At 39.9% G+C, this 143,202-nt stretch overlaps 5 protein-coding genes across 21 annotated transcripts in view; all 5 read left to right on the top strand.

Moving 5' to 3' along the window:
* The window catches only part of LOC103478343 (mitogen-activated protein kinase kinase kinase kinase 4-like), a 95,941-nt gene extending 32,423 nt beyond the window's left edge, over positions 1–63,518 (top strand). For 2 of the 9 annotated variants that reach the window (XM_081600378.1, XM_008432109.3), the window contains exons 3-32: positions 15,817–15,873; positions 23,355–23,480; positions 27,244–27,354; positions 27,558–27,648; positions 28,710–28,840; positions 29,003–29,057; positions 29,968–30,046; positions 30,153–30,328; positions 30,420–30,492; positions 31,102–31,312; positions 32,094–32,255; positions 32,579–32,665; positions 33,539–33,871; positions 36,343–36,498; positions 40,810–41,106; positions 42,925–43,031; positions 44,178–44,326; positions 44,500–44,597; positions 45,187–45,365; positions 45,444–45,561; positions 46,510–46,977; positions 48,882–48,996; positions 52,031–52,198; positions 53,103–53,246; positions 55,835–55,969; positions 57,319–57,419; positions 57,502–57,651; positions 57,792–57,951; positions 58,875–59,014; positions 60,271–63,518. In XM_081600378.1, coding sequence (XP_081456504.1) covers positions 15,859–15,873; positions 23,355–23,480; positions 27,244–27,354; positions 27,558–27,648; positions 28,710–28,840; positions 29,003–29,057; positions 29,968–30,046; positions 30,153–30,328; positions 30,420–30,492; positions 31,102–31,312; positions 32,094–32,255; positions 32,579–32,665; positions 33,539–33,871; positions 36,343–36,498; positions 40,810–41,106; positions 42,925–43,031; positions 44,178–44,326; positions 44,500–44,597; positions 45,187–45,365; positions 45,444–45,561; positions 46,510–46,977; positions 48,882–48,996; positions 52,031–52,198; positions 53,103–53,246; positions 55,835–55,969; positions 57,319–57,419; positions 57,502–57,651; positions 57,792–57,951; positions 58,875–59,014; positions 60,271–60,354 — 4,419 coding nt within the window. In that variant the 5' untranslated portion in view covers positions 15,817–15,858 and the 3' untranslated portion in view covers positions 60,355–63,518. Of the gene's footprint in view, positions 1–15,071; positions 15,207–15,816; positions 15,874–23,354; positions 23,481–27,243; positions 27,355–27,557; positions 27,649–28,709; positions 28,841–29,002; positions 29,058–29,967; positions 30,047–30,152; positions 30,329–30,419; positions 30,493–31,101; positions 31,313–32,093; positions 32,256–32,578; positions 32,666–33,538; positions 33,872–36,342; positions 36,499–40,809; positions 41,107–42,924; positions 43,032–44,177; positions 44,327–44,499; positions 44,598–45,186; positions 45,366–45,443; positions 45,562–46,509; positions 46,978–48,881; positions 48,997–52,030; positions 52,199–53,102; positions 53,247–55,834; positions 55,970–57,318; positions 57,420–57,501; positions 57,652–57,791; positions 57,952–58,874; positions 59,015–60,270 lie in introns of those variants that run through there. The other 7 variants (XM_081600392.1, XM_008432117.3, XM_081600383.1 and 4 more) reach the window with 7 other exon arrangements.
* Positions 63,519–66,978: 3,460 nt separating this feature from the next.
* Positions 66,979–78,856, top strand: LOC103478386 (interleukin-1 receptor type 2). 2 transcript variants are annotated; one of them, XM_008432208.3, is made up of 10 exons: positions 66,979–68,706; positions 71,423–71,516; positions 72,068–72,326; positions 74,199–74,373; positions 74,464–74,617; positions 75,954–76,046; positions 76,143–76,202; positions 76,289–76,424; positions 77,596–77,741; positions 78,071–78,856. In XM_008432208.3, the coding sequence occupies exons 2-10, from the start codon at positions 71,432–71,434 to the stop codon at positions 78,220–78,222; spliced, it is 1,260 nt and encodes a 419-aa protein (XP_008430430.1). In that variant the 5' UTR covers positions 66,979–68,706; positions 71,423–71,431; the 3' UTR covers positions 78,223–78,856. The 2 variants fall into 2 exon arrangements, with proteins under 2 accessions (XP_008430430.1, XP_008430438.1); XM_008432216.3 differs by lacking the exon at positions 66,979–68,706 and adding an exon at positions 69,635–70,216.
* A 1,131-nt stretch (positions 78,857–79,987) lies between these two features.
* On the top strand, positions 79,988–100,962 carry LOC103478314 (interleukin-1 receptor type 1-like). Of its 8 annotated transcripts, none has more exons than XM_081600414.1 (13): positions 79,988–80,454; positions 81,534–81,780; positions 92,646–92,741; positions 93,585–93,837; positions 94,648–94,840; positions 95,324–95,492; positions 95,931–95,993; positions 96,330–96,465; positions 96,553–96,704; positions 97,741–97,884; positions 98,613–98,780; positions 99,864–100,144; positions 100,262–100,962. In XM_081600414.1, exons 2-13 carry the CDS (start codon positions 81,768–81,770, stop codon positions 100,547–100,549), a joined length of 1,956 nt encoding a protein of 651 aa, XP_081456540.1. In that variant the 5' UTR covers positions 79,988–80,454; positions 81,534–81,767; the 3' UTR covers positions 100,550–100,962. The 8 variants fall into 8 exon arrangements, with proteins under 8 accessions (XP_081456540.1, XP_008430295.2, XP_081456551.1 ...); XM_008432073.3 differs by having other exon boundaries at positions 81,529–81,780; XM_081600425.1 differs by lacking the exons at positions 79,988–80,454; positions 81,534–81,780 and adding an exon at positions 84,191–84,828.
* A 3,917-nt stretch (positions 100,963–104,879) lies between these two features.
* LOC103478334 (interleukin-1 receptor type 1-like) lies at positions 104,880–120,955 on the top strand. Its single transcript, XM_081600362.1, has 12 exons — positions 104,880–104,979; positions 111,373–111,468; positions 113,159–113,411; positions 114,565–114,745; positions 115,880–116,042; positions 116,324–116,386; positions 117,001–117,136; positions 117,224–117,375; positions 118,398–118,541; positions 119,105–119,272; positions 119,696–119,976; positions 120,105–120,955. The coding sequence occupies exons 2-12, from the start codon at positions 111,375–111,377 to the stop codon at positions 120,390–120,392; spliced, it is 1,923 nt and encodes a 640-aa protein (XP_081456488.1). The 5' UTR covers positions 104,880–104,979; positions 111,373–111,374; the 3' UTR covers positions 120,393–120,955.
* Positions 120,956–122,626: 1,671 nt separating this feature from the next.
* il1rl2 (interleukin 1 receptor-like 2) lies at positions 122,627–141,268 on the top strand. Its single transcript, XM_008432054.3, has 11 exons — positions 122,627–123,236; positions 129,926–130,127; positions 130,260–130,428; positions 132,243–132,417; positions 133,231–133,299; positions 133,460–133,586; positions 134,679–134,818; positions 134,952–135,104; positions 136,235–136,399; positions 136,628–136,816; positions 138,936–141,268. The coding sequence occupies exons 1-11, from the start codon at positions 123,170–123,172 to the stop codon at positions 139,127–139,129; spliced, it is 1,650 nt and encodes a 549-aa protein (XP_008430276.1). The 5' UTR covers positions 122,627–123,169; the 3' UTR covers positions 139,130–141,268.
* The last annotated feature ends 1,934 nt before the right edge of the window (positions 141,269–143,202 follow it).

The following is a 143,202-nucleotide window of genomic DNA, read 5'->3' as shown; positions in this document are numbered from 1 at the left end:
CGTGGTGCTAAATGACCTGCAGACGACCTGATTATCAGGTCGGTAGGTAGATAGGTCAGTCAAACTTTATTAGCAAACCAGCGTTCTGACAACTATCCCAGCATGCACCGCACGCTTCTTCTTTTACGGGCGAAAATAAAGTCGGCGGCTGCTTACCGTAGTTGCTAGACCTGTTGTGGCTCAATATTGGTCCATATATAAGGCGCACCAGATTATAAGGCGCACTGTCGGCTTTTGAGGAAATTGAAGGTTTTTAGGTGCGCCTTATAGTGCAGAAAATACGGTAATATAGATAGAAATAATTACATAGGAAGTCAAAGTTTAAAAGAAGTTATTAGTAGCTCCAACTGCATAGGGGACACAATCAGCATGTATAAGACGGCACATTAGATCAAAATAGAGCTTTTTGATCTACCTAACACTGCGTTAGACACCAAACCCACTGTGAAATACGGAGGTGGCAGAATCATGCTGTGGTATGATGAAGCTGTAACGACAAAGTGCTGACTCAGGGAATTGAGTTCAAAGTGCAGCTCATTTGTCTGATTTTTATTTGCTAAAAAAATATAGAAACCATGTGTGTTTTTCCTTCCACTATACTTTAAAGGGGAAGTGTTATGTACAATTGATTCTTCAGTGCATGCTGGAGAAATCCTGGAATCTCCATGGTAACCATTCAGCTGTTCAAAACGCCTGGTTGGACCTAGCCCCGCCTTCGAGACACAGTTCCTCCTCAGAACTTCTGCCTCACAGAGGAGCTGTCACCTGTGACTCCCCCATTAGCTCCTTCAGACTAGCCAGCAGCAATTAGCAAACACCTGGTGGAGCTGAGCATCAGTTGAGGTCTTTATAGGAGCCACTTCTGATCGCAGTGTTGGTAAAACGTTGTTAAAGGGCTAATAGAGGAGACATGTAGTGATGACTTCCTGAAGGCGGAGTTTCAGAAAGAGCAGGAGTTTCTTAAAGAGACAGAGGCCCGATTTCATACTTTAAATAACATAGTCTCTTGATTGTGCTGTAAATGATTGTGTGGATGGAAAACATATTGGTGTATTACATAAAGTCCCAGTAAAACACATTGGAGGCCGAGTGTAAAGTGAAAAAAAATTGTTATTAGCTTAACTGGTAATCAGCTTGTTCATCAGCATTAAAAAGGAAAATAAAACTACAATTAAAATATCCATCTTGTATTGTATTTCATGGATAGAACGCCAACATTGAATTGACATTTAGGTTACTGGTAGATATATATTTTTTTATCATCTATTTGACATCTTGACACATGAAAAATGCATCAACCAATTTTTACTGGGTGTTACAGACTTCAGTTAAGGACTAGAACAACTTCTTTATTTTTTTAAACTAAAAAAAAGAAATTAAGAAGCTCAAATATTACTGCTGAAATACTTGTGTCCTGTATGAAACGAATCAAAAAGCATGCTTGTGTATGTGCCTACAAGCCCCCAAAATAGGGAGTTTTCAGTTTTGATGCATTTAATGAAAACATAAAAGAAACTGATTTTTCTTCATTTGACATGTCGGTCACTGCTTGGATCCAATTTAACAAAGAAGGGCTGCAATTCCTGCAAGAATCTTTACTGATCTTATCACAGGCTGATAAGCTGGTAATCTCGCCTTGTGTTGTAGATTGTGTCCTCAGTTTGGTCTGGCAGGAGACTTACTGGAGATTCACCAGTCAACTGGCCAGAGACAAGAATCAGCTAAATTTGCTTTCATCTAGTTTTTATTTTGTTCTTTGAATGCATCCAAAACACAGAACTCCCACTTTTTACGTCTTTAAGCACACAAGCCAACACCATATTCTCTAATGGATTAAAAAAAATTATCTGATAAAGGTTAATAAACAACAACAACAACAGAAGGGATTGGTCAAAATCTGTTTAAATCACTTTCTTCCCTCTTCGCTTTCACACGTTGCTCTGTTTCCATGGTGATGCACCACACTGTGCTTGCCGGAGGCGGCAATGCATCACGGGAATGAGTAAACACTTACACACACACACAAAAAACACACAAGTGTATGTGTATATATACAGTTTAACAGATGTGTTAAGAATGACGTGAAACATTTTTTCTAATTAACACAAACAAGTTTCAGAGAAAGACTCATGATTTCTATCTTTCATTCACCCTGTCAGCCATTTTAGCCTCATGTTCTTCAAGAATCAGTCACTAAAGTACCCAACATATCATTTTATATTCAGATTAATATTTTTTAGTCCTCACAAGAAACCAGGCAGCTCATTTAACCAAAAAAAAAACAAAAAACAATTACACATTTTGGTGGGCGATAAATTGTCCCAGAAGTTACTGTGAAAATTAATCGTTTTGACACCATTTTCATTGAAGATAAAGGTGATAACATGATGGTGCAAGAACACATTCTCAAATATCAATAACTTTAAATGCTAATGAACATTTCATACTTGAACTGGAGGGCATTGAACACATTCAAAATAAATAAAACAAATTCTGAAGTCTTCATAAACAAAACTGCTCTTCAAAAAAAAAGAGAGGCTGGTAGAAAGAGAGAGAGAGAAATGAGAAACAATAAATTGAGCATGTGGAAATGATTGAGCTTTGTTTTAATTTATCATGCGATTAAATGCTTTGGTGTTTATTGCGCCAGGCATGGTCAAAGCCACTCGTTGGGTGCGTATCCATGGTGATGCAGGACTGGATTGGAAGTAGGCCACCGGCGCAGACAAACAGGGACACAGCTGATCACCGCTGCGCTGTACGTGTGTCATCATCAAACAAGCCTGGGCTGAGATGGCCGATCGCGCGCACACGCCGCACTGCCACTCGTGCTCTTTTCCTCCCCCATCGGACGGAGCCGAGCGGCTGAGTGAGCAGGCACATGCTGCGTGATTTAGGCACAGTCAGTGAGTGCCGCTCAGCACAAATGCTTACTTTTTTTCCCTTTGTGTGAGTGTGTGTGTTTCCACATGGAGAACGAATTAACAAGAATGAGGTTTCTTCAGATGTTGTCGTTCTTGTTGCTTTGCTGTGATGATTTTGTTGTTTTAGACATGTTTGGATAGAGAATATAACGTCTCCTTTTTATGACATTTTGAGTTAAAAAGCTCAGTTTGAACAATGTCTTTATCTCCGCCTCTTCAGTCATTAAGAGGGGCTAAAAAAACGCTGTTCTTTGACTATCAGGCAAATGAAGTTAACATCTTAGTCTGGCTCGGTCCCGCTATGATTAAGCTCCTCACTGGTTTCCTGGTTGAAATTAAGCAGCTTCTGGCCCCCGTGGATTAGTTGGCCTCTCTTTAACACGGTCGACTTATTTTCTTCGTGCTTCAGTGCTACTTTTTTTTTTTTTTTTTACTCAGATCGTTTTGCATTTTTGCTCTCAAAAATTAATCTGGGAGTAGATGGTGAACACAAGGGGATTAAAAACACCTAAATGCAGAAATTAATATTTAAAGACTAATGAGCCTGGTTGCATGGATACAGGTTCCCTGATTATTGTTTTCCTTACTACAAAAGATTGACTTACGAGTAAGGGCTCTGGAGTAACGCTCACCAACAATGAATAGTTTGTAGTTTCGTCTAGCTTTGTTTTTTTTTTTAATGTTCATGTGGTAGTCTTTTATTCTCTTTTTCTTCAATTATTTCAATGTAAACAATGCCTTTTTTACACTTGACAAAGACAGCACCTCAGTATTAAAAATCATGCAGAGCATCAATAGTCTCTGGAGGTCAGAGGTCATCTGGAAGACACCACAACTGTGGCTGTAGCCAAATGAATAGTCTGCGATTCTCAAGCCAATAAGTAGAATAAAATTATCAGGTGTCTTGCATAAAAAAAAGAGTATATTCCTTGTACTTCCGATGAATGCACAGACCTCCAAATTGCACACATTGGCTGGTTGCTCGGTTTGAACGCAAAATGTAGTTGCAACGCTTTCAAAGTAAAGTCCTGGAATAGTAAACGTTGAGTCCTCATAGGGTTTATGACTAATTTATAAAACAGTTGATGTACAATCTATTAAAAAAATAAAATTTTTAAAGGTTGCTGCCATCAGGGGAACAGATTTTAGATGTTTGGTACGCGTACCTTATCTGAGGTATTGTGCCAGGTTGAAATGCATCATTCCACGCTGCAGATAAGCAGAACACATCCTGACGGTCGTTCTTTCTGCACAGCAAGGTCGAAACTGACGGAGGACTCCAATGTACAGACGCAAATTACGTCAATTTTGCGATCTCCAAGTCCAGATGTGAAAACAGTAATATTGTCTTTGGACAAATGGGATTTGCAGGAATGAAAAACCTGCATGCCAAGTACTAGGAGAACGCTTGCGGCCTGATTGCCTCCTCACAGGAATTACGTAAGAGAATCAAAAGTAGCACATTCTGAAGGTTTTTCCAGTTCGAAGTCAAGCAGCCATATACCATCATGACAGCAGTTTGTTGTTGTTTGCATGCTGCAGAGCTGCGTTCAGGTGTGTTGTCCGCCTTGTTTTCGTGCTGGTTGTGTAACCTCAAGACGTTCATCGTGCAGCATGTTTGGATCTGTGGGACGAGCGTCAATGGTTGCGTTGCTGCAGTGGACGCATCAAAGCCAAACTGCTAACGTGTTGCTCAGCCAAACCCCACAGCAAGGCCGACTCAAGGCAGAATTCAATTACCTTCCAGCAGGAAGACGGATTATCTTCCGTCCTCAGCAGCATTGTTTTGTCAGTTTATTAAACCTGATCCTGAATCTGCCACCAGGCCTCTATAAACAGATTTGTGCGATTTCCCCTATTCATATCTGTGCAACCCCTAGTCAGCCGAGATCAACACTAATGAGCGCTCCGGTCCATTGTGCTCCTTTTGAACTAACGGGGACCTGGGGTGGAGTCAGTGCCGTGTCTCAGTAATAACAGAGGTAATACCGTTGGACAGCGAGATAATTCCTCCAGTGCACTCAGTCACTTTAACTGGACTCGTACTACCGCATTTTGACTGGGATGATGAAGTTTTTAGTGAGGGTAACACGTTTAGATATTCTACTGAGGAATCTCCAGGGTTATATTTTTACAGATACGTGCACACGTGGTGTTTTTCACTGTATAACACAATAAACTTTTTTATTTGGTTGAATTTGTACTTTGAAATATAGTCATTCTTTTGTAATCGCTCCATGTTTCTGTGTTGTTGTTGTTTTTTTTTCTCTTTTTGCCTTCATGCAAGCAGCCTGAAAAAATAATGTCACATGGATTCTGCTTTAAACCACTCGTCTCTTCCGTCTTCCATGTTTTCTTTCCAAATCCGCCTCTCTCCTGTCCTTCACGCCTCTCTCCCTGCCTTTGTCTGTGCTGTATTGATGTGTTTTCTCTGCTGATCCTCCGGGCTCAGATGGGTGATGGAGGAATGTCATGATGAATGGATCAGTGGGAGGATGCTTTTTTTTTTTCACTTCACTTTACAATAGCGGTACAGCAGCACCTCCTCTTGATGTTCCTTATTTTTAATACTTCAAACAAAACAGCGATTTTGTCTCTAAATGACAAGAAATATTTAAAAAGTAGTGGTAAAATGATTTTGTCTATAGAGATGCACCAATCAGAAATATCCAGTCCTGATTTCGTGTCGCTCTGATCTGGCAATTCCAATTTTAACTTTAAGAGCTACAATTTTCTACTTTCTGAATTCACTGAAAATTGATCTGTCCTAAATAACTTATGTTTATTGTAAAATAAATCAATTCTTGAAGTTGCTGAACTCAATCTGCTTGACTGAAAATCCACAAATAATGAAAAAGGATGTGTGAGAAACAGCTCAAACAAATTACAGAATATCTCCATTCTTCCATTAAAAACAGATGATAGTCTACCCAACTTTTTTAAAACAACTTTCTTTTTTATTTCTCCACCTTACCACACACTTTATCACAAGGTATAATTTTTTATTTACAAGGTAAACAACAGCGATATTCTGCTTGATGTTTGAAAAAAAAGACTATTCTCTGCGACAAATTGGTAAGTCATTATCTGCAACTATACTGTCTTAATAAGCAGCGATGTCACACTGTGTGTATGAGAGAGCAGTCTGTCACACAGCTCTGCAGTAAAAGAGGATTACACTAATACTTGAGAGCAAAGAGAAATTGAAGATAGTTTATATTTTAAACTGCATCTTTCTTGATGTTTAGCACAAATAGTGAGTGGTTGGCAGCTAGCATTATTAAGTATATCTTGAATATCGATTAAGGATACCTGCAAACACATGACGCATGACATTTTCGAATCCAGGTTTTCCTTCAGATAAAATTAGACAAAATGGATAAAACTGACCACTTTTGTTCCTATTACCTGCAGATTTCTCCTGACTAATGCCAAAAAGAGCCTCTTTCATTCTGTACCAACTTTTACACCACCAGGTTTTATCTTAGCGTGATGTGGTTGTTCTTGGTATGGTGTGTTCACTGGTCAGAAAGGAGATGGGATTTTTTAGCTTTGTCAAGCTTAGAATCACCTGGTTCTGTCCAACAGCAGATTTACGATCATTAATCAGATATGAAAACAAAGCTCAACGTGAAATATGTGATCTCAACATAGTGAGGTTAAAGGTTTAGTGGTTTCTGCTTTTGATGTTGTATCGTTTGGCTCAAGGCAGCAGTCCAGAAAGGTAATAGAAAGGGTCAAGGACACAGAGGGGTTAGGGTCACTTCAGTGGCCCCTTCATCTCCCCTCACTATCCTCTGCAAGGTCTCTTTGTCTGCTGTATAGCAACTGAAGTTTTTACAGGTTAGAAAAGGGCAGATTAAAAAATAAGTATATTTAGTAGAAATTGTAAGCTAAACTAACTTTACTATCCAACCTAAACTTTTATCTGCTAACTTTGCTGAAGTTTCTTTAAATGGTAAATGGACTGAACTTATATAGCGCTTTATCCAATCATTTTGACAACTCAAAGCACTTTACACTAGAGTCACATTTACCCATTCGCTCTCACAAACGCTCACACATTTATACACCGACACGCAGCTCGGTAGGCAATTTGGGGTTAAGTGCCTTGCCCAGGGGCACATCGACACATGACAGGAGGAAGCTGGAATTGAACCTGCAACCTTCCGATTGCAAGACGACTACTCTACCCACCCCGTGTGACTAACAAGAGGCCTGCTGCTGTCTTAAAAAGACGTTTATGAATCTCTCGAGTGAAGGTGCAATTAACCGTTATCGTTTTAACGTAGCTTACTTGTGGTGTTTTTGGTGATTAAGTTAAAATGTCCCAATAATCAGAAACAGTCAAAAAGCTCCTGTTGATCTAAGTCACTGTGTTGGCATTTCGGTGTAAATTACAGTGTGAACTCACTTTAAGTGGATCGCCGGACTCAGCATTTGTTTTTTTTTTGTTTGTTTTTTTCCCCCCAGCTTTCCATGTTCAGCTCTGGAATAGCCCTCAGGCTGCGGTTTGCTGGCTTGGTTACAAGCCGTATCCATTTCTATGACACGTCGGTCTTACATGTGTGTCTAAAAATGGGGTGATCGCTCATTACGTTATGGAAATTTGTCCCCGTGCCCAGAATTTAACCCCCTTTACTACAACGAGATCCAATTATGTCTAGTGCTACATGCCTCTCTATTGCTTCCTTTCTCTCTGGACTTATCCGCTGTGTCACTTTGTGTGTTTGAGTTTCAGTTTGTACTGTATTTAACCCAAAGTTTCCCCTGAAAAATACACTTTCAAGTAAACTCAGCTGAATACAGGCACTTGAAGGTTTTCTTGGAACAAAGAGACAGTCTAGTTTTTTTTTTTTTATCTGCACCGCAGCCTTCAGTAGAGATTTCCAACTGACCAGCCTCTTTCTTTCTGTCTGCTCTGGGCTGTTCCCCAGAGAGACACTGTTTTCTTGGCCTACTTAAACAGGACTGCCTGTTTGAACACTGAGATCCAGCAAAGCAGCTCCAGAACCTGAACTAAATGTGAAAAAGTAAACTCTTTAGACGTTGAACTCGTCTTCGACGTCCTTAACGAGAAGTTAAATCCTGTCCAAACGTATCATCTCCATCGGTAACTGAAAAAATATCTTGAATTTTATGTCCTCATTCCTGTGGGAATGAGTAAATACGTCGAGCGAATTAGAACACAAGAAAGTAACTGAATTAGGTTTTCATCGGTAATTATAAATGTGAGAAACAAATCACGCTATCCAGCATAAAACCATGAGAAGATTCACTACTGTGGTCCTCCAAAATTTGTAGAATTTAGATCCTCTGAAATTGATCATACTTGCCTATTTTAATAACTAAAAAGTCAAACACACATTAATATGCACAGAGAAAATCACCTTGGGATTGTAAGATTTTCCTTACAATCCTGGGGGTTGTGACCAATCAACGCCAAGGACTGGCCGATCCTGGATGCACCAATAGTGTGTCAAGTCATGTTGTGTCCATGTACTTCAGTTGTCCAACCTGCATTTTTATGTATATACAGGGGTGAAAGTAGTTTTAAATTCTTGGGGGTACTATGACAAAAGTATATTTTATGTATATATATATATATATATATATATATATATATATATATATATATATATATATACACGGTATTTTCCGCACTATAAGGCGCACCTAAAAACCTTCAATTTGTACAACTCTCAGTGCGCCTTATAATCCGATGCGCCTTATATATGGACCAATATTGAGCCACAACACGTCTAGCAACTACGGTAAGCAGCCGCCGACTTCATTTTTGCCTGTAGAAGAAGAAGTGCACGATGCAAGCTGGGATAGTTGTCAGAACGCTGGTTTGTTAATAAAGTCTGACTGAATTATCTACCTACTGACCTGATAATCAGGTCGTCTGCAGGTCATTTAGCACCACGTTCTCCACGAACATGCTGAATAAATATATAGAATAAATATATATATATATATATATATTCTATTTCTGATGATTAGACAGATCTTCTGCCACTCAGAGGAAATCACTGCGCATGTCTCAGAGCTGTGTGTGAGTGAAAGGTGGGGAGGCGGAGGGGGAGTAACAGAAACACGTTATTGCTTGGACTTTAATCGGTGCGTTTTGGATCCACTGAAAACAAAGATGTTAACAAATAAACTGGATAGTATGCGGTACGTTTAGTGATATTTTCACAGTTGCGGTCTTGACTGGTCTCGAAATAAAATGCAGAGTCCTCAGAGCCCGAGACGAGACCGAGACCAAATGCGGTCGAGTCCGAGACCATCAAAACATCAAAAAATGGTCTCGAGACCAAGACCGATTATGAGTACTACAACACTGAGTCAAGGTAAAAAGAAAGGTCTGATTCTTTTGTTTATTCACTGAATTCTTTTAGTTTGTCTTTATGACAACTACACATAAAATTATTTCACTGTATTTATGCCGTTCTCTCTCACTTTCCCTAAAAGCTATCCAATAAAAAATACAGTGAATCTCGATTGAAATCTTGTGTTGGAAGTTTGTTTTTTAAAACACCTCCAGTTGAGGAAACTTGGTGAAAACTGCAGCTAGAGGGGAAAACCAGGAGCCTTGACTTTACCTTGATTCAAGCAGTTTTATTCTACTCTGCTAAAACACTTTTTTAAAATTATTATCATCACAGCATTGTAGATGAAAGACTGAAAATCCTTTGGCAGCTGCTGTGTGGAACCATTCACGAAAGAAAAAGGACTATTCTGACTTCTCGCTTATTGGAAATATCTAAAAATGATGACGAGCATTTAGTTCAATACACGCACCGGTAGTTTGATCAATAAGAACTTGTTGGCTTTCGCATTTGCTGAGCTGCACAAATTAAAAGTGTGTTTGTGTGAGTGTGTGATTTTCCTGCATGTTTTTGTAAAAGTGTTTGTGTGTCTGCTGCAAAGCTTGCACCTGGCCTTCTCGTCTCATCTCCTGGAGCCCCGAGATGAAATAAAGAGGTTGTTGTCCTCAAAAACTGCAAACAGGACGAGTTGAGCCTCAGCAAAGTTGGATGTATGCTCTGGTTTCATCTAAACAGACGACAACAAGTTATTCTGAATTGTGTACGTTTTGATGTGGAATGATTCAAGGTCTTGATTCACACTCGCACACAAACTCATTGCCATCCCAGCTTCTTCTTCTTCTCTGTTTTTCCTCTATTAAACCGTGTGACACTTTACCACCACCCCCTCCTTTCTTCCTCTTCACACGTGATCCCTCTCTTCCAAGTCCTTGTGGTTGTTTAAGAAGTCTAAAAAGGCATAGAAATAGATTTTAAGTTTGTTTTTCCAAGTACAGGCATCAAAAAGGTTTCTGTAAGCATTTTGGCTTTGATTTTTTTTGAAGATGAAGAGATGTATATTAGATCAATACACCATATGATAACAGATGACAATTCATGTTGTACTTTATGAGAAATTAAGGTTAAAACTAAGGTTAAAGGTTAAATTAAAAATTATTGAGTTTGCTTTCAAGAAAATTTAGACATTTTATAGACATTTTGTCCATAAAATGGCTCGTCGTTTAGAAAAATAACTCCGTGATGCGTCATAGTTTTGGTCATTTGTTAGTTTAATAGAAAGTCTGCTTTAAATAATGTTACTTCATCAAGCTGTTTTTGCTTGCTTTCTCCTACTAATATACTAATAATATCCAGAACAAAAAAAAAACAAACCAAAATGCTATGCTGATAGAATACTTATGGGAATACTAGAAGTATAAACACATTTTCTTATGTCATATTGTACATTACCAGTGAATTTCTACTACGAGGCATCGCTTTACAGCAGCTGCTTTGCACTTGGTGTGAATAGTTAATGGTTGAATGTTGTAGACCCATAGTTTACTGCCATTCTGGTGTAGAAAAACAGACTTGAGGCGAAATACTGACACAAGTTCTTTAGCTTGAGCCATCATTGAAGAGCCACAGGTTTGTTCTTAAACTTCGCCTGCAGATTAATGTTGAACATCAGCAATATTTAAATAAACTATCTGCAACACGGTAGATGTGAGTCGATGTAGAACGGATGCAAAAAGAGAAATCATCTACAGACAGGCTGCTGGTCATGAACTCACCGTCGTGAATCAACCTGATCCAACGAGCTCCTTCTTTCTACGTTCTGAGTTATTACACCTGAGTAAAGCCAACCTGTTACTGTCTCCATGACTTCATCTTTGTAAAAAAGATGCCTACGTACTCTTTTCTCTTTTTATTTAAAAAAAAAATAAAAATACAAGACACACCATTTATTTGAAAATCTCAGTAACTGGAACCAAACAGGGATTTCTTCTCACTTCCCCGAGCCTTGTGGGTTTTTCCATGTAAGATGAAGCTGTGATCCAGATGTCTGGGAACTGTGGAAGAACGGCGATAAAGGTAGTAGTCATGGGAGAGCAGATGACCAGAGGATTATATCATACTGGCAAGGAGCGTGGAGTCAGCTGGGAGGTGTTAATGGGAAGCTTCAATGAGTGCTTTATCTTTAACGTGCTGTCTTACGAAAACTCAAAGTCAAATGAAAGAGTTGGCAAAAATGTTTTTAGTTTCTTTTACTCCTCCTTTCACAGTCTGCATCTTTCCACGTCGCTTGGCTTTTGTTTCCAGTGATGTGCATTTTATTTTGGACCTTCTTGGTTCTGACATTCTATCCACTGTCTATTATTATTATTTTTCCCAAAAGGTGTGGATGCAGTTTCCATTGACCGTAAAATTGCGCAAGTTGGAATTACAAAAATAAATTTGCTTAAAGGAAACACAGCAATTTGGCAAAAAAAAAAAAGCCGTGATTTTCACTGTTTTTGTGCTAATTTGATGTGGTTTCTCGGCTGAATTGAAATTGGTGTATTTAAAAAAAAAAAAAAACTACGATGACTGCAAGTCATGTGATCAATAATCGGATGCTACTACCGGCGGAAAAGACGAAAAAGACGACAGGAAGTGGTAGGAGGACGATGGTGCAGCATGATTTTTGAAGACTTATCGCGTTAACAAGTATATTCACGTTTGATTTTAATTTCGTTTCCAATTTAATGAAAACACAGCAACTGTGAAATTGTGTTGTTTTTTTTTACATTGCTGGAATATTGTTTTGCACACCTTTGTAATGGAATCTCAGCAAATCTGAAGAATCATTGTAGTCATGACATTACACCTGCTCAGCTATTGGGCCGTGAAGATGATATTTCACAGTAACATCTCCTGGACGACGACATAATTTGCTGCGAATGCTTTTACTGCTCCTCTTTAAATCTCTTGTCTTGCCATACGGTTAGAAAGCCAAGCAGAGAGATGTTGGAGTAGGGGATGTAATCTTTGCCTTGTATGGTCATTGGGAGAGATAATCTGAACTTCCTTCTTGACGCTGTACAGACAGGAAATGAGCATAGCAAGAATAGGAAGCAAGGAACTGGACCCTTTGCCTCAGATGGCTATAAACATTTTAACAAGAAAGCGTCATGTGAAGGTGCTTACATTTATTTGGCAATCATTTCTGGTTCTCCACGTCGCCATTCGCTAAGTGCAACAAAACAAATGGTCGTAGTCTGCTTCATGAGGTCTGCTACTCATTTTTGTTAATCAGGAAGCCACAACCGGCTCCAGTTGCGTCTGGTCCAACTCTCCCTCTTTTTTTCTTTTTTTTTTAATTTAGCAATTTTTGTTTCCTAATTGGTTCCGGGTGAAACAAGTTTCCTTTCCCTCAGCTCTCCCAATCAAAACACTTACCTCATTTCTTTATTTTACTTTTCATTTGTAACTGACAAGTAATCGTCCTTTGAGGAAACATCTATATCTGTTCGTGACTAAAGCCGGCCTAGAAATAAATCTGCGTGTGAGCGCCTTCGCAGATGTAACACGACAGAGAGCCAATTTCTCTTTTAGCGTTACACTGACACCAAGTTTCTGTAGAAATCTGATTAGGTCTACGTCTGTCATCAGCAGATTGAGAGCCGTTTTAATGACAGACAGATGGGATTTCTCTCTCTGGGCTGGCCAGGTGTGTGCGTGGGTCTGCGTCTCGGTGTCGAACAAAAGAACCAGAGAGGGTGATGTCATCTTCTAGCCGTTGTGGGTCTGTTTTTGTGCGTCGGGACTACAGAAGGGGATGGTGGCGGGTGGGGAGGGGGACTCCTTACTGAGGTCACCTTTCTCAAACACAAAGGAACGGCTCAGCCACAGAAACATGTCAGCAGTTGAAACAACATCTTTTGGGTGATTAGTTCAGTGACACATCACATTTTCCCACACAGACACACACACATGCACACAGTGTGTGTGAACAGCGGGGAGTTATAAATGTGTTTTTTTTTTTTTTTTTTTCTTAACTTGAGAGACTCGGTGAAACACAACCCCAGGAAGGAAAAAGTCACGTTTCTTCATTAGTGTCTGTCATGATGTAATCTGCATGATACCAGCTGCTTCACGAGTCTGTCTGGAGTGTGTGTTGATGTGTGGTGTGTGTGTCCACCTGAGCTCGCTTGTCAGCGAGTGAAAGTGTGCTCAGATTGTGATGTTCCTCATGCGGCGCTTCCAATGAGGTCTGAACAGTTTGTGGAGACTTGGAACAAAGTCTGATCTATTCAGCTGGTCTGTCAAAATGGGGACAAATGATTGGTTGAGATTTGAATTGAAGTGTGTCTGTGTGTCGTCATTTAGGAAGAGATGATACAACCAAGAGATGAACGCAAGAGTTAATCGAGGATTGGAATTTATGAGCCAAAATCAAATTTGATCTTTCTTCATAGAACACATTTACGTTTTTGTTCCTGATACCAAAGAACTCCTGGTTTTTTCAAATGTTAGGAACAACAATCACCTGCGAATCTGAAAATACTCGAGACTCTTAAAATGCAAAAAAGTGCCTATTTTCAAAGTTGAACTCCAGATATATTAATATGAATTAAAACACACAGTGGAAGCCATCTTAACACTGCCGCAGAAGCTAATGTGTACAATCTGCCTTATTTCCGCTCTTGCTAATAGGATAAAAAGTGGCAGTCCTGGATTGCCTTTTTGCAAACACCATTAGGTAGCATGTCAAGTAGTGTTGCTGTATTTTAGCTTCATTTACAGAAGGGGATGGCGGCGGGTGGGGACTAGACTACTTTTTCTTTTGAATTTTTATAGATATGTTCTAGAAAAAAAGCTACAAATAGGTAAATCCATGAATCCTGAACTGCGAAAGGCGGGGCTCCACTGTACGGACTTGCGCAGTTCATTCCAATACTTAATACTCTGTACAATTAAAGTTTGTACATAGATGATCACAAAAAACTCTTTTCAAATATTAAGCAGAACATTTTTCCAGTTTGTTGTATTTTTAGCAATCGAAACATCAGCATAGATATAGAGAGTGGATGTCAGTGGATACCTTCAATACCTCTTTGTCACACCTCAAGTGCATAAAGAAAGATTCGTTGACTCCGCCGTGTGAGTAGCACATGTTGCTGATCGGATTGTTTAATAGATAATAATAGTGACATTTTTTTAGGTTTGTTATAAAACTCTGATGTTGGTATCTGAGGGACACAACTCAGATACCATGAATTCATTAAACACATTCAGTAGTTAGTCATTTTTTTATTGTCTCGCAATTAAAACGATCTTCTATAACGTCAAAGGTTATGTTACAGACAAGCTGCCTTCTTGGAAAAGGGATTTTTGTTACGAGGCTCCCTGTTAGTTTCGACTACATTTTCTTCATAGTTGGGGGTTTATTAGATCACTGTCCTGTTGTATGCTTTTCTCCAATGCCACTTGCTTTGGCTTTAGTCAGAAAAATATTTAGTTTTGTCCACTTTTCTGTGAAATTCCGAAAGATCAGCATTATGAATGAAAGTTTCATATTTATATTTCAGGAAGTTTCAGTGAGCATTTCACAGAGGACTCTTTTTTTGTGTTTGTTAAGTTGCCAACGTGTCTGGCGCTGCGGCCCTTTCGGGTTAACACCAGCTCACATTTGTTCTCCTGTCACTCTCAACCAGCTCTGACCTTTTTTCACTAACCCCGCCCTCACGCATATCTTACACACACTCTCACACGTCTCCAGTGGCCGAGCCCAAATGGGTTAATCTCTCATCGTCGGGATTGCGGACTTCACCCGTTCGTTTCGGCCCCCGCAGGGCTGAAGGTTTTGGGTGTCAAAGCTCCCGTTTTCCCACAAAAGAAAGTGGGATCATGTGGCAGTGCGGACGTGTGTGAAATGACGAGGTCCAACAGCATTTCTCCCCCGTTTTTTCCAGCTGTGGTGACGGTTGGTTGTCGTTAACCGTTGTTGCGTCCGTCATTTCTGTCTTTTAAATGCTTTTCTTACTCTCCGTTTACTGGATGCTCTTTCTGTCCAGCTGAAAAGATAACTCTCATAGTGTGTTTCTGTCTGTACTGTACTGGGTATAACAAGAGTACGTTTGTGCTCTGTTGGTGTAGGGTTGTTGTTGTTTTTTTTTTCTTTCCATGAATGCACACTGAAAACACTGAGTTAAGTCTGTTCAAGAATGCCGAATGTTTGGATGTTCGTCTGTGATTCTCTGTGCTATTGTGGCGGAAAATGACAGGCTTCCAATGCGGTTTTTGGTTTTACGACCGAATGAATCACCCCGAATGCTTTCGCAGCCTATAAAACTGTCATTTCGGAGGCTTTTTTGATTCCTAGCATCACTTTGCAAAGCTGGTCCACAGAGAAAATTGGTAATTTTCGTGCTTTTGTAAATAAAATGGAGGAAGTCAGATTGTCTTCATTGTCTCTATGTGCGACGGATTGCCTTACAGCAGTACTGTTCGCACGAAAAATAGGCACATATATTGAGTAATTACCCAGAATCACTGGTTTGCAGTTTTCTCATCTCTTTCCATTTGTTTTCCAGGGTCGACATGTTAAGACGGGACAACTGGCGGCCATCAAGGTCATGGACGTCACAGAGGTCAGTAAGGTCGCCTCATCTCTTATCATCGGTTGGGATTGTAAATTTCAACAAGTTGGCATGCAAACCATACTGGTGTATATTGGTGATGGGAGTGAAATAATTTCTGCAGATTTGAATGGTTAATTTTACAGTTTTCCAACTGAAAGCTGTAAAATGAAACTTGAACAATTTATTTTAATAAACGAAATAAACAGATGTCCTTAATAAAGTTAAAACTTGGCTTTTACTTTGAGTTTTTGACCAGCTGGAGCCCTTAAAAACTAGAATAATCTGCTAAAGCTGAGTACAGTAGGATGTTTTTTCCTTTTAGATTGCAAAAATATTACAGTTTTGTGTTCCTCTGCAGAATTTTAATCATTAAAGCATGAATATTTGCTTCCTCTGGAGCTTTTTTTTTAATATATATATTTTCTTTACACCCTTCATGGTTTTCCTCGAGCTGCAGCCTGACACACCACCAGAGAGAGATGTGACACAGCAGCCTTCAGTTCATCATGAAAAAATAGGTTTTGTTTAAAGTTGAAGACGTACCAAAATGTAAGATGAAAATAAAGAATGAAGTTTCCCCAGTCAGTCTGTCCAGATGGAGCGGTCTGCTTCAGTCCAGGGTCTCCTTCCCATTCATTCCTGTCGGCCAAAATCCGCTTCTTTGACCAATCTGAAAGTTACTCGGCAGATTTGTTGAAGCCGTGCTGAGAAATCCACTTACTGGGAAAATGTTTCCAAATCCCGCCATGACATTTGAAGCGAGAATCTCGCTGTGGCCTTCAGCGAACAAATCTGCATTTCCAACCATTGAGATCAAAGAGCGGCAAGCAGGGGGATAGATCAGCGATGGGAACGTGTTTATGCATTCACGTGAGCAGCATCGGCGAGGAGAAATGCAAGTGTTGGGAAACCAGGACATGGCAGGACCTTTTTAACTCTATTCCAGTCGAATGTTTGGATTAGTCTCTTTTCCTCGCGCTCCAGCTGTTATCTAAAATAAATGTACAGTTCCACTATGGACGCCTGCCAAGAACGACAGCTGGACGGAGGAAGTTGGTGGCACTGGGACGGATTTGAATTCGTGCTTCTGCCGAGACACTAAGCACTTCTGTTCCACATTTCTATGGACGTAAAGAAAGGAGCGTTCAAATGTCAAGGATGCACAAAATCCCATGACTTATTTCTTCTGCATGCGTAGGTTTCCACCTTCAACTCCCTGTGTATATTATACATAAGTGGTCTGACCCACATACGGCTTCCTGTTCTACATATCGTTTAGCAGGAGGAAGCAGGGCTGGACGAAAGATGACCAGCTAGGAGAGGAGAGAGGATGTAGACTAAAATGAGGTTCCCACGGTTTATGTTTTATAAAATATTTGCAGTTGTGGTAAACAGACTCTGTAAGTTGTGGGGTTGTAACATATTAATGTTCTGGTCTTCACAAGATTTATAAAAACACACCGATACAGCTACTCAGTATAGTTCATTAACCTGATCTAACCAAATCCGTCTATTTCATAAAGGTTTTATGCCACATCCCATCTGTTTGTGTCTATATCTGCTGAACTAAGGTCCAGAGTAGCTACCTTCTCCCATGTTTAGGGGAGACCAGTGCAGTGCTGGGGCGAGAAGAGTCACTGCTTGGGGTGGGACGACTTTAGCAGCGTCTGTTTCAGATTGATGGGCTGCAGCGGCTTCAGGTTCGAACTCATGTTTGCAGCACATGCGTCAGGTTAATTCAGCGGCCTGTTTTGGTCGTCTGTTTTAAGTGGCTGGAAAATTACTCAGACAACTACTAACTCTCTAGTGCCTCAAAACTGCCCAGCTCATCACATGCATGTTTTGAATATCATGCATTTTGTTTCGAAGTGATTGCTCCTCCAAAGCAGGAGTTTGTCTAAATGGATGTTTTCCCAATCAGTGAGCCCTGAGGGGTTGTAAGAAGACAAAATTGAAGGGAGGGAACAGAGTGAGAGAAATCATGGTAAGAAAGAGTCTGAGAGCTGAGATAAGGAGAAGAAATCGGCGAGTTTCCCCTCCGCTTTACTCCACTAAGAAGGTTCATCTGAAGTGCACTGGGATAGCAGGAGGGGCGACCGCTGCTGCCTGCCTGATTTTTTATTTTTTCCTTTGCTCTCCTGCCTACATCTCTGTACTATCTTCCACCCTGTCAAGGCCATTCATTCAAGGTTTTTGTGATTATTATTACAATTTATCTCGTAATAATAATCTTTTTGCCCTAAATCCCGCTTGTTATTTCTGTTACAAGCCGCCATCTTTGTTGGGCTCACGAGAGAGAGAATGTGGTAGAAATAACACGGGAGGACAGCAGACAGATGTGACTGCAGCATCTGTATGCTGTGTCTCAAGCTGCAGCTGGTGGCTTGATGTAATTCACAACCAGGGTTCAGATGGAAACACTGATCTTGATTAGTGAGAAAAGAGAAATTTCTCTCAGCTCCTCTGGGGGATTTGTCTGCTTTTCTTCATGTTTTTTTTTTTTTCTCCTTTATCTTTTTGTCTCTCTGGGAGTATATTGCTCGTACGATGAAATAGACACTCTGTCACCTCCCCCCCCCCCTTCCCACCACTTGCTGCAGAAGGGTGAAACAAAAACCAATGTTTGAAGGAGCTTGTTTCCAAAGATAGCTCTCTAGCTATCCAAGATAGACGGGTAGAAATCGGTCAATAAAGCTGATTGTATTGCTAATTCTGAATATTGCAGCTGATGTCACGACTCATCAGACCAGGGAACTGTTTTGCAAGCTGATATTGTCCATTTTTGATTAACCTGAAGTGTGAAATGTCGTTGCACTTGGTGCGGTCCTCTGCTGCTGTAGCGCACAGGTGTCAAAGTTCAAAGATGGTATTCCACATACCTTTGTTGTTAACAACTGATTATTTGAGCTTCTGTTGCTTTTCTATGATCACTAGACAGTCTACCCTCTGATGATCTCTGACCTCCAACATCAAGCAGGCATTGTCATCCATACTATTGACAATCGCTGTATAATTTTGTGCCTTCGGCTATTTTAGACCAAGAGATGTTTGAGGGTAAAAATGACAGTTAGCCAAATCTACATGTATCCACACACTTTCTGCTAAAGTAAATAAGACTGAATACCTGCTTGCGTCGTGTTCAGATCAAACCTCCTGCTGTCGGTTTCTTGCGTTGCCGAGTAACAAGGAGGGGTCTTCAAAGACACATGTCATTTTTTTTTCTTTTTTAGAAATAAAGAAGAGGGAAAGGAATTTAAAAAGATTGGCCGACTCCTTCAGGACGACTTGGTGTTTGTTGGACATGTCAACGCCTGTTGGTCCCTTGAGGCCAAAACCTTGATCTCTCCATCACATTTCCGCTTTGCGGCCGTCCGCTCTCCTGGTGTCGTGGTTCTGTTAGCTCGGCTCCCATTGTGTGCTGTAATACTATAGCAACAATATGGCCGCCAGCGAGTCTCCCCGCATCTGTCATACCCAGGAATGATAATGAGTGGCCTGAGGGCGCTTCGTTTTGAACGAATGGCTGCACTTGAGGGAACGTGAGGGGAAGAGGATGCCGAAGGAGAAAAGGGAAGCGCATACGTTGTAATGATTCAATAAATGCATGTGGCACTAAAGTCATTATGGGAGGCAATAATGGAAAGTGATGCTGCAAGGACAAGAAGGACAGAGACGAATGTCCAAAATAAAGGTGTAGGCTCCAAATAAGCAGATGAGGAAGAAACGCAGAGAGGGCGTATGAAAGAGAGCACTTAAATCCTGACACGCAGGTTACTGTCTGTCCTCAGACTGTCCATCAAGCTTCAGCTTTTCTATCTTCTTTGTCTGCCATTGAGCAACATAGTATAAATATTAAAGTAATTTACGATTCCAATCTGTGCATTGCATACGCTGATATTGCAATAACTGCGATCCAATGTATTGTTCTAGTCAAATTTTTTCAAATTTTTCTGTTTCAGTCAGATTCTGGTTTCTAAGTTACCCTGTTAGTAGAAATGTTGTCCCTGCCGAGAAATTTGAAGGAGCTCTGTCATGACCATAATGTACTTGGTGAATAACAAAAACTGTTTGACAAAAAACTTCTAAATTTTGACAGTATTCAGTTACAAAATGTAGAAAATGCTCTGATTCTGACCAGCATTATTACTCTGCAGGAATTATTACTGCCTTTTCTCCTATCAACTGTGTCAGCAGGGTCATTCATATTAGGGGATCTGTTTTAATGTTTTCTAAAGCATAACAGAAGTGAATGGAAGTAGCAAAAAGTCCCATTGTTTTTTACAGTGACGTGTGTCTGAAACTGTTATTCTGAGGTCAAAGTTTGTGACACCATCCAGATCAGTTTAACATGTCATCTAAACCTGTAAAAACCAAGTGACAAGCTAATGTTACAATAATATACAGTCTGTTAGGTATTTACCTCAGACAGTGAAAAAAAAATCAGTCACTGTTGAAGTTACGTTATCCTGCTTGAACAGGATGGTTACTTATTTAGTTTAATGAGACAATGTGTGGACTCCAATAGATATCCAACAAAAGGTCTCTAAAAGTAATAAAGCATGCCGATAAAACACATTTTCTTACCTGAGAAACTTTATGCTCACAAATAACACTTACAGACTGGCTGCTAACTCCACTGTCTGTTGTGACTGGTAATAATTTCTTTTTTTTTTCTTCGGCGTGTTTTGGGTAAAGTGTTAATCATGTTTCATCTTTAGTTCCTACCTGATATGTAATTGTCACCATCATGTTTTAAGAGGAGAACCAAGTGAAACCTCTGTTTTAGCACTGGTTGCTGTTTATTATTCCTGTCTTTTGGTATTCACAGTTTTGTTTTTATTCTCCATTGCTGTGGCCGCAGCAGCTGTAATTATTCTGAGGGCGTTGGGATGCTCCGTGAACCACGTCTGTTCGCTGTATTTATGTCTTTTGCTTCTACAATAGTTTTTTTTTTTTTTTTTACCACCGGGTCCTCCTCTGTTTTCATCTGCCCATATCTGATGAGTCATTTGACTGATGGTGGCCGGGTGGATAACTCCCAGTGGTCTGCTGCTGATCAGCGGATTAACAGATGAACTAGCTGGCCGCAGGTCTTTCCTGCTGGATCCCTGACTGATTGGTTGGCAACCCGCCTGCTGAAATATCTGGCTGCCTGTTGGATTTCTGAAGCAGGAACCAGCTGACCAGCTGCCTGGACAGTGACTCGAGGGATTGGCTGACCGACTGATGCTGCCATCTTTATGAGAGTCAAAGCTGACTCTCTCCAGACTGTTAAAGCAACAACAACAAAAAGCTTACATGTTGTAGTGTTTGCTTATCACAACCAGCAGCTTAATAAAAAATAATATTTATAGAATAAATCCACTGAAAGCTGTTTAGGTGGTTGAACTTTTAAATCCAGGGAAACAGTAAACTTAGATTCATTTTTAGCTGCAAAAACTGAGCTGGAAATATGCCATTTTTAGATCAGCTTAACATATTAGCAGCTTAAGATTTATAAAAATAGGGAGTGGTTTGATAAAACAAGAAGACTTAAGCAGTAATGCTCTGCAAATGACAGTCAGAATATATAAAAAAACAGCTTTCAGATGACTTGGCATAAGGTATACTGGATGCTCTTAATTTTAGAGATGTGAAAACTCTCGTATTTTTAAACGCTGGAGTTTGGCAGCATTGCCCTTTAGCCTGTGGGCCTTGTTCTGAAATGGCATCGCAGCTTTTTTCAATAAAAATCCTGTTAAGGAAAGAAAACGTCACACATCCTACAACAGATGGCAACCTGCAGGAGAAATTACCCAACTTTACTTGCATGCAGCAGCTAGCCTAAACCCCCCTCAGGTAGAAACTACTCCAATGTAACTCAGCAGCCAGATGACATTTTTGTTGTTGTTGTTTTGACTCCACAGTAGTTTGTTGTTAACAACCTTATGCAATAGTTTTCAGTCACATTGGATGATATAGAGTCTTTGTTTCTGCAAAAACGAAAAAAAAAACACCTCAAAGCATGTGTTGGTGTTACTTAATTTAACACAGAGCTCTGCTTGTGCTTCTTCTTCTTGGGTTCCTTCCTGCATCTTTGCATGGCACAAACAACACAGAGAGGCCAGGGATTGGGTAATTAATACACACTGGCAAGAATGGGATTCTCGTGGTATTGAAAGCTTGAGTAATGTAGAGTAAGAACCCTCTAAATTTAGTATTGAGTTTTCAGGTGCTTATTGCACAGAATCTTATAGCTTCTGAAATTAGCAAATTAGTTTTTCCTACTATCTGTTTGAAAAACAAACTATTTTAAAACCAAACACTTAAAACCGATGCTACCTTTTATACTTATAGCTGGGTTACGTCTACATGTTGCCATGTCTTGGTCAAATAATGCAGTAGGAATAATTTAAGTGATTGTTTCTTCAGTTTGATGGGGGTCAGATTGGTGGTCTGTCCAGAGCTGATTATGTTGTCACTTGTGTAGGGAAAAGTTCAGCAGAGAGGTGTAGAGAAGGAACATCAGTCAGGATAAATGCCAAAAAGTCCCAAGCCATGGTGTGAAAATCCAAATGTTTTCTTTTTTCAACTCCTCTGAGTTTTTGGTTTGTGGACACTGGATGTTGAAGCACGTACTGATGGATGCACTGATGTTTCTGGCGCTCCTGAAAGTCGACCTGCGGTTGCCACGGGAAAAATGTCAAGTCTTGTTTGTCAGTTCGGTTGATCAAGCTCGGCCGCAGGGAAGCACCGAGAGCTGTCGCCGGGCTTCAGTGACGAGGGAGCGATGGAGAAATAACCACTTGATCTCATTATGTCGTATGTAAAACCCGGAGGCTGCGACTGGGAGAGACGGTGGTTCTGTTTGGGTCTGTTATGAGTTTCAGCTGTTTGTTTGGAATGGCGGGACATAGTTTGGTTCCCCGCGTGGACCGGTTTTCCATAAACACACTGGAAAACAAGTTATGGAAAAAAAATTTACTTTCTTTTTTTTTTTTTTTCAAGCGTTCAGTAAAGAGGCGGAAGACCTTTTCCTGTATAAATGACGGTTTTTCGCTAATCGATGATCAACAAGCCTGGATTTGAGAGAAAAAAACCTTAATTTTTCTCAAATTTGGGCTTTATGTGATTCAGTAAAGGATAACAGAACCTTTTATTTATCTAGAACTTATTTTAAAGATACAAAACCAGCTGAGACGGAGAAAAAGGAGTGTTTGATGCCTTTCCGTTCCCCCAAAATTGGAAAAAGACAAATTTCAAGACGATATTAAAGTAGATTTGCAGACAAAAGACAAGACAAATGAAACAATTATGTTAAAAATGTCACCCAGTTCAGTTTTTATCTCTTCAGGTTTCAAAGGTTTTTAGGGGTTCTTTGGTTCCCATAGAAAGGTTTTTGTTACTTTAACCACAAGAATGGAAATAACTTATGAGATTGACCCGTGATACAGGGAGTTATAGTGATGCACTTTCGACGTGACATGACTGCATCTGTTATTCCTTCATAGGATGAAGAGGAGGAAATTAAGCTGGAAATCAACATGCTGAAGAAGTATTCACACCACAGAAATATAGCCACATACTACGGAGCTTTCATCAAGAAAAGTCCACCGGGCCACGATGACCAACTCTGGGTGAGCTGACCTCATTATTAATACTAAAACTTCTGTACCACAAGCACATGTATCACCACGTGTGCCATGTTCTGGGTCATGTTTATTTTCTTACATACTCCATAAATGTTGTAGCAGTGATGCTGTAATAGAATAATTAAATTTCATGCTGTGCTGTGCAGACGCTCTGTCTGCGCTGAGCAAAAAAAGAAGGATAACAAATAGAAGATTCTCGGTAAAAAGGAAATCATGCATGTTAAGCCCAAGTTTATCGTAAACATCTAATTTTTTATCAGGGCCCACAAGTAGGAACTGGTGAAGTCGACATGAGCTGGCAAATACAGGCGGCGGTTTCTGGTTAATCTGGTTTCGGATCAGGTGTTCAGTAAATTCAGGCTGCATAATCAGGTGAATAAATGACACCACCCTGCTGTCAGATCACTCTTCCCCTTTCTTAGTTTATGAGCAGTGACAACATTACTGGGTCATTTATTTGCAGGGTGTGAGTCAACAACACCTGAGCTACCTAAAAAAATGTTCACTGCATCTTTCAGGAAGTTGCATTTTAACACAAAGCAGCATGCTCTATTTGACGGAACCTGGTGAAATGAATAACTGCAGTAAAACAATAGGCTGTTAGGGAAAGAACTGCTTCTCTAGAGGAACTGAAATAGTTATTGTGGCACAGTTTCTGAGCTCTCTGGAGCAGCTGAATAAGAATAATGAGCATCAAAATGCTCAGTTGGGATGTTTTCATCTGCTTTTATTCACTTATGCTGCGTTTTATTAGTCATAATGTAGAGAGCTGTTGTCGTTTGAACCCTAGTGATAGATTAGCCTCACAATAATGAGAAATAGATGAGCAATGGTTCAATAGTTGAATAGTGTTGCTTGAACAGATCGGTGGAGCCTTTAATAATGAAATGATGAAATCCCCCGTCTGGAAAAAGGGTTGCATTCACGTCTAGTTTTAATGAGCTCATCAGTTAAACCAGACAGCAACTGAACAATGTTAGCTCAGTTTATATGACAGTAATAATCCCCCCAAAAAATTTTTATTTAAAAAAAAAAAGGGTTTTTATATAATTTAAATTAAACTGTTGTAATAGAGAGGGAGCCCAGCCATGAAGTAATTTATGAATCAAGACAGGTTCTTGATACTTTACAGTGTCGTCCCAACTTAGTCGTTCATGTTTTCGGCGGACTTGTTACTGATAATGCGATACTAATTAGGCTAATGATTATCTGACTGATTGGGAATCCTAATGCACCATTATAAAACCAAAGAAAAATGCCACTGTTTCATAATGTCATAAGTTACACGCTCCATCCAGGTGCACAGGCTCTATTCAGAGTGAGCATATTAAAAAAAACACATAATACGCACACTTAAAAGACGTGACACAACTTGACACTCGGCAAATTCTCCTTCACTTCTTGTGAATCACATGTGTTTTTTGATATGTTGGCAAACCGTGACAGCAGTTAAATATCCAGGTCTGATGCTGGGTTGATATTGCTGATCATTTCTGAATTTAAGATCAATTAGTGTCCCTCATGTGTGAATACTAACGAGGGAAACCGATTAACAGAGTCGCTTGTTTTACGACCAGTGGAGGAAATATTTCCGTTACCCCACAGCACAGCCATGTGTTTGTTTTCACAGCTGCTTCTTTAACCTCTTGTAACGGTTTCCACTCGTACATCATCACGCTGTCCACTGTGTGTGCATAGGAAGCACAAAGGCCCCAGTTTTATGATGATTATGTTCTTAAATGACCATCTCTGAAGATGCAGCTTCCTCTTCTGAGTGGAAGCACTTAGCGTGCTTGTAAGGCAACGTGTGCATCATCAGGTCGCGTGGATGCAGAAAGCACCGCAGGCTTTTAAGTCGCACATAACTTTGGGTCTATCTGCAAAAATGCAGAAGAAGTAAATGAAACAGTATAAAACAAATAGAAGTATTTCAATCATATTTAAAGATCCAAGTAAGACGAGTTCCTGATTTTTCATCCGTACATGTGTGAGCTGATTGCAAATGTAAATGCTCAACAAAAATATATCATTTTTGCTGGATTTGTTCTCTCACAGCTGGAAATGTGATTGTGTGAAAGTTGCAGGATATAAACAAAGCCAGGAGCAAAGTGAATCTCAAAGCATGTGAAAGTATCCCCAGTGTTGAGGGGTGTAAGGCAGCATCCCGGTCAGCAGGAAAACTAAGAAAAGAAAAAAGTATGAAGCAGCAACTCTCACCAGGACAAACAACTCCAGTAAACGACCCGGAAAATGAGCTGCTGCGTTTACACATTGTCTAACACGCTGACCTCCAGATTTTACAAAGGAGACAATTAAAAGAGAACTGTGCTAGGATTCATAACGGAGTGCTCCAGATAAGAAAGGTTACCATCTGGAGCGTCAGCGTTTCTTTAGTATTTCTGAGTTTATAGGTGACAACAGATCTGAGAGGTTAAAACCTCATGACTGGTTCAAACCTGAAGGTTTGGCTGTTCTTTATTAATTTGTGTATTTCATGCTTTATTCCTCTGCTACAAAAATCAACTCTATCTTGAAAGAATATTAAAATGACTCCTTGACTTGTTGCCAGAAAACTGAATCAGAAGAAGAGAATAACCTTAAAGTGTTGGATCTTTATAGAACATTGGTCTCAAACTCCAGTACTTGAGGAGATGTGTCTTATCTCATCCTACACACTTGAGTTAAATGACTAAACTGCCTCACTAGCATCCAGTCAGGCTCTACAAAGCTCTGCTAATGAGCTAGTATTGGAGCAGGTGTGCTGAAGCAGAGATAAATCTAAAAGTTGCAGGATACCGGCCCTTGAAAAAAGCAGTTTGAGACGACTGTGTTAGGCTGTTGACAAATTCTAGGAAAGTTGTAGATACTAACAAAACATAAACATGGCATTTCTGGAATCCCTATAAAATATACTGTTCTAAGACTCAACAGGGTGACAGAATGATACATTTGTTTCTCCTTCTTTTATGCTAGTTTTCTTATTAGTATGAGTGCTCCAGTGTGAATTTTGCTAACTTTGACTTTAAGATTCAGATTTTGGCCAACTGGGATTAGGAGCAGAGGCAACATTATCATCAAGTTCAGGTTTTTAGCTAACTTTAGCATAACCTATTAGCAGTTTGTATGGCTAGCATGGCTAGTACCTAACTGTACAAATGATTTTAAGGAGTTCACGTTTTTAGCTAACTTTAGCATCTTCTATTAGCAGTTTGTATGGTTAGCATGGCTAGCACCTAACTGTACAAATGATTAAGGAGTTCACGTTTTTAGCTAACTTTAGCATCTTCTATTAGCAGTTTGTATGGTTAGCATGGCTAGCACCTAACTGTACAAATGATTTTAAGGAGTTCTCATTTTTAGCTAGCGTCTATTAGCGGTTTGTACTGTTGACGTAATTTAAACAGTAATCTTGTTTGGTGCACCTCAGCTACAGGTAACACACTCCATAATCAGTTTGTGTGCTCTTTAAAACCTGCTGGTTTCTATTTGAATGCAACATTTTTATGTGGCAGCAGAAGGTGCACCAAAGGTGGAGAAAGGAGTGCACTTATTTATAGATTTGTGTTGTTTTTCAGCTGAACTAGGTTATGTTCTTTGTTTTGTGAAAGGCAAATAAGTTGGGTAGTTTTGTCTTATTTCTTGACATGCTTGTATAAGTTTTGGGGGGGGGAATCAACATTTGAAGTTAGGCCATTTGAGAAGTGTCAGATAATGAGGGATTATCTCTAACTTGTTATCTGCCCTTCAGCTTGTCATGGAGTTCTGTGGCGCCGGCTCAATCACCGATCTGGTGAAAAACACCAAAGGCAACTCACTGAAGGAGGACTGGATCGCCTACATCTCGAGAGAGATCCTCAGGGTGTGTTACCAACACGTTCACTGCATTGTTCTCAAATTCTGGCAAAGGCTTTCCACATCATCATTTGCATAAAAACAACAAAAAATATATCTCCTTTTGTGATTTTTATCTAGATTTGCATTTGAACAAATAGTGAGTACGCAGTGGAAAATGTTCTTTGAGATTCGCTCATGTTTTGTCATGTAAATTCTGTGTTTGTGCAGGGATTAGCTCACTTACATGCTCATCATGTGATCCACCGTGACATCAAGGGACAAAACGTGCTGCTGACTGAAAACGCTGAAGTCAAACTGGGTAAAGAGCTTTAACCTTCAAGCTCAGAAAGACTGTGTGCATCTTACCAGGCACTGAATGATAGTTTTTGGCTCATCGGTTTTATTAGACTTTGTTAAATTTCATTAAAATAAAAAAAAAAGAATCCTACTTTGCTATTTTAACATTGTTGGAAATCTTCCAGCAGTCCATCTTATCTTTATTTGTCCAATTGTTTTCAATAAGATTACAGTTTGTGATCAGAGGTACTCTCTGTGAACTCTCTGATTACTGTCCTGTGACACAAAGTGGAGGCCACGTGTTTCCACTGCAGCCGCAGATAAAACACTCTGGGATTTATCTTGAAATGGCACCATGGAGATTTTGTGAGTGAGCAACATCAACACTAGACTTTAGCAAAACTAAAACGAGGTGAAAAGCAAACCCCAAAATAATCATTGTGCGTAAAAACAAAAAAACGTCATTTCTGTGATCTCTTTCACATTTTGGCCTACTTTTAGAAGATTTCGTAAATATAAGTCATAAAGAATCCAAAATGTGTTGTCAGTACTTGTCTTATAGACATAAACAGAGATAAAACTCCAGCTGTGTGTTGAGTGTAACTGTAATAAAATCTAATTTTATGTGCAGTTTGCACATTAAAACTGAATTATTTTATTTTCACAGTTCAGCACCTAGACATTTTGAGCCAAATTGAGAGGATAAACTTGTTTATTCATATTTTTTATGAAATAAAGTAAAAAAAGAAAGTAATAATTAAAAAATGAAGTGATCATAAAGGATTTTTTCCCGCCTGTTTAATTCTCACCTGTTCTCAGAAAGTGAAATAAGTCTGAAATGGCAATAGAAAACATTATTCCCGTTAAAAATACGTCTTCCATTTTTTAAAGGACTACGAAGTCGATTTTCAGAAAAACAGCATTTTTCTGTCGAAGCCCACAAAAAAACCAAAGAAAAAGAAAACTGCCACCCATGATGGCCCTTTTATAAATGCATCTGAGGTCAGCACAGTGTGAAGGATAAAGCATTCGGCTGGAGTATGATGGATTACAACTGTATCTGTGTTTCTTTTCTCTCCACAGTGGATTTTGGTGTGAGCGCTCAGCTGGACCGGACGGTGGGCCGGAGGAACACCTTCATCGGGACGCCCTACTGGATGGCTCCTGAGGTCATCGCCTGCGACGAAAACCCCGACGCCACCTACGACTACAGGGTAAGGACGAGCAGAAGAGCCGGAAGATAACAATCCTGTGTGCAGTATTTCTATTTACAACACGTTACATTATCCAGAATTTAGGAAACAACATCTCCTTTTGTTATTATAAAGAAAAGGCGTGTGTAGAAATGCCTCACTGACCCTGACCCTGTCTTCCAGAGCGACCTTTGGTCCTGTGGAATCACAGCCATAGAGATGGCGGAGGGAGCGCCCCGTAAGTACATCTACGTTTAGTCAGGTTTTTCTTTTCCTTTTTTTAAAGGTGTGGCACTTTAATGCATTAATTAGCTACATAGATCTTAACGTATTTAAAAGTATTCTTGCAAATAATTGCATTTATTTATTTATTTATTTTACATATAAAGCCTCAAGATGGAACCTTTGTTGCGTGTTTCTGGTACGGCCGTAAATCTGCCGCACAAGCTGTTTCTTTCTGTAAACAAAGCTGCTTCTCCAGGTCCGCTTGGAGCTAATTTTAGTTTGTTCTGATGAGATGCAGGAAAAGACTCTCGTGCTAATAGAAGTTAGCCTGTTCAAAGCTAAAATAGCCTCTCAATGCGAACTAATACGTCTCCAATGCTAATATTGGCTCCCACATCTTTAAAGGAGGTTTTGTGAATAATCAGGTTCCTGAAATACTTGGTGTAGTGTCCCTTTGCTCCAAGCTGATGCTTAAGTAACCTAATCAACAAATTGGAAACAATCAATATATTTGTTGTTGAGCTCATATGTTTATTTATTCAATAATTTAGCATTAAAGAGGGTTATTGAATTTAAAATGTTTATCGTTTGATCAGTTTTGATTAATCAGTTACAGACCCTGCAATTAATTCGATTAAAAATTGTAATCATTTTATTTAGATTAAAAGAAAAACGTACAGCTAAAACACATTTGGTGAGTTTTTACTCGTCTGTTTCTGATGACCTGGCGAAAATACTTTGAAATGTTCGAGTTATCAACAGAAACAGCCACACATTTCTGCAGCTGACAGTTCAGTCATTCTAATAAGCGGTTAGCAAGCGGTGTCAAAGTAAACACTTTCTCCGTCTTCTTTTAAAATCATAACATTGTCAAACATGGTTTTGTTTACGACGTCTGTGTGTTTCGGTGTCGTCCGCTGCAGCTCTGTGTGACATGCATCCGATGAGGGCCCTCTTCCTCATCCCCAGGAACCCCCCTCCTCGACTGAAGTCCAAAAAATGGTGCGCTAACTTCTTCCTGCTTCCTCCTCGATTGACGCAACCGACCTCTCTCGGTAATACGTGGGGATAAAATACTCGCAACTCTGACGTTTAAACGCCGTTGCAGGTCGAAGAAGTTCTTCAGCTTCATCGAGGGCTGCCTGGTGAAGAACTACACCCAGCGGCCCCCCACTGAGCAGCTGCTGAAGCACCCCTTCATCCGGGACCAGCCCAACGAGAGGCAGGTCCGCATCCAGCTCAAGGACCACATCGACAGAACCAAGAAGAAGAGGGGCGAGAAAGGTCAGTCGAGTAGTTGTATCATCTGCAGCTGATTTGAGATTAAATTTTAGATCCTTACTATTTGTTTTGGTTTTTTTTTTCCAATTCACAGATGAGACAGAGTATGAATACAGTGGGAGTGAAGAAGAGGAGGAAGAAGCTTCTGAGCAAGAAGGAGAGCCAAGGTAAACTAAATGCTAAAAGATTTAGTAGGATATGAAAAGTTAAAAATAGTAAATTTATGCTCTTTTTGTGCTTAAATAATTATGACCCGAAGAACAGAAAATGTGCAAAACTGCGTATACACATCGTTTTATTACATCACATTTACATCAACAATGAAACGTAATGAAAAGCTGAGACGTTTGGTAATTCCCCTACATCTTGTGACCTGCTTAACATTTGACTAGTGTGTCCAGCTGGAAGTGTGAAGGACAGGTTAAATTTCAAACGTTTAATGTGTTCGGATGATTTAAAGCCTCCCCTGTTCATTAATAGTTAAATTTAAGTGACGCACGTAGATGTCCTGTCCCGAAGTAAAAAGTGTCATTTTTAGATATTTTAGTGGTTGATGTAGCACCAAGATGGCACAAGTTGCTAAATCCCAAAAGAAAATGTGAAGGACCTTTCACTGAAGCTTTAATATTTGGTGTAAGGAGCTAAACATCACACACACCATATCCCAACGTCGTAGGAGAACATGGGTTCATGTCCTGAGCATCATTCTCAGACAGCATTGCTGTTTGTTCCCCTGTTAAACGCTTGTTCTTCCTGTCGTGTCTGCTGCCGTGCAGCTCCATAGTCAACGTTCCGGGCGAGTCGACGTTGCGGCGCGACTTCATCCGGCTGCAGCAGGAGAACAAGGAGCGCTCCGAGGCCCTGCGCCGCCAGCAGCTCCTCCAGGAGCAGCAGCTCCGCGAGCAGGAGGAGTACAAGCGCCAGCTGCTGGCCGAGAGGCAGAAGCGAATCGAGCAGCAGAAGGAGCAGCGCAGGCGGCTGGAGGAGGTGACGAGTCAAAAACCCAAACATCTTATTGTGCTTTAGGCAAACTAAGACTGGCAGGGAGACGTTCAAATGCTCTCTTGCCCCCCTCTTAATACAGTCTTCTTCTTTAACAGTAAGTGTCCCAAAAATTGATGAATAAATCCAAGAAAGGCTTCATTTAGACATTTTACTGTACAGAAGTCAAACCAGCACAAAGTTTTTAATCAACAAGTGAAGTTTGCTCTTGGCTGACATGTCAGATTCTTGGTGATCTTTAAATTTGCGTAAATCCTTCTCAAACCAAACATAATTATGAGAAGTTTTCTTCAAGATAAACTAAAATGTCACAGTAAACCTTCACAGTGGCGTTCTTCAAAACTATTTCCCCAAAACATGCAAACTTGTTAGTAAAATATGTAGATTTCCAAGAATTTTCACAAGGAAAACCAAAAGGCAGAGCATATTGAAACATGACACATGTTTTTATTATTTAATTCAGAAAAATGTTGTTTCTATCAGCTTTAAACCTCCAGAGACTGAACGTTTGCAGATTTTTCTTTGCAATAGGCAAAGAAAAACTAGCCGGGCAACACAGTGGAAGAAAATAGTTTGATTAAAACATTTTGGAGCAATAAAGAGTGGGGAAAAAAGCAACCTAATCCGAAAAGAAGACTTACAGTATCATCTGAATTAACCTACACCGCCTGAGTGTCAAGGATTGTGTCCCAGAAGAAAGTTTTTAAGACTCGGTTGATCGTATAAATTATAATTCCCGCATGCTTTGTGTCGTGTTCCCCCACAGCAACAGCGGCGCGAGCGCGAGATGAGGAGGCAGCAGGAGCGCGAGCAGCGCCGACGGGAGCAGGAGGAGAAGAGGCGCATTGAGGAGATGGAGCGCCGTCGCAAGGAGGAGGAGGAGCGAAGGAGGGCGGAGGAGGAGAAGAGGAGGGCCGACCGAGAGCAGGTAACAGAACAGAGGCTAAGAGATATTCACAGAGATAAAATGAGAAGTATGACGCTTCAAACTGGCCTGTATTTACCAGTTGTGAGTAGCTCTTTAAAAATGCACCGGAAAATGAAAATGAATCCCGACAGACTCACTGTGCTCTGAACTGTTAGCATTAGCAGCATTATGTTCCTTTCAAACGAAGGAACAAACTTCAACGTCCTACTTACTACCCGCCTCAATGAGTAACCTAAGCTAACTTTACCTCTCATAGGAACCTTTGCATGTCTTCTTCTGTCTTGTAGTTTCTCAGGTGTGTAACTGTTGCGTTTGATTGACAGGAGTACATCCGGCGCCAGCTAGAGGAGGAGCAGAGGCACCTGGAGATCCTGCAGCAGCAGCTGCTCCACGAACAGGCCATGCTTCTTGTGAGTTTCAGCCGTATCGTGGCGCCACCTTCTCCTCCTGGCTCCACGGTTTATTTGCTCTGTTGTCTTATTAGTCACACTCTTCCGTGTGTTTTTGCATCCCGAGTGTAATCCTCCATTTCATTAGGCTGGTAAGTTGGACGGCAGGAGTCCCTCTGTGCACATGGTATCTGTTTCCATTTACCTCCCCGGCCAACTGAATGTTAGTTTAGTTTATCTTTTTGTTTTAGTTTTCTGGGTTTCAGAGATCCACGGGGAGCCGTTAAATGCTGAGGTCAAAACATAATGAGTTTTCTCAGGGCTTGAAAGGGGAAGTCGGGATGTTTACAGGGCCCTCAGTGATGGAGATGTCGTCACCAGGAAACCAGTCATCCAGCAGGAAGAGAGGGTTTCCCCCTCGCTCTCCCCCCTTCGTCTTCTTGCTTTGTCTTTTAAGGATTTAGACAGTAAATACTGATTTAATGCAAGGATGTGACGGTCACCACCTCTACATCAGTGGCCAACACTTCCTTGAGAGTCAGTTTATGAGCCCATTATTAAAATAAGCTTCCTCATAAGCTTATTTTAACAGGTCAAATATTTTTGAATTACTAAAAATGGCACACAGCGGTGGATGCTAATAGCATTTTAGCTTCCCTCGGTTTTCAAATCGAGAGACTGAGTTGGTGCTCAGAAGAATAACTTGCTAATAAACCCAAGTCGTAAATTGTTGGTGAATGTTTGGGGTCCCAGAGGAAGTAAAAGGTGTTTTATTGTCATCTATAAAGTCAGCAGAGTAGTTGGCGAAGCCCGTTCGCCCAGCCTCTTCCAGTGACTGTTCTTCTTTTGGTTTTTTTTGGTTTTTAAATTGAACTCCGGCCTCCCTGTACTCAGGAGTATAAATGGCGGGAGCTTGAGGAGCAGCGGCAGGCTCAGAAGCTCCAGAGGCAGCTGCAGCAGGAGCAGGCCTACCTGCTGTCACTGCAGCAGAACCAGAACCAGAACCCGGACAGTAGCAAAACAAGCCAGCAGCAGAGCGCCAAACCCCCGCAGAGCCTCGAAGCAGACAGGGTTAAGCGCCCGCAGACGCCCGACCCGGATGCAGCCAAACAACCGCAGGGCGTTAGCAATGAGAAGACGCGGCCCGGCCTGGAGAAAACGACAGAACCCAAGCTTCCTGCGGCTGAGCAACAAGGCCCCGCACCTGACTCTGAGCCGATCAGAGAGGTGACCGTCGTAACTGAACACCTTCCCTTCAACTGCAGCAAAAATATTGGCTTTGCTTGTGTGAACTTACCGCTTTGGGTCTGTTGTGTCTTCCTCTGTGGTGGCTGACTCCTGCTGCTGAATGGGTGGGTGCCTGGTAGATGTTGTCCTTTCCTACAACTCACAACCCTCACGATGAAACTAGGTTCTCACACACTTAATAACGGCGAAGCTGAACCAACAAAAGAACCATTATGTTCACGAGCGTCTGTCGGCTTTTCTTTTGGTTCAATCCAAACGTAAAAACCTTTAGCAAAATGACTAATGTACTCAGTTTATCTCAAGTATCAGTTCTTAAATAAGCAAAATAAATAATATTTCCCATTCTCTTCTTTTTACTGACCATGTCTGTCACTGACAGTACAAAGCAACCAAAAACCCAACCATTGTGGCTAAAATTTATTCTATAAACCTCGGTCAGATGCAAGAAGAAATTCATACAAGTTCTAACGTTGTATATATTTACAGACTGATGCTGAATGATGATCCTCAGTCATGGCGTCCTTAAAATGTCTTGAATTAATCCAAGTAATATTAGAGCCTTAAAATGTCTTAAATTTGCTTAAAAAATGTAAGTTGGCATTAATTCGTGTCTCACAGGTCTTACATTTTGTCGTGGCAGAACAATTTTACAATTTTATCTTATATATTCTACGTAGTTCATGTTTCTTTTCTGTCAAACAAATATTTGAGTCGTACGTTCACGTTTTCAATCCGTTCCGTCGCATTTTGTGCATCTATCATGGGAAAGTGTAGTTTTACCGCCAGCTAGCTGGATGCCGGTTCATCGTCGCCCCTGGCTCACTTCTGCTGCCAACACATGCGGCGACGTTGACTTTTGTGCACTGCTTCAATACAAAACATGCATTTTTTTAAAAATTAATTTTTGCACATTTCTGTCTTAAATTTCATTCAAAGTAGTTTTAGAAAGGTCTTAAGTTTGAGTTGGTGAAACCTGCAGGAACCCTGTCAACGGAAAACAAATAATTTTGAATTCTGATCATGACTTGAATGATTTAGTCAAACAGTTTACATAACTAAAGCAATCCCAGGATAATGCCTGAATGTCTAGTTTAATTCCTAGTAATTACTTTGTGTTAAAGTTGAAGTTATTGTGCTTTATAGGTGCAATAGACACAGAAGTGCTTGTTAATGTGATACTCTGTATATGGAGGCCTGTAATTTGAACGCCTTCCTTTCATCTTCCAATAATTTGTCTCTATTGGTGATGGACTTGGAGTTTAATCACTGACTATCACTGCCTCAGACTCACTGTAAGGTCATCGTGTAATAAGAGGACAGACGTTTAAAATGACTTATAAATAGGTAAATCTTTGGGAGGCTGTAACCAGTTTATTCTATTCACAAAATGTCTGTTTACACACAAGGTAAACATGTTACATTCAACTGGTCAACTCTTATAATAAAGAAAAGTACAATGAGTTTGAAAAACGAAATCTTTAACAACTATGTTTATTAGCATTCAACATTTTCCAGTCATAAAGTTAGACACAGGGGTGATGTCACACTGTGTGCAAGGAAGCAGTCAGTTTGAGCTGATCAGGAACTTCTGTACATAGCAGGTGTTGCAAGTCAGGAGAACTGAATGTCTTTTTTGTCATGATGACATCTTTAAAAACATTTTTGACTTTAAAAACGAATCCAAAAGTGTGCAAAAATTTGGTAAACGATAAACTATAAACTGAACTTTTAAAGAGCCGTGTTTGGAGTTGGAGTTGGTTTTGTTTTGATAAATTGAGTTGATTGTATATATATAGTTGTTTTTTTTTTACAAGAAGCAACCATCAACGTGGCGTATTCAAGTCTAAATGTTTATTTCTCCGATTCTTGCATTTGATTTAAAAATATTGCTATATGACAAACATGTCCGTTTTCATTTTTTAAATAAAAATCCACTCTGAAAAGTGTTCAGCTCGAATTTAAAGGGATCTCTTTTGCTATTGCCCGTTATTGTTCCAAACAATTAAATCACTACAGATGATATGCACTGTAAACAGGAACTTGCTTAAAAATCAAGAATCCGATGAGTATAGATTATGTTTCTGCATTTAAAGAATAAATCTCGCCTTAAACTTCTGGCCCCTGAAAAAGCAGCTCTCATATTTTCATAACTCATCTCTGTTACTTCTTCTGGGATTTTAGAGCCTGATGTTCGTGTCTTAACTTCTCCTCTCTTCCTTTGAGAAAACGGCATGTCACTTTTACTGGGCATGTTGTCACTGACTTGTGGGAATAATGCAGCGACAGTAACAACTAGTAGAAAGTCTTTTGTTTTCCGATGTGCTTGGACTACTGCTCGTACAAATAACCCTTTTTCCTCTGTGGGAAATAAACTAACCAACCGTGCCGTCTGATGACTTCTGTCCTCGTCTCAGTTGGTTTTCTGAAGCCTCTTGTGTGTCGCTCTGCAGGCCGACGAGCGCTACAGGAAGAACATTCAGGGTTCCCCGCAGTCGGCTCAGACCAAACCCCAGCAGCCCCCTGTGCCACCGCGCTCTGAGTCTTCGCACGCTAACGGGAACGCCGCGTCGGAGGCGCCCGCGATGCACCGGCCTGTGGAGCCGCAGGTAACGACAACGTCTCCCGCTCAGCTTAATCGGTCATAAAGGCGCAGAGAAAATTGTTTGCCTGTAATGTGAACATCTGCAAAGTCCAAAGTGTTTATTTATTTTTAAGTCTGTGCATATTAACATTTGGCATTGCATGTTTCCTGGATCTGATCTGCATATAATTCGGTACATTGGAACATGCTCTTTTATATTTCGTCAGTTGTCAGCAGCGTTGCCGGGGATTTTAAACCCCTCTGCGATAATTTCAGTCTGCCTGTAATTGTTCACTCTGAAGAAAAACCTTTTCTGACAAAATCTGTAATTTAGAAGCTCATTTCAAAATTCACTAAAATACTTTCTATTAGTTTTGTAAAACCTAGCAGTAGTGAATGGAGGTAGCTAAAAGTCTCACTTTTTTGCACTTAATCAGTCCAGTTTCTACTCATGACAATTTAGGTGCACATTTTACCTTTATGCTTTGAAAAGTTTTAAAATGCTAATGTTCACCTATTTGTGTCTCTCACTTCACAGATTTTTAGGTTTTCTGCCTGTAAAACATGACTATATTTGACCTTTGAAACCTTTTTCTTCACTATCTCTCTCCTTTTCAGGTGATTTCAATTGTTTGCCTGTCACTTTCTCAATAACATTTTGACTAACGGCGCTTTTCTTCTTCAGTATTTACTTTGCGGATCGGGGGTTTTAGCCAACCACGTCTTGGTTGCTTCATCTGGATCCAGGGATATACAGCATTTCTTTTGTCTCCATTTTGAGTCTTGTTGTCATCACCTCCGTTTTAGTTTCCCACTCAAAATGACTGCAGTGCACCGAGGAAAGTCTTTAAATCTCCAAACTAATGATTTATTCATTTGCGGACGGGGAGTTTTATGACACAGCAGTGCCGGGAAATGTTAGCGAAGATGACGGTAGAGCGGGTTTTGTAACAATGAAAGGAGAATATTTCCTGTCCTTCTTTTCTCACGATTGAATTTAAGCTTGTTAAACTGATTCATAAAAAATAAAAAAAAAAAAAGGTTTTTCTTTTTAATGAAAAAACTCACATCAGAGTTTCATTTTATCGGAAATGTCCTGGTTGTGCTGTGAACAAGTCCTGGGAGTGGAAGGCTTCAGGGTAAAGTCATCTGTGACATTTACATCTCGGTGCTGTATTTGGCATCTCCGCTCCATGTTCTGCTTCTCGTCATCGCGCTGCTGGTATTCAGCAGCATCTATAATTTACAGGCCTCCAGATTTTGCATCGGGCTGTAACGGTCTCTTCCCAGCGAGGGACTGAAGCAGCTTTGCATGAATAACTGCGGCTCATTCAAGTCGATCAACATGAACGTGCCTCACAGATTAAATAAAACTGAGGAAGTGGTGCTGTCGCCTTGTGAAATCAGGGTAATTATATAAATCACGGGTGTGTTATTAGACTTCATTTTCAATGTAAAGCAGAGCAATCGGCTTTCTCCTCTTAGATGGTTTTCACTGGTTATCATCGCCTCTCATCTCATTCATATAAATATTTAGGATAATTGATTGAATTTTTATTTTTTTTATTTAATCTGATTAGAAAACCTTTTTAAAGCCTTTTTTCCTCACTTCCCCCATTTATAACGTTACTAGAAAATGGAGGCGGTAGTTTTAACTCACAATTTATGTGAGAGATGGGATTCAAACTTCGCAACAAGAGGTTGGTTTTAGAGATTTTGCTGCCCGGTGGAGTGTTTGTGTGCATGCAAAGTGTTTGTCTTTAAATGCATGTTTGCATGCCAGCCTGTGTTAATTTTTTAATAGTACAACTTCATCTTTTTTCTTTTTTTTTTTACATTAGTCGTGTCGACCTTTGGCTGAAGGTTCAGCTTTATTGCAGCTGGAAGCCTAATTATCTGTTTATCAAAGTGAAGCAGCGTTTCTGTCGACGTGTGTCGAGAGTCACGACAGAAATTGATTAAAAACGCATTCCTGTAGCTCTGCACAGCAGCGTTGATGCAGGAGTAGCTGCTGACGGCAGCAAGCAGGAGTTTGAAGACTTGTTTTTATTCAGCCGTTTGCAGAACTGCACACATGACAATATTTCAACACTTTGCGGCATGTTCAAGAGTCTAATAATGTGGTTAAATTTTACATTTTATAAATCCACTTTTGATAAAAGAAAACAATGACGGCATTAGAGGAGTTTTTTGTTTCTTTCCGGCAATCCAATCTGAAAGTTTGAGATTAACTTCTCATATTCACAAGTAAAAGCTGGGATATTCTCTGATGTTGAAAAGTTGGAAATTAGCTTAAAAAACATTACAGATTTTCACGATTAAATGCACAAGTTTGCAGTGTTGGAACGAAGACACTTTTGAACATTTCAAAATTAGAAATCTGTAAGAACAAAAGTGAAGTTTATGGAGATTACAATCAGATATTTGCGGCAAAATGTCACACAAGTCCTCTAAGGGATAATGTTTAGCTTAGGAGACGTTCGTCTGGACATTTTCCAAAGTGTGAATGTAAGTAAGTACAATAAAGACTTCCTCAAACGGTACCCAGATACACGCCTGAGACGCTGAGGAAGAAGCTACAACATGTCTGCATCACCTGATAAATTTAACATGTTAGTAAATATAGGAAAACCTTGTAGTACTCAAGAGTTAGTAGGTTAGGACTGGAGGTTTTAAACTTCAGTATTTTTGCTGGCCACCTCTCAAAACTTGTCTTGCATGTAAATCTGTTGCCAGTTTATTTTTTCTTCCCCATGTTGAAGGGGCTCTGTAAAGGTTTGGAGCTTTGTTAGTCACCGCTGTGGTAAAACATATTTATATCTTTGGGTGTTAATGTTACATAACACACGTCTGCAACACATATTGCACTCAGTTTTATAAATATAGCAGATCCCTGGGTTTTTTTTTTTTGGAAACATCAATTATTCTTAATCTTCACCCTTACGTTTAGGAAGTGAGACTGCCAGTTGCATCAGCTTACTCTTTGGTTTTAAAAGGTTTCTGACACACTGACAAGATTAACAAGAAGAAGATTTGACCTCAGCTCAAAGTGGCCAATGTAGCATCCTTGTAGCCCTTCCTGGATTTAATCAGTGTGTGAGAAGGTTAATTACACTGCTTTCCTTTTGCTTCTGCATTATGTCATTTAATTATACTATCAGATTTAAATCCTCACCAGCTGCAAAAGGGAGTTTATGAATATAAAGTCTGTCAGATGAAGCGTTGCAGCTAATATCACAGCTCCAGTGTAATGTCTTTTATATGCTTATTTAAATATTAATTATACATCCTTCTTTATTATTGCTACCATTTTCATAGCATCAGAGTGAAACCATAGCAACTGTGTTGTAAGAAGCAGAACCTGTAACCTTGACAGGAAGCTGAAGGTAAACAAGCGTCCCTCTCGGCTGTGCTGAGGCTGTGCCTCTTGTCAGGTGAACAGCTGTAGATGAAGTAAATCATTTTAAAACTACATTTTATTTTTTGGAAATTTTAGCTAATAGATTAAACCCAGAGAAAAAGTACATAATTGTGAAATGGGAGGAAAATGATTCATTAATTTACAAATCACAATGAGTGTGCCATGCCTTTAGTTTAGCCCCTTTACTCTAGTAACCCTAAGTAAAATTCGAAGGCCTCAGAACAAATAGAACCACGAAGACCAAGAATCACAGCATAAAGGAATGCGAGAAAGCTGTCGAAAAGGTTAAACCCAGGTTAGGTTAAAACCAATAGTCCAAGCTTCAAACTCCTCACAGTTCATCATCTGAGAAAGAAAAGAACATGGCACATCTGCAAACCTACCAAGGCATTTGAGCACTGAGCAAAGACGTAGCACAGTCTTTATGGACGAAGAAAGGAAAGTCCAGAATAAGTCATCGTTAGGGATCTATGTAGGGACATGGCAAACAAGGGGCAGTCGGTGACGCTATGCGTCTCAGAAATCGAACACTACCCCATTACCGTAAACACGCCATCATGTGGTGGGGATGATTTTCTTCCACACCACATTATGGTGGTACCCACTCCTGGTCAGAGAGGGTAAGAGAGGCAAATGGAGCAAGGAAAGTCCAGATACCAATGTGTGCCTTACTTTTAGATATTTTATTCGTAAAACAATACTATTTCACAATTAGGAACCATTTAGTGTGTGTCTATTAGGGTAATGATTCTTTTCCGGTGAGCTATAATTGCGGTTCCTGTCATAGTCCCTCGGCTACAAGATGCTCCAATTTTACAGGCCCCATAAAACGAATGAATAAACCTTCCTTGTTTGAGTTATCTGCATGCAGACTGATCCGTTCTCCCCGCTGTGTTCTGTCTTGTCGTCTAAAAGGTCCGTTCCCATCTGGCTGCTCTCAAGAGCAGCATCAGTGTGACCTCGCCAAACTCATCTGCTTCAACCCCACCCGTCATGTCCCGGTCGCACTCCTTCACCGAGCCGCTAACACCTAGCTTTGAAAACCACCACCCGCACAAAAGCCATGAACCCCACCAACACCATCATCCTGCATCCTCCTCGTCATCACCATCATTCTTGTCATCAACGCCTGCACGCACTGAGCCACAAACCCATCCCCAGTCCAGACCCATGCCCCATGAAAAGGTCCCGTCAGAAGACGGCCCTCCGAGGGTAAGACCGGGCCCCGCGTAGCGTGGTGGAGAGTCGCTGGGGGACTTGATTGTAATTTTTATGTTTTTTTTTTTTTGATCTATTGAGATGGCAGTTCTGATCTCAAACATTTTAGTGTTAGCGACAGTATTTTATCATCTTATTTATTGAAGAAAAATGTTTTTGACCTTTTCTATGTCCTCAGTAGATGTGAGGAATTTCATTCCCCCTATTTATGTAAATATTCTTGGAGAGAGGGAGACTATATCTGAATTAGCATTAGCTTAAAGAAAGCTAGCTTACTGATATGTGATGTTTTTATCTTTGAGTTGCTGCCAACAGATAGATTTGAATTTGTCTTTTTATTTTGAAGGTGGAATAATTACAAAGTTGACATTTGAAATGGTTTCCAGTCTAAAACGCTTTTATCAGATGCTTTTATATTAGCAAACAGCTTATTAGCATTGCTAACTGGAAAAGGCTGATTATGTCTGACTTCCCTGGACAATGTGTCCTTCTCAGATCTCTTAACTGCTTCAAATATTTCTAAATCTATCATGTTCCATGACTGACACGGGTTGAAAGCTTCAAATCCTAACAGAGCAAATTTGCTGCAATATGTTCAGCCTTCTTGTTATCAGCTAAAGTCGACTCTTAAGAATCGATGTCTTGTGACAGGCAGCTCCTTCTTTTACCTCCTGTTTTCACCAGGTCATGCTAGCTGACTAGCTAGTCATGCTATCTCACTAGCTAGCATGACTAACTTCTTAATTCAAAAGCAAAAGTCAAAGATGAAATAACCGAAGCAACCCAAGTTTAATTTTCTGTTTAACCAGTTTGAACAGATGACATCTCTCTGTAGGAAATTCTGTCCTTTTCCAGGAGCCTCTCACGTTTGTTTTTCTTTTTTAACGCCGCCTTTCAATATGCTGCAGATCCTAAAGCTAGCCAAAGTGGTGTTTTCTACCTTCAGTAACAACTTTCTCTCCAAAAACTGTTGTGGTCAGCGTGGCCTGGAAGCATTTCTTGATGCATCTCTACTTGCTAGCAGTGTTGACCATAACAATCTGTCGGCTCCTAAAAACGGTTAATACCACAAGACAAGTTTGGACAGCCCGTCTCACCGCTTTCTTTCTGACTATACTTAGCTGCCTGACCACAAAGACATGGTAAAGCTACACATACAATCGACGCCTACCTTGCTGCGCCTTAGAGAAATGTTCCCGTTTCTCCACCAGTGACCCCAGACTGCCAAGTATAGGCAGAACACTTACTGCTCAGCCCACAAAGACCTAAATCCAGCCTGCAGAGCCAAAGTTAGTTCTTCACCCGCAGATATAAAAACCCGCCATAGACAAAATCATCACCCTGCCATGTTCCTGTAGTTAGGAGAGTTCAGTCATTTCAGCCTTTTGGCTTTAAATATCACTCCTCAGTGTTTCTCCTCTCAGGTCAGCTTAGGTATTTTAATATCTAGCAGCAGTTTGGTGAGCTCTGCTTTTGCTGAGGATCAAAAACTCATCCTTGTGTTTACAAAGTTTTATTTTTCTTTTCATAATGACTTAAGCACATCAGCATCTCTCATACGAGTATGTCTCGTATGTCTGCTGTTGTTTCCCACTGATCATCTTTTGTGTGAAGTTTGAAGAACGGCTCAGATTGTGTGATGAGAACCGGTGTATGTAGTTTACCGATGACAGATCTATATTTTTTTATAAACTCTGACAGTGATCAGGACTCCAGATCATAAATTCACCCGACCAAAGATCTCCACAGACTGTGTTCTGCTAATGAATGACGCGCTGATATGTAAGCCGGTCACTGTTTTTATCACGAAAGGTTCCTGTCAGGACAACGTCAAGGTCTCCGGTGTTGTCAAGGCGAGACTCGCCTCATCACCATAGCAACGCCCCGCAGAGCAGGGACGTGCTCCGAAATGCTGGCAGGTAAACACAGAGAGGTGGAGGATTGGGTTTGTTTTTGTTTTGTTTTTCAGCACTATGGGATTTTTTTTACTTTTAGTTTTTGTGTTGTTCTTATTCCCTCACCTTTTCTTATTCTGTAGCACTTCTTTCCCGCTACCTCAAAAAAATCTGAGTTATTAGAGCAAAACACATCAACTAGAAGCCTGGAAATTATTTTTAGTTGATCCTTTAGAGTGGATGTACAATATACTGTATTCTGGTATATTGGGAAAACAAAAACAAATCGACATAATGCACATTCATGTCTAAAAACAATGTAAAACCACTGAACAAGCTTGTAAATTCAACGTAAAACAGTATAGTGACTGTCTGAGTTACGGGAACACGATGTGGCACGTAGTAGAACTTTACAGCAATTATATTAAAGAACAATATATCAGAGCAGTTCCCACCATAATTATCGGCATCCCAGGAGGATAAAGAATAGATCTAAACTTTTTTTTCTTTTTTTTACATGATATATGTATAAAACAACTTTCATTTAGTTGCATGTATTCCTTATTAAATTAAAATAATTTAAGAACAATTCTAAAGCTCAATCAGGAGGGGGAGGAAAATGAAGTGGTGTTTTTTGCCTCTGACGTTTATTTCAAGGCTTTTTTTGTTCACATCTTTACCAGGAGTATCAATACTTGCAGAGAATATACCTGTTAGTAGAATTAAGCAAACAAAATGAGATCTTAAAGATGTTTCCCTGTGAAACGTTTCCAGGAAATGAGTTTGGATGTTCAGCAGGATTCTCTTTCTGGCAGTGCAGTTAAAAAGTTCCTTTAAAAAGAATTAATTATTTATTGAAACTGAACAAAAAAATACAAATACTAACTTTTTAATGTCAGGAATCTAAACTCCCTCCAATTAATTATTATTTTTTCTCTTTACTGATTATTTCAAAGGGATTATCTGCAGATTTTATACTTTTCTGCATCAAGAAATAAAGCAATATGTCACTTAAAGAGCCTTACTTTTATGACTAATTCTCGTAATTAGAGACTTAAAGGTGCATTTAAAAAAACAAAACAATTATAATTTTTTAGTTATCAGCATCAAGCCACAGTGTCTCCCCAGCTCCGTGTGGTCGTTTCACGTTGCCTTTCTTGCCCTCTGCAGTTCAGCAGAGCCGCGGCTCTTGTGGGAACGCGTGGAGAAACTGGTTCCCAAAACCAGCGGTAGTAGCGGCAGCGGAGGCTCCAGTTCCTCCAGCAGCTCCAGTAACTCCAGCTCTCAGTGCGACTCTGGAGAGAGGTTCAGGGCCCGCTGTGAGTTCCCACGCACCTTCAACACCAGATTCACGGCAGGCTCGAGCGGAAGCCGTAGATAATCCCGCTTTACTGAAGAAGCTACGCCAGAACCGCACAGGCACATTTTTAAGTTGTAGATACATTTATTTATTTTTTTATTCTGACATTACCGCCTCCTCCGCCCTCTTCAGCTTCTTCCAAATCGGAGGGCTCGCCCCTCCAGCGACCAGAGAAGGTTGGGAAAAAGCCGGAGGAGAGGAGGGACTTGGTCAGGCCGAACAAACCAGCGGTGAGAGCAGAGCTAGAACCGTATGGCGCTCTAGCTGCCTTAGATCTAGAACCTTGAGCTTTGTGGGTTTGTTTGAAATCTGAAGTGTGTGTGAGTAGTGTCTGGGGGTTTTGTTCCCACTCTTCCTGCTCTCCATCCTTGAGCGATCCAATCTGATGTTAGTTGTTGGACTGAGCTGCCTTGCTCCACTTCTTGTTTGACGCCTTTCCCCGCCGGACTCTCTTGGCTGCCATTTTAACCCACGCTTTCTGTAACATTGATAAAGTGATTCACTTTTTCCATCTTTGCAGCCCTTTTTATGGTTTAATCATTCAAATGAACCCACTAACCTTCCGTCCCGCAGCTCGGAGAGCATCAGCTGTACAATCATTTCTCTCCTTGCATCTGTTTGGCTTCTCATTGGCTGGTTTTACCTCTGTAACTACTTCCTCTCCAGCAGCTTTCTGTTTCCTGCTTCACTTAAAGACAATCAATAATACAACATGCTGTCATCTCTGCTAACAACCGGCGTCAAAATGGGGCAAAACGCGCGTAAGCAAAAGGAAAACATGTTGAAATGAAGAACTTTTCCACCTTCCTGATCTTGTAGGACCTGACCGCTCTGGCCAAGGAGCTGCGTGCAGTGGACGATGTTCGTCCCCAGAACAAGGTGACGGATTATTCGTCCTCCAGCGAAGACTCGGACACCACCGACGAAGACGACGATGAAGAGGTGGACCAGGAGGCAGGCGAAGAGTCAACGTCTGGCCCAGAGGACTCCAAAGCTGTGTAGGTAGCCAGCGGGACAGACGAGGTGTCCGTCAGCTCAGAAAGCACCGGGGTTTTCAACTCCTTTTTCTCCCGCAGCTCCTCCAAGCTGAGCAACGGCGAGACAGAGTCTGTAAAAACCATGATAGTCCACGACGAGGGCGAGAACGAAGCAGGAACAACTCGATGCAAAGACAGCACGCTGGTTGTCAGACAGGTACCGGCCGAGAGAGGAGGGAAAGAAACAACATTTATTCACTGCACGCCTTCTGTTTTTACCATCATGCTGTTGTTTTTTATTCATATCCCCGTGTTCTTTCATTTTGTTTGTATGTTATTGATTATTTTCTGTTCCTGCATACTTTGCAGTTGTGACGACAGTAAAAGCCTAACATTTAAAGCCAATTACAGATTTTATTATTACCTAAAATGAAACTAACAGAAAATCTTGTAATAAAACTAAATTCTTTATGTAATTTAGCTAACATTACCTTTTCAAGGGATGCAAACATCCCTTAAACATTTTTCACATTTCTTCATGTTACAACCACAAATTGTAGAATTTTTTTTTTGTTTTTTCTTAAATAATCATCTTAAAACTGTGGGATCCATTTGTATTCAGTTTCAGGTCAAAACTATGTGTTGTTTTAACCAACTAGAGACAAAAAACAATTTTTTTGCCCTTTTTTAAAAATGCAAGTCAGAAATAAGAACTTCAGTGAACTTCAAGTTTTAAGTTTTGCCACAAATTGTCCAGTGGGCTGTGGTATGGACTTTAACTGTACCATTCTAGCATGAGCATGCTGTGATTTAAGCTACCATATTGTCTGGAGTCTCATCAGTAGCTGTATTCACGCATGTTTTTAATTTAATTTCTCATTAAATGGAAACACTGCAATTGTGAAATTGTCTTTTTTCGACATCGTCAGAGTGTAGACAAAGATATGCGCACATTTGTAATGGAAACGCAGCTTCTAAGGTCTGTGGTTGTAACATGACAACATGTGGAAAAGTTCAACTTAACATTTTCACGCTCCATAAATGTCAATCGGTCGACAAAAGATGGCTGCTGTAGTTTCAAATAGTTCCAAGGATGAGCAGAGTTAACTTCAGAGTCTGACCCAATAACAAGCTACTAACCAGAGTTTTTTCTTTTCACCTGTAGATTAGCCGCTGTAGCTTGCCCTTCGCTCCAGCTAACACGTTCCCGTCCCCTGAGCTCCTCAGGAACACACATAGACCCACAGTTGTCTACCCCTCTTTCTACTTCCAGAGCGCAGGTGACAACAGAAAGCGCGCGGCCCCCGCGTCGGGCCAAACGCAGACCCTTAGCCTGCTCGCGGGCTTCCCTCCGAGCCCCGGCTCGGCGCCGGCGCAGGGACTCATCCTCCACACCCCCAGCCCCCCACACCAACACCACCACCACCATCACCACCACCACCATCACCCCACGCAGCACCCTGACCGCAACGGCTTTGCCGGCCGCATCCATCACCTCCCAGACCTGATCCAGCAGAGCCACCACTCCTCCCCTTCCTCCTCTGCATCCAGTTCCCCTTCTTCTTCCAGCCTTGCCAGTCCCTCCACCATGTCCCCCCAGAGCCCGCTGGAGAAGCTCGGCATTCTGGCAGAGGTACGTCACCCAGCGCCTGGCACCAGCAGAGCCGGACAGACAGCGGCGTAGTGAACGGCTAGGTGGGCCCCCCGGTGAAGATGTGTGAAGAGCCTACAGATAAATTTGGCTTTTATTGCAGCTGCCTAATCTGACAGACAAATTTAGAAGAAAAAACAACCAAACTTTAATGTCAGTACATTAACTCATTTGTGGAAAAAAAAGATGCTATTAAGCAATAATTATTGGCAAATTTATTGATACTCCTGCTGTCAAAGCCTTGTACAGCCGCCGTCTTTTACTGATACAAGAGCACTTAGTGCACTCTTCACAATGTTGGAGCACAGAGACAGAGGGTTGATGAACCATTTCTGTCTTGATTGGACCATATTTCTTTAATCATTATCCCGTTGAAAGACTCACTGACAACATGTTGCGTTTTCTGGCACTTCCTGCCTGATGTAATGCACTTTTAACCGCTTTGTTGCTGAAATGTGCTACACAAATAAACTTGATTTCTATTTAAAATCTTGACTTATTTCAAAATATAGCAAGTTTTTAAAATCACAGCAGCATCACAGATCCTCCACCGTGCCTAACAAGTGGCTGTCATACATGTTATTTTATGACAAATCCACCTGGAGTGTTTACTGCTGAGTCTCAGTCTTAGATAGAATTTTATTTATTTTTGTTCTAGATTCACCACTGAACAAGTAGTATGTTTGTATCGAGCATTTTATGTTTACTTTGGTTTATGGCCACTTATCTTGCCATAAGCTGCTCCTTTATCTTCCTCTTACATTGAAAATTCAAAACTACTTTATCGATCCCAAAGGGAAATTAAATCTTGGACCTAAAATTATTTAAAATTCTTCAAAGAGTTGTTGGATCTCCTGTAGCAGTCTGTATTCCAGCTAATTTGAAGAAGCCTCTGGTAGAAGACACTTTGTTTTTCTATGACACCAACATGTACTGTGTTCATGACGATAAAATTCTCTTGATGTAAAATCCTTCTTTGCGCTGTGATGTCAAGACGTGATCGCGCCACGTCGACACCAAAAGGAAACAGCAGTATCGGATCACCAATTAGAAGTATTTCAAAATTATGATCAGCTTTATAAACTATTGAACAGCTTCGTTTATATTGATTGTTTTCCAATAACTGTCACTCATTAATGCGTTTGTTACATTTTTTGTTACAAATGTTTACACTCTTTCCCACCAAATAAAACAAAGATTAAAGTTTGGGTTCTTGCTGCTGCAGTAAAAGATGGATTCATTTTCACACATATTTGCCGGGAGGCCAACATGTTTGGACTCTAGATTGCAAATAGAGCAAGAAAAACTAATTACAGAGTGTATATCAGAACAGTGCCCTCTACTGGACCTCTCCTCTGGAGGAAATGTGGAAATATGATTGAATGCTGTTTTTTTTAAGCAAAATGAATTCAGGTGAAAAGATCGATCATCAGTGGATTATTGATTACAGTTCCTCCTGAGACAGTGTGTGTACTTTTGATGAAAAGGAAGTTCTACTGTGTGTCTCATCACCTATCTTAATGTTGCCTATTTTCAGCAAACTTATATTCCCCAGACAGTAGCTCATAGCACACAGGCCAGTAAACAGAACAACGGCAAGTATGCTTCCAATCCACAGGAAAAAAATCTACATTTGTTTCCCTTTTGTGTTTTCCACTTAGTCAACCACATCCATATGTTTTATTTCTTCTTTTACCTTTTATTGTGTAATTTTTGTACCCTTGAATTGCATTGCCCATTATGTTTGCATGAAACATACAGAAACACGTGTCATGTCAGCTAGTCTTCATGAATGCAATGTTACTTTTGGTCCTTAAAAAACTTCAACCATCCATGATTAATCAGTGATTGATCGTCATTGATGCCTCCTCCTTTTCCCCAAATAGAGCCAGTCGAGTAACAACATGCAGAAACACAAGTCCTCTTCGTCTTTCACGCCGTTCATTGACCCACGCCTCCTCCAAGTGTCTCCATCGACTGGCAGCGCCCTCAACAACGTTGGTAGGTGTCCAGATCATTTCCATGTGGCATGCTGATTAAAAACTGTTTTCAATAAACCAGTTTCTTCTATCGCTTAATGATCACTTCAGGAGGTAATTATTTAAACACTAAATCTTACCAAGTACTTTTGGTCGAGTTCCTAGTGCAAATAAGACAAAACAAACTTACATGTAACTTTTCAGGAGGATATAGAGGCTTATTTTAAGTAAATAATTCGTTAATATTGATGAAAAAGTCCTAGTTTCATTGGCAGATTAACAAGATATTTTTCCCATGTTACTAGTGAACTAATCTGCCGATTGAACTATGACTTTTTGTCAATATCAAGGAATTATTTACTTAAAACAAGCCTCTATATCTAGCTATAACGTTTCTTTTAAGTTAATTTGTCTTATTTCAAGTGTACCAAGATATTTGCACTAGAAAGTAGACCAAAAATACTTGGTAAGATTTTGTGACCATGGATACGGTCTCCTACAGACTTACACAACCCACCTCTGTTTAACAGGGTGTCTGCACAACTTTTAAAAGTCTTTTTTTTCATGTCTAAGATAAGGCCTTAAAATGTCTTAAATTCATTTAAGGTGGCCTTAAATGCGTTAATCACAAGTTTTAAATTTCGTCGTGCCAGGAGTACTTAACAATTTTTTTCTCTGTGGGACTTTCCTGTTTGAGTTGCAAGTTTGAGTTGCATGGAAACATCTTCATTGTGTTTTTCCACTCAAGGCGGTTGAGGCTAACCGGTAACTAGCTGCTAAAATGCCCTTGCTAGTCAGCTGGCTAGCTCTTTTATTTCTGTCATGGCCAGACGGCGTTAATTTTTACTCACTTCTGTTGTCGTACGAGGCTAGGAGCAAAAAATAATAATAATAATGATGCTTGGTACCATGGAAGAGAAGCATAAAGCCGGATTAACAGTTTTCGCTATGCTTGATAGTAAGGCAGCAGGTTTCCCCAACAATCTCTGGATATTTATAGTTTTTGTCTTAAATTTCATTCAAGGTGGCATTAAAAAGGTCTTTAAAAGTCTTAAATTTTACATGCTGAAACCTGCAGATACCAGGATTTAAAACATTGAGTTAAAACTAATATGAACATTTATTAATGGGGAAAACCTTTATTTTGCTCTGCTATTGTATCCAAAGAGAAACGTGCCTTAAAAAATCTATTTAAAGCAATATGTACACATACACTGCACGCTACTTCAAAAAATGTCTTTTTGTTTTCCATAATAATGTTCAGTCAGATGCTACATAACTAAGAGAGCAGTCTGATGAGCGTCGGGGAAGAATTTGATCTCGTTATGATCCCCGAGGTCCGTCCCTCTGCTTTGGTTTATCTGAGGTCAAACAGAGAGTTTCCTCTGTTCTTCGATCAAACAGATCCTCCTTAATTTAGTTTCTGACCATCAGCCTCTCCTGAGTTACTCGCCCCATCCAGCTATACGTATGATGTCCGGTTGGGAACCAAAATCAGAACCAGACGCTTTGAGCTCCAGAGGTTGGAAGCTGAGCTTGTGAAACCTTTCCAGAAATAATCCGTACAGACTCGGCTTGGAAATTTGGACTCTGCTGAGTTCATAAGGTTTAAAATCCAGTTTACAAACAAAACACTCTTATCGCAGCGGCCTTCATGTTTCCATCGCCATCATGCTGCTGTAATCAAGCCCGTTACGGACCGGTATGCCGAGCCCCTGCCTCCTCTAATGCGGCTGGTGACCCGCCAGTGACCTCTGCTGTTCGCTGAGTTAATTATTCCGATCTCTAAACATTTCTAGAATCAGCGGTGAAACGGATGAGAACCGCTCACTCCCAAAGGTTGTAATCACTGAAAACATTTTCTATATCGAACTGATGATCCTCTGATCATATCAGTTTTCCAGATGCTGTTTTAAGAGAACATTTTCTGCCGTTAGTTCACCGGATAGCGAGGTTGTCCGTTTGTGAACATTTGAGACCCTCAAGATGATGTTGTGCCATCCTTAACCACAAAGAGAAATGCACAAACTTGGTTTTCCAGTTCAAGGTTGGAGTTTTAAAAGAAAAATAATCTTGCAAAGTAAATGTCAGTGCCTTTCATAAACAAAAACACATCTTCTGGAACACAAAGTATTCATCTTTTGTCATGCATCTTTTAGAAATGGGACCACAAACATCATGTGATTTTTACTCAACAGCAGATTTTGCTGCTCCCATTTGCTAAACTTGGCTAAATAAAGCAACATGTTTTTCGAAGAACTAGCGACAGATGTCTTGTCATCCATAAAAAGTCTTAAATTTGTGTACTTAAACATAAGGCCTTAAAATGTTTTAAATTAATTGTAAAACAGTGAGTTGTTAATCACAGGTCTTAAATTTTGTTGTGGCAGGACTGTTTAATAAACTATAAATATTTTATGTATAGTTTTCTTTTTTCTTGCAGGTGTGAAACATTTTCAGTGCATTCTGCAACTCAAGGCCATTGCTGCTACCAGTATCTTTAAAAAACTAGCTAGCTAGCAAGGGTAAAGTTAGCTAGATATTTTAACATCCATTGGGTAAGTGCAAATATATCAGCAGTTGACAAGATGATCTTCATCTTTGTCATGGCTCATTTCTTTTTTTAACCCCTTATAAATTAATTCATTTGCGATTTCCCTTTGAAGAATTCTGTCGCGATAAAAGTCTTAAGTTCACAGTGGTCTTTAAAAGTCTTTAATTTGAGTTGGTGAAAATCTGCTGAGAATACACACCCAGAAAGATGCAGAAAACTGGTGTGCTTGAGATTTATGTTTCAGATGTATGTCGATTTGCAGCAGCCTTTTCTACAGAAATCAGACTTTGTTTAATTTGAAAAATTGGTTTTGTTTATAATTGTCCAGGTGAAAGGGAAAAAATAAAAATACTTTATTTTAAACAAAAATGGCAAAAAAATTAAAAAGATCAACATTTTGTGGCCCTCAATTACTTTCCACTTGAAGAAAAGGCTTCTCTAAGCGATCTTCACCCCATCTGGTAAACTCCTTCACCTTCAGCCCTTCCCTTTGACCTTTTAGGCTACGCGAACGACGCCCGGCTCGCGGAGGCGCTGAGGGCCGACCCGTCCCGGAAAGGCTCTGTGGTCAACGTCAACCCGGTCAACACCCGCCCTCAGAGCGACACGCCGGAGATCCGCAAGTACAAGAAGAGGTTCAACTCCGAGATCCTGTGTGCCGCACTTTGGGGTAAAGGTCGTCTGTTTCGGATGGGGGGATGAGTTTCCTGTTAGTTCTGTAGAAGAGAGGAAACGGAGGGAGGGAGGGAAAATGCAGAAATCATGTTTACATCTTCACCACAGGGGGTCAGCAATGCCCTGATAGGAAGAGCTGCTGTGTGTCCCACATGGGCAGTCTAGTAATCACTGCTCCTCCATGACAATGTGTTGCTTGGAAACAATTCACTGTCATTAAAGATTAAAAAAAACAATAACTTTCCTCCCCAACAGTAAGGTCATTTTGGATTATTTCGAATTTTAGTAGAATAAAATAACAAAAATGTTCTGTACTTTGCAAGAATATCCATATGCCTTGAACTTTTATTTATTTGGTCCCATTATGTATTTAATTAAGATTTGGAAGAAAAATTATGTATGATATTCACATTTAATTATAAAAACATTCTTAAAAGTGTCTTGTCCGTTTTTGTACAACCACCCTGAACACACCGCTGTGGCTGTGAAACATGGTGGCGGCAGCATCATGCTGTGTGGATGCTTTACCTCACCTGATCGTAATCCAATTCAGAATTTATACCAAGACCAAAATACTGATTTATTTTGCTAAAACCCGGCCGGTAGAGATGTCACTAAAGGCATCCTCAAAGCACTGAGGCTGAATAGATGCAATCCATGCATTTCAGATTTTTATTTTTTTAAAAACTATGTGGAAAAGTTGCCTTTATAAATAAAGAATAACAGATGATTTTTTGCTCAAAAAGCAGAATTTGCAGGCTTCCCTGTAGCGAAGCCTGCAAATTCACAAAACCCGCATTAAAGATCGGTACAATGCCACAGAAGACATGCTGTGATTCAATTTAGGATTACCAGGTGGGATGCTCTCCTTGATGTACATTTCTGTCTGTGTGCTCAAGGCGTGAACCTGTTGGTGGGAACAGAGAGCGGCCTGATGCTGCTGGATCGCAGCGGTCAGGGGAAGGTTTACCCTCTGATCAACCGGCGGCGCTTCCAGCAGATGGACGTCCTCGAGGGACTCAACGTCCTCGTCACTATATCAGGTGAACATCCATCACAGAAGGTACAAAAAACGCAAAGGTTTTGCATTGTAGGCGGCAAAGTCTTTGCAGGTGCAGAGTGTCCATGCATACTTAAGAAGTCTTAAATTCATGTGTGTGAAGTTAAAGCCTTACAAATGTATTGTATTCGTTTTAAAAAGTAAGTTGCTCTGTAATATAAGACAAAATTTAAGACTATTCAATATCATGTATTCAGTTTTTTTTATTTCTGTTTATTTCTGAACGTTTGTGTCACTCAGACACCTTCATTGCCTTGAGACGGTTGAGGCTACTGTCAAATAGCTGCTAGTTTTCCCCTTACTAGCTAGCAGCCTAGCTTTTTTGAGTCTTTGCCAGTGCAAATTTATGTGCAGTTGACTGAATGAACTTTGTACATTTCTGTCAATGTAGGTCTTCAATTCCATTCATAGAGGTCCTTAAAAGTCTTAAATTTGAGTAGGTGAAACTCGCAGAAACCCTGAGTTGCTAATATATCCTTGCTAGGTAGCAAGCTAGTTGGCTTGTTTGTGTCTGTCATTTGTCAGTGCAAATTTATCGGCAGTGTGCAGGATGAATTTTGTACACTTCTGTCGAGATATAGGTCTTCAATTCCACTCAGAGAGGTATTAAAAATCTTAAATTTGAGTATGTGAAACTCGCAGAAACCCTGGGTTAAGTTGAAGACCAGAACAATGACACAGACTGATGCTTGGAAACTTAAAATACCGAGAAGCTATAATTGACTTTGAGACATAAAACTAGTTTCACTTCCTTTTCTCTGTCTCCTTTTGTCCAGTCTGCTTCTCTCTTTGAACTATTGTCACACACCTTAACACACAATCCTGCAAGTGCAAGCAAAACGTGCAGCATTCTGTACATCTTCATCACAAAAGCGTTCGCAAATGAAACAAAGACGCCCGCGAGTTTCGGGCCAATTTAAGCCCAATTTTCTCAGACTGAAAGTGCATCCACATCCCTACTTCTCCTCTTTGTGCAAGCTACTACTTGTGCATCCCTACTTCTCCTCTTTCTCAATAGCCCACACGCGGTGTCACAACACACATTTTGAGCTCAGCGGATGTTGCGTGAGGAGCACGTTGTGTGCGTATACGCTTTGTGATTCCGACACACAGCCGAGCTTTTCCATGATGGAAGGAAACGCGGCAGGGTTGCACACACACGTCCATGTCTTTCTGTGAAACTCGTTTGCATTTCCGACATGTAAAAATAATTACACGTCATGGACGGCTCTCAGCTCGTCGGGACGTATGAAAGTACTGCGAGTTTGACCACATCCTGACGGATTGATGTAAGAAAATTGCCAGGAGACAACGTAAATAAAGGCCATACAATTTAAGCAAATGTGACTTAGTGCAACTTGGATGTTTCTGATCACGAAAATCAGATATTCTGTAATTCTGCAACGTCACCAGAACATTCTTGAAGTAAAAGAGAGGCAAATGACGTCTTTAGAGTGTCCAAAAGACACAGCGAAACAGAGAAACTATGTACATTTCACATATTTTTATGCATTTTGAATCCATTTTGATTTCTCTTATTGGTTAGTCATGTAGATATAATGTCATGCCAGGCAGTCGCACAATAAAATGCTTTGACCATCCAACCTGCAAGCCAGGAAATGCCTCTTGTCATCAACTTTCTCTGAGTTTCAGCTCCATTGTGACGAAGATCATAACTTCTGTGTACTGATAAAGTTGCCAAATAAATTTTTGGATAGCAAAATTTTAATGCATGACACTGGAATTCACAACCTAGCAATTATTGCATCAAACTTGTCCTTTGCAGTTTCAGTTTTGCATATATTCACTTTGTGATGACAAATGTGATTCACTATATTTTGCAGCTGTGATGGCAATAAAGTTTTGCAACCGTTTATGCTCCTTTTAAACAATGGTTGCTACCCTGAACAATCTCATCCAAGGATATAAAACTGGCAAACTGCCTGAATACCCACTGCATCTGTAGCTTTATTCCCATTGACCATATAACTGCGCAGTTTGATGTTTCGAGAATACATTTGCTTAATGGAAATGAGCCAATTTAAAAAAAAAACCTCATTTTTGAACAGGATGAGGTGGCCGTTTGGCTGAACCAAAATTAGTGTATTTTGCTGAACTGCAATGGAAATGCTTCTTTTTTTTTTTGCATCCCACGAGTCACACCCTGTTAAAATCCCATGGAAATTGAAGCAATTACAGACTTAATTATTTTAATTAAGTTTGTAATTAACTTAATTATTTTAATTACGTTTGTAATTGAAGCAACCTTTATCTGAGTTTTAGCTAAAGTGAAAACACGAAGTGTTGTCTGTGGATATGTTTACACTGTTGATGTGTTTTATGTACAGAAAGATTTTTTAGACTCTTGACATTTTACAGAATTGGATGATCGGGGAAAATGATCGATTTTATCCAGTCTTTGATCGGTTTGACTCAAACAATTTCTTTGTCATACTGATTTTACACACATTGATACTCTGATCTCAACATATATCATGCGTTATAGAAGGCATATTATGTAAATGTTAGCTTAGATTACAAATCTTTTCCTCCATTCTTGCTCCATTCCAGGTAAAAAGAACAAGCTGCGCGTTTACTACCTATCCTGGCTGAGGAACAAGATCCTTCACAACGACCCTGAGGTGGAGAAGAAACAGGGCTGGACCACCGTGGGGGACCTGGAGGGCTGTGTCCACTACAAAGTTGGTACGTAAGATTATACAAGGAATGTTAGGAGTTCCATCTCTAGGAGGAGTGCCCATAAATCTTATCTTCCAAACAGGGATTATATGGTTTTCCCTCTGTGGCTTAGTTTCAGCCAAAGCTAATTTCAGATGCTTCACAGGTTGCATTAAGGTACGCACACTCACCCAAACCTTGGTTAAAGCTCATTGAGGCACATGACTAGGTTAAGATTTCTAAACTGTGCGACTTGCCGCCCTGTCACCAACACATTTTCCCAGAGATACACAGTGATCTAAAACACTGACAAAATATTAGTAACGTTTAATCCTCACCCCTACCTTATGAAATACTGTCTCGTTAGCTGACGTCAATCTGACCACCTGTGGATTCAAACAGGAGACTCCAGCTTTATAAACTCACCCGGTGATACAGAACGGGTTTGTGTGTCCGAGACAGGCGTGTCACCAATAAATAACAGGAGGAAAAACCTCGATTAGGAAATTTTATTTCAGTGGCAACCAAGAGGGCATGCAGCCACTCAGACCTGTCTAATACGCAGAATGTCCTTGGTGATTTTAGTGCCACTGAGCACTTCCTGTTGGAAACTCCACTCTCTCTACTGGAGCTGTCTGTCGACAAATATGTTTCCCATCAAAGATCTCGAGTTGATGCCGGTTTATGCATTTCTTGAATTAACACATGTGGAAAGAAGGGGACCATTTATTGGATATTTCACAACACACAAAGTATTTTTCATTTCTCCTAAATAGTTTACTAAAGGGTTTGATGTCAGATCAAAAATGATGATTGTTAGCTTCTATATGTTGTGTTGTTGAATTGCTAAAAGGCAGAAATCTTTCAGTTGCAAAAACATACATTCAGCAGACACCTTTGCTTTGGATGCAGTCTACAAAACTCTAACTTGTCTGGTCTTAAGAATGCTGTTTCTCCTGCTCTGGATGGAGTGTAAACTTTCCCATAAACACTTCTCATTTAAATGTGTGCAGGCTGCATCAGTGTATTTGCTCAGAGATTTTGCAGGAGATGATTTACCTTTGCATCAAGAGCTAGGAAGACGTGCAAACTCAGGTTTGCACACATCTTACGAAACAAAAACCGTCGAGAATTTGCAGCTTAGCACTTAAGAGCATGAGCTAACTTTGAAAATGTTCAATTAGCTTCAAAATGTTGAATACTAACGTACAAATTTACTATATATAAAAATAGTGAACTATAAATCTGTTAGTTTTACAAGATTATGAATCTTCTGAGCAGGTAAGCTTTATCCAACCAACATGACAGGACCAAGAAATTCTCCTTTTCTCTCTTTGTGTCATCCTGATGGTTCATTTAAATGTTCATTTTGCCAGTAAAATACGAGAGGATCAAGTTCTTGGTTCTGGCTCTGAAGAACTCGGTGGAGGTCTACGCCTGGGCGCCCAAACCCTACCACAAGTTCATGGCCTTCAAGGTACAGAACCGACTGGGATAGCTATAGCTAACAGCTGAGCCGCTAGCTTGTTTGTCTGAACTCAATTTACTGTCTTCAACAGTCTTTCGGTGACCTGGTGCACAAGCCCCTGCTGGTCGACCTCACTGTGGAGGAAGGGCAAAGGTTAAAGGTCATCTATGGCTCCTGTTCAGGCTTCCACGCCGTCGACGTCGACTCCGGTGCGGTCTATGACATCTACCTGCCAACCCACGTAAGAAACTCCCCGACATGGTGAACGGCACAGCCACCATGCTGTAGAGCAGCTGTTTCTCACTTCTTTGCTTAATGCTGGATGATGAAGTTGCCGAGACAGGTGGTCAAACTCACATCTTCTGATTTCTGCGCCTTCAGATCCAGAACAACATACAGTCTCACGCCATCATCATCCTCCCCAACACTGACGGCATCGAGCTGCTGGTGTGCTACGAGGACGAGGGGGTTTACGTCAACACCTACGGGCGCATCACCAAGGACGTGGTGCTGCAGTGGGGGGAGATGCCCACCTCAGTGGGTGAGTCGCTATGGCAATGACTCCACAACAGTGGTGGGCATGCCTCCGCTTAGGCTCTAACAGCTGAGCTAGCTTCTCATTCTGCGCTTTAACATTTAGTTTCCCCTGAATTAACTTCTCAAAGCACTAATTTATTTGGCTGTTTTGTAAAAAATTTTTTTACAAAACAGCCCGCAACCCGACCCCGGATAAGCGGAAGAAAATGGATGGATGGATGGTTTTGTAAAATTTCAGTTGGCGTCTGTGTTGAAGTTTTGGTTATCGACTGATCAGAATGCTTCAAGCAGCTAGACGTTTGAATTTATACTCTTATTTTGAAGTGGATGAAGACTGACCCTCTACCCATGACGTGGTGCAGCAAATTATGTTTATCATTATTGTTTTGTACCCAGAATACATCACTGTAGACCTATACGGTGTCCTTGAGTAAACAGTTTAAAGTTTACTGATGTCCATTGTGCTTTCTGACCAAACCCCTGCTGTGGTCAGTTTGGCAAAACCAGCAACAGTTAGCAAATCTCAACAACTATAAAACTATATTAAGCTATTAAAGTATGACTTACTGAAGCGTAACCGTACCAAATTGGAACCTGTAACGTTGTAATACATGTTGTGTCATTGACACATGGTTGTACTTAGCTCCTTAGCATTAGCTTCTGCCAAGTACCATGTTTGTATAACTCTTTATCGCTGGCAGAACTAATGTTTACTAATGCTTCAGGGTTAATGCAGCTAACTTATTTTAGTTGGCATTGCCCACTACTGCTACACAGCAAACAGGCATGTATGCACATTTATCTGCACTCTTCTACATTTTTATCGACCTGCTTCAGTTTTTAGCTGTTAGTACTACTAATTATGTGTTCACTTTAACCCTTTACTTCTAGTAACTTTAGTGTATTAACTTGTAAATCTCTCCTCAGCCTACATTCGCTCCAACCAGATCATGGGCTGGGGCGAGAAGGCCATAGAAATCCGCTCAGTGGAGACTGGTCACCTGGACGGAGTCTTTATGCATAAGAGAGCCCAGAGACTCAAGTTCCTCTGTGAAAGAAACGATAAGGTGAGAACGAATGATGGAAAAAAACAAAAACTTAATTTACCACAAACTTGAATGCATCATGTTGAGATTTCATGTGATAAACTGAAACAAAGTTGAAGTTGATTGGAAATTTGAAGGAAAATGATTCACTCATGTTTTACAAATACAGATTTTAAAGCTCATTGCTGAGCCTCCATTTATAAAATATATCAAGCTCAGTCACAGTAGGCAATAGATTGTCCCAGTAATATCATTTTAAAGTAACATATGGCATAATAATTCAAGATTGCCCTCTAAAAGACAAACTTGAATTTTGCACATGCTTAACACTGGAATTGGAAGATAATTCAATCCAAAATAAAACACAGCAACCAAAAACAATAAAAACACATACAACCAAAACCATGAATAAAAGTCTCTGTAAACAAAATTACCCTTCAAAAAATATTAATCATCAGAAATGATCAAGCTCATTTTAATTTAATTGCCTAAGTCAGACTGGGATTAAATTACACACAAGTTAATTTTATTTAGGAGGCATCAAAGTAAAAGACATTCAAAAGCATGAATTATCTGCCCTCTATTTCACAATTATGCACTACTTTGTGTTGATCTATCAAATAAAATCCCAATTTAGTACATTGAAATTTGTGGTTGTAAAGTGACCAAATGCAAGAAAGTTAATGAGGTTTGATTGGGGAGTGGGGGTGTGTGAATAGGTTCAATTCCATATTACACCACATTTCCTTGCTCGGGCTGCATGCTGACATGACTGCAGGACATTCCAGAGTTGCACCGAAACTTGTTCTCTGAAACTTTCTGCTGCTGAAATTGGCTCCATATTTCAACCTGCTGTACAAAAAACTAAAATCAAGAAGTCGCACATAAATAGTAATATTGAACCCATTCTGCTGAGGATCACACGTGCAAGCTGTGAAACTGACATGATTTTCTACATTTTCAGTGTTGGCTCAGCTGTGTCCAAATTGCCCAAGTTTCTCTTCTCTCTTTTCTGAATTTACTTCCCGTTTGTCCAGAGAAAAAAGCCTAATAAAAATCAGACCTTGGATTTGTTTTTGGTCGGTGGATTTTTTTTTTTTCTCCCTTTTTGTGCACCCCAAGTTTTGACAGGCTATGGCAGGACAGTTTTTACAGGAAATGACAGTAAAACTCCATACTTGAACTTAGGGGAATTATTTCTTTCAGGAAGCATGTCGGTAATTTGTCAAACAAAAGCCCCAGATAAAATTCCCACCCGTTTCCTGTTTCCTGTCTAGGTGTTCTTCGCCTCCGTTCGGCCCGGAGGCTCCAGCCAGGTCTACTTCATGACTCTGGGCCGAAGCAACCTTCTCAGCTGGTAGAGGTCCACGCCCTGCCCTCCTGTCTTTTCTCCTCATCCTTCGCGTCGTCCCCCCCTCACACCTCGCTAACACTGGATCTCAGAACCCACCTCTGATGTTTCTGTCAATCCTCGGACAATGAAAACAGCCGGCTTGAGACCCATCAGCGCGGTCCACGGCGTCAACCTCACCCCGTTTTCTTCCCCCGCGCTTCCGGGGAGGGGCCTCAACCTGGCGACGCGGCGACTACCCCGAGAAAAAAAAAAAAGTGGTCTCCGCTGTCCTCAGAAATACCGGAAGTGACGACATGCTTACAGAAGTAAAACCAATAGCTCACATGTTAAAGGAGGTAGAAATTAAAACAAATGTGAATTTAATAAAAGAGGACAGACGACGTTGTGTGTTTTTCCTCCCAGCCTGTCTTGGTGCTTGTCATGTTACGATGGGATCGGTGTTGAACTTCCGCTTCGTTTCCGTGCTCTCGAGTCGGTCCAGTAACATCGATGTCTGTTAAGCTAGGAGTTCAGCGAACGCCACTCTCTTCTTCTCCTGCTACTACTACTTTCCGCAGGTCTGCCTCTTGGAAGGGACTTCGTCTTATTTACGCGACGGCGGTGTGTGTATAGAAGCAGGTTTGGGGTCAGAGAAGCACGCGGGTGAGACCAGGTGTTTGTAACGGGCGGGGCGCGCGCGTGTGAGATGTTGCTTTAAAGAAAAAACACAGGATGACGGAGAGAGAAAGGACCAGTCAGGCAGGTGGGTTTCCAATTAGTATTTTATGAATTCTTCTAGAGAGGTGTAACAGAGTGGAGTTAAACGCGTCTTTCAGCTTTTATTTTCCATTCATGCGCGTTCAGCCGCGAGAAGAAGGCGATAGAAACCGACAGTCTGAACTCCACTTGAGAAACTTGAACTGCTGTGAATAGCTATTCCATGAGTAACTTTAAAAATAAAAACGAAAAAAGGTGGGGCGTTTATGAACTGATGTTAGAAGAACGTTCAGCATGTGTGTGCAAGTATGTGTGGTCGGAGAGTTCAGTGTTGTCGGCGAGTTAAATTCCCGTGGCAGAGAGGCGAACGCATGATTCAGCAGGTTTTGTTTCAGGTGCGGGAGGCGGACTTCTATCTTCCATTTTTTCCCCCTTCTTTCGGCTCGTTTCACCTTCCATCGATTATTATTATTATTATTATTATTTGTATGTACTCAATGCACTAAGTGTCCAGAATGTAGAGAGACTTCTTACTGTGTGGTGGTCCAAGGCATGAGATGATGTTTCGCTTCGTATCTTTGTCACAAGTGGTCGATTCTAGGTGTTTCAATTTCAAGTTTTACGTGAATAAAAGCTGCAGCAGCAGAGCCTCTGCGTCAGGTGTGGAGATGCTTTTGTTTTCCGAAACCATGGCAACGCCACTTCAGCCCCATCCCGGTGTTTCAGAGTCGAGGAGCGTCTTCTGGCGTCCGGAGAGCCCTGCTTGCTTTAACGTGAGGACTGAAACTTTGTCGTTCTAAAACTAACACTTTGGACTTCAATATTACCGTGATGAAGAGTCCCCATCCCCAACCTGGCAACACGGAGCAGAGCTTCTTCTTTTCCCTCCTCATTTCGACAAAAGCAGACGATGCATTCGCATCTCGACGAATCAGAATATCATCCAAATTTTCATTTGTTTTCATAATACAGATAAGCAGAGTAATGTTTTAAGGTGTTTATTTCTTTAATTTTGGATCATTGCTGCAAATGAAAACCTAAAACCAGCCAGCTGATTACACGTTTCCCCAAACGTTTCCATTGACCTTAAAATGGCACAAATCGGCATTATGAAGATAAATTAGCTGAAAAAGTTTTTGCATTAGGATCAAGTCGGGGGTCAGGGGGGGGGCAACCATCAAAATTTCTGAATGAATCTGATTCACTCAACACACAAGTTGCACTATTCACTGTAAATGTTGAAATAAATGAACTTTCCAGAGATATTCTGATCAGTAGAGATGCTCCTGTTGTCTTTCACCCTAAACCTGCTTAGATTACAGACGTCTGTATATTCAACGAGCTGCAGCGTTGATCTCCTTCATCCGGTCCAGCTGGATTTTCCTCCATTTCCACAGACGTTTTTTTTTTTTTTTTTTTTTAAGTTGCACATTTCTGTTTGAAAAAAGAGGGGAGGACAGAAGAGAATCCCATTTGTGCTTAGACTTCATATCCAAACATGTTTTTATCAGGATGCAAACAAGATTCTCTTGCGTGTGTTTCCCCTCCTGACAACAATCACACACACACACACACCTCCAGGCTCTTATCAGTCACGTAGCTCATGTCCCAAACACTTCGCTCCAAAAGTTAACGGAGAGAGCGGCTGTTCGATCCCCAATGCTGTTGTCTGACGTTTGCAGTAGTATCCGCCATGTTTGCTTTACTGCAGTGAAGGCCATCGGAGAGTGGCTGACTTTGTGAAAAATAATGTGATTATTATGACTATTAATAATGGGTTAAATAAAAGGCGAATGATGTGAGAAAAAGCGATCCGCTTGCAGGTTAAAGTTGGAACCAGTGCCAAGAGGGCAGCATTAAAAGCGTGTGAAACTATTATTAAAAACCACTTCTTGGATATTCTTTTTAAAAATTAAAACAAACACACACAAAAAAAATCAGTTGAAGCATTGTGTATTCTTAAGTTTTAGAGGTAGTAAAGAAACTTACTAGTTTTTTGTTGTTTCTGTAAGTCTATGTACACATAAATATGCGACTGCGGTGGTTGAATATTATAACACTCACCTTAGGTGGAAAAAAAATGTTTACAGAGGCAAAGTTTCGTTACACTAATGTGCATCACGGTATTTATGTTTAACGCATCTTGGTTCCTTACACTTTGGTTCTGTTTGTAGAGCCTGTTTTTTTTTTCTTTCTTTCTAATTGGATATTTATTTTCTGTCATCTCTCCACTGAACCACCTACAATGGAAACAATAACGAACACGTTGCTGTTCTTTTCAGGTATTCGCGTAACGCTACTTGACCGCGGTAACTTTGCAGTAACGTTCCCTGCAGGCTTGGATGTGAGGCGATGTATTTTCCTCTGTTTCTGCCATGCTTCTCTAACTTATGTCCTCTCTGTGTATGACAGGAAGTCGTGTAGTTTCCTGATTATTTTTTGTTTTTGTTTTCTTTGAATAAACTTTAAAAGTAATTTTCAGAGTGTATCATCCGTCGGTGGTGGTGTGCTGCCTGTTTGTTCCCCAAAAACAAACGAGAAGAGATTTTGCGTCACATGTTGGCCAACTTGACCCACTTTGTTCTGTCGTTTTAAAATCAGTGACTTAACGACTCAATACAGATTCCCTTGCAACACAGTTTAGTACAACAATAACAACAACTTCCTGCACAACGCACGCCGTTCGCATTTAAAACCAAAAACGCCTCGACCGTGTCGTAAATTATAACTTCTGGGAGAAGTCACGTGCGGTGCCGCTGTGTCTGATTTCAGGTTGACTGTGTGTCTCGACTCGACTAAAAAGGAGAAGTATTCGCAAATTAAAGTTTTCAAAGACATCTTGTGCAAAGGTATATATAAATAGGTCTGGACAATTTTAAAATGTAAGGTTCCCAAGGTGAAACAAAAATAAAAAGAAGAAATGGAATATGTGTAAGGCCTAAAGGGAAAGGGAAGTACAAAAACAAATATTTCAATAAATTTATCTTATTCTTTGGATTAAGGTTCGTTTTAAGGTTTCAACACAATGACTGAAGAGGGAAGGAGGTTAAAGGTTAAATCTAGTTTGTACTGTTTGGATGAATTCCTTTGCGGGGGAAAACAAAACAGTTTTGTCAAAACAGTCATCTGACCTGTCCTGTCCAGTATCAGATGCAGAGGTGCTCGGAATATTTCCCAGAACATGCAACATCTTCTGATGTCTCAACGGCCGGTCGTGAGTTGAAAGAACAATGTGCGCTGTGCTGATCTTTTAACCTGTGTGCTAACAATACAGGCGCTTTGTTTTGCTATGAGCTTGTTTATTTCCAGATGTACCTTCACTAGTTTCGGTGGTATGACCCAGTCTGTAGAGCTTTGAAAGATAATAATTATATTTTTCAATCCTGCAAGTTAACAAATCTGTGTACACAAAAGAAAAAGTTAAAAATGTCTAAAAAAAGAAAAAAAGAGAGAAGTTGCAACGTTTGTTTACAGCTGCAAACGAGACAGTGACTTTTTCCTTGTGTTTTGGCATCTTCATATTGAGAAACATGTTAGTTAAATGACATGTTTTTTGTTTGTTTTTGTTTTTTTTAAAGGTCAGCATCCGTCAGGTATTGGAATTTCTGATGGAATTTCAATATCTGAATTTAATTTAATCTACCAGTAACATTTTTAAAATCCAGAAGGGTTTTACTTAAGCGTTTTGTGTTGTTTTGGGCCATGTCCTAAAATCTATTATGATTAAACTAAGCACATACAGACGGTGGTACTGGTCCGTCGTACACGTCTGAAATTACATGAGTTAGGATGAGCAGATTTATAGTTTATCTTTACATTCTTGTCAGTTTTAAATTTGTAAAATCTGAACGACATTTTTTTTTCACACATCTTAAATTTTAAACTGGATACCAAGAAAAGTACCAACATAATTAGTAAAAGTAACAATATTTTTATTGTCATAAATGCTGCTTATGATATAATATGCAGCACACATAATGTCCTATAAACACTGAGAAAAACCTGGTGCTTAAGCAGAAACCAGATCTGCTAAATACTTTACACAGATTACTAATAAGGCTATCAGTGAGTTACTAATATTTCAATGGAAAAAAAATAACCTTGAGAGACTGAGAAACGTCCCACTAAACAACAAAACTTTGTAAGTCTATTGTTTCATTTCAATTAGTGAATGAATTGAAACCAGTGTCACGTAAGTGGTTAAGTCAGTTTTTTCTTAGCAGTTAGCATAGCTAGCATGGCTAACTGTAACATTAGTCTCTGTGTATTTTCTAGATTGTAAATAAACTTACTGTGTGGTACAGTTTTCCAGCTGGCTGCCAACATTTCCTAAAGCGTTATTCTCCATGGCAGATAGATGGTCATAGTAACAAAAAAAGAAAAACAATATTACGAAGCGAGCTAGCTTTCATGCTGTCTGCTAAAGCTAAGGTCTGTGTACAGAGTTCTGGCTCTGGTCCTTTTCTAACTAACCAAATATAGCAAAATATACATGTTATATTTCATACATGTTTTATCATTTATGACATAAAAAAGAAAAAGTAGATGTTATCATACTTTAGGCCCTGAATAAGTCCAGCTGGAGGTTTTGGTGTCATGAAGTCTGGCTCAGCAGACCAATAACAAAATTGCGTCATTGTCCTATCTAACAAATTGTTAAAAAATATACCTTATTGTAAAATATTCTGCTGGTACATGATTTAGTTAAAATCTTCAGTATAGATCACAGTGTTGTTGCTATCAGATTCTTTCCAGAACCTTTTTAAAAAAAAAAATGTTTCGAGTTAAGATGTTCACATTCAGATATCCTGTAGAAAGCGTTAAGATGAGATCAGATTGAAGCTACAGACGTAACTTGCTTTAGATGCAGGCCTACGCCGAGGCAGAGTTGTTCAAACAGCAATAATGGCAGCCCACAGCTTGCATCACCAAAGTGTCAAACATGAGAATGTCCACACTGGAGAATGTCCAGTCAGGACTTCCTATGCAACTCCAAGAGACAAGCACACCACAGAGCATTTTGGTGGAAACCGTTTTTGCTCTGCAGAGAGATGACAGAGCAGTGATTCATGCTGTTTAATGGACGTTTGTATACCGGTTTGTATACAAAAATTGTGAGCAAGCCTTTATTTGGGATTAGATTTCCTTTCTATCATCACCCCAGTTTGAAATAAAAAAAAAGTCTGTTGGCATGGAAAGCTTAACAACAAACTGACAACACTCCCAACATCCAGTGAGCATTGCACAACGAAAGACGGTTCAAAATGTCCGAAAACTTCATACTGCAAAGCTTTTAGTGTCTGCGACTGACTGGCTGATAGATACCTGTCCTCGTGTAGGTGTAACATTGCACGCAGAGAGAGAGAGGGAAAAAAAAACATAACAAACGGGGAGTGTCAAAGTTTATGACAGCCTGGCTGATTTGTTGTGCGTTAGTCACAAAGTATGAATCCTGGGGATTCATACTTTGAGTGCGGGGGCTGCCGGAGTCGCCTGTGAGCTGTGCCAATTGTTCAGGTTTACCCTAACAAATCCTCAGATTCCTGCTTGAAATGACTCAGCTGGGAGCACTAAAGCAAAATGCCGAGTCATCAGGGCTGTTTGAAGACTTCATGACGTATGATTGGCCTCATGAAGTAAAAGCTCAAAGGTAAGTGTTGGAGGTGCGCTCGTCTGAAATGTGGCGGCCGATTTCCAGTAGCCTGTTTTGTAAAACTTTTGACGTCGGCTAAAAACCAGCTAGGATTTTTCCTTAAGATCTATAAGTAATGCAAAAATGTCAACAATGTGGAAGAAATAAAATAAAATGATCTTTACCACAATATTTTTATGTTACAAACAATTCAAAAATACTTTATTGATCCAAAAGTGGGGCTGCACAGTGGTGCAGTTGGTAGAGCTGCTGCCTTGCAGCAAGAAGGTTCTGGGTTCAATTCCCGGCCTGGGGTCTTTCTGCATGGAGTTTGCATGTTCTCCCTGTGCGTGCGTGGGTTTTCTCCGGGTACTCCGGTTTCCTCCCACAGTCCAAAAACATGACTGTCAGGTTAATTGGCCTCTCCAAATTGCCCCTAGGTGTGAGTGTGTGTGTGCATGGTTGTGTGTCTCTGTGTTGCCCTGCGACAGACTGGCGACCTGTCCAGGGTGTACCCCGCCTCTCACCCGAAACGTTGGCTGGAGATGGGCACCAGCACCCCTCCCGACCCCACTGAGGGAAAAAGGGTGCAAGAAAATGGATGGATGGATGATCCAAAAGTGACATTAAATGATCAATTATTTCTGAAAATCCGCTCAAAGTTGCAGCACTCTCACTCTGCATCCCTGAAAATCCTTTATATCCACTACTAAAATGTCGAAGTGAGGCATATCATAATTAGTGTTTCTTTCTCCTGGAAAACCTTTTGTTTTTAATTAGTTCAAACTGTGTCTAACTTTATAACTGAGTGGAAAAGCGCATATTTATTGTTGTATTTCCTGTTCAATTCATGCAGGCATGCTAAGCAGTCTTTTTCCCACAGTTCACCCTTGATTTTTTTATGTTATGACCAGAGGTGATGTCACACTGTGTGAAAGACAGCAGACAGTGTTTCACAGCTTTTCAGAGTTAGATTTCCAACACTGAGCAATTTGGTACATCTCACCCCAGTCTCGGTTTGTGTTCCTGTCAAGCTGCTATAAAATCTTTAAAAAGAAAAGATTTTCACATTCCAATCGATTTGTATCAAGCATTTCACTGATCCGTTCTGGTCAGGAGTCAATTTCTTGTTAGTTTTTAAACTTTTAGCCCACTAAAAATAATAGGATGTGCTGAAACCATTTTTTTCTGTCAGTCCACAGATCTAATTATTATTATTTTTTTGCCTTTCCGAGCTGTAAAAAAAAGAATCAGCTTTGTTATGTTTGTTTTTAAATGCATGAAAGGGAATAAAGATCAATTTAGTTCAGAAAATGAACACAGGGTTTGACTGAGCAGTCAAATAGACATAAATGTCCATTCAGAGCACATTAAATTCAGTTTTTATTATTATTATTAACAATAATAATAATACATGCCAAGCATTTAACAAAATACATTTTTCTCCTTTGGTCTGATTTTGGAAGAAAATTGTATTAAAAATTGCAAAGGGTAAACTTGACAGAAACGGGTAAAAAAAACAAAAACAAACTTGTATGTAACAGTGTTTTATTTAGTTTTGTAACTCCCCCTCTCCGCTCTCAGGGGAATACCCCTCATACATGCAGGTGTGTACATGTATGTGTGTTTTTGCTCTAAAACAAATAAAGATGTCCGCCGCCAACGTCATGAGGAAGTTCCTGCCATGGAGCAAACGGCGGCAAACAGTTTGAAGACTGAACCAAATATGCTTACTTATGTACTAACATGAAGGAGACCTAAAGGTCTTCTCACACAATATATTGGCTGTAAACAGTGTGTATACGTGTGTGTGTGCGTGTGTGTGTGGAGGAGTCAGCACATAAGTGTGCAGTACACTGCGTTACATTGGGAAACCTGAGAAATTTCCATCTCATGAGGGGTGGGAACCTTAAAAAGCAGAGCTCAGGTTCCCCATGAGGCCAAAGGACAGCAATCACTTCGCCCTGAGGTCCATGCCGGCAGCACACCGCTCTGTCAGAACCAGGACGAGTCCAGAACCACCAGCAGACTGTGAGTACTCTTTTCATCTTTGCTTAATCATGTCATAGTTAGTGTGTGTGTGTAGTGGCTCTTTTGCTCTTGGAACCAGCTCCAGGAAGACATTCTTGGTTTAAAATAACATTTATTGAAATTCTTTTAATACATTATGTGCACAAATTTATTTTATATCCCACCAGCTGATGTATATTAACTGGTGTTCAATTGTTACACTCAAGTATTTTCTTTATTTTTTTTAATCCATGTTTAGTCTGACTTTTAAAAATAATGTTTTTTTTTCTTCTTTAGTTTGCAAATGTTTATTTCAGAAATATTTTATATATATATATATATATATATATATATATATATATATATATATATAATATACACATTTGCGCGTAGTGGATCAGTTGGTAGAGCTGTTGCCTTGCAGCAAGAAGGTTCTGGGTTCGATTCCCGGCCCCGGTCTTTCTGCATGAAGTTTGCATGTTCTCCCTGTGCATGCTGGGTTTTCTCCGGGTTCTCCGGTTTCCTCCCACAGTCCAAAAACATGACTGTCAGGTTAAATTGGCCTCTCTAAATTCTCCCTAGGTGAGAGTGGAAGGTTGTGTGTCCTGTCTGTCTCTGTGTTGCCCTGCGACAGACTGGCGACTTGTCCAGGGTGACCCCGCCTCTCACCCGGAACGTTAGCTGGAGAGGCACCAGCTAACGTGCCTGGTGCCTCTCCAGGCACGTTACAAGGGTGCAAAGAAAATGGAGGGTTGGATATATATATATATATATATTACTTTGTCAGTAAATAACCTTTAAATAGAAAAAATTAAAACTGATTTATCCAGAACCAAATGTCAAATATATTAAATCATAACAACACATGTAAATGATTTACATACTTCAATTATTTATCCTTGAACCTTAAACCAATATTATTATAATAATATAACCAGGTCTGTACATTTCAGTGATTTATGAACTTATTTGCTGAATAATGTATTTAAATCAAAACATTTATTTGCATTCAAAAACATCTGAAAATATCCAATAATAATAATAATAATTTGCTTAATTCATGAACTGATACTCATCACCTAAAAGATATTCTGGGTGTATTTTAATGAGAAAACAATGAAATTAAATTTAAACTAAGCCGATGCAGTGTCAGTGTCATGCCCACTATCTTGTAGCGATACTATCAGTCAGCAAAGTTTCCATTTAATGTCACATGAGTCAATGAGTCAGTTACAACATCGCCACTCCTCCAGCCGCTGTGAATGGGTCGACACGGTGACGACACTCCCGCAGCATTCTATGAATGGACTGCGCCGTGACGACACAGAGAAACCAGGAGCTGATCGAGGAAAAAGCGCATCATTTCCCTCAGTGTGACATATGGGATTTTGGTGAGAAAGTGATGACCGCTCTCGGCCGCTCGCTGTAACAACCAGCAGGAAAACAGAAGTGAAAATCGGCAAATGATGCTTGGTGAAGACTGTCTGCAGCTCAGCCTGGATGTCCAGCAGTTAGCTAGATTTGAAAAGCGGTATTCACCTGAAACACACACACACACACACACAACTTTACCATGTTTTCAGTGATGCATCAAAGTATAAGAGAAGGATATTCTCTGGTGCTATCTGATGTTTTTATCACCGTTTTCCTGTTGCATAATCCAAGTGCTCAGCTTTAAACGTTGTCAGTTTTAAGGACTAGTGTTTCAGCTGCTTTCTGTGCAGGCCTCTGAGCTCGTCTTTCGTTATGAGCGTCTCTGTAAACACATTTCAGATGGGAAAAAATTATTTGAAAGATGGTGAACATGAAAATATGCAGTGATTTTCACAAACTGGAAACATGGCTCACTGGGGGTGTGACTGACAAAATCACAGACGGCACAAAACCACGGCAATTTCACTTGATACTAATCTGTGCATTTTGTAGTAAATATTTATATTTATATAATAGAAATATATGAGGCAGTGTGGTACGTATTTATACATATTTCTCTTATGTCTGAAACTATCCGTGTATTTTAAAGTACATATTTCAGCATATTTTGCTTTTTTTTCCCTCATGTGATTCTTTAGCTTCTGATATTTTAAAAAGTCCATCTAAATCCTCCCCCTGTCTAAACAAATTGGAATTATTTTTTAAAACAAATTACATCACAAAAGTAGGCGTATATTTATGAATTTAAACGTATGGACTTCCATCAAGATCAATATCTTCAGATTACAAGTTTAAAAAACAACAATAAAAAATGTGCTAAATTATCTAGATCAATTTTGAAATAAAATCAGGAAAACTTGTTTTTCTTATAAATGTGTTTTGTTTTTTTGTGGGGGTTGGGGGGTTCTGTCATTTCTCCTAAATTTCGCCGACATTTGACACAGTGCCTCTGAACACACTGACATGACTAATCATGTGGTGGTATTAGTAAAGTCCTGTGATTAAATTAAGTGTGGGAGGACCAGCGGTACAATGGTAATAATCCTGTGACATCACAAGTTTACGGCCCATAAAAGAGTAGAAATGAATCCATCTGTCAGAAAGGAGAGAACACCGAGTTATGGTCAGCATCTGGAGCTCTGAACCCTGATTTTTATTTGTCGTGTCTCGTGCTTTAGCTTTATGTTACAGACTTCGCCTTTGCGTTTTCCACGACGTCTGACCAAATCCAAATCCTCGGACCCAAACAGGAGCGCGCCTCGCCTTGTGGATCTCACAGTTCAGATCTTTGTTTTTCCTGCAGACTGCCACCATGGTCTACTTTACGTTGATGTGTGCCATGATCGTTGCTGCAGGTGTTCATGGGAAACGTTGGCTTCCTTCTCTGCCAGTGGAAAGTGAGTTGTTGTTTTTTTTACTGTACAATAAAAACTACCTTGTTGTAAATATTCAATTTGATTTATTTTGCTTTGACCCTAGAATAGGTAAGAATAGGCCACATGTGTCCCATTAGGTGTCCTGACCTGTCCTGCATGAAAATGGGAAATTAAACTAACAGATCTGCTAAAAACTTGAATAACTAGGCCTGTCACGATAACAAATTCTTCTGGATGATAAATTGTCCCAGCAGGTATTGCGATAACCAATGATATTGTTGCATTGAGGGCATTTTTGAATAATATAATGGTAATGGCAAGTGAATAATGAAGTCTTTTTAAAACAAATTGTTCTTCATAAAAAGGGCAAGTTGAGACCAAAGCACCAGACTGGTGGAAAGAGAGAGAGACCAGAGAAAAATGATAAATCACGAAAATGGAGATTATTGTGCTTGTTTTAAGTTATCATGCAATTAATTGATTTATTGTGTATTGTGACAGGCCTGCGAATGACTCAATTAGTCATATGGAAAAGGATTTGGGTTTAGTTTCCGTTTTTGTGTCCCACGCAGACGGCTGTTACCGGGCGACTCCAGAGGTGGATATTTTCCGAGTGGAGGGCGAGGCCGTGATCCTCCACTTCCCGATTTTCATGCGGACCCTCGAACTCCGTGACATCGCCCCGCCTCCTGCCCAATATGTCATCGGCAGGAGCAACGGAACGGAGCAAACGGTGTACGAGGACAAGGGCCGGGTCCAGCAGCACAGCGGAGAGCTGTGGCTCCTCCCGGCTCAGCTTTCGGATTCTGGGAAATACACCTGCACTTACAGGTACTCTACTCTTTTAAAAGGAAAAGTTTCCAATAGAGATGTGCCAATCAGGTTTTTTCCTGCCGATACCGATCACCCATGAGGGCCGATCACCGATACCGATCACCGATACCGATCACATAATTATTATTATTATTTTTTTATCATAAACACTACCGGTTACATTATGTGGAAAAAGGAACCATGAATTCACCTTAATTTAGACAAAAATTTGTTTTTAATAACTTTTTCCAAGAAGAAAACTAAACAAAACAGGCATTGTGCAAATTGTACTGCTATTGATAATACTATCTTTAACAGACTGATAACATATGAAGGCTCTGAAGAGGCTAAATAATGCAAAGAGTCAAAATAAAACCTCTCAACATTGCCAAAGAAATTCAAGTATAAAACTTAACATTCAAAGGCAAATACAGGATCCATTACAATAAACAATCCAGTTACTGCATGAAAACTTCCTGATAGCATGGCGGCTAGCTGATTACTGCTAGCTCTGAGTGGCTGTTTCTGACTGAGCGGAGTAATTATGCAGAACATGGAGGAGATCGATTATTTTTTTAGAGATTATCTGTCTCATGTTAGGACAGCGAAAGTTTTAATACGTATGTAAAATGTATTTTTTAAGTTAGATGCTGCAGTTTTAAGCAGAGGCTCGGTGTGAGAGTCACTACCAGGTGGAGCAGAAGCGGCGACCCGTCTGTAGCGCGTAGCAGCGGTTCAACAGCGAGAGCAGAACCAGCGTCTTACATCGCAGCTCGAAGACTTAAATAATTTTTCGGGTTATTTGTTTAGCTTTCTGACCGTCATGCTAATCCGGGTGAGTGTTTGTAGCTGTGCGCTGCTTTACCTGCTATCTGATCCTCCATGTCTTTTTTACTGCAGTGAGCCTCGATGTAGCCAAACTCTGTCAAGTATGGCATTGTTTTTATGCCATATTAGCTTCGTTGTGTTGATGCATTTTGATGTGCTTCAATTTTCCGTTGCAACAAGCAAACCTCCCCATTCACTCAGTGCGTTATAGTTCCACATCGCTTAGGATTTGTTGCTGCGCGTTTGTGCAGTGTGAAGGAAAGAGGAGACCAGCTGCACAGGCAGGCTGAGAAATGAGATGCAGGTGATCGGCATCAGCAACAAGAGCCAATGATCACCGATCACCGACTTTTTCACGAAAATCAGCCGATTATGATCTGTGACCGATCGATCGGCACACCTCTAGTTTCCAATCAATCAATCAACTTTATTTGCACACTGCATTTCAGCAATGAGGGAATTCAAAGTGCCCTACGTCATAAAAACACAAATTCTTAAAGGACAATTGAGAAACCAGAGGCAAGCGTTACATTTTGACAAATGAAATCATCAAAACTGTCGATACGCATCAGAAAAGTTGGTCAGGGTTTCATTTATGTGATTTGAAAGTAACTGAACAGGTGGACTTTTAGCTTTGATTTATTTTATTTTTACATATTGACTATTAGTACCTAAAAGGCTTAAGAAATTAAAAGCTTCTAAAATGATTAATTTATGCAAAAATATGCATTTCCTATCATATATAATTTTTTTCTGTCGTAGTTTTGTTTTGCATCAGATTTAGTAGCTATAAAAACTGGCAGTGCCTTTTTTATTATTATTATTATTATTATTATTATTATTATTATTATTATTATTATTATTATATTGTAATGCTCAGAAGATTGGTGTTGAAAATCCCCAGTGTTTTTATTCTTAATCATAATGAAAACACACCTCTTACCAATTGCAGACCAATTTCTTTTAGAGAAACATAAACCTTCAAAACTTCAAAAATGTGCTGTGATCGCCCACAGCGGCGTCTTCACTCCATCTGACTCCTTTCCATGCACCTCTGTGCAGGAATGAAACGTTCTGTGTCACTGGGAGCATCACGCTGCACGTGTATGAGTCCTATTCTGCAGACATAAAGGCTCTCTCCTATCCGTGGTCGGCCAAGGTTGGTGAGAACGTGGAGTTTCACTGTCCGGCTCTGGATCGCTTCAACAAGACAGGCAGACCAATAGAGTGGCACAAGGTGAGGGAATGAGCCCTTCAACTATTATGTGTCTTTTAGATTAAAGCCTGAACTAAAAGTAACAACATCTTGGTTTTTCTTTTCTGACAGGACTTTAACTCCGCTCCCCTTCAGCCGGGCAGAGCTACCCTGACGATCCCTGCTGTAAAACAATCCCACGCTGGAGTCTACACCTGCCGGCTGACGGTGCTCATCAACAACCTGCAGTACAAAGTCAGCAGAGCCTACCTGCTCCACGTGGAAGGTTGGTCCCGTCAGATTTTGTTTATGAATGATCTCAATGGATTCGTCCATGTTACAAATATACTTCACTTGCATAACAGTAAATATGAGGGTTTAAAAAAAAGGAATCTCACTCTCAACCATTCATATTCAGCTATTAAAGAACGCTACAATCAGAGGCGGAGCCAGTTGCCCCCCTTGATGATTGACATGTAACAGCACCAGGTCATTCCTATGCATTATTTTAAATCATTCTAAGCCAACCTACTATCTAAAGAAGAAAAACAATAATAAATATATAAAGAAAATGTATAAAACTTTATATAAGTCCATGTGATGACATATATAAATAGATTTATATCAGGTGTGATACCAGCCTCCATTATGGTAATACTCATAAAAACAAGCTGATACTGATCTGCTGGATGTTTCTCCTGCGCTGCGCTGCACTGCGGTGCAACTCAAAGGCTAAACCATTCCTCATACTAGATGATGATGGTAAAACAACAATAAGTTATTTACTGATCCTCCACAACAACAACAACAACTGAAGAAGGGGGAGGGGGCGACAATGTTCATAGTTTGGAGCAGAGGTTGCACTAGAGTTTTTTTGGGGTTTTTCATTAAAGAAAAAAAATATTTTATTTCCATTCTGTAGTCATCAAGCTGAACATTTAGCTTTTTCTGTGCAGTGAGAACGTTTTGTTAATTATAACCTGTCAAATGACGGATGGGGTGTTTAAAAAACAACTTTAAAACTCTCACTTCCGCCACTGGCTACAATCTCTTGGCGTTGATCTATAATTAAAGAATAAGTGTGCACTGCCCTCTGCTGACTAAACAGACGCATTACAATGACTCCAACGTTTCAGGAAAAAACTATTATCTATTTATTAATTACTTTGTTTCAGGGATAACCTCTTGATATGTATTATCTCATTTTCAAGGAAGCCCTTACAAAACATAAAAATTAGCAGTAATAATACAAATTGTAATAGGTAAATCCAAACTAAAATACATTTACTTTTTTTTTTTTTTTTTTTATGTAGTGCAACTAATTACCTTTGAAAACTCACTTATTTACTAAACAGAGTCCAACAGTATGTATTTAAACTCAGCATCAACATTTCAAATGTATTAATTTATTCAGCATGGACAATGCACATTCATTAATGTTTCTGTAAATGCGCCAGAATTACCGTAGCCAAAAGGCTATTTTTCATCCGTTGTCCCTGGACAATGAGTAACTTGTCTTGCTAAAAACTAAAAAGCTGTTATATAAAAGGGAACATTATCAGGGTAAAAAGGTTGCCAGGTAGGGGAATACCTGTCATTTGAGTTTCTCATTCTGGATGCAGGTTCAGACCCTGCAGTCACTATCTCCATGCCTGTTGTCACCAAGCCGTCAGGTCTGGGTCAGCCCAGCAGCAGCACCCTCAGTACCGTCAGCGGTGAGTTTTGTTTGGTTTCTGTGATCCTTGACTGATCCAGCGTCCTCTGGGAAAAGAATAAATTAGATTTAACTGATGATTCTTCTTATCCTGCAGTCATGAAACCGCCAGTGATCGTCTCGCCAATCGATGGAACCGTCTTTGAAAGCTCTCACGGTACGTAGTAATGTTACTTCATGTCTCTTGTTGGAAGTATGTTTAACCAAATACTTGACCAATGTTCTTGTATTTTTACCAACCAGGTTCAGGACTGGAGCTGTTCTGTCAGGTGGTCACTGAATGCCAACTGGCAGACTCCACTGCGGTCACATGGCTGGTAAACGGCCAATCAGTGGAGTCATCGTACCTCAACAGGCGGGCTCTGCAGGGAGGAAGAAGGTAACAGCTATGTGTAAACCAAAGTGTGAAAAAAACCCAGAAACAAGATCTGACTTAAAAATTACTGTCCATAGAAGAAACTATTTTTGTAGACTCCCAACAGGGGGGAAAACAAGAAGGAAAACTGGATTTTAATTTGAAAATATCAGAAATACCTAGTAGGTATTTTTTTATGAGTTGTTAAAAAAAGTCGTGGAAAAGATTAAAGTGCTGAAATGAACCTAATTACAAATTATTAAACCACAAACACAGTAGACAATCTGAAAATTTGAAGAACAAAAGAATTATTACTGCAAAAAGTGCCTTCTTGAAAATGAAACGCAAAAAAGTACATTTTAAAAAAATACATCAATTATGGTTCTTTTTCTGAACCGATCCTGAATCAGCTGTGGACCAATCCAACTCTGACTTGATTCAACACAACAGAATTTGTTTAGGCGAGGCGTGCAACCTAAATACTTGTTTAAAGTGAATAAAGAGAGGGTTGAAAAGGATTATTACCACCAAACAAATAATATTAATATGTAATAATAAAAAGAATCAAAATAAAAAATAAAACACACCTAAAAATACAAACTAATAATGTTTTGTAGAGATTGTGCTCACAAATAATTGCCCGTAAGACCTTATGACTTTATGACCAGTACTTTGGTGAAAGTGAACATACCTAGAGCTACCTTGCGCAAGCTAATCAGCAGATAAAACTCTACATTATCTTAAATGAAAAAAAAACTTGTTCTCTAGTGTGTAGTTAAGATCATTAAACATGTTTTTGACATTAACATTACGTGACAATGTAATTTACCATCTTGCTGTTTCTTATTTTGTCCTGTTGAAGAAGTATTGCGAACTCTGATCAAGCGGCAGTATGGCTCAAAATGGCCGCCTGTTAAGAATGTGAAGGCTCCTATTGGTTTTGTCTCGGACTGTGTCACACATTTGGTTCCAATGTTTAATTACAACTACTCAACAACCCAACAACCCAACCGTCTCTTTAGAAATACATCCTGTACTCTGTCTGCTTTTGGCCCACCCAACGTCACTTCCTTGTCTTCTTCTTTGTGTTGACCAGTCTCATAAGCAACAATCTAAAGCCGTCAAAAGACACTACACTGTGACACATAATAAAATCTAATATCCACTAAATCTGTGTTTGCCTTGCTGTTTTTAGCGTAACCCGGGTCTCTGGAAGGTGTCAGATTGAAGTGAGGTTCGTCATCTCGGCTATAACTGAAGAAGATAAGAAGATGGAGATGAAGTGTGTCACTCAGAACGCAGGCGGGAAACAGGAAGTTGTCACAATGCTTCGCCTAGAAGGTGAGTGGCCTCGTGAACTCCCCATATTACTAAAGTTATATTTCCCCTTTGTCAGAAAAATGTAAGCAGATAGCTAAAACCAACAGTGTCCCACAATCGTCAACAAAATGCAAAAACACACAACGCAACAACAAAATCCACAACAGAAGTTCTGCTAAAACGGAAGTTTTTCACAACTTCCGATTTTCATAGCGTTGTGGCTTTTTGTTGTTGCGTTGTGGCCTGTCTGGGGCACCGTACAAAACACACTGGAAACATCAGAATCAACGGTATTGTCACATCATAATAAAAATCTTAATGTCCTGTTTTTTGTTTTTGTTTTTTTCCAGACACTACGTTTACGTGGCTGGTTGTAGGCGTGGTGACAGCGTCCTGCTTCCTGATGGTGGTCTGCGTCTTCCTTTACGTCCTCTTCAAGCCAAAGAGTAAGAAGAAAATGGATTACATTCTCGCTCGCCAGAGCAGCACCTTTTCAGTTTAGCTTTTGTTTCACACGCTCCCTCCGGCGAATAAAAACGCTCCTTTTAACAATGTTTGTGTAAACTATGTAAAAATCTGACCTCCATCACGTTGTACTTGGAGTTTAAGTGGCACTCACACCAAGTCTTTTTCATGAATGTATCAACCACTGTAGAGGAAGAAGGAAGATGTTACGACGATAAACGTTTCATCAGCACCACTAATTGATTTAATGATGAAATTGTTTGCTGTGGTTTTGCACTTCTGTAGTTTAAACCGGTACTACTTCAATTTATATTAACCTCCTTCAGTTTAATTCTGTTTTTTTTTTCTTTTGCTAAATAAAATGAAGTGACTACCTCAGTTACCAGATGTTACACATAATGTATTTTTTTCTGCTCATTTGCTGTAGTATGCATTAAGTATAATGGATATATTGTTTTTTTTTTTTTTTTTTTAATGCAGCAAATGTTCTCAGGGAGAAATTGAATATTAAAGAAAACGTATCTTTTGAATATTTTTTTAATGTCATAAACATTTAAAGGACAGAAATGACACAACTTTTAATATGTGTTTTCTTTTTATTGTTATTGAATGTAATACTCCTGCTGTTGTATCTTACGTCGAAAACAACCCAATAAATTAAATGACTCCTACGTGAATGGTCTGGTGTTATTTTTAGCGTCAGTGTGCATAAATATTTACAGTGGCGCTGTCCAGGTCATTACAGTCAGTAACAGAGACACGAACAGTTATCACGATAACACTTAAAAACTCTCTTGGTAGATAATGTGGCCTCATGCTAACAACTAGCAGCTCAATATCTTCCTCTTGCCCTCCTTGTTTTCCGCTAAGCTGTGGCTTCTTCTTCCTGATAACAGAGCCTGTTGTGAATGCTAAGGCTAGTTAGCATTAACACCAACGACGGCATGCCCATGCTAACTAGCCTCGGCCGTTAGCGGAGGCTAATGGCGCCATTAGCACATTTAGCAGCTTTGATTGACAACACTTAAGACCTTCCGCCTGGCTCTAATTGGTTTTTGGTCTCATGTCCTGCCACAGTGTGCCAATAGTTTTAACAAATATGTAAAAAAAAAACAAAAAAAAACATATTGCTTTTTTAATAAAAGGTACATACTGTAGCTTTAATGGGAAACTCCACATGATACAGTCCAGATATTTACAATTCTAAGCTATAAAATTAGATTGAAAGCAAGCAAGTACTTCCCGTGGTATCCTCCTAGCTGTGTCCTAAATATGCGTGAGGAACTGCACATTTAAGAAGAAGTCATCCAGGTGCAAAAGACGTCAAAGGAGAAGAAAGCAGTGACAAATCCATTTTGGAATGCATTCCCCCCCAAAGATTATTGATGTTTATGCCACATTTTGATCATATAGTTTATCCTTCTACTGCTGGAAGACAGGAACAAATAAGAACTCATCATAAAACCTATGATGAACTAAATAATATTACACTTGAAACATTTAGTACTATTCTAATGTGCACAGACATAGAAGGAAAAACTACATTAAAAAGCCTCCACTTAGAAGCAGAAACTACATAAATGTGTTTTCACGTACTTGACAGCATACAAAGCTCCACAATAAATTAATATTTAACCTCACTCAGGTTCATAGAAATATAGTTCTATCAAATATTAAATGTAATTGTTTACAATATTTACAAAAGAGTGCACTTTTTTTCTCCGTCTCTTCTCGGCAGTTCTTTAAATATTGTGTAATTTCTCACTTCAACCACAAGAGGTCTCTCCACGCTCTAACACAAACCAAACGCACGTGTGAAAGAAGACAGTCGCGAGGGAAACCCGGCTCAGAAACGCTGGGAAAAACAGTTTGTCTCATCCAGTAAGCTGGGAAACGACTCGCGTTGTTTATTGTAGCAGCAGTGGCATGAGTTAAACTTTGCTACTGGGAGCAAAAAAGAAAGAAACAAAAGTCTAATATCTGCTTGTGTAAGGGCTGAGCACGGTGCGTAAAACATGAAGAGCACGATCCCAGACTGCTCTCCTCCCAGCTGTTGCTCAACATGTTAGCACATCTGCTGGCTTTCAAACGATTACTAAAAAGGAAATTGCTTCAGTCTCCAGAAGAGGAAGTAAGAGCTGGGAAGAACGCGACGACTCAGCTTACTTTTTTCTCTTTTTTTCCCCTCCATAAAGATGTTTATAGTGGCTTTTTATGGAACCTGAGGAAAAGAGTGTCTTTACAGAGGGACTAACATAACACCAGGCTGGTGAGTTCTACGTTTTAAACGACATTGACTCGGGGGGGAAAAAGCATTAGCACCAGGAGATCCTTGACCTGTCATAACCTCTTACATCAGGAATTGCCGTGTGGGACGTCCTTTGGCTCCCTGCTGCTGGAGCTAATATAAAAATGTGGTTAGATTTCTCTTTGGTCACAAAGCACCGAACTTATTCCAACAATGTTTGCTTGTATTTTCTAAAACTCAAAATTCTTGTCGTTTAGCACGTCTGATATATTTTCCAGATACAAAATAAAAAAGAAAAACGTATTGGAGGAAAAGAAAATCACTGCTATGTTTCAAACTTAAGATGATGAAGAGATCTGAGGACAATCTGTAAAAGCTTTAACAATAGTTTCCGCATTTTGTCACGTTACAGAATCAGAGTCCGAAAAATCAGATTATACTTTAATTAACCAATCAGTCAATCAAGTTGATTTGTATCACACATTTTAGAAACAAGGCGGTTCAAAGTGCTTTACATCGTGAAATTATAAAAACATATTTACTGATCCTTGAGGGGAAATTGCTTTTTTTTTCTTTTTTTTTGACAAGCTGCTTTCCAGTGTTAAATATTAGCCAATATAGTAAACATAAATAAATGAAATAAATAAATTGAAATAAGAGCAAGTATGAAAATATGTGGATCTATAAATCAACAACTAAATTTTAAGTGACGGACTAACACAAACCAATAAAACAAATGGGGGAAAGTGGGAGAAAAACATTATGGAGTTTTAAAACATTTTTACAAAGAAACACCTGATGGATATGGAGTGAAATAAAATGAGTCACATTGTTATTAAAAAAAAATAAATAAACATAAATCTGTGTGTCAGTATAAATATAGATGTTCAGTGAAGGCCTCAGAGGTTAGTTAAAGAACATGAAAGTAAAAGACATCATCATGAAAAACACTGAAAAAAGTTAATTTGTTACAAATAATCAGTTTATCCAAGTAAATAAATTAAACTGTCATGTTAAGCAAATGTAAATAAAGCAAGCTTGACAAGCTTAATTTTATGACATGTAAGAAATTAAGTCCCGTGTTTGTTTTTTCAGTGCAGCAGAAAGTTCAGGGAGAAGGTTATGAAGTTTCCCGCAGGGTCAGGCTCTGAATCAACATCCCAGGCTCTGGTCGCCTCACAGAGCTCCGATCAATCCACTGTCTGACAAACCCTGTGGCACGACCGCTAACCTGCCAAGACATGACCATCCGCTGAAACATGCAGGCTGGCTAAGGAGCGCACAAAGCAGAAAAGCAACCTAGAGTCGACTCTAACTCTGGAGGAGCTGCAGAGATGTGCAAGTCAGGTAGGAGAATCTACAAGCAGAAAAACTAGTAGTTGTGCAAAACCCAACTTATTTATTTTCATTGGCTATTATTTTTTTAGGGGAGTTTGGTAAGCCGATGTTCACTTTATCTTTTAAACTGGGATTTTATTTTATCTGAAGTTGATCTTCAGATTATTTCCTATTCATATTTTCACCTGTTTAGCTTCTTATTCCGTTGCTTTAGTGCTACGTTTTTCTTGGTTTGTGCCGCTTTGCTGAACAACTGCGTTGCGTTGCGGTCCGGCTGGTGTGGTCTGTGAACTGAAACTGACTTTGACACAAATCTTGTGAAAGAGTGTCGGGAAGAAAGCTGTTGTTGAAAGGAAGTCAAGAGAAACTCCGTCCAGGCGGCACAGCAAATATGAGAAAGAACAAAGTGATGTTCATGCAAAACATATAATTCCAGAGCTAAATTCAATAAAAGTTAGATGCAAGATTCCAAAATCAGTGTTCGAAGGACTACCTGATGGTAGTCCTTTGAAATACCATCAGGTAGTTGACTAATTTTAGTCAACCAAAATTAGTTGGAGATAGTTTTAAAAAGAAGAATTAGCAAAATTGTGAGTTTCTGGATATGCAAAACAGATATCAGCTTACATCGAAGGATTTGCTGACGTACTTTGAGTGAAACATGATTCTCCAAAGTGTTGACTGAGGTGAGGTTATCATAATTTCTCACTACAATATTTGGGTTTTTACTTGTGAAACCTCTTGGAACCCGTCCATCATTTTCCTTCAGATTGGTAATTATGCATGATTTTGTTTTGAATTAATGAATAAACAGAATGTGGAAAAGTTGAAGGTCACTTTAAAGGCTCTGCTAAGGTGATGTGGAGTTCATCCCAGCTGTCATAGATGTTTTAGTGGAGTTTAAACAAGAGGCAAAACATTTTTGCCAAAACTTGTTTTCACTTTTTACTGATGAGGAAATAACTGGACACAGGGCTGCACAGTGGCGCAGTTGGTAGAGCTGCTGCCTTGCAGCAAGAAGGTTCTGGGTTTGATTCCCGGCCCCGGTCTTTCTGCATGGAGTTTGCATGTTCTCCCTGTGCATGCGTGGGTTTTCTCCGGGTACTCCGGTTTCTTCCCACAGTCCAAAAACATGACTGTCAGGTTAATTGGTGTTTTTTTTTTTAAGTCCAAACTTTAAATTTTAAAATGTGGCTTATCTGAATGCCTGCCTTACCTTTATTTATTTATTTATTTATTTATTTATTTATTTATTTATTTATTTATTTATTAAAAAAACAATCGGTTGAGTTAATTTATGGGCATATATAAAGTTGTTGAATGGAGATTTGGTTACTTAACAGCCACTGCTCATCGTACGTGGATCTTTCTGGAACAGCGTATGTTTGAATCACATGACTCATACATTTGCTCCCAAATAAATAATTTCGCTGATGAATTGTTTTCTTAATCCGTCACAGCTGCTTAGCCCGGGTCACACTGTTGTACTTTCACTGTTGAACATTGCGTAGCGTTCTCCAGATGATTTTCTTTTCTTTTTGGGGGTGGGGGGGTTTGCTCAAATGTTTGTAGTGATGTGTTGCAATCTTAAGTTGAACTGAAGAAGGTTTTTTTTCTTCAGAAAAAAATCTTGTGGATTTATCTTTATATGACACAGGAGGAAAAAAAAGAAGTCCAGGATTTTGCTTATTGTCACTTTGTGGGTTGTAGTTGGTTCACGCTTTGTTTCTTTGAACAATGTGACATTTTGCAGTGGGCTGTGAATGATTGAGACTGACTCATAACTAAATGCTAATGTATAATTACTGTGATGTTATCAAGTCATAATCCAGTGGGGAAACCCGTGACCCTGTACTTTTCTGGCAGACAGCAATATGCTTGTTTTATGGGAAACCGTACTCTTGTCCTGTCATCTTAAATGTACATTTTTGCAGCTTATGCACTTAAAGGCATGGATGATTGTTCTAAAATTAGCAATATGAAACAAGGTAAAACTAGAAGAAGCAGCTGGGAATATAGCTATTAAAGAAATTTGATGCATCTGATGGAAAATGTGACTACGAAAAAAACAATATTTTTGTTAACATTCACAAAGACAGACTTTTGGCTCCAGTTCTGACCAGCATTTTTTCTCTAAATTCAAGCGTCTGAGTCAGCATAATAAGATTCTTTATATTAGTGGAGCATTCAGTGGTTTCATAAATCTAGTGAACGGAAGCTGCAGAAAGTCTACTACAAATATAATGAGAATTTCATTTAATAATGTAACTAATAAAATGCATTTGTCATTTATCTGATGATAAATATAAAGGATAAACATTTGTTGATTTATTTTATAACCAAGATTGTGGATGTCAGCAAGCTTAGTTAATTGAAACAAGAAAAAGAAAACCAATTATTCTATGAAAAGCTATTCTTCTTTGAGAAAGTTTATGCTCACAAACAACACTCAAGAGTTATCTTGAGGGTTTGGTTGCTGAGTCTGTTAGAGCTTTTGTATCGTTGCCATGGCATCACGTCTGGTGTGTCCACATTACTCAACTTTGGGTTGTGTCATGTTATTAGAGGAAAACAATGTTTGCTTTCTAAAATATCAGCAGTAATTTATGTGTAGTAAATTACGCTGCATAACCTTCAAAATGGGTTATAAAAAGGCAACTTTCCAATTTTTGGAACTTAAAAGGATCATAATGAGGGGAGTTATTCTTTTTTGTGTGTGTGTGCCAAAGTAACTGCATAATTTTTTTTGTAACTATTGAATCCAGGAAATTATTTCCAGTTGCAGTCATGACGCAGTGGCTGCTATCATTTTCTCCAGTTAGGAGAAGCTATTTTTAGGTGAGCTTACGGTCAGTTATTCACCTGGGGATGGGCATCAGAACGACTTTATCAGTGTGTTGAAACGCAAGAGGAAGGTGAGCGGAGAGCGTCCAGCCACAATCCAAACACACTCTTCCTTCTCTCTGTGTGGTTTCGTCCCGTGGAGGTGGGACTAAGCTGCTGACTAACTGGCTGAGCTGCATGGTGGAGACTCCACTTTGCACGCACAGGTCAGAGGTGAGGCTTCCTCTCTTTGCTCTGGCGTCCCGTGTAAACTCTCTAATCCCTCCTTTGTGTCTCGCCGCCTCGCGCGTTGCTTGCTCTTAGGTGAGTCAATGCACTTTGCATGTTTGCTTTGAGCTTAGGGTACAGAGTTTTTATTTTATTTTAGATTTTTTTTTAATGTTCTTGTAGGAACTGAATCACCTAATATCGCCTGCGTAGTCTCATTTGTATAAGTAGGACGTCAATAAAACACAGTGTTCAGTGTTGACTCTCCGACTGAAGAGCTTTTTAACTCCAACCTCAAAAGAGGGCTCACTTCCTTTCTCTTCCTGTCGCAGATGGAGAAACTGTAGTAAAGGTAACTATTCTTAAGCAATGTATAGAAAATGTTCCATTACAAAGCATGTATAGAAAAGCATGATGCAACACCTTAAACTTGTGCTTACCTGAGATTGGTTTAGAATTACTAATTAGAAGTGTCTGGATTGTATTGTCCTCCCTGTTTGCTCTTCTGTCTACATTTATTTCTGCAGTTGTTTTTAACAACAATCACTGCTTCTGGTTAGGACATGGTTAGCCACTTCATGCATGGAACAAGTCAAGTTGTCGTTCAGTAAACCACCAGAGGGTTTCATATAAGACTAAACTCTGAGCTGAGGTCAAAAACAAGTCTATATTGGCACATTCCCCGTTTTATTTTCTAAGTCAGGGAGCTTCGTGTATCTTGATTTGAGCATTGTTTCTTCTTGAAGCTGTTTGCTTTGTTAACATCTAGCTTTGCCAGAGCACAATTTGTTCTGTTGCATCGCAGCTACTGTTGAAAGAGGTGCGATAAATCAGAAATCTCTCGAAGCATCTCACCACAAACCAAAGCGGATAAAGATCTTCACTACAAGAATACGAGACACGCTTTCACTTTGCAGAATGTTTCTCTCCGTCTTGCTCTATGTCAAGTTGATCCCCAGCTGTCGGGCCACGCTGCGCCAGAGGTAACTCCTGTTGTGTTGCTTCTTTAGTGCAAAATGAGTCATGGATTTTGACAGCCTCCCACGCCTTGTAACTTATCAATCTCAGTTACGGAGATTACAGTAATTACACTTGGAAAGGCCACTACAGTTTGTGTCATTCTTGTTTTTTCGCTGAAACGATGTATTTTGACACCCTTGAGATTAGCTGCTCCTTCCGTCTACCCCAACTCTCCATCTTTGGTTGAGAGATATTTTCTCAGGCTAGGTTAAAAATAGAACAGGGTTCAGACGTCCCTCTCTGACAAAGAGAAGCACGTCCAGTTCTGATCCTGAGCACGCAAGGCTTTCCAAAACAGAAAGCAAACCCAAATGTGAGAAACACCCGAAGATGCGAACAGAAGCGACAAACCCGACACCACCAAACCGCAACCGGCAGATGAGAGGGGGGGACGACATTTTTAACAATCAAGAACACTTTCATGGAGCATGTTTGATATCCGTCTGCTAGAAAGAGAGAAATTAAACATTTTTACAAGGAAGGAAAACTTCCTAAATATTGGTAATATTACCAAACATAATCGCTCATTCATTGACAGTGAAAGGGTGAGTGCACAAGTCTGTGATGCCTTGTAATGCCTTGGCAACCTGCCTCAGCTATTGACCACTATGGCCTCCCTAATGGATGATTGAAGAACTCATCACTTTTAGGAACTTCTAGACCAACTAAAAACCTGTCAAAAACTAGCAAATTGACCTTTTTTTGAAACAGTTTCATAACCTACAGGAAAGATGAATCCATCCATAAATTTTTTATACCTGCTTGTTTTTTCGAGGCAATGCCCATCTCTAGTGGTCATTGGGCAACACCCTGTATACCCTGTACAGTTCATCAGTCTTTCATAGGGCAACAAAGACAAATAGGACAACCATGTGCACACTCTCTCAATTTAGATATCGATGAGTCATATTTTAGAGCATGCACTAATGCACAAGCAAACTCCATCCAGAAAGACCCCAGACCGCAAGTCGCACTCTGGATCTTCTTGCTGCAAGGGACGAGTGATTGAGGAAAAACCTCACAAACTGATCAACACATTCAAACTGTTGTAAGAACAGTGGCATTTTTTTAAAAGGAAAAAATCTGCAGAAGTCTGCAGAAATACATCTATTGATGCTTGAAGGTGGTTGAAAGGTTGTTGAGGTTGATCAAACAGCCCATTCAAGTGTGTCTTTGTTTCTTTTTCAAGGCTTATGATTTTGAGGCACCACAGGCCGTTAAGGACACTAATTGTACAGGGAGTGGGCAAGGAAAAAGAAAAAGGGTGGGGATGGATATGCTGTTCCCAAAAGTTAGGAATGGCACCGTGGACGACTGCGTTGGGGACTAAAACATCTATACCACATGCAGCCCCGGCTATTTAAATGACACTGGCTGAAAAGTACCTCTAACTGGCATGAGTATGTTATACATGGTCATTCATTTTGTTTGACTTTTACTCCTTTGTCTTCATCAGCTGCTACAGGTGAACAAGAACTCCTTCTTTCTTTCAGGCGGTCTAGACAGCAGGTGGAGTAGTAGCAAATTAACCTGCTTGTATAGGCGTCTGCAGTTATTTCAGGTATTAGCAATTGTTGATCTCTCTGGTCAGGGATGAATGACAAAGCTTGATGAACAGACTTGCAGTGGGAACTCTACACCCATTCAGGGCGTGTGCCAGTCAGCGGAGCAAGTTGGGACTTGCCTCGCAGGCTCAGTGCATGAACCAAGGATCGAGGTTTCAATTCCCCTTTGTCATTGGAAATCAAATCTTTCTTCCTTTAAAAAAAAATAATAATTTTTGCTTAGCTTACCATTTCTTCCTAGTAATATAAGGAATGGGAACTAAATTAGCTGATGTGAACTTCACCCAAAAACAATTTCGGGGTCATTCATTGTCCTAAGCTAACCTTTTTAAATCAGCAAATAATTTTGACAACTTTCCTGTGTCGCCACACAGGTTCACGTGTGTACTTCTACACGTACGAGCTCGACATTTCACATGCACTGATTTTGTTGGGTGTTTGGCTAGAGGAGGGCAGGCGATTGTGCCTCATCGTTTAACTTCCATAGGAAATGAATGGAGATGGAGCGACGTCGCAAACCCCAAGAACTTTTAAACAATCATGTTGTGTATAATATGTACATACACCTTATATTCAGAGTTACATTCAGAGAAACAGATTTGCAGGTGAAACTGAGGTTGGAGGCAGTGCATCACCAACGTACCTGTGGGGAAACATGAAGACGTAAAGCATTTCCAGTGAGACAAACTGTGTAACAGAAAAGCAACGCAGCTTAAAACAGCTATATTTTTGGTTTGTAATTTATTGTCTGACAGTTTCTCTTAGTAGAAATGATTTGCATGTTTTGGCCTCAATGTGTGTTTCACACAGGAAGCTCAATGGTGGTGCACCACCTCCAACGTCACTTCTGTGTACCAATCAGCTTCTTTGTAAATAACCATCTTAATGCAAACATGATGATGGTTTAAAGGTTCATCCATTGGTGTTTCTGTTACCTGTGTTATGAAACTGCATTTGTTTTCAGACAGTCAGACTGACTGTAGCTTCAGCCTGCAGGGGCAACTAATCTGGGTTTATACTGAACAAAGACACGGGAAATTTAACTACTACATGCAAAATGTTACCTTCTTTTAAAAGTTAAACAAAAGCTCAGTTCAAAAATGTAGAGCCACCCTTTAGTTCACAGAAAACCTGAGGTTTGGAATGATGCAACCATGAGAAAACACAGACTAAAACCACTGGACTTTGTAACGTTTATATTTAATTAGCCAGTAAAAATCTAATCTGTGTCTTTGTCATCTTTTCTTGTTCTTGTTCCTGTCTGACTTGTCAGGAATCTTAAGTGCTTTGTTGCATCAAATCAACCACATCTCTGTTGCGTTATGAGTAACACTAAACTCATTCCTAATTTCAGATTTGGTAAATAAGCTTGTGAACATGACACAGTGTTGACTGCGAAGCCCTTGACGTCAGATGTTTACGAGCCCATCGGTTCCCTAGATGTCGTCTGAACCTTGGACCCGTGTTCGCTCCTCTGCCTGAGTGTTGAAATGGCCACTTCACAAACAGATGGACAAAGTTTGCGTAACTGAGCAGGACAGCTCCTCCCTGCTAGCACTTGACTGAAGGCAAACAGAAATAAACACCTTTCCGTCGGTTTGCCCCATCGTGAAATCAAACGTTACACAAATTTGTTCCGTTAGAGAGACCCGTTACCCAACAGCGTTGTGGTTTCTGCCTCGCAAGCATTTTCTGGACATGTTGTGCTTTGCTCTGGAGAATGAATGAGCTTGTTTTGTTGGGAGCAGAAAGGTCAGTCCGGGAAGCAATCAGAGATTTGTGCGTTATCACTTCAATAAAATAAAGATGAATTTTCCAGTTCCGGGCAGCCACCGCTCCTCCTCTTTGACAAGGACAAACAGAGTAATCACTTTATCGCTCTCTCAACCTCTCCACCGTCTCCATTAGCGGTAGTAACATGGAGCTTTGTTTGCTTGGAAGATTAAGTAGATCCTGATAAAAAAAATAAATAAGCTTGGCTCTCCTTTAATCTGAGGTCTGGAAAATCTAATTTTGAGTTTAAACATGATTTTCAATTAAGTTTCTTTTTGTTAGCACAACTAGTTACTGACACAATGGAAGAGGATTAGGGCCGATAAAAAAGAAACAAAAAAACAAAACAAATTATTCTGAGATTTTTCTCAGACTTTTGATCTCAGAAGATTAAAGTAAAAAATCTAATAAAGTCGTAATTCTGAGGGAAAAAAATCTGAAATTCTTAATTCTGACTTTTTTTCCCTCTGAATTATGTCTTTTTATCTCATAAGATTAAATAAGCCCCTCAAATAATAATAAAAAGTCAGAATGCTGAGAAAAAATCTAAACCTCTTCTGTACATCACAGCTAACTCGCACTTTTTAACTAAAGTATCAACAAAACAATTTTCCCTTTCATGAGAGTCATCCATCTCCATCCTCCCCCTCTCAGGACGACCTGCTGAACTCCTCCTGGGTTCCTCTCCCGTGCTGCTCTGTCTAAGCTTGCCCCAGATTTAAACTATGCTCGACATGCTCTGACTCTGCAACGACTCTGGATGGTTATGCAGGTTCTTAGTCACTCAAGTCAGAGTAATCCCAGGTGTTTGAGCCAGATTAGCTGGAATTCTTCTCTTCTGAAATCTGTGACTTATTTGACTTCCGATCAGAGCTGAAAATTAGCATCTGACTTTTTAAACCAAAACGGCTCCAGACGTATCGTGTCTGAAATTGGTTTTAAACCGTGAGGTTAATTTTATTGGTGCAGCTGGTAGAGCTGTTGCCTGGCAGCAGGTTTTAAATCCCGGCTTGGGGTCTTTCACCATGGAGTTTGCATGTTCTCCCCTTACAATCTGTCTTTTGGGGGAAAAAGCTTAGCACCTCAGGTACATTTCAACCTTATAAACTCTTGGGTTTCGTCACGGATTTTGCAAATTTACTTTTGCAATCAGGTTTCTTGCGATCTTGCTTTTATAGGATGCTTTTTATATGTTGATAACTGTTTATTTTTATCTATGTAGTTTTTTCTAAAAGTCTCTTCAGTGACAAAACCCCCAGTTTTTTAAATTGCCTTTGTGGTATTAAATAGAAGAGAAAGACCAGATTTTTAGATATTATTCAGTCATTTACTGGTGCAGCCGCTAGTGGTCCTGGTGATTAGTGAAATTTATAACTGCATTGTAAGTTGCAAATAAAAGAAAAAGAAGAGAGAAAACAATCAAACTTCTTACATGATTAGTTTGGACTTTCTGTGTCCAAAGAATAACAAATGCAGCCTGATCAGAAGTGAAGGTTAGAAAAAGAGACAAGAATAAATTTCTCCAAATCTGAACTGTTTTGTAAATTAGATATTTTCAATTCCAACTTGTTACAAACAGGTTGGTAACAAACCAACCTAACTTTCCTAGCGTTTTTTTGCTTTCCTAGCGTTTAATTCAACAGGAACATCAGGAGGACATGCATCACACACATCTTTTAGAAATATCATCTTATCCACGTAGATTAGATCTCTATAACATTTTTATGAAACTACAACTGGGAGTTTAAACAGTCCCAAAGGCTTAATACAGACACACAACTGTACCTGAAACCCCGTTTTGTCAAATGATTCAACACTGTTAGTCAAAACTGAATCCAGTCATTGCTTTGGAAATGAATAGCGAAGCTCCCCCCGTCTGCCGCTGTCAGTCAGTCAGTCACACGTTTGGTGAAAGATGTGGTTAGATAAAGATCACTCTCCGTGGGAAAATCTGTGGTGTTAGAAACAGATGCAACCGATGAAACTGTAAGACTACTAATGCTTCATTTTGATTCTTTTTCTTCTTCTTCTTTAAATCCAGAGAACGATGATGATGAAGCCACATCTATCTTCAGATGCAGATCAAGCTGCACCTGTCACAAATGTTGACATGCAAGCAGCAGGAAAGAAAAAAGTGTAATTTCTATATCCATGGTAACCAGCACATCAACTGCTTGCTGCATTGCCAGTTTGTTTGAGCCCTGAGGTACTCCAAACATTACAGTGTCCTTCCTCTAATGGACAAAGGACACTGGGGGGTGTCGCTATGGAGACAGTCAAAAACAAAAACACAACCATTTCCTATTTGAAGCTGTACACGCTCTGTGTGAACATATAGGTGTAAATAATCTATGGTAGAGGATGAATACTGTAAAGTAAAGCGCAGGTATTGCTGTTTAATTTAGGCAGGAACAGGAAGTCACACTTAGCTAACAGATCTGCTGTGCCGCCTCCGTGTTTCTGACACTTCTCTCAACTGGCTGCATTTTCCAAAACAACCTTTATGTTAAATTTAAAAAGTTATTCTAATCTCCATCAAACACTGTAAAAGAAATAAAATGTATTGTAGCGCGTTGAGGTAAACATAAATGTTCTTCTCTGAAGAAAGAAAGGAAGCAGGTCAGTATGGGTCGACATAATCCAGATTGTTATTCATGTTATTTTTTTAAAGAAGATTGCCAATAATAGATGTTGATGGGTTCTTTCCTGGCCACGTTAAAGGAAGGAAATCCTGGCAAAACAACTAATGTGACAACCAGAACATGGAGGAAATGTACTTAGCGTTCTTAACAGCTTTAAAACACACTTTAAATAGAAAAACATCAGAATTTCCTGTCATTTTACTCCTAAAATGCTTTCCTCTCTTGGCATGGTTATGGAAACTTCTAACATCAACTTGTGTATATTCGCAGTTTTATTTGACTGAGGAGATAAAATATGAAGGTGCAGAGGGGGAAAAAAGTCATTACAATCTTCATGATAAACCCAGCAGGAAGAACACAGTTCTTGGCATTAAACTTAGCCTTGTTTTTAGTTTTGACAGTCTGACCTCAGCATTAGCTCTTTAGTTTTTAAATAAATACAAGCTTAAGCACAGAACAGAATACCTTCAACAGTGAGGGAGGCTGGGTTTTTTTTCTTCTTTTTTAATCATTTGGGTTAATTTAGTCATCAGATACGGAGAATGGCGTCTCCATGGACACCAGACATGCGCCTGGTTTGAAAGCATTACTCAGCGTTTTTCAGCAGTTTCTGCTGTGACTCCTCCGGTGCCGGTATCTGGTTGAGGAGCAGAGGGTGGGAGAATGGGGAAGGAAGGAGCAGAGAGAGGAAGAGAAACACATGTGTTATGAAAATCTTAACACTGGAGGTTTGTGTCAGAGACCCACTGGCTGGCACAACATGCTCAGATTGCTGCTGTAATCCATAAGACACGGTCATTTATGTGTTTCCATTTATTTCCAGCAATGGGCCCGAGTTCATCGCTGGAAAGCTTTCTGTTGTTCCTCTGGATTTCAGGGATCTGTGGTGGACCGGCCCAGGCTCAGCTCATGAAGAAAGGTTGGTTTTGTTTTCTGTCTTGACATAAATGTACCAAAATATCATATGTCTTGAGAAAAAAAAAGACAAGCTGTTGCTTTGTAATGTTGCTTATTAAATCACAAGTATGATATTTCCCATGGTTTTGCTTAGTCAACAGCCTCCACTCATCATGTGCAAGCGTTTTAATGCCCTCTCGTGGACAAAAATGGAACATGATCCACCCATCTCACAAAAGAAAATTAAATGATGGACCAGTTATACATTTTTATTGAAGCATGTGAAAAATTAGTTATATCCTTTTCAATAATATAGGAAAAATCTTTATTGCCATTACAGCAGTCAAACCTTATAGTCTTATAGTTTGATCTTTTTACAGGTTTCCATTGGTATTTTGATGATTCATCTTTTGTGATTTATATTCGAGGCTGGAAGATCTCCTTACCATCACCCTAATCTTTTACTTTCTCCAGATATTCTCTGTCAGATTAAAGTTGGGACTCTGACTGGAACACAGTTTTAAAATATTCACCTAATCAAGGCAACTGCAGCTTTGCTTTCAAATAAAGTTGACAGAAAGGACGTATGTGCTCTGTTGCTCACTAACAATGGCGAGTTTGTTTAAAACAAGTTTGCTTAAAGTCATAGTTGATGAAGTTTGAATCATACCTGATGGCTAAATATGAGCTTTAACAGGGACATCCACAGTCATTCGTTTGGATTGAAAGTGACATCACACATTTAAGTTGACAGCTTGAGTTTTCTGATAAAGGGACACGATGTGAAGCTAATTTTAGTAACCAGAATTTGACAGAAAGTTGAGACCTGAACAGCTGGATATAAACGATGTGACCTGCGTTGCAGATAACTGCACCAACTACGAGCTCGTGTTTGAACGGGTGTTCTCTGTGCCCGGGGATGCGGCCATGCTCTACAGCACCCTGCTGCGCCTGGACGTCTTTAACTTCACCGCCGTCCCGTTCAACATCACCTGGTTCAGCACAAAGACGGGACAGGAGATGAGAAACGAGACCGGTCGGATTCTGGTGCTCCAGGAGACACTTTGGTTCCTCAACACCACTCTGGACGACGATGGGGAATACCTCGCCATAGTGCGGTAAGAGCCTGTCTGAAGGCAAAGTCATTGCAACCAAGCAAAGGCTTTTGTAAAAGCTTCTATTTAGGCTACTACTTGTTGGAAAACTCATACCCATTGTAGGGTCTTTCTACATTAACTACACCAAATAAAGACATTTGCATCTTTTTTTCCACACTGTTTGACATGAAATAAGACCAAACCTCTCTTGTTTTAGGTTAATTACTATTAGCAAAATTATTTCTACTTGCTAAATGCCACACAGTCAGAAGTTTACACACATTTCCTCAGTATTTGGTGGCATTGCCTTTAAATGGTATGACTTGGATCAAACCTTTTGGGTTTCCTTCCACAAGCTTCTAACAATAGTTTGCCGGAGTTCTGGCCCATTCCTCCTGACAGGAACTGAGTCAGGCCTGTTCAGATCGCTCACAACTTCTCCAACGGGCTGAGATCAAGGCTATGTGGCGGCCACACAAAAACATTGACTTGGTTGTCCTTAAGCCACCTTGGTCCTATGCTTAGGGTCATTGTCCATTTGGAAGACCAATCTGTGGCCAGACTTCAACTTCCTGGCTCATGTCTTTAGATGTTGCTTCAGGATTTCCGCATAATGTTCTTTCCTCTATTTTATGAAGCGCACCAGTCCCTCCTGCAGCAAAAACAGCACCACACTGTGATTCTGCCACCCTTCAATTAACTCAAACATGTTAACCTATCAGAAGTTTCCAAAGCCACGACATCATCATCATCATCTGGGCTTTCCTCTATTGCATAAAGAGACAATAATCATTCTGAATGAAAACCTCATTGCATTGTCTTTCCATGCAGAACTCCTTCTCAGTGCTACATGCAGTCCATTAGGCTGGTGATAAATCTGCCAGAGGCTGGAGAGTGTGGAAGGCCACAGAAAGCGTATACATCTCTCACAAAAGATGTGGCTGACGGAGTGAACTGCCTTCTGGGGGATTATGTTGAGAAACTGGACAGCTATGGCATCAGCTCCTCTGTCACATGGTACAAAGTGAGTAACATCCAATTCTTCACAGCCCAGATCTACATGAACACAGCAAAATCAGCGGATCACAAATTATTTTCTAGCTTTCCCCCATTATTGTTGTGAAACAAATTTCTATAGACTCAAGAGAATGTCTACAACACTTGGTGGAATAAAAAGCGTCCCCTCTTTTCCTTATGACGATGAGATGAATGCCTTCCTCAGTATGTTCAAGTTCAACTTTCTGCATGTGAAGGTTTTTTTTATATGCATCTGATTTTGTGCTGATGAGTTATCTGCAAGTTTCCTCTCAACAGAACCACAATTCAGGAAAATCGCACCTGTCCCTTTAGAAACAAAGTATAAAACAGGATACAAACTTATCCTCCTCCCTTAAAAAAAGGACAATCATAGCCTTTTTATTATTATTATTGTTAAGTTATTAAATCATGTTGGGTCCTTGTGTGTCTTCTTTAAAGTTAAACATCATTTTTTGTTCATCCGACTCAGGGCTGTGATCCCATACTGGACTCAGGCAGCCAAACCTTCCAGGACAGGAACAAGCTGGTCTTCCACAAGGTGAAAACTGAAGACGACGGCATTTACACCTGCACTCTGACCTTTACCCTCGATGGCGTGACAGTAACCGTGTCGGAGACCACCGAAGCAACGGTAGACGGTCAGTTCAGATCGTACTACATTTATACATAACAGCAAAAATGACTCATACGACCTACTTTTCAAGTATCTGGTTAAATATTTCAAAAGTAGGTTTTGGACTCATTTGCTTTTGTACGACCTTGTTCTAGTTCAATCCTTCTGTTGGTTTAGATTCTTTTTTTAGGTGTTGGATTTTGTTAGAGTTTCTGATCAGGTTTTCCTCCAGTGTCAGTCTGTCATTCGCTCTTCTTTTCTATTATGGCGGCTCGTAAGCACAGTAGGTGCACACCGCCACCTACTGTGCATGAGTGTAGCAACACTACCATTAAATTCTATTTTTTAATTATGCCATTATGCCAACAATGGCAGAATTCAATTGCCTTGACCAAGCAAACAAAAGAGATGATCAAATAGCAAAAAACAAAATGATACATTTTTACATTTTTTCTCTTTTCAGATAAATACTCCCTCGTTCCACAAGTTCATAAGCCGGAAAATGAAATTATCAAGGAGGCAAAAGGTGAGGTCTGCCTTTTGACATGTTTTGCTTTTATAAATGTGCCTGCCCTGTTTGAAACCTTAAGTTTTTAATCAATACAGTCTTAAGTGTTTTAAATGTCCATGCAATGTTCTTATCAGACGTACAAAGTTTGCTTGAACATGTCTAGTGTATTTTACAAAAGCATAACTACATCCAGATTTGTTTAGTACAGTTAATTTAACTGGTTTGTTCTTCAACATACTGAACAAGACATGCCAAATAATATCAAATAAAAAAGACAAAATTCAAATAAATGAGTGGTTTAGTTTAGCAAATCACAGTCAGGCTGACACATTTCTTCTGTCTTGCTTTAAGGGTCAAATTTCACAAAGAGTTGTCTGGTGTTTGTTCCCGGTGCTGGGATACCGTTCGTTGACGTCATTTGGTTGGTCGAAAATGAGGTCATGTTTGATTCTGAGCCGTCTGACCGCATCTACACATCAGACCTGCGGTTGGTACATTTAAATTAACTTCTGCTAGTGTAAAAATGATGCCACCTGTTAAGGCCGACGCTTTCAATGATTCGACTTTCTAACAGTTTGTGGACCCAAGATGAACCAAAGGGTGTGTGGTTGGAGCGGCTGCTTCTCTTCTCCGAACTGAAGGAGGAGGATTTCTACCTCAACTACACCTGCAGGGTCTTCAGTTCCCGGGGTTATCCGGACGGATACTTTACTTTGATACCAGCAGGTAAAGCTTGTGGGCATCAGATTTTCTTACTGTGCTCCACTGTGCATTACATAGCATGAGCTGTGCACAAATTGGAATTACAAAAATAAATTAGTTTATTGAAAACACACGTTAAAAAAAAAACAAAAACAATCATACTTTTTGATAAAAAGTCTGCGCTAGGATGAGGTGGGTTTTTTTCGGAAGTATCAAAATTCGTGTATTTTGTAAACTGGCAATGGAAATAGAAATGTGATCAACAACCTATAGATCGTGGGCGAAAATGACAGTTTTTAATGATGACTTAGCATAGAATAACATTAATTGTCCCTCACTGGTGACTCAGCAGTGACGTTTGAATCAAAGCATGCAAATTCCCATAAAAGTGAAAATAAAGAAAATAAGAGTAAGTGACAGATTGACTTTCATTCAACTCAACTCAACAGTTTAGCTCAGTGCTCTTTGTAATGAAAATCAAACTTTGGTTTTTCTGTATCAAATCAAATTTCAGCAACAAGGCAATTCAAAGTGCTTCATATCATAAAAACACAAAATGCAACAACTGAAACATTGCATTTTTCCATTACACATCAAAATGCTTGTCAGCGGTTCATTAATTGTGGTACAAAAGCAGCTACGAACAGGTGGGTTTTTACCCGACGAGGGTCCCCGTTGTCAATCAGTGTTGCTTCCTAAGTGGACAGTTTGATTTCATGGAAGTTTGATTTACTTGGAGTTATATTGTGTTGTTTAAGTGTCCCCTTTATTTTTTTGAGCAGTGTATATTGTGGTGCCAAACCGTTCAGTGATTTATAAACTTTATGTGTATCTGTCTTCCTGGTTCTAGTCAGAGCGTGAGCAGCAGCATTGATATTGAGATTTTGCAGCAGATTTGATCATTTTTCAGGGGAAAAAAACCCTTTTTTTCCCATGCAATAATTGGGATACTTTTACATAACAAATTTATAAGCAAAGTCTGTTTAACTACGTAGCTAAAAACAAAGTATTCTCAGTGTAAATTGATTTTACTCTGATATGTGATTTCTTGTTTCCACAGATCCGAACATCATCCTTCCCATCGGTTTAGTGTTTGGTGGAGTGACTGTTCTCTTCGTCATCAGCATCACCGTCTACTACATCTTCAGGACAGACATTGTGCTGTGCTTCAGGAGAGCGTTTCCAGTCCTTTATACAAATAAAGGTAACACTTCAAATCAGAGGTGAAGATAAAAATGTGCTGTGGACATTACAACACCATCAATGGAAATAAAGTGGAAACATCCAGTTAGCAGCCTCTCCTTGAAAACAAACCCCCCAAAAAAAACACGATACAGCAGCTATGGGATACAGTAGCACACAAAAATCCAAAGCCACAGAATCTCAAATTTTTTTATCTCACATTTCAGCACATCTTTACAGAGATAGCACAAAAACCACAGCACTGTGCTCTTTCAGATAAAATCTCACCCACCTATGATTTTGACTAAATTGAACTCAAAACTGAGTTCCTGGTAAAATAACTTTTTCTCACTTTGTCCAGTTTATAATAAGAAAAAAAACTTAAAAACTTAGTGGTAATTATAATTATCACTACATAAAATAAATAAATGGATTGTGTTTTTGTTGTGGGTTGCACAGTGGAACAGCAGGTGGCACTGTTGCCCTGTAACAAGCAGGTGCACGGTTTAATTCCCACCATGGGTTTTTTCTGAATGGAGTGTGCTTGTTCTTCTTAATCATGTCTCTGTGCTTCCTTCCTCAATTCAAAGTATTCATTTTAGGTTAATTGGTCCTTGTAAGTTTCATTTGTGCGCTCATGTTTTTGTTTATTATTATTTTCTGAAGCCATTGTTATTTAACTTGGTACAATTTTGTTGTCTGTTTTGAGAAAGCAAGCTTTTTATGCAACTAATTCAAATTTACTTTTAGATCTTGATGGCAAGCTGTATGATGCTTATGTGGCATACCCCAATCCTGGTGCCTTTGGGTTCAGTGAGGAAGTGGAGAAGTTCGCCCTGCAGACGTTGCCTGAAGTGTTGGAACAGGCCTGTGGCTACAAACTGTTCATAGCGGGCCGTGACTGCCTGCCGGGGCAGGGTAAGTCTCCCACATGGGAAAGTTAGCCTCGTAAGCTAATTTAGCACTGGTGTGAAACATCAGTATGAAGGCAAACTGTGCTGTAAGTCTGGGCCTTATGGAAGAATGGCAAAAAGTCATTTTTGAACAAAACAAAAAACAGAAAAAAGTTTGCTACTCATGTGTTTGAAGTGAAGTTTGACTGTTGTATAATGTCCGAAATATCAACTCAAAACAAGGATGCCCTTTAAGAGCATTTTACAAAACTCTTAGGACTGAACATCGTTGTCAGCAGGTTTAATGACATTCATTAGTGTGAAACTGAAAACAAGATAATTAACACAACAAAAACATGAATATGAAATGCACTTTTACACATAATTTCTGCTGATTAACATCCTAAATACGTTTATAACCTACACTACAGACGCCATCTTGGACGACCTCGCAAATCGCGGGTACTTTGCATAACAAAAAGACTACTTTCACAGTCAAATAACACATTGGTGGGCTACATCTTGCGCAGAACAAAGATACAAAATTATTCCTTTAATACATACCGGTAATGCAATCTGAAGCGAAAAATATCTGCAGTAATGTCCAACAGGACGCCATTACTGTGTTGCTTGTCTGCTACTTCTGTTTAATAAAGTTTTCATCCAGATAAAAGTTTAAGTTGCAATGCATAACATGAACACATGAGGGCAGACTTCCTAATTTTCTTTGTCCTGCGTGGACGAAATTAGTCTTTGAAACATAACATTTGCAGCTTCATAACAAAACATCCTCAGTCACTAACCTCTTTAAAGGCCTGTTAAACATCAAATAATTTGATTCTCCAGTTTTGGAGAAAGCAGGTCTTAACTGGATTTGGGCACCTCGAGTGTTAGATAATTTATTGTCCAGTTACATCCCTCTGTGGTTATTCAGAGTGCGCCATTTCTCCTTGGCTACCTTGTTCAAGTCCTCACTCAGCCGACTGGAGTCCATTTATCTGGTTTTCCATCTCACTTGTCACTCCTGGGGTGGTTTGGTATAGTTTATATATGCATCCTATTCCCTTCACGGTTTTCATCTTTCTCTTTGCTCCCTGTCTTCCTGCAGCCATCGTGGACTCTGTGGATGAGAACCTTCAGGCTAGTCGTCGTGTTCTCCTGCTCTACACCGCTTCCACTTTCATTAAAAAGAGGCACACGAGCAGCACCAGCAGTAACAACAACAACATTACGAAGATTAGCGAGGAAGTTGATAAAATCGAAAGCAGGACCAGCGAGGGCAATGGCAGCGTGGGTTTTGGTGGTGACGACAAAGCATTTTCGGACGCAAGGCAGCATCTGGAATGTGTGGCATCCATGAACAGAGCGCTGCTGGAGGGCTCCTTAAAGGTAAGACAGAGAAATGTCATTGTATTGCCACAGAAAGTCACACAATTCAACTCTTATTCATGTAGAATCTTCCAGTGTCCTCAACAAAGAGGTTCTAATGGAGTTCTGTCCTCTCAGGTCATTCTGGTGGAGCTGGAGGAGATCACCCCGGCCCAGCTGGCCCTCTTCCCTGAGTCGGTTCGCCACCTGAGGAAGAAACAGGGCGCCGTGTGCTGGTGGAAGTCTCTCCGAACGAGGCAGAAATGGAGGACATGGAGAGAAGACGAGGAGAGACGTGGAAAGGACTCACAAGTGTCACCATCCCTCTCTCCTTCCTCCAGGTTTTGGAAAGAAATTAGGTATCATATGCCAGTCAGAGGCAAGAGGGCGGCTTATCCAGAGAAAACTGCCTTGTTGAACTTATGACCCAAATGGTCAGAGGCCATTTTTGCCACTTCTTGTCAGTTAAAGGTCCAGTGTTGTGCAACATGTACTGAAATCGAAGAAACCTCAAAACCATCTGATGTGTACAGCATGACAGCTACCCAACGCTTCCTGAAAACAAGTGTTGGAATTATTTTCTAAGGGTTTATGTAAATTGATGTAAATACAATTGTAAAAATGATGAAAATATTTGTACATATTTGGTCTTGTTTTTATGGTTGTATAGAGAAAATGAAAGCTGTGAGTTTTTTGTACACTAAAAATGTAAATATAAGCCATTTGCAGAACAGTGAAATGATTATCCATCAAACTTTTATTTTGGCATTATAGTTTTGTTTTAAAGGTTTTTAAATAACAGAGAAGTTTATCAAAAATAAACTCAACAATCATTATTATTAACTTGTTTGTGGATAAAGATATCAAAGCGAGCTTCATTCTTTAATGTATATTTTTGAGTATAGTTTTACTAATCGTACAAGGCTTATTGACTATGACACCAATACCAATATCGTGGCTCCCAATCAATGGCGTTTAATACGATGTATGTTGGAGAAGAGAACCTGCATCACAAAAGGTTTATTTAAACCTTGGAGTATAGAGTTGTCTAAAATGACTGATCTACAATATTTCCAGACATTTATGGCTTTCACACCTGATGGTTTGGCAGACTCAGTTTTGATTGGGGACCAAAATTACAACATTTGTTACATTTTTAGCTGAAGAGGTTCACTTTCGCAATGCACTGCTAAACAAACCAAAACCTATTCCCACCCCCCCGCCCACCCCTGCCAGTGGTGGCGCTGTAACAAGAACCACTGAAGGAAATGACATAAAATCTCAGAAGAAGACAATATTTGGAAAAGGAGAAAAAGCCATTTCTCCCGTTAACTACCGCTAGATTCGTACGTTTGTTTTGGTTGTATTTACCCAGAATGCCGTGCGCCATAGTCCACCTCTTGCTTTTGGCGACGTTTCTGGTCCGCTTGACATTCGAATTGTGCCGAAAAAAGCGATGAACTTACCTTCAACTGAAGACTTTTAAGTTTTTAGGCAGACCAGAGTTCACTTTTTCTGTCTGCATCAAACCTCCCCAGACGAACTGGACTTTTTAGGTAAACAAACTGCAATGAGAAACGGTTTGTAGCTCTATAAAGAACCCGTCTCCACTATACTCTTACTTCTGGTGTGTTTGACATCACAGCTTCCAGCGCTTTTCATTGGACTTGTTGATGTAAGGCTAGGATGCTGCTGCTAGGCCACGGAAAATCATTACACGAAGCTAACCAATGTACTGTTTCCTGAGCAGCTCTGGGCGATACGCGAAGATCAGATTACCGTTGCTGATGACTCAGTAGAAAGCTGGTGGTTTACGTGGCGGACAACTTTGTGGCTGAGTAACTTTTGTTACCAATCACTTTCATCTTGTCATAATGACAATACCAGTTTACGGGGGAATATTTAATGATGACAAATACTCACCACCAGTGGCGGAACTACACATTGTTCAGGTGGATGCGAAAACATAGATCGCCCCCCGGCGAGAGAAGGGTGAAGGAGCGACGCTCACTCGCTTCCCTGTGGATTTCCTTTATATGACGCAGCTTTTGGAGCTGAGATTTATGAACTATTGTGTTGTGGGTTGTAGTTGATTCTGTGAAAGTCTTCGTAGAAAATGAGCCATTTTCCAGTGGGCAGGGAATAATCATGACGACTGACTCATAACTGAATGCAAATACATGTTCGCTGAGAAACCTTCAGTTCAATGGGGAAACCCATGACTCAACATTTCTGGAAGATTACACAACGTTTGTTTCTTTTGTTAACTTCACCTGCGATTCTGGATTTACATTTTGCAATTTGTGTGGTACTTAGTCACAAAAATTTCTATTAACCTTAAAAATGTTTGTTTTTTGAGCCTACTGGGACATATTGCTTCTTTTTAAGCCTTTTCCTTTTTAACTGGATTGTCCATCCATCCATCCATCCATTTTCTGCCGCTTATCTGGGGTCGGGTCGCGGGGGCAGCAGCTTCAGAAGGGAGGCCCAGACTTCCCTCTCCCCAGCCACTTCTTCCAGCTCCTCCGGGGAAACCCCAAGGCGTTCCCAGGCCAGCCGAGAGACATAGTCCCTCCAGCGTGTCCTGGGTCTTCCCCAAGGCCTCCTCCCGGTGGGACGTGCCCGGAACACCTCACCAGGAGGCATCCTGACCAGATGCCCGAGCCACCTCAACTGGCTCCTCTCGACGTGGAGGAGCAGCGGCTCTACTCTGAGTCCCTCCCGGATGACCGAGCTTCTCACCCTATCTCTAAGGGAGAGCCCAGCCAACCTGCGGAGGAAACTCATTTCAGCCGCTTGTATCCGTGATCTTGTTCTTTCGGTCATGACCCAAAGCTCATGACCATAGATGAGGGTGGGAACGTAAATCGACCGGTAAATCGAGAGCTTCGCTTTTTGGCTCTCTTCACCACGACGGACCGGTACAGCGCCCGCTTCACAGTAGACGCTGCCCCAATCCGCCTGTCGATCTCCCGCTCCCTTCTTCCCTCATTCGTGAACAAGATACCCAGGTACTTAAACTCCTCCACTTGAGGCAGGACGACCCCCCCGACCCGGAGAAGGCACTCTACCCTTTTCCGGCTCAAGACCATGGCCTCGGATTTGGAGGCACTGAGCCTCATCCCGGCCGCGAACCGTTCCAGCGAGAACTGCAGATCACGATCTGATGAACCCAATAGACCACATCCACACACAAGACCGCAAAAAGCAGAGATGCGATCCTAAGGCCACCAAAATGGATCCCCTCCACACCTCGGCTGCGCCTAGAAATTCTGTCCATGAAGGTAATGAACAGAATCTGTGACAAAGGGCAGCCTTGGCGGAGTCCAACTCTCACCGGAAACGAGCCCGACTTACTGCCGGCAATAGAGGGGGCAAGAGTGTGACCCATCTGTAATTGGAGCACACCCTCCGGTCCCCCTTTTTAAACAGGGGGACCACCACCCCAGTCTGCCATTCCAGCGGAACTGCCCCCGATGTCCATGCGATATTGCAGAGTCGCGTGAGCCAACACAACCCTACAACATCCAGAGCCTTAAGGAACTCCGGGCGGATCTCATCCACCCCCGGGGCCCTTCCACCGAGGAGCTTCTTGACCACCTCGACGATCTCGTCCCCAGAGATTGGAGAGCCCAACCCAGAGTCCCCAGGCTCAACTTCCTCAACAGAAGGCATGTTGGTGGGATTGAGGAGGTCTTCGAAGTATTCCGCCCACTGGCCCACAGCGTCCCGAGTTGAGGTCAGCAGCACACCATCCCCACTATAAACAGTGTTGGTGCAGCACTGCTTGACCCTAACCGGGTTGTGTGTAGCTCAATTTCATGTCCTTAATTTGAGAAATAAAGGAAAAATTAAGTAGAAGGCAAACATATAAGGCAGCTGAATGGTGACGATGTTGAATCACAGAACTCAGGAATCAAAACGTAACTCGAAGTTTGGCCAAGAAATAATGAATGGTGAGTCAAATATGGCTACTTTGACAAAAAACATACATGGTGGTTTATCCAGTGAGGTGGACAAACCACAAACCGTTCAAATATGAATCACATTTTCCCCGTAGAAGAATTTTAGAAACGTTATGGCTCTGCGTGATGATATTTTTTCCATGTAACTGTAAATATGAAACAAAAACTCACATTTTGAACCTAGATTATGAAAAGACAAATTTTAGTTGATTTTAGGATGCGACACTTTTTTTTCCTGTCAATAAAAGTAGCTGTATGACTTGTTCTCTTTTTTTGTAAAAATCAAATCCAGCAATCTTTTCCTTTAACATTCAATAGCGGTTAGTTGCTAATTTTTTGTTTGACATGGTTAATATTTGCGTTCAGCTAGCATTATTTATGGGTGAAACATATATATGAAAAAAAAAAGTCATAAAAAGCATAAAAACAGGTTGTTATGAAGACTTGCAGGTAAACTTAAAGAGAAACAAAAATCTTTATATTAAATAGAAATTTTGTTTTTTCAAATTCACACCTTTTTGTCTTTCAAAGTTAAAAGGCAAAAGTCAACTATACATGCTTGACATTGATATAATTAAAGTGAATATCATGTTTGTCTTTGCTCATGCAGACTGTCAACAGTAAAATCTCCAGCAGATTCACGGGGAGTGGCTGAGTAACCACAATGTGAACACCTTGCATCTCGGCTTTACCATAATCCAAACACACTCTTCCTTCTCTCTGTTGTTTCGTACCGTGGAGGTGGGACCAAGCTGCTGACTAACTGGCTGAGCTGCACTTTGCACGCTTGGGTCAGAGGTGAGGTTTATTCTCTTTGGTGTGGCATCTGGAGCAAACTCTCTAATCCTTCCTGTGTCTCTCACCGCCTCACGCGTTGCTTGATCTTAATAGGTGAGTCAATGCACTTTGCATGTTTGGTTTGATCTGAGGGTACAGATTTTTTATTTTATTTCAGTTTTTTTTAAACCCTCCTGTAGGAACTGAACCATCTAATATAACCTGCACACTTTCATTTGCATTAAGAGGAAGTAAATAAAACACAGTGTTGAGGGCTGGGTGTTGAATATCCGACTGAAGAGCTTTTTAAGTCCAACCTCAAAAGAGGGCTCACTTCCTTTCTCTTCCTGTCGCAGATGTACTGTAGTAAAGGTAACTATTCTCAAGCAACGTATAGAAAATGTTCCATTATAATGTATATATAGAAAAGCATGATGTGACACTTTAAACTTTGTCTGTCTGTAGTTGGTGTGGACTTCTTAACATGTGCTTTTAATTATCAGCGCTGCTTCTGGTCAGGATTTGGTTAAACATTTAATGAATAGCACAAGACAGGTTGTTCAGTAAACCACCACTGGGTTTCATCTAAGAAACTCGGAACAAGTTCTGCTTGTTGGCACATCACCCTTTTTTTCAAATCAGCGCACTTCACTGATCTCGATTTGGACATTGTTTCTACTCCATGCCGTTTGCTGTGTTATAATCTAGGTTTGCCAGAGCTCAGTTTGTTCAGTTGTCTGATAAATCCGGCAGGCAGAAATCTCTCAGAGCATCTCACCACGACGCGCTGTAGTTTTTCAGACCACGCTCTCTAACAGAGGAGAACGAGTCCTGAGCAGAAGAGGCTTCTGAAGACAGGAAGGAAACCCAAAATGCAAAACATCTAAAGAGGAGAATATTAGTGATAAACGCGCCACCACCAAAACCGCGGGTTGCGAAATGCAGGGCAGATGACGGGGCACGGACGTTTTAAACAAGCAACTGTGAGTGACATCTGTCTGCCAGAGAGAGAAATCAAACAGTTTTAGGAAGGAGACAAACTCCAGATTATCACAGATTTTACCAACCATACATAATCCCTCACTTGGTTAAAGTCAAAGTGATTGCACAACATTTTTTGAAATCTTATAATGGTTATTAGGTAATACTTTATTTTGAAGGGGTGGGCATAAGATTGGCATGACACTGTCATAAATATGACAGCCCCTGTTATGAACGCGTAGGAGTCTTTATGACTGTTGTCATGAAGTGAAATAATGACACTTTTTTTAAGGTTTTGTTGGCTCTAGTGGCCTTTATTTCAAAGTCTGACAGGAAAGAGGGCAATGAGAGAAGGGGGAAGACATGCAGCAAATGTCGCCAGGCCGGGAATCAAACCTGCGACCTCCGCCACGAGGAAAAAGGCCTCAATACTTGGGTTGTGCGGCGCCACCACAGCACCCCCAATAATGACAGTTTTAATGCAAAGTTGCTTTAAAAGTTGCATTAAAAGTGCCAACTTTTCATTAAAGTGTGTAAATTTACCAAATAATGCAAAGTTGGCAGTTTTAATGCAACTTTTAAAGCAACTTGGCACTAAAAATGTCTTTACTTACCGAATGACTCTTCTTGACGACAGTCATAAGACATTCATAAAGACTCCTTCATGTTCATAACAGATGCTGTGTCATATTTATGACAGTGTTATGTCAGTCTTATGCCCCCTTCAAATAAAGTGTTACTGATTATTATTATTATTATTATTATTATTATTATTATTATTATTATTATTATTACTACTACTTTCTGATAAATAATGTCTTAAAGGGAGAAAGTGCCGTGACCTCAGAAAGGTTTTTATTCAGTCCCTATTAAAGGAATTCGCCCCCTTTGAGTGTTTACCTTTTTTATTGCTTTTACAAATCATACGTAATCATCAAAATTATTCTTTTTATGAAAAAAATGAAATGTTAAAGTGAAAACTGATTTGTACGAAGTGACGGTGAGTAAATAAAACGGTTGACTTTTCCAGCACCAGAAGCTTCTTGATGACTTCCACTCTGTTACTGATATTGTGCTTTTTATAACTAATTGATTTAACTGTATGATTGTAAAATAGATCTTTGATCTCAAAGAGTTTTATCCTGTTTAATTGCCTTTAAAATACTGTTAGTTTATAAATCACTAAACGTCTTTGCACCAAAATACACGTTGTTGTTGTTGTTGTTGTTGTTGTTGTTGTTGATTAGGGTTCCTGGTCTTGGGGATGCAGAACCAGAACCAAACATGTAGAAGCAGCATTCAGCTTCTATGTGCCACAAATCTCAAACAAACCTCCAGAAAACTGCAAAACAGCTGAAACATCGAGCTCCCATAAATCGAGGCTTAAAACTCTTTGACTAGCAGTAACCGGAACATCGATCAACTTCTTTGATGTGTATTTGTGTAACGATTTTGTTCATTGCTTAATGTCTGGTGCTTTTATGATTTAAAGCTTAATGAATTTCTTTGTTGCTGAAATGTGCAGGAGAGATCCACTTGACTTGGTGCCTGTCTCCAGTGGTCATTGTGTGAGAGGCAAGGCACAACCCGGACAAGATGTGCCTGTCTGTCCAACATATAGACAGATACACATAGGAATAGGACAAACTCTGATGCCACTCTCACTCAGCTTTGAGTTTAGTGAATTAACAATCATGTTTTGGTCTTTGGGAGGAAGCTGGAATACCCAGAGAGAACCCATCCATACACCAGGAGAACATGCAGAAAGAACCCAGCCTGTGAGGACCTTCTTGCTGCAAGACAGGAGAGTCAAAGTTGGGAGATCTTCCGCTGTCATTAGAGCATGAAGACATGATTCGCTGTCCTCATGGTTGTAGTTATAGAAAGTTGTTGGGGTTGATCAAACTGCCCACTCGAGCGTTTCTTTGTTTTCTTTTTGACACGTTTTGTGGTTCTGTGGGCTTTGTGACTACAGAGGACCGAAAGGAAGCAGACAGAAATAAAGAGGGGGGAGGGGACTCCAAGTATTTTTCTGCACTAAATAAAGACAAAGACCAACCAATCACTAGACAAAGACAGAGATCTCTCTATACTTGTCAGAAATGTTCTATGCCTAACATTTCTGTCAGGCATAGACAGAAATGATAGGCATAGAGCATTGAACATTTCTGACAGGCATAGAAATGTTTGTCTTTATTATCTGCTACAGGTGAACAATCCTCTTTTTTTTTTTTAGTCAGTCTACTTTAAATAGGAATCTACAGTCATTTCTAGTGTTGGCCGTTGTTAATTTCTTAGGGATGTGAGACAACGGTTGATGATCAGACTTGCTTTGGGAGTGTTACTTTTATTCAGGGTGTGTGTAGTTCAAACAGGGCAAGATGGAAGTGTGTTTTGTTATGAGTTGGAAAGTTGATCTCAGAGATGATTAGTAATCAGTTTGGTAAAAGTAAAAATATATTTTCCACACTTCGCAGCTCCGCCTCGTTGACGAGGACGAGCAGGCAGTTTAAGAAGCGGGTTGGGTAGGAGGCTTTATGTAATTTCCAGCTACATGGTGGTGTTTTATAGCGCTGTCAAATAAATACGTTACTTTCAGTTGTTTCGAAAAGGGTATGTTATCCAGAATAACTTAAATGTAATTTGACTTCCCATCATAGCCGTATCTCATGTCTTGATGTTGGCCTACACTTTCCAAAACTCTCCGTTCTACGCGTCAACACGACAATTCTTCACAACCGTTATTAGCAGCATCAGACTGAGAAGTCATTTCTTCAACAAGCTCAGCAGACGTGTTTGCTAACTACTGCTGCTGCCGCTAGTCTGACGGGGCGAGAGGCGCTCTCTGGGGTTCGGCTGGGGACTGAAGGTTGACGCAAAGCTTTGGGTGTTCGCGTTGCTCCTTGTTTCTCATGAAGTTTATTTCACCTTCCACGTGCATATAAACCTGCCCTGGGCTCTGAAGAAAGAGGAAACCACATCAAGCCCAACACCGCTTTGGTTGAGATCTGCCATGTTTTTCCCGTACATCTGTGGATTTCCCCCTGGTGCTTCTGTTTCCTACCACAAACTGATCTGTGCTTTTTTCCCCACAAAAACAAAAAAAGAAAAAAGAAATGACCAATTCATAGTCACCAAGTTGACTGGTGACTATGAATTGATGGTTGTGTCTACATTTGCTCTATATAAGGTGAACTTTGCCTCTCATCATTTGCTGAGTGTGTGTCACAGTCTGCAACGCTTCGTTGTTCATGATCTCTTCTGGATTTAAGACTGGGGTACCGTCTTTTTTAGAAGGGCCGACGTTTAAGACATAGCTCCTGCTGACCTCTAAAATGTCTTAATGGATCCCTTTAAAGTAATAATAATAAAAATTATGGCTGTTCTTCAGAACCTTAACATCTGTTCAGAGAAAGAAAAACAACTCGGGTAGTTCCTGAGTGTGAAACCACAGGAACTACCTCATCCATGTTACATGCAGCACAGCTTAACCACACATGTTTTCCACCTGCCTCTTTAACTGTGGACTCTCCTGAAGTCTGAGCAGGGGGTACTGAGGTTAGATTAATTTCCCCTCTCTGTACTCTCCCAGCAGTGGTCTCACACAGCTTTCTGTCTTTTCTTCTTCTTCGTATCAGCTTCAGTTTGACTGACTCTTGCCAACCCGTCCACGTTTAGCGGTTTTCTTCAAACCTCTGGTACCTTTGAGTGAGATCCAGAGCTGTGCTTCTTGTCTTTTGACCTAGTTTCTTTCACGTGCTGAGTTTTTTTGTGAGGTGGTACTGAAAACGAAAAGTCTTAGTCCTCCTGCAGTTCCCAGGGAGGCAAAACTGCTGAGAAAAAAAATCCCATTTGTATCATCAGACTCTCACTGTTGCCGTAGTTCAAACCTGATGACAATCCATCTTTAGGTAAAAATCTTCTTGCTTTGTCCTACTCGTTTGTTTTAAATGTCTACTTCATAAACTTTGAGCTTCATCACAGATCAATTCTCATGTTTGCTTTTATAGGATAATTTCATATGATTTTAACATTTTTCTTATTTTGTTTAGATTTTTTCTCAAAAGTCTCTTTGCACTTTTTCCTCAGTCGCTTTGGTGCATTTCTAAGACCAGAACTGAAATTCCCTTAACTACTACTTCAATCTTCAAGTCACTTGTATAGATGATTATGTACAATTCTCTGCTTTTCAACATTTTCAATTGCTTCAGTGATATTGAGCAAAAGGAGCTGTAGTCGTAACCTCCACAACAAAAGTCACTAAAGGACAAGGGTTTGAATGGAGTCAACAGCCAGAGAGAAGAAGAAGAGGAGCGAGGCCGAAGACAAATTCCAGTTTCCATCGCTCTCACATCATCAGGCAATAGTTTTCAACCAGGATGCCGATGGAGTTCCTCTCACACTGTTCTTCATTCTGAAAAGACTGTTTCCACGCTGCATCAACAAAGAGCATTGTGTACTGAGACTTTGTGGAGGTGAAGAAAGACTTCACTGAGGAGATTGTCCTACGTCCCCATTACTACTTTAGTTTGTCTTCTTCACCTCTCTAGTGCTGTCTTTTCCTTTCTGAATCACCATGACACTGTTTGTCAACAAATTACAGTAAAAGCGTAAATGTGAATGTCTTCCAATCTCTTGCCTTTGGCCTCCCACAACCATAATTTACAATACTAGTCATCAAAAGCTTAACCATAGATTAAGCTTTTGTCAATGTAACAGGGCTCACTGTTTGATTTGCAACATGACTAATCAATGTCATCCAAACGCAATGAAACGAGGACTTGTCATTCTGAGACACTGATGTTTACTGCTGAGGTATGAACTAAGGGTTTTGAGAAAGACACTGAGCGTAATCCATGGTATTTTACTGTTTGTACAAATTGTTTTGGAAATGTTGCCCTGGACTCTTTTTTTGGGGACGGATGGAGGGATTGTCTCAAATAATAACCATGACAACTAAGATAAAATCATCAGTCCAATTTATTAAAGCCAATTAAGTATTAACATTGTTTAGGAACAACAGAGAAATAGTCTACAGTCAGCACTGGTTCAAATACTCATTTAGATAAGCTACGTCCTCGAGGGCGTTCCCCTGCAATGTCATTTCTTTACCCTTGTGCGTGTGTGTGTGTGTGTGTGTCAGCATGCAAGCAGCTAAAAGAGAGACAGAGGAAAACACAAAATAATTTATCCATAACACAAATGTGGAGGATGATTCGAGAAATGCATCACAGAGAGAAAAACTAAATGGAAAGCATGCTTCCACCCTCTCACCGTAATGAAAGCATTACTCAGCGTTTTTCAGCAGTTTCTGCTGTGACTCCTCCGGTGCCGGTATCTGTGGTTGAGGAGCAGAGGGTGGGAGGATGGGGAAGGAAGGAGCAGAGAGAGGAAGAGAAACACATGTGTTATGAAAATCTTAACACTGGAGGTTTGTGTCAGAGACCCACTGGCTGGCACAACATGCTCAGATTGCTGCTGTAATCCATAAGACACGGTCATTTATGTGTTTCCACATCTTTCCAGCAATGGGCCTGAGTTCATCGCTGGAAAGCTTTCTGTTGTTCCTCTGGATTTCAGGGATCTGTGGTGGACCGGCCCAGGCTCAGCTCATGAAGAAAGGTTGGTTTTGTTTTCTGTCTTGTGTTAAACACATGAATAAATTTATATGAATAAATATATGAGACCACCAGTTCTGGTTTGGCTTCGTCAACAGCCTCCACTAGTCATATGTAAGCATTTCACTGCCCTCTTGTGGACAAAATTGCAACAGCATCCACACATCTCTCAAAAACAACAATAAATACCCATCCATCCATCCATTTTCTTGCACCCTTGTCCCTTAGTGGGGTCGGGAGGGTTGCTGGTGCCCATCTCCAGCCAACGTTTTGGGCGAGAGGCGGGGTACACCCTAAACAGGTCGCCAGTCTGTCGCAGGGCAACACAGAGACACACAGGACACACATCCATGCACACTCACACTCACACCTAGGGGCAATCTGGAGAGGCCAATTAACCTGACAGTCATGTTTTTGGACTGTGGGAGGAAACCGGAGTACCTGGAGAAAACCCATGCATGCACAGGGAGAACATGCAAACTTCATGTAGAAAGACCCCAGGCTGGGAATCGAACCCAGAACCTTCTTGCTGCAAGGCAACAGCTCTACCAACTGCGCCACTGTGCAGCCCCCAACAATAAATAATTAAATGTATTAGTCACTAATATCTCTGTTACATTTTTTTAATGACTCAAACTTTATTGATTTTCCAGCAGAAAAATATACCATAATTCCACACTTAGCATATCACAATTTAGCATCAGCGAAACATTGGTTAGTGGATTCTTGAGGCCAATACAGTTAACAGAAAGTACTTGAAGCAATAATAATAATAATAATAATAATAATAATAATAATAATAATAATAATAATAATAATAGAAAATTACAATTAAAAAAATGACAAGACACATAAACATCAACTGAAAATTGACATACTTAAAATAACAGTGCCCTATACTGTGATACATTTAGATAATTACAGCATTACCGTAAATTAATCTAGTCTAATTACATCTGAGCTGGAAATGCCATTTAACCCATATATGAGAAGAAGCGGACCACTTCCTGTTGTACTCCTCAACCCTATTTAACAGTCTATAAGATAATCTCTCTAAGGCAGGAAGCTGAGCTATACCAATGAGTAAGAGAGGGGTAGATGGACCCCTCCTCTCCCTCACTAGTAGCTTCCTCATCTCTGTTACATTTTTACTGAAGCATGGTGTGCCACAATTTAAATCCTTATTGACATTACAGCAATTACACCTGTCTTATAGTTTCAGCTTTTTGCAGGTTTCATTTTTGGTTGATTTTTGAGGCTGGAAGATCTCCTTACCATCACCCTAATCTTTTACTTTCTCCAGATATTCTCTGTCAGATTAAAGTTGGGACTCTGACTGGAACACAGTTTTAAAATATTCACCTAATCAAGGCAACTGCAGCTTTGCTTTCAAATAAAGTTGACAGAAAGGACGTATGTGCTCTGTTGCTCACTAACAATGGCGAGTTTGTTTAAAACAAGTTTGCTTAAAGTCATAGTTGATGAAGTTTGAATCATACCTGAAGGCTAAATATGAGCTTTAACAGGGACATCCACAGTCATTCGTTTGGATTGAAAGTGACATCACACATTTAAGTTGACAGCTTGAGTTTTCTGATAAAGGGACACGATGTGAAGCTAATTTTAGTAACCAGAATTTGACAGAAAGTTGAGACCTGAACAGCTGGATATAAACGATGTGACCTGCGTTGCAGATAACTGCACCAACTACGAGCTCATGTTTGAACGGGTGTTCTCTGTGCCCGGGGATGCGGCCATGCTCTACAGCACCCTGCTGCGCCTGGACGTCTTTAACTTCACCGCCGTCCCGTTCAACATCACCTGGTTCAGCACAAAGACGGGACAGGAGATGAGAAACGAGACCGGTCGGAATCTGGTGCTCCAGGAGACACTTTGGTTCCTCAACACCACTCTGGACGACGATGGGGAATACCTCGCCATAGTGCGGTAAGAGCCTGTCTGAAGGCAAAGTCATTGCAACAGATACACTGCAAAGTCCCCTGCTAAGCTTTGATAGAGAGTTGTATTTATTCTACAGAAAACTGATATTGGTACCACTTTACAATAAGGCTCCTCTTATAGATGGCTAATAAATAACTTGTATGTTATCAATTCATCTACGAACACTTTATAAATGACTAATAGCAGTTTATTCTTCCTTAATTAAAGACAAGAAGGAGACTACATGCTAAAAGATTCCATTTACAAAAGCTTGTTGTGCTTACAAGATGGTCTTATATGTTTAGCATAGTAACTCTAGTTAAATTATACATTTGGCTCACTATTTGGCAAGAAACCGATGGATCTTCTTAGCCTTAATTGATGCATAATTAACAGTTATTTATACAATGGTTAGAGTTTAATTAATAACATGTCTATGAACTATTTATTAGCAATATATATGGGTACTCTCTTCATTGCAAGGCAGTTTACTAACAATAAATATATTAACATTGGAACATAATATAGATATATTAATAGGCTACTAAAAAATAAAGAAGGGTAGATATTTGTCGTACCAGCAGTTTTGTTCCATATTAATTAGCAGACCAAGTCAGAATAAAATGAAACAATTTTGCTTACTTGGATAAAAGTGCAAAGATACAAACTTGATAAGTAACTCATGATTGGTGGTTTCACACTCCACAGATGGTTTGGTGACTCTGAATATTTTCCGTAGAAACTGTGGGGATGTCACCAAACGTTCGTTTCTCCTCGTTGGGAAGTTAGAACTGAAAATGCTTCTGTTAGCCTCAATGTGACATCAAGGTTTGTCACTTTCCCCCCTCCCAAATTATCGGAAGAAGAAGAGCTCAATGGGGATGTGAACCTAAGAGATGCAAGCTTCCCTCACCATGTTTCTAACCTCAGCTTCCTGTTTGACCTACTTTATGTTTTCTAGCACTTACTTACAGTAAAACAGGCCTGACTGCTGTAAAAAAAAAAATCTTCTCTTTGCAGAAAAATGATCAAGTAGTATAAAAAAACTCGTTAAAAAAAAAGCTGACGAAGATCCAGAAATTACATTTGAGATGGACAAACACATTTCTATTGCGCCAGAGACGTCATGCCAAACCCACTGGTTTGTCTTTCCATGCAGAACTCCGTCTCAGTGCTACATGCAGACCGCTAAGCTGGTGATGGATCGGCCAGTTGCTGGAGAATGTGGAAGGCCAAGAAAAGATTCTCGAAATGTGGGGGCAGACGTGGTATGCCCTCTGAGCGATTATATTCACAAACTGAAGACCTACGGCACCAACGTCTCCGTTAATTGGTACAAAGTGAGTAGCATGAAATTCAATACACTGAGTCAGAGAATAAAATGCTTCTGTTCAGATTAACACCAGTTAATTATCCTTGATTAAGGTTTTTTTATGCTTAGCTAAATATTAATCCTTAAAAAGTTGTAGTTCTGTTGAGAGGTCATACATGGTAAAGGTTTTACTGTCGGAGGGCAATTTGGACAAAAACAAGGATTTTGCCGTCATCCTTAGATCTGTCACAATAACAGATTTTGCTGGCCGATTAGGAATTATTGTGATAAACGATAACATTGTCATTTTGAGACCAGTGTTAACTAATAGCATGAAAATAATGTGAACACGGCCCTCTCAGAGGTCAACAAACTGAGGAGTCTGGGGGGAGGTTTGCATTATTCCCTGCTCACATTCAGATCCCGGGGCAGGTGGAGGAGGGGGGTGTCCCCACAAGATGCTGCCCTGGGTGGTTGCTCATGTCGTCCATAGCAGAAACGCCACAGCACCTCACTGATAGTGGACTGTCAATAGGATGGTTCCCGAGCAGGGAGACGTCTCTTCTTCTCCTCCTTCATGTTGCTGTTTAATGTCTGTTGCTGCACAAGTTGAAACTTGAGAGCAGACATGTTTAATATTTTCACATTTGGCGGCATCTCCTTGGAGATTTCTCCATCTTTTTTTACACTAACTTTTTTTTGGCTTTCCTTTTCGCATCCCCCATCTTCAGGTGTATGTTTGCTTGGCGGAGATTTCAGCCGCAATCACTTCCTACAAGAGGCGATTGAAGGGCTGTAGTTCTTATTTGAAACAGTAGATGGCGCTGCGGATAAACCCAGAATATATTCAACAGGGTTTTGACTCAACTGCCTGAAAAAAATAAAAGTTTATTCTCTGCTTTAGTCTCTGATTGTAAGAAAATAAAATTGACTGGTTAAGTCTGGATAAATATTTATCCCTCCTTTAAAAATACAAATGATCATGGCCTTTTTTTTTTTTACTGTTATTGAATCAAATTGGCTCTTAATAATAGTGGAAATCTTTGTGAATATATATATATATATATATATATATATATATATATATATATATATATATATATATATATATATATATATATTTTTTTTTTTAATTTATTTATTTTTTTCTCTTCCAACTCAGGGCTGTGACCTGATTCTGAACACATCAGGCCGTCGTACCTTCAGGGGGGGGAACCACCGCATGTTAAAAGCTGAAGGCAGTGGCGCGTACACCTGCACTCTGACCTTTACCCTGGATGGAGCAGCAAGGTCTGTGTCAGAGACCATTAATGCAACGGTCACAGGTCAGTTCAGATTCAGCAGCAAAACTGTTTTATGGAACCAACTTTGGAAATGACTACCATTTTTTTCATTTTTTTACAGCACACAAAAAGGGAAAAAAACTGGAGTTAAAAATTCATGCAGAGATTTTTTTCTAATAGGCATTAAAAAGCTGGGACAACTATAGTTTGAACTAAAACAGCAAGCAAAAACAAAGAATCAACTGATGGAGAAAATCAAATAACACCAGAAAATAAATATATATTTTTTAAATGTAACTTCTTTTTTTTTTTTGTCACATTAGAGCAACAGTTCCTGCCTCCACAGATCCATGAACCAGAAAATGAAATTATAAAGGCAGCAAAAGGTGAGGTCGTCTTTTAGACTTTCTTTTTCAGAAAAAAAAAGTCTCTCAGTTTGGGTTTTTATTACAGATGCGGTCTTAATAACCGGGTTGTTTAGCACAAATAACCCATTTCTTTATTGGTGTCATTTTCACTGCGGATGTAAGTCGCAACACTTTCCAGTCCTACATAAAACTCTGGAGATGAGCTCCATCTACATCTCCATCTAAAGCAGGTTCTTCACACCAGAAACCACATGCAGCGTTTGGATCACGTGGTTAAAGACTCCTCAAGTATCTCAGTACATCTTAAGAAAGCATAAATTCATGCTGATTTGCTTTAGGTTGCATCTAATTCAAATACAGTTTGCTCTGCATCTTCAGGCATTCAAACCTACTGAACTGAATTTCCGTTTTAAATGATCAAATAAAAAAACGACGACTATTTTAGACGAATCTGCTTTGGCTCAGCAAATACATCCAGGCCTTAAAGATTTGTAATTTGTTCTTCCTTTATTTCACATGGAGATGAATAAAAAATAAAATAAAATAAAAAAGACAAAATTCAAATACATGGGTGGTTTATCTCAAGTGCACTCATGCTGAGAGATCTGTAATTTCTTCCTTCTTGCTTTTAGGGTCGAATTTCACAAAGAGGTGTCTGGTGTTTGTTCCCGGTGCGACGAGACATTTTGTTGACGTCATTTGGTTGGTCGAAAATAAAGTCGAATTTGATTCTCAGTCGTCTGAACGCATCTACACACCACGGCAGCGGTTGGTACATTTAAATTAACTTCTGCTAGTGGACAAATGATGCCACCTTTTAAGGCCGACGCTTTCAATGATTTGACTTTCTAACAGTAAGTGGACCAGAGATGAACCAAAGGGTGTGTGGTTGGAGCGGCTGCTGATCTTCTCAGAACTGAGGCAGGAGGATTTCTACCTCAACTACACCTGCAGGGTCTACGATGACCGAGGCAATTCAGAGAGATACTTTACGTTGCTGCCAACAGGTAGAGCTTGAGCGCATAAACTGTGTCGCTTTGATTTTGTCGTGCCAAATGCTGCTGTTCTTAAACGTTCAATACCTTATAAAACCGTTTCTTCATTGACTCTGTGTTTCTGTTTTGCTTTTGTTCTGGCGTAATACACTACATATGTATCGATAAGAATTTTTGCTCCGTTTAAGATTTGGATTTGACCGCATGTGAGGTATTTTAGATTTTGAACCAGATACATCAAAGTAGTGAAAAAGCTCTTTAGGTTTCTGACTCAGAAGACATCTACTCACCCACCATAAGTGGCAATACTTTCTGACACAACATAGACAAATACCTGCTCTCCACTGACTGGATAACAAATACAGAATAGAACAAGGAAAGGACGCCGTTGCCTCTCTAGTCTCCGTTTATCCTTCTGCCTGGACAACCGGAGAACGATGGACCCAAAACCACCGTTAACAACACGTAGAAGTTCATCTTTAACAGAAAGAGATCTATTGAAATCATCACTTCATGTTCCAACCACAATATGACCCTCATTTTCATAATTATGGGTCATAAAAATTTAATTTTATGGCCCTGAATACGTTCCAACAGCCTCATTGTTGTGGCCTGAGATTTATTTCCTCTCAAGTTTTCAGCCTGACAAAAAAAAACAAAAAACAACAACATTGACGTTAGCGCTTGCTGCTCGCGCTTTTCAAACGTTGATTTTAGTTGCCTTTGTACCCCCGATGGACTTCCCCCTCTTTAGCTCTGACTTCCTGCTCTGGTGTCTCAAGTTAAATATGAGACGCACAAGTGGCTTTGAACTAATACAGCTAATACAGCTTGTTGTGATTATCCAGCTAGATCCAGAGCCATGGAGGCATCGATGAAGTAGAATCAAAAGATTGTTGCTTAAAAACAATTTTGTTTTGTAGGTTTTAATTAAGTTTGATTTAGAGGAGGATTTATAAGGAAAATCTGCCTAAACCAAAGTATTGTCAGTGTAAATTGATTTTACTCTGATATGTGATTTCTTGTTTCCACAGATCCGAACATCATCCTTCCCATCGGTTTAGTGTTTGGTGGAGTGACTGTTCTCTTCGTCATCAGCATCACCGTCTACTACATCTTCAGGACAGACATTGTGCTGTGCTTCAGGAGAGCGTTTCCAGTTCTTTATACAAATAAAGGTAACACTTCACATCAGAGGTGAAGATGAAAATGTGCTGTGGACATTACGACGCTTGAAAAGCGATCGCACATTGGAGTAAAATGGAAGCACCCCATCAACATCGTGTAATCTTAAAAAAAAAAACAACAATTACAGTAGCTGCAGCGTACCCACACATTATTCCAAAGTCACAGAATCTCAAAGTTTTATCTCGCGTTTCACCACATCTTCATACAGTGCAAGAAACGGAGGAAGCACACAAACCACAGGGCCTGCCTGCACTCTTTCAGATAAAATGTCACCCGCCTCTCATTCAAAGGGGCCGCAGGCGCTTTCTTAATCGACACAACGTCAGCGCTGTGCAGAGCGGGACCAACGTGAAAAACTCCTGGATGCAAAAATGACTCACGGAAAACATCCACAAGACGGCCAACGTTATGTTTTTTAATGATTGCTAGCTAGTTGTCTAGCTGGTTATTGTTTTCAGCCACCCCCCAAAAAACAAATATTGAAGTGACAATGTATTGTCTGCGTTCAGACGGCAACCTGGTTGTGCATCTAATGAGAACTTTTCACTTTTAGATCTTGATTTCAAGCTGTATGATGCTTATGTGGCATACCCCAATCCTGGTGCCTTTGGGTTCAGTGAGGAAGTGGAGAAGTTCGCCCTGCAGACGTTGCCTGAAGTGTTGGAACAGGCCTGTGGCTACAAACTGTTCATAGCGGGCCGTGACTGCCTGCCGGGGCAGGGTAAGTCTCCCACATGGGAAAGTTAGCCTCTTAAGGGGAAAAGCTCGTGTCTGTCTGTCGCTTCCTGTATAGTCATAATTAAATGATCTCATGCACCTGCCTCTTTGCTGTTTGAATTTTGGTCCTAAACAAACATAACCTTGTGTAGCATGTAGAAGAAGGTCTGCTGGTCTGAAGAGACCAAAGTTAAACTCTTTGGTCTACAGCGAAACATAGTGGTGGAAGCATCATGATGCGTTGTCTTTGGATAGGGCTAAATGAAAGGCAGAGTGAAAGTAAATGTTAGATCAGGACATGGATTCAACTTACAGCAGTACATTGATGCCAAAAATACAGCTAGTGCTACATAGAGAGATGGTTTACATGAAGCATCTATTCCCTTCACGGTTTTCATCTTTCTCTTTGCTCCCTGTCTTCCTGCAGCCATCGTGGACTCTGTGGATGAGAACCTTCAGGCTAGTCGTCGTGTTCTCCTGCTCTACACCGCTTCCACTTTCATTAAAAAGAGGCACACGAGCAGCACCAGCAGTAACAACAACAACATTACGAAGATTAGCGAGGATGTTGATAAAATCGAAAGCAGGACCAGCGAGGGCAATGGCAGCGTGGGTTTTGGTGGTGACGACAAAGCATTTTCGGACGCAAGGCAGCATCTGGAATGTGTGGCATCCATGAACAGAGCGCTGCTGGAGGGCTCCTTAAAGGTAAGACAGAGAAATGTCATTGTATAGCCACAGAAAGTCACACAATTCAGCCAATAAGCAACTCTTATTCATGTAGAATCTTCCAGTGTCCTCAACAAAGAGGTTCTAATGGAGTTCTGTCCTCTCAGGTCATTCTGGTGGAGCTGGAGGAGATCACCCCGGCCCAGCTGGCCCTCTTCCCTGAGTCGGTTCGCCACCTGAGGAAGAAACAGGGCGCCGTGTGCTGGTGGAAGTCTCTCCGAACGAGACAGAAATGGAGGACATGGAGAGAAGACGAGGAGAGACATGGAAAGGACTCACAAGTGTCACCATCCCTCTCTCCTTCCTCCAGGTTTTGGAAAGAAATTAGGTATCATATGCCAGTCAAAGGCAAGAGGGCGGCTTATCCAGAGAAAACTGCCTTGTTGAACTTGTGATGCTAGATGTAAATGTTTGAGTGAATTGGTGCGATGAAAAAAAAGAAAACTTGAATGAATATGACATTTTACTTTAATCTTTTGTAATGTTGGAAGAATATTTCGGTTTAGTCAAGAATCCAAAACTGCGGGTGCTGTGGTGGAGCAGGGGCAAAGCACAACCCATGTATTGAGGCCTTGGTCCTTGTGCCAGTGGTCATAGGTTCGATTCCCGGCCTGGTGACATTTGCCGCATGTCTTCCCTCTCTCTCATTGCCCTCCTTCCTGTTGAACTACCTTCAAATGAAGGCCACTAGAGCCAACAAAACCTTAAAAAAAAAGAGTCCAAAACTGTTTGACACGTAGTGAAGCCAAAGAAACGTGTGAAGAATAATCAGAAGCTGTAAAACCAGCCTACCTGTCCAGTGTTTGTTATTTTCTAAGTGTTCATGTAAAGAAGGAAAAATGTAAATTGTGAAAGTTATTAAAGTATTTGTACATATTTTCCATATTTCTAAGGTCACAAAGAATATGAAAGTTATTTTTTTTGTTCCTGCTGCTTATGATTATTGAAAATGTTCATAAAAAAGCATAAAGATGTAAATATAACATATTGTGAAATGTGAACTCAACAGTTCAAGATTTTCGATGTATCATTTTATATTTATTGGTGTTTTACATGGTCTTAAGCTTTCAGATAAAAGAGAGGTTTGTCAAAAATAAATTATCAACCTGCTTGTGGATAAATCGATCAAGATCATCTTTACTCTTTTGTGGGAAGGCTTCCCAAGACGTTCCCAGACCACCTGAGAAACATGGTCCCGGGTCTTCCTCTGAGTCTCCTCTCTGTTGGACTACCCATAACTTGTGACCATAAATGAGGATATGAACGTAGATTGACCAGAAAATCGAGAGTGTCGCCATTTGACTCAGTTTTCTCTTCACCGGTACGGCGCCCACATCAGACTCAGCACCAAACCTCTTATTGACCTCCTGCTCTGTTTTTCTCTCATTCGTGAACAATACCCTGAGATACTAAAACTCCTCCTCTGGGGACAGCAGATCCCTTCCCTGATCTGGGGAAGACCCTCCAACCTTTTCCGGCTCACAACCATTGTCTCAGGTTTGGAGCCACTGATCCTCATCCCAGCCGCCTCAATCGGCTTCAAACTGCTCCAGCGAAAGCTGTAGATCACAACCTCATGACCACAGCATCTGCAAAAATCAGAGACACCAAAACATCCCCTCAACACCGTGGCGGTGCCTAATTTTGACCAAAAAGGTTATGAACAAAATCAGAGACAAAAGACAACCTAGACGGAGTCTGACTCTTACCGGAAATTAGCCCGACTTATTGCTGCCAAAGCAGTTCAAAGTTCTGACACTGATCGTACTGGGACCTAACATCCTGTATCAAAGGGCCTGGTATCTCATCCTCTCGGAAAATCGCCCACAGGATTCCCAGAGGGACATGGTCAAAAACCTTCCTCAAGTCCTTAACTCCCAGAAACCTGCTGAGGGTGTAGCGCCGGTAGAGTTTTCCACCAAGAGGACGAAAACCACACAGCTCCTCCTGAATCTGAGATTCCACTATCTGGCCGATCCCAGGCATAATCTACCTAGTGGTTTATTGAACAGCAAACAGATATAGGTAGCATTTTACTATATGAGCATTAACAAATAACTGAAGAAAATCAGACTGAACTGAATCTATCATAACACATCAACGTTTCCCGTGTCCATTTCATGCGTGTTTGGTCCGTTCACCTTTTGGCAAAGCGAGACAAAAGAGAAGAGGTTGATGAAAGAGAAGGAAGTAAAGTTGAAAACTACTTTGAAAGTAGCGAGGAGGATGAGGGAAGGACAGAAGTACAAAGGGAAGACAGAAAGAGGCTGTGCAGTGCTGGGAAAAAGGCTTTTTCACAATGTAGCAAAAATGTGTACAAGAGATGACCTACCAAGGTGCTTTTTATCTGTGATTCACTGACAGATAAAGAAAATTATATTTGTACATAAAAAAACAAGGCAGTTCAAAGTGCTCATGTTCAGACCGACAAATCACAGGCAAACGCTTGAGAGACAACTTTCTTTCTGAACCTACTGGTTCATCAGTTCTTGTTTGTTACGACATACACTTTCTAAAACTCCATATATGAACTTTGAGGTCAAATGACCTACATCTACATTTGCATACAACCAAAACCCTGTTTGGCTCTCGGTGAATCATTGCGCTTCACCTGTACTGCAGAGTATGTGGTGCTTTTTTTTTTTTTTTAAGCTGAGTGGAAATTTCAAGTAGGGGTTATGAGACAAAACACCAAATGCAGCAGGATGGAAAACCCAGCAGCCCAGAGATCAGGACTGGTGCAAGTAACCAGAAGTTTGTCTACATTTAATTTGGTAAGTTAGAACTTAAAAGTAGAAGCAACTTCTTTCACCTTCTGCTGCTCATTTAAAGACAGTCATGTTTTTTGTTTTTTTAATGACAGACAGTCAGGATTTTTGTTGGTCTTTTTCATAACTTTTCCAATAAAAAAAGCCAATGCGTGGAACTTCCTTGGACTTTTTTTACTGGGAGTGTTTCAGCTCTGACTTCCTTGTGCGATCTGCGCAACCAAAGTCTCTCACTTCCCTAACAACAGCAGTGGGTGTCTGAATGGCCTTGGCAGGAAATGTGTTAAGAAGCACTGTCCAATTGCAGAGTGGAGTGACAAGTTGGCTCAGAAAATGAGCCCCGCTGGAGGAGACGCGCAGGAGTTTAATGAATCTGACCTGTTAAGATCCCGCAGGCGAGAACAATGGCGGCCGGCGGCTGGATCTGCTTCCTAACTGGACTCCTGTCTCTGGCGTGGGCTGAGGATCACAGTGAGTACTGATCACCACACCACCGGGGGGATCATTCATTCACACTAAGACAATAGCTTTTGACACGTGGGTGGCTTGTAGAGCCAGGCTGTGTCTCTGTAGAGCTAAAATGTGGTAAAATGTAACGCAGTTGTTTGGATCAAAGGATTTGCTGACTCTGTGAAATCTAACTGATTTCAGTTTCAGTAGAGGTTGGGAAAAACTTTTTTTTTTTAAATAGATGATTACAAAGAGCAAAATGCCAAAACTGTAAGAGATTTATAGCATTGAATATTGTTTTGTTTGCTAAATAATAAACCAGCAGTATAAGTTTTAATCATAAAAGACTAAAAGTCTCAGGAAGACAGAAACGTTTCATGTGAGACAAACATCTGTGGTTTCCTCTAAGCCAGTTAAACGGGTCATTCAGAAATCTCTTCCTCAAATTACATTTTTTATGTTATTTCAATAAATCGGATCTTCAGCAAGTGAGTTTATCAGAACGTATTTAAAAAAATTATCTTTTACTCCCTACTTTTACGCTTTTGAAGAGAACAAAACATGTTTTTTTTTCTTTGTAGAGTGCAGAGAATCATCAGCTCCATTTAGTTATTAACACATTAAAGGATGAAAGTGAATCAGGGTGAACCGTAACCAACACTATGCGTTTCTACTCTAATTCGACCTCGTGTGAAAACACGGTGACCATTCATATATATATTGAAATTATTATTTTTTTATTTCACACCATACACAAACATTCAGAGTTAAGTCAAATTATTTGTTTGTGTGCACAGATTTGGCCAATAAAGCTGATTCTGATAACAGAGCATATCCCTTTTAGACGGCAGGTTTATCTGATGTTCCTAGACTTTTAAGAAGTAGAAGCGGAGTTATCAGATTCCTCCTCTTTGTAAACAGCTTGACGTTTCTGTCCATGCTCTTTAGACAAGGCTTAAAACTACACTTTCCTCTAACTCGTATCATCCTGATTTATCTCAGTATCTAACAGCTAAAAGCTCAGGCCGCTGCAGGACTTGTTGAGGACGTTTTGTCACTCTGCTACTTTCTCCTACTGCTCTCCAGTGATAATCTGTTCATTTTCTCTGCACATATATAAAAAAACATACTTTAGAAAAGTGCTCCCTGTTTTGAAAAGTTAAACATAAGTAGTTTTGGAAATCCGTTTCTGCTTTTAATGTGACCCACCGTTCAGTTCAACTGAAACATCAGCTCTAGTTAGTTATTAACAAAACGGACGCTTTTCAACCAATCCTGCTCAGACTTATTCATTTCAGCACTCATTCTTATACCTAACGTAAATTAATAAGTATAGTCAAGGAGAAATAACATTTAGTCTGAATTTCATAACTTTTGCAAATGTAACATTTTTTTAGCTGAAGCCATTGATTACAGGTGTTTGGTAACAGCTCCAATGGATGTATAAGTTAGAAAAAAAATTTAAAAAGGGCTTTTTACATGTTTGTGGGATGGCACAATAAACAGTCATCTACTATACCAACAAGTTGTAGAAGAAACAAGGCAACATGTGGTAAACTTAAAGGTTTCGAAAAACAGACAAACTGTTGAGTGAAGCTGCTGAGAAAATGAAAGCAACGCTAAAGAGCTGAATGTGTGACAACAACCCTATTCTTCTCCATGTCTGGGATAAAAACAATGACTTTAAATCACAATCCACACTTTCCAAACAAGACAGAAAAATATCCTCCAAATCCATGTCGACGGACGTATCGTGGTGTGATGACACTAAAGGCTCTGTAGGATTTGACGCAACGTGAAACAGGCTGCTTTGTAGCATCGTGTTCTTTTTGTCAAAGAAGTGACATTTCAAACCTTCAGGTTTCTGCCAGAAGAAAGAGTGATTCGATTGTAAAGAAACGTTGTGAGTTCAGTGAAGGTCAACAAAAGCTCACAAGAGGAAAATGGAAGATGTGGCGTCACCAGAGTGCAAAGCTAAAGCTCACTTGGCAAATCCAAACTGGGGTCTCACTTAGTGAGGCTACATGCTGAAACTCAATAAGTCTTTATCTAAGTGCTTCATTTATTGGTGTGAACATTAACTGACAACAATCAGGTTATTGCACATTATTCATTTATCTTTTTTTCCATCTCAGTTGTTTTCCAGTTAAATATTATGTGACACTTTTATGTGAATGTAAAGTGGAAGGTATTTATTAGTGGCGTTTTATGAGGGTTTTATGGGTTTTTGATATGGTTGATCTGGGAGGGAGGGATGGCTTGAGGTGGACCAAACCTAAACCCCAAAGGAGTTTTTATATATTTGTTTCTTTCTTTATTGCTCCACCTTGAATAGAAAGTGACCCTGAACTTAGTGATGGACAAACTGGAGTTAAATTGTAGGACTATGTTGGTGGTTTTTGTGCCTTATCGTATCTAGTTCAAAATTTTACATCCATTGGTTGTTCAGAATTTAGCTGGATGATTTCACATTCGACCCACTCGAAACACATTATGTGATTCATAAAGACATTTACTGTAGCTGTTAAAATACAACAAACAAAAAAACATTTTTTACTTGTTTTCTTGGAGTTAGAAACCCCCGTATTTTAAAACCACTCATCAAACCTAAGTTATTCTATAGTCACAACAGATAATTTTAGCAAGACGCTTCAAAACTAATAGAGCATCAACCTATCTAACTAGATCATCGGTCATACATGTATTCAGCTCGTGTTTCTTATGGGTCAGGTTATACCAGCTTTGTCGGGGATGTGGGTTCTTTGTTGTGTTTGTTGAGTCAGGAGCTGCGGATCAGCAAGGTGACATTCAGGCAACAACTGCCAATGACGTAACCTCTGTGGTTTTTCTAGTCGTTTGTATGATTTACGTCGTAATAATAAACAATTACGTTTGTACTAATACTTGAATCCCAGAAAAAAAAAAAGAAAGTATATTCTTACACTGGTGAGTGAGTTCTTTGGTGAGGTGTTAAAGCCACATCAGCTTCTGTTGTGTAATTTCCACCAGTATAATATCATTTCTTACATCACTTGGCCCCACACCCACCCACACAAGTGTTGCACCTGCTGCCGAACTCTCAGTCCATTAGAAACAACGCCTTCCTGCATAGGTGTAAACATTTTGACACTTAACTCATAAACTGTGATGCGTATATTCCATCCGCCTTCAATTGATTTCTTCTTTTGCTTTAAACTCATTAAACATTAAAATCTATTCTGAATCAACCAGTTCTCTCATGCTGCCTCCACCGATGAGAAACTTCAGAATCGACCTCCTGGCGCTCTACAGGAAGCAAGAAAGACGTCAGTACGGCGCGAAGAAATTTGAGATTGTTCACACAGGAAGACTGTGTTGTGACAAAAGGCAGCTTTGCATAAGCGGTGCAAAAAAAAAAAAAAACTTTTTCCCAATCAAACGGTTCTGTTTAAGACTTTCAGATGAGTAGAGCTCTCTGTAGGTTGCAGCCAAAATGGTGCAACCTTCAAAATGGTGAAAAGTTTCACCAACCTGCAAAATGGTGGAAATGAAGTAACGTTTCCTAGTCCGGAAACAGTCAAGGAAAAATAATAACAATATGATCCAAAGTATAACAAACAGAAAAATGTATAGCACTGCAACAGAAGTGCATAAGTTTGAGGAAAATGCAAAGAATAAGTGGGTAGCTATGACTTACTATGTTCATTACGTATGATTTCTAATTTACAATATAACTAATTAAGATAAGCTATCATGTAGCTTTGTTGGCAGCTCTTGTAAATATTATTAGGCAGCAAAGTTAATGTAAAAAAAAAAATCCAGAATAAAACATGTTTGATTTGCTTTCATAAAGGAGGATGGGAGTGTAGGTCAATTTAAGAAATCGTTTGTGAGGGTCTGAACTGTTTTTGGGTTCGTTCATTATTTATGTCTTCTTTACTTTCTATTCTTTCATTAGATCCGCTGTGTTTCTGTTTTCCTTTGCTGCACTTCTTTCTTAATTACTCCAGTTTAAATATGTTCTCATGTTTAGTTATTCTTTAGTGTTAGATTAGCTTCTGATGTGCCTTAGTTCAGTCCTTTAGTTACTTTAGTTTTACTATGTTCCTTATGTCTGGTTTTTTGTTGGGGTTCGATTAGTTACCCAGTTTGTGTGCTCTCCCTCGCCCCCTGTGCCACTTTGTCTCTCTCTCTCTCTCTCTCTCTCTCTCTCTCTCTCTCTCTCTCTCTCCTCTTACACCTGCAATCTGTTTCTAATCAGCCATCTCTTCCTTGTTCAGTAATTAAGCTTCCCAGTGTATGTATATATACATACACTATATATATATATATATATATATATATATATATATATATATATATATATATATATATATACATACACAACTCGTTCTCAGTCACTCCTTGCTGGATTCTTCCATTAAATTCCTCCGATATGCGCCTCATTTTCCCGCTTCCTGTTTTGTTCCTGCTTGTGGTTCATCTGGTTGCTTGTAAGTTTTGTTTAATCATCACTTTACGATTGAAACCTTCAGCATCCACTCGACGTCTGCCTCTCTGCATATAGGTCAACTTCAACAAAACATGACATGATCAGTTCATATTAATATTATGATCATATCTGAGTAATGCACACTCTTTTTGCTACACAGTGTCTGCTTGGTTTCAGCAGTCAGTCGCTGCAGTGCAACGTGTTGTGTTGGTATTATAACAGGTTTTTTTTTTCTTGTTTTGAGAACATCTGCCGGTCACGTACAGAGTTGTGCAATCAGGGGGAGAAACACAAGAACAAAGCAAACAGCCTTTATTACACAAAGTGAGGGGATTTTAGCAGGATCTTGTGCATGTTACTGATGATCTACACAGAGTCAAAATTGCACAAAGAAATATTTTTAGATTTATTTTGTAAATCTCCTATAATAAAATCCTGGCATGCAACAAAAAGGTTACAATCAGTCAGATGAGAAGCTTAAAGGTGTACATGAGTGGAGTATGCATGTGTAGGTATCTGCAAACTAAATGAACTTAGAAGTGTTAACATAATTGGAGAGACTCAGCAAGTCTACAAGTGTTACACATTACTATCAAAGATTGAAAACACAAGCAAGTCATCAACCTAACCACAAGGTTGGAGGCGACTGTGGCTCAGTGGCTCGAGGAGAAAGTTATGAGTTCAATTCCAGCTCCCTCTTTTGCACTTGTTTAGTCAGCCAGTGTGCTGTCAGGCAGATTAATGTGTAACTGAGTCAATTTGAAATCACTCTAAGTGTTTTGCGTGGAGTAAAGGAGTAAATGCTAAACCGAAATCACAAAGAATTAACTGTAGAATGCACAACAGATCATTAAAGTCTATTTATTTCTCACATTTTCTCCTGCATTTGGTAGTTGTTCAGGATGTATGTTGCATCAAAGATGTATTTTCCCAGGTCTCGTTTTAACGTGATAGTTAGACTTTCTATGTTTAATGTATCAGATAAATGTAGGATGCAAATTGCTTTTGTTTGATTGTGGTTTTTTAGTGTTTGTTTTGGTCGCTAGTCAGACTCTACAATTCTGCAACTTCCAAAATAGATTCACAGTAAACGTATGGTATGGTATGGTATGGTATGGTATGGTATGGTATGGTATGGTATGGTATGGTATGGTATGGTATGGTATGGTATAAAGCCCAATAGTTAATGGGAAAACAAACACTTTGACATTTGTTGCGCATTTTCTTCTTTATCTGTTTAATACGGGTCATCTGCGCGTCTTGTGAGTTGTTTGGTCATTTTCTCTTTCTTTTTTGTATGTTTTCTTTCTTTTTTTGCTTTTGTTAATTTTGTCAGAGATTGTGTTTGTCAGATTTGGACATTCCTTTGCTGTCATTCCAGGGCAGCAAAAACAATAAAGTTCCCCATAGAAAAGTGGCCATGAATAATATGTTTGTTTTTCCTCTGTATGTAATTTTGTAATTTTTCATCCATTTTGGAAACATGACACTTTGTGTTATGATACAAAGTGTCATGCCACATTGACAATATGATGTTCTGGACTTTTGACATTTCATGGTATGTTCACACTTAATCCAGTACCTGGAGGTTCTCTGCTTGTATTGCTTAAGTGTCCAGTAACATCTTCACTGTATTTTTGTATTTATTTTACAAAATTTACAGCACATAAAGTGTTCAAATAAGCCCGAATCTGTTGCAAAATCAATCAAAAGAGGAGCATGAAAATAGCTCTGAAAATGCAACATAAGCTACTAAAATGCCACTTTATTCCATCCGTAAATATTTAATACTTGATCAAATAAAAACGGCCACAATCAGCCCGAAATGGATTTGTTTTGACGGCTGTTTTGACGGTTTTGCGTCTGTCTTAAGTGACAGCAGCAGTGCCACCGTGTGGCCAAAATAATAAATGAAAAAAAGGAAACGAGGATTTAACTGCATTAAACTGAACTAACTTAAACTTTACTAAACTAAAAGTAGGAACAGAGCTTAGCTGAATTTACCTCAATGATGTAGAAATAAATTGTTACGTTTGATGTATCAGTGATCTTTGGCAATAAATATTTTGGACTGCAGTTGATGTCATATCTGCAAGGAATACATAACTTATTATTATTATTATTATTATTATTATTATTATTATTATTATTATTATTATTATTATTATTATTATTATTATTATTCAGTCAGCACTAGGTGACCTAAGACTTTTTTTTTCCTGTGCAATGCCTCTTTCAGACCACCAGGGGGAAGCAGACACCTACCACGTGAGTGCTGGTCACTTGTTTCTGCTGAGTTGCCCGATTGCTGGCGAGATAAAGTGGAGCAGAGGGGACGCGGGTGATGAGAGCCTCCCCTCTGGGGTGGAGGTCAGAGGCGGGTCGCTGTGGTTTCTACCCGTGCAGATGACTCATAGTGGAAGCTACATCTGTGAAAGAAGGTCAGACAACATCCCGCACATATATGTCTTTACGTTTATCCTATACTGTCGTGAAAATCCTAGAAGAAATAACAGACTATATTAAGCTTTTCTCTAAAGTATTTTAAGTGTTTTCTTTTTCTTTTTCTGTAGGAATCAAACGAAACTATTAAAAAGACGATTTAGAGTTTTAGTGTCCGGGTCAAACTGCCCTGATCCAAGTGAAGAAATTTTGGCTACAAAGGAAACGAGTGAAAGTCTTCAGTGCAAACAGAACGAGATCTTCAGACTGAATCTCCCAAGGAAAATACGATGGACGAAGGTTAATTTTTATTTATTAATATTTGTTAATATTTTATTTTTATTTTATTTTTTTTTGTCTAGTAAAGTTTTTTTTTATAAAATGGTCACACATCACTGGCTTTGTAAGTAGTTATCAATGACAAAGAACGCATTAGGAAACGAACAGGAAAATGTGTTATCAGTAGACATTTAAAGCTGAAAGTTGTTTCATAACTGTGGCTGAAAGCAAAGTTGTGATTTGCGGGTTTTTTCCCGTCATGTCTGGTGGTTCCTGACTTAACTAGTGCAACACTGCCCTCTTTTGGCATACCTTGTACAATGCATCTGCCTAAACAAGCAACGTGTACATACAGTACAGTTATGCAGAAGTTGCACATTTTGTTACATTACAGCCACAAATTTACAAGTATTTCCAATATATTTTTTCAATGAAACGCACATCTACATCCTGAACGTTTTACCCGTTGTTCTTAGCAACGTTTAGGGCTTTTATCTTGATGTAGGGTGATCCTCTCTCAAGTCTTTTGTAGCCACTAATTTGTATTTATTTATCTGTTTTTGTCATACGCTCAATGCTGCTGCCACATTTCACCATAAGATATTTGCCGTGTTCCCTTCATGGCTTATAGCAGACTGGAAACAGAACCTCTTCAGGCTTGCCCTCATTAATAGCTTTCTTCCCACCACTCTTCCATTAAGACCAGCTTGCCAGAGTGCGTAACTTATCGGTCTTATGTATATTCCTTGTCTCTTTCTTAGGGTTCTATCAGGAATACTTACCATAACTGAGGCAAATCCTGTAATGGCGACTTATCCTGGATAAGACTTCTTGGCATGAATAACTGAAGTCTTAAAGCATTGTGACCCATTCCAGACTGATAACACTCAATAATTTTGTTAAATTTCTTTAGAGGACCATAATATGTTGCTTTTTGAGATTTACTGATTCTGCACTGGGCTGCACAGTGGCGCAGTTGGTAGAGCTGTTGCCTTGCAGCAAGAAGGAATCGAAAGACTGGGTTCGATTCCTGGCCCCAGTCTTTCTGCATGAAGTTTGCATGTTCTCCCTGTGCATGCGTGGGTTTTCTCCAGGTACTCCAGTTTCCTCCCACAGTCCAAAAACATGGTTAATTGGCCTCTCCAAATTGCCCCTAGGTGTGAGTGTGTGTGTGCATGGTTGTGTGTCTCTGTGTTGCCCTGTGACAGACTGGCAACCTGTCCAGGGTGACCCCGCCTCTCGCCTGGAACATTAGCTGGAGATGGGCACCAGCAACCCTCCCAACCCCACAAAGGGACAAGGGTGTAAAGAAAATGGATGGATGATTCTGCACTTCTGGCAATAGTCCACTACCAAATAAATTTTTTAAAAGTGCGGCTTACTCCAGCTAAATCATGGTTTAACATAATGTACCTCTTCACATCAGGCAGACCAAGGTTTTTGCCTAGTAAAATATTTCATTGTTTAAAAACTTTTTTGTGTTCTCTCTCAAAAACTTGCTTGGAATTTTTTATATTTATATATTTAAATAATTTCTTATTTTTTTATTAAGTTGTATCTTTGCAGCAGTCAGTGTTTTACATGCTGTGTGCATCAGTCAGAATCATCTCAGCTTAGAAAATCAGCTAGAAAAAAATTACTACTCTCTCAAAATTACTACTTTTTCAGTCTTATAAGAGCACATTCCTGCTGTGATAAATGTTCCTTTGTGATTTTCAACTCTAAATCATTTTTGCAAACAGTAAAAAAAACAAAAAACTATTTAAGTTGTCGTCATCCCCCCACCCCCAAAAAAGAAAAGAAACAAAGAATGCATTTTGTTTGTTTGTACACAGGACTGTCAGCAGGTGCAGCCGGATGGAGAGTCCGTCTCTCTGAATACAAACGGCTTAATGAGGCTGGTGGAGGTTTCGGAGGCAGATGCAGGGAAATACACGTGCCACATAGACGTTACAGTAGACGGCCGGAATTACACCGCAGCACGCAGCGTCCAGATGACTGTCAAAAACGGTACAGTACATCTCAACTTTGGACAGTTAAAGTGAAGGATATTTGTGATATGCAAATAGCTTTTTTGAATTAATTTCAGAACTCGGTCTTATTTCGTAAAAAGTCTATTTGCACCCCACATCTTGACTGGAGAACATCTGTCCACTGCTTATCTCTAATACATTCTTCAAATTGATCAGATTGTGAGAACAGATTTTTGTTCCCAGCTCTCCTCAAATGACCCAGCAGATGCTCCTTCAGATTCAGATCTGAAGGCCTTCAAAGCATGAAATTTGTTTAGCAACAATCCACTGCTGTTTGTTTTGAGTGAACACTTTAATGTCAAAATCAAACGCTCAAAAGTAACTGACTAGTATTTGGGACTAATTCATTACCACCACGTCAACATAAACTCCACTTCCAAAGAAAAGGAAACCCCCAAAAATGAAGTAGCCACCATTTTTTAGAGTTCTTTCTGTGGATGATTTTGATGCCAGTCACAGTTCCAGCTTGAGTTTCTTCTAAGGAAGAGAAGATTTCTGACATGTAACTCGACTCCTTAGTCCAGACAGACAGACAAAACAGTACTGACATGCAGACAGAGGCGGCCATTGTTCCATGTAGGACACACAAAAGGTTGGCAGAAATCCCAGCAGCTCCTGTAATGTTTCCAGTTTTTCATTTGTTTTGGTAATATCACAACTCCCTCATATTTTCACCAAATCCTGTTATCTGTCTTTGCTGCAACACCATAAATACTCTCGTATTTGTACATAAAGTGTTGGGCTTTTTTGTCTGTTTCCTGATATCATTTTCAAATGTATGTGGTTATAGGTACTCCAGATCTCTTTCCAGAGATTCATGTTGTGAGGCCCAAAAACGAGGTGGTCATAGTGGAAGTGGGTAAGTAAACAAAGCATTCTGATTTCTAACTTTATTGTTTTTACCTCTTTGGTCTGTGCATCCCTTATTTTGTTGAGGTTTTGCTTCTGTGATTTGGTGGGAGAGCAGATTTGTCATTCACCTTCTGCTTGGTTTGTTTGCCACTTTACTTGACAACCAGGCAAGAGAGCAGAGCTGCACTGTAAGGCCTACACCGGCTTCAGTGAGGACGAAGAGATAGACATGTACTGGATCATCAACGGGACATACGCTGACGACATCAGCGGGCTTGTCGAGTCCTGGAAATTGTGAGTCTAACCGTCTTCTCGTATTGTGGTTAAATTTGTCGACCTGGATGGGGCTGTTGGCAAAAGAAGATGAACACGAGGAAATGTTGAGGACCCAGGGGACAAATCGTTGTTTTTTTAGTCACGGGTCAATCTACTTATCATCGTTAGATGTATGTGATGAAATAAACACGAGGCTCTTAAACAAGTCAAAACAAAAGTAGCAGGAACATTTTCCATGTGCTGCAACTTGTCTTGCATCTCAAAGGCAAAGAAACATAAGCAGTCTTAGTAAACAGCATAATGCCATGTCTGCTTAATGTTATTTGATCTCCGGATAAACCTGGTTGTCCCAGAGTTTTTACCCATACCAAAAATTTCTGCATCATCAGTGTCAAAGCTTATACTATATAGTGGCTTGCAAATGGGGTTCATACCCCTTGAACCTTTTCATATTTTGCCACACTACTGCCATAAACATGAATATATTTCATTGGAATTTAGTGTGAAGGACCAACAAAAAGTGGTACACAATTGTGAAGTAGAATGAAAATTATCTTTATATACGTTATATTTTGATTTGTGGCTGCTATATGACAAAATATGGAAAGGTTCTAGGGGTATGAGTACCTTTGTAAGCCACCGTATATCAGGAATTTACACAAGTGCTGCTTACATGTTACAGCAACAACCCAGTAATAATATAATTTAACCTCATGCTAAGGTCTGCCGACTCTCTGTCTGCGATTTACTCACCTGGCCTTGATAAATGCTTGAAAAGGATCTGAATAATCACAGCCTTGTCCACCTTTTGATTGATTTGGTTCCTGATATTTGTTTCAACATTGAGTTTTCGTCTTCAGATGATCAGTTTGTTTAAAAATCCTGCCACAACGGAAAATATCTCCAGTTTTACCTTTAATATTCCCAAATACACACAATATACACAACAGGGGTGAATGAAAACTACATGCATACATACGTTAAAGACACGTGTTAAAAGACAAAACTTGTTGTACAAAACATGCTTCAAGCGTACTGGTTACGGCAGTTTAAGAAACAGGTTTGTAATCAGTGACTATTAGGGTTAATATTTTTAAATGTCTTTTCTAGTGTCCACGAAAGAGGCAAAGTGTTTGGTCAGTCCACTCTGTCCATTGCTATAGTTCGAAACGAGTTCCTGAACATCCCCATCAATTGCCACATCGCAAGTCCGGCTGAAGAGAAGGTCGGGGAGGCCCGGCTCCAAGAAGGTATTTTGCTGCAAACGTCTCGGATACATTAAAGTGATCGCTTGGTGTCCGGTCTAACCAGAAAACCTGTTGACTCTTGTTTACACGCTTCATGTTGAGTAGCCATTTGTGTTTGTCTGCCTTGTTTCCTCAGCTGACCCAACTGAACACAACACGTTCTACATGGTTGTGTCTCTCTGGCTCTCTGCCCTCGTTACCATCCTGAGCCTGACGGCCTTCTTCCTCATCTGCAAAGTCAACCTCTTCTTAGCATACAGGGCACTTAAGACATTGTTTTCTAAACAAGGTGAGCAGTTCTTCTTGTATCATACAGATTTTTACGTACACTGTATAAAAAGACATATAGGCATCTCTTCTCACTCTTGGACTAAACTTTCCCTTTTCTTTAAGTCAGTTAGGCTGAACAAAATCATATTTACTTGCTAAATGGCAGAATTATCATAGGATATTCCACTACCAAGAGGACTCTTGATGGTTTACCTCACAGCATTGAAGCTAAAGGTTGGGCACCAATGGGTTTTCCAAAATTAGTTACAAAGCTGCTTAGCTGCAACAAAGTCAACGTTTTAAGTGGCCATCATAAAGCCTTGATCTCAGTACAGTGGAAATTTAGCGGGCAGAGTTGAAAAGTTGAGTGTGAGATACAAACCCGACTCGATTACAGCAGCTCTGTCAGAAGGAGGAATGGGCCAAAATCCCAGCAATCCCAGCTGACCCGAGTCAGAGTTTAAAAGGCAATTCAGACAAATATTAAAAAGAATAAATCTAAACTTCTGGATTAGAAGAAAGTGAAAAATATATTTCTTATCGGTCTGGCATTCAGTGAATATAAATTACTTTTGGCAATCCTTTTTTTTAAAATTGTGATTTATTTCTAATTTTTAGCACAACAACGAACACCATGTACAGAGATTCAAGTAAAGACATGAAACGGTAATTGGAGTAATAAACACGAATCAAACATGACAAAAGCCAGAGATAAAAACAAAGCACACAAAAAACACAGAAAATATTTTCATATCTAAGAAGGTGGATAAATAAAAAATAGAGAACAAACAGAAGTTACAGAAAATAAATAAAATATTAATTTTAACAGAGGGCAAATGAAATGGGACATATAAAGGACTTAATGTTTCTGTTCTACTGTAATTGTTATGAGTGTTAGATAAAGGGTGTAACACTGGTATGGAAATCGGGGAATCGCCACTCATGGGGTCACATCGAGGGTTAAAGACGTGACATGGTCCAAATGACCAGATTCATGAAAACGTGGTTTCAAATCCCTTGAGAGAATATCTCTCAAAAATGTTTAGTCAGATTTAATGTCATTCAGTGAGAAGAAACAGTTTGTTTTTATTGCACAGTTCCAGCAAAAATAGCAACCAACTTGACAACGATTACTCGTTGTTCCAACAGTTCCAGACGGGAAGCTTTACGACGCCTATGTGAGTGTCGGTCAGTCGGCCATGCTGAGTTTGGACGGCGTGGCCTGCTTTGCCCTGCGGCTCCTGCCAGAGGAGCTGGAGCAGAAACACGGCTACTCCCTGTTCATCAGAGGACGGGATGACCGCCCTGGAGAAGGTCAGGAACCACAAAAATACCACATCATGGGAAAGGAGAGCTTTCTAGTAATAACCTGTCTGTAATTCAGCAGAGCACTTCCTTGTAAAAGCGCAGCTTCTTCCAATTGCAACCACAAAACTACGACAGCCGTTGCACACGTGCTGCACAAGAACGGTTTTCCGTTCGCAGTGTCTGGGTGTAATCACTTAGTCACGACTTGCGTTTCTCATCTCTAATGTCTTACAGCGGTCCATGATGCCATCTCCGCTGCGGTGCGCCAGTGCCGCCGACTGCTTATCATCTTGTCGTCTGCTGGCAAATCAAAGGAGACAGCGCAGTTCTGGGAGAATCACAGCCAGCTCACGTACGAGCAGAAAGTGGGCCTTCATGACGCTTTGATGCGAAACGATCCTAAAGTCATTCTGGTGGAAGTCGGTAAGGGTCAAGAGTATTCTCGCTTGAGTTTTGTGAACGTTAAATCTGCAGTATGTCAGTTTTTTTGTGTGTTGCATATTTGTTAAAACTGTCACTATGTTGTGACAGTGTGACATGAGAGACTGATGATCTGTGAAAACCTCCATCTTCATCTCATCTCTGAGCTTCAGACATTAATTCAGATTATTGTTGTATGAAAACAACAAAATCAACAAAACAACAAAATCAGAGCCAGGAGGAGGGTCTTAGCGCTGTCAATCATCCTCATGTACTCAATGCTCAATGCTGACTGAGTGTTGGCTGCGCTGCTGTGTCTGTAGTGTTATGGAAATTTCATTATCAAAGAATGAGAAGCTGTTTCAATAATAAGAGAAAGATTAATCTTTAAGTTTCTTTGTTTGTAGGTCAAAACGTTCAAACACCCCTCACCTTAGTGCAGTCAGGAGAAGAGCCCTGAACAACACACATCACATCATTATATAGTCACAGTAAGGAAAAGACCCTCCCAAAGTCTGATCTTATTTCTACTACCAGATGGACCACAGAGACAATCCTGACCCCGACCTCATGAACTATCCCTTACCTCTTGGAGGGGATGATTTTATTCCAGGAAAGAGAACCGATAAGGGTTTCAGGAGAAATTTCTAGTTCTTCTTTGTCAATTAGTCATGGGTTCAGGTCAAACCAGGGTACAAACTACATTCCACACACATCCGTCCTTTAAGACAATTACCAGATCAAGCATTTTACCCAAGATGTCTTCAAGTCTCTTCTGCTATCACAGCTGTGGAAACATCTAAACATTATCTGCAAACTTATTTAATGGACAAACACATCATGCAGAAATACAAAAACACAGCAGTAAATAAATGAGAAAAAGTATCATCAGTTCCATCAAAAATGAAATAAGACTGAAAAGTAAATTTTATATTACAGTAGCTACTCCCCTCCGACTCAGCATAAAATACAAGCATTCAATCATGAATAGGAGCTTATTTTAAGTCAATAATTTCATAATACTGATGAAAAACTATTTAAACTGACAGATTATTTTGCTTATGGGAAAAAAATGTCTTGTTATAAGTGAAATTATCTCCCAGTGGAACTAGTACATTTTCATCGATATGGAGGAATTATTGACTTAAAACAAGTTTCTATAAGTTGCCGAAAAGTTAGATTTGTCTTACTTCAAGTGTGCTAAGATATTTGCAATAGAAACCAGATAATAAATCCTTGGCGAATTTTAATTTATTTTTTGCAGAGTGCATCTAAAAAAGGAGAAACTAATGTTTTAGTCTCTTCAACAAGATGCTGCGATAAAGTTAAATTTTCTAAGTTTCCACTCGTGTACGGATGAGTCAGATTGCGACACAACTTTAACTCCCTGCGCCGCTGAGATAAGACCGAACGCTAATCTGCACATCAGTAACCGTTTTGTGTCACAAATAACAAGAAGCTCTCCATCACAAGACAAAGAAGGAACATTTTCTCTTAAATAATTGGCTTATCATCATACATTAGTAATCAGTAGAGGTTTCACTGTTGGCACTTTTTGCCCACATTAATAGAAGGTAATTCCTTATCTGGTCTTTTAAGACTTAAAAAAGCTGCTTCCTACATCTACTATGTTCCATGCGCGGGAGAAAAAGGCACAAAGTGACTCTGGTCAGGCTCCATGTTTTGACTTTTGAAATGCTGTCAATCTGACCTCGGCCTGGCTAACTGTGATGCCTTCACTGATGGTAAAAGAAATCTAGGATTTTTGAGTTTCTCTCTGATCAGACTCCAGTCTGAGCGCAGCATGTTGTTAAAACTTCAGCAAACTACATTAGACCAAAATGTTCTCAAAGCGAGAAACTTTTTTTTTTCTCACGGCTTGAGAAGAATCAGATAATTTCTCTCAAAGCTTGAAACCAAGCATCTCTAGTTCCTGTGTAAGATCCTGAGATAACAAGTAAAGCGACATGCGCTTTATGTTTTTAGAGAGTTCTGAGCCTCTTCATTCAGGTTTTACCAAGTTAACATGAATTTTTCCCAAACCTTTCCACCTTTCCAGTGCATAAAAATTTTTTAACGCAGAACCTCTCATGCAGTCGCCTCTCCTGTTCTCTCTTGCCAGACGGTCCGGTCGATTACAGTCAGCTGCCGGAGTCGCTGCGCTACATCAAACGGACACAGGGAGCTCTGGAGTGGAAAAACTCGTTTGCTGAAACCAACAAACTGACTCAGATGTACTTGAAGAGAAACTTTTGGAAGAGCCTGCGCTGTCACATGCCTGCTGTACCTGCAAGGAGGCTGCAGAGTATCGCATAAAGCGGTGAACGTACTTTGATTTATCCGGAAGGTTTAAAGATGGCATCCATCAGAATCTTCAGTTTTCAGAAGTCTGTCTTCTGAAGTCGTCCACAAGCGGGGACTAAGCGTTTGAGTCGCCACGTGGATTATTTATTTCAGATAACGTATACTTTTATAAAGTAAAGGACATTATCTGAGCCGAGCTGTGTTACTTTTCTTGTCTTTGGTGTTGTTTTGAAGCATCTCAGATTTCTTGAAGGCTCATTGTGACAACAGAGCGTTGATTCAGTTCGTAGAGCTGATCCTCCATGAAAGCGTTTGCTGTACTTGTTCCCAAACTGGAGGTTTGGACGCCAATGAAGACCAGAGATTTGATTTCTTCTTCACAAATCAAAGCGAGCAACAAAAATGATAATGGAGCATTTTTACAACTAACAGCATGTCAGCTGTTGCACGGATTTCTTGACAACATTTTGGTAGTTAATGTTTTTGTGTTGTTAACTGACTCATGCTGTCGCATACGGTGAACTACCAGCTACTGTACAGTTTTTATACAAATTTCTGTCACATCTAATTGTTTCAGAAGATGAAATGCATTCATTAAGTTAATACATTTTAAATAAATTTTATTTTTTCAAGAAAAGTAGCGGTTTGAACCAAGAGATTATACCAAGTTGTCCACATTACACACATCTTGCATAACTTTGATAATAAATCAAACTTGGATTAAAAGTCCATTAAAAGTCCCAACTTTGCATTGTTTTGTAAATATTGACACTTTAATGCAAAGTTGGGACTTTTAATGGACTTTCAATGCAACTTTTAGAGCAACTTTGCATTAAAAGTGTCATTATTTACCGAATGACACTTCATAGACATAGACATTTATAAAGACTCCATGTTAATAACAGGTGTTATGCCAGTCTTTTGCACACCTTGTCAAATAAAGTGTTGCCAAGTACTGATATTTGATTTTAAATTAAAAAAAAATTTAAACCTCTGGCTCGATGGATTTAATATTTGAATGTCAGATCCGTTTTGTAATGTAAGAGTTGAGCATCGCTGTGGGTGAAAGAGCCTCTGTTTTCTCTTTTTTTGTTTTTTAAACCAACATCACCTATTTGTCTGACTTCACCATTCCTTATACTTTTTTTTCTCTTTATAAACATTACTGGGGGATTTTATTTTTCTGTGTAATTCCTGAGTGACTGTTTCCACTGGGAACCACATGTAACTAAGGACAAAATCAAAGCTGTGATTATAGCGTGGAAAAGTGCGAAAATGTCCCAAAACGCGACAGGACTACACTGGAAGTGATCCCTGTCTTTGCCAGAAACACACATCTTACTGGAATAAGACCTGAGCTGACCGTTTGGTCTAAGACGAGCACACCTGCAACCAGTTTACAATACCACTTTACGTGACGCAGTCGTCTGGAAGGAAACTGAATCACTGAGGAAAATATCAGTTCACACCCAAAAGGAGGATTTTACTCATGGTGGTTTGAACGAGTTACATTGTTTCAGTGAGGCTGGACGTTTTCCGAAGACTCTCAGAAGAAACAATAACAGTAAAGTTACCACAAACTCTTGCTTTAGCAGCATTTTTTAAATTTTTGGAATAGAGATTCACTGATGGAAAGAGCTGGCAGTAGCCGAGCTGTTATTTGCTACAGCCCACTCAGTGGACTGGCTTTCGCTGACACACTGACGGACTTTCTCTCAATGAAAAGCACTTGGTCAAATGTTAAATAGAGATGTTATGCTAGTCGGCGGGCTCTTCAAAGCTAACGCTTTCCTCATTTATCTGCACCAAATGCTTAGTTACTGTTGCTTTCCTAAAAATAATTAGTTTTATAATAAATAAAGCCCCGTGGAACAAGGTAACAACCACATCTGGCTGAGCAGTAGCTTTACTGGCACTTAGAAGCAAACCCAAGTACTTAGTTTCACTAAGATACAAATAAGAATGACAGGACACAAATGAAATGAAATCACATCGACCATTTGGATGACAATATGCATTTTTAGATGAAATATTGCAATTCCATTTTTAGCCGGATGGTGAAAAGGTGGAGAGAAATGACAAAACCCACTTTGCTTGTCAAGTGGAATGACTATTTTTGATTTTATTATAAATAAAACTTTTTGTATTGCAGAGTTGTGTTCAAACCTTAACAGATGATGTGACTAAACAGTATCTGTCACACTTCCTGGTTCCAAAGCATGACCCCACATACAATAATTAGTTGAGAAACCTTTTTTTTTGGAGTTACACCACTCAAACCCTCGAAAAGGCCTCATTGTCACCCCAATATTTAGCTCTCCACAGATTTTCTCTCAGAATCAAAGCTGCATTCAAGCAAAAAAATTAAAAAAATTCTGCAATCAAGGTTCAATGAAAAGCCAAAAACAAACGTTTGTTTTCCATTAATGCTGAGAGTGTTTTGGACAGAAAAACCAAATAACCCTAATCAGGACCCTCTAAACCAAAAGTCAGCAGCAGTAGAAGACTGAATTAATTTTTTTTTGTCATCCAAATCCACGAATTCAGTTCAATCTAATCATATAATCTGGTTTCCGTCTTATTTCCTGTGCTGAAGCAACCAGAAGGAAACACTGCGACTCCCTCTGAACAGATCATGCTTTTCAACAGGTTTGCAGCTCTCCACATATTTGCACTTCACTTGATGGGCAGCTTTGAGGAATATTAAAACGAGCCGGTTGCATCTCTGGGTTTGTAATCTCACTCGCTCTGCATTGCAAATGTCCACTTTCAACCTCAGGGATGCAAATAAGACGAGACACAACGCAGAGTTCATAAAAGTGAGGTGAGATTCAAAACAGATTTGAGGTGCAAAATATGACTCAGTTTCTCATAAATCTCACATTGTGTTTTACATGTCTGTTTATTGAAAGTTTATTAATATCCCATCTCATTTAGATTTGCATGTCCATAAAGATGAAACAAACAAAAACAACAACAGCTCTTTTAACCCTGAAAAGATTTTTTGGTCCCTGACTCAAAACATCAGCTGTTCTCTGTTGAACATCTTTGTATTTTCTTTGACGGTTTTTGTTTTTAAAAGCTAAAAAAACAAGAAAGTTCAAATGTCAGATCTTTCAGCTAATCGTTAAGCCAAAGTAAAGTCCTGCTTCTGTTTTAGAGATTTTGAAAAAGTCTGTCATGTCTTTATTACGACACACATGGACAACTGTAACTCATTAGCTGTGTTTTGTGGAGAATCATCCGTTCTCCATGCTGAGTTCTTGATGTACGAGGTTAAAGAAGAGTCAGAGAGTTGAACTCATGAATTCCATTTATTAATACCAAAATACAGATGGTCCATTTCTTATGCTACCTTTAAGAGTTAGTGGGACAAAATGGCAATCCAGAAGAGACTGTGATCTGCTTTGTTAGCCTCTTTGCCCTAAAGAGGGCGTTCCCTACTGTGTCCTCCTTTACCCCTGCTCTCATTTGCATTTGTTAACATGTCCTTTCCTCTAGCTTTAGCTTAGCAACTAGCTAAAAGAGATAAAAGGAAAACACAGAATTATTTATTCTCAACAGTTTCCATCAGTGTTTTCCTTTTTTTTATGTGCATTTTGAAAGTATCACATTAGTAGAGGCAGATGGAAACAGCTACATTTGAAATTAATTTCCCAGTTTTGCAAAATAGTATTTTTGTGTTTGGTTGTTTTGGATTTTCCAGAAAAGAGTGCTAAATTAAATGTCCCCACCCACTGGTGGATCTGTCTCTCACCAGAGGCTGAAACAATCCAGCTCAAGCCTCCATCTTGGAGGGGAAGACTCTCTCTCTGTTTTCCTGAGATTTGTGGTTCATGCTAGTTTTTAACCTCCACGTCTTGTTTATTAAACTCAAGTGAAGTATCAACATCTGCTGAAGTTATGCTCAGTGTAGCATGTTGATAGTGACGCCAGGAAAACCAGTCTACACTCTAAAAAGAAACTATTTGAACCAACTTCATTGAATTGCTTGTTACCAGTTGGAGCAATTCAATTAAGTTGTTACTGTATAATTTTTTTCAGTGTACGGGATCTTTGAAAAACTATAATAACATGCTAAAACA

Source organism: Poecilia reticulata, chromosome 2, assembly GCF_904066995.2.
Source record: "Poecilia reticulata chromosome 2, P_reticulata-male-v2, whole genome shotgun sequence".
Taxonomy (NCBI): domain Eukaryota; kingdom Metazoa; phylum Chordata; class Actinopteri; order Cyprinodontiformes; family Poeciliidae; genus Poecilia; species Poecilia reticulata.
This window is presented reverse-complemented; position numbering and strand designations above follow the sequence as displayed.

Bases quoted from the DNA above. Each gene is read 5' to 3' on its own strand.
- LOC103478386 (XM_008432208.3), top strand. From the start codon at position 71,432: ATGGTCTACTTTACGTTGATGTGTGCCATGATCGTTGCTGCAGGTGTT. The intron at 74,374-74,463 runs GTGAGGGAATGA...CTTTTCTGACAG, and splicing joins GACCAATAGAGTGGCACAAG to GACTTTAACTCCGCTCCCCT. The intron at 74,618-75,953 runs GTTGGTCCCGTC...TTCTGGATGCAG, and splicing joins CTACCTGCTCCACGTGGAAG to GTTCAGACCCTGCAGTCACT.
- LOC103478314 (XM_081600405.1), top strand. From the start codon at position 91,256: ATGCAGATCAAGCTGCACCTGTCACAAATGTTGACATGCAAGCAGCAG. The intron at 95,994-96,329 runs GTGAGGTCTGCC...TCTTGCTTTAAG, and splicing joins AATTATCAAGGAGGCAAAAG to GGTCAAATTTCACAAAGAGT. The intron at 96,466-96,552 runs GTTGGTACATTT...ACTTTCTAACAG, and splicing joins ATCTACACATCAGACCTGCG to TTTGTGGACCCAAGATGAAC.
- LOC103478334 (XM_081600362.1), top strand. From the start codon at position 111,375: ATGGGCCTGAGTTCATCGCTGGAAAGCTTTCTGTTGTTCCTCTGGATT. The intron at 116,387-117,000 runs GTGAGGTCGTCT...TCTTGCTTTTAG, and splicing joins AATTATAAAGGCAGCAAAAG to GGTCGAATTTCACAAAGAGG. The intron at 118,542-119,104 runs GTAACACTTCAC...TTTCACTTTTAG, and splicing joins AGTTCTTTATACAAATAAAG to ATCTTGATTTCAAGCTGTAT.
- il1rl2 (XM_008432054.3), top strand. From the start codon at position 123,170: ATGGCGGCCGGCGGCTGGATCTGCTTCCTAACTGGACTCCTGTCTCTG. The intron at 133,300-133,459 runs GTAAGTAAACAA...CTTGACAACCAG, and splicing joins GGTGGTCATAGTGGAAGTGG to GCAAGAGAGCAGAGCTGCAC. The intron at 135,105-136,234 runs GTGAGCAGTTCT...TTGTTCCAACAG, and splicing joins GACATTGTTTTCTAAACAAG to TTCCAGACGGGAAGCTTTAC.